The sequence below is a fragment of the Elgaria multicarinata genome, chromosome 6 (genome assembly GCF_023053635.1).
Source record: "Elgaria multicarinata webbii isolate HBS135686 ecotype San Diego chromosome 6, rElgMul1.1.pri, whole genome shotgun sequence".
NCBI classification, from domain to species: Eukaryota; Metazoa; Chordata; class Lepidosauria; order Squamata; family Anguidae; genus Elgaria; species Elgaria multicarinata.
Genome location: NC_086176.1, coordinates 9,336,434 through 9,445,399, shown reverse-complemented (window position 1 = coordinate 9,445,399; position 108,966 = coordinate 9,336,434). Strand labels below are relative to the sequence as shown.

The window sequence follows — 108,966 nt, the reverse complement described above, 5'->3', positions numbered from 1 at the left end:
GGGATTAAGAATGATCCTGAATTGATGTTGGGAGAGGCACCCTTTTGCCCACAGCTTTCACATGATGGCTGCCTTCTAAGTCTCACCATTGTTTGGAGGTTGCTACCAGTTCTGGAATTCTTTAGCACAGTCAACGGAGCAGAGCCTCAATTCCTAGCTTGGATATTGTCTTGTCCCAGCCACTGTTTTGCATCAATAAACTTTGTGAGTTTTTTTCCCTTATTGTAACTTAAGCCTTTCTGTGGTGTGTGTGTTTGTGTGCGTGAATGTGTGTGTGTGTATATATATATATGTGACAGAGAGAGGTGGAGGAAAGGAAGATCATGACTAAGCCGTGCAGTCATGCTTTGCACACTGGAGGGCAGGTTGCTATCTAGAGCTGCGGAAGTTGACCGTGCTCCAAATGTCAACATCCGATACACTTAGAACCGGGAAGGGGGGCGCAGCCCTCCGCCTAATGTCAGATGGGTAAGCAAGGAGGGGGGAAAGGGAAAGAAAAAAAAGGAGGGGCACTCACTTTTGGCTCTGGCCCCACCCATGAGTGACAAGGAAAGGGAAAGGGAAGGAAGGAAAGCCATCATTTTGACGAGAGAAAATAGCTGCCTCTCTCTTGCACCTCTTGGCAATGCTCTCTGTAGTACTTCCTGTCTAAACATTTTTTGCTCTGGTGACCTAGTTGCTCTCTTTTTCCTTTGTAAAGAAGGTGTCATTGTGTGAATCTCAAGTCTACCTCACCCCACCCCTACACTTCTGACAAATGTCAGCAAGGATATGCTGTGTCTCTTTGTTTTTTTAAAAAAAAGTTTCATTGAATGTTTATCATCTAAAATTCAGGACTAGGTTAGATAAAATAATTCATCTGTTTCGACCTACCCTTCCTGTTCTTATTAACTGTGATAGAAAAGGATCTTGGCATTGCTCTGGATTGTGTCTGCACAGTTTGTGGCCTAGTATGCTGAACTCAGACCTCACCCCTGGTAGTGGGTGGCAGCCCTCCGGTGAATCTATTTTTAAAGATGGCTGCCTGCCTAGGATTGTGAAAATGGGACAGGGCTGACTCACACCCAGCAGAGCCCAACCCAGGGCTGGTGGGCTGCTCTTGGCTTGGGCCAGAAGTTCTGCCGCCTTGCCCTGGATCCAGAGTCGGCCCAAAGGCCCTGGTGAACAAGAAATGCTGTTTCTGATGCTTGTTTGTCTGAAAGTGGATATGAGAGTATTAACGGATCACTGTATTTTGCATTTCCTTGCAAAGTGACAGGTAGTATTGTTGCAGTCAGGAAAGTGTGTAATTTTTTTGTAACAAAAGTGCAGGAAATCCCCTGAATGTGGTATTGGGTGCGGAGTTCACCTTCCTGAGAACCCCATTCAATTAAAAAGAAGCAGCAAGTTCCTAACATTCCTGAAACAGAAGATAGGCTAGTGTGTGGGCAGTGCTTGGTGAAATCTCAGCAAACAGATGGGAGCTGAAACCCAGGTTCCGCGACTTGTAAACAAAAGAAAGTCTGCCATTTTGCAGACATATACTGCCTCTTATTTTGTGGCATAGAGCTTGGGCTACATCAGTGCAGAGACTTACACACACATACTCAAGCAGAGAGACTAAAAGTACATCTTGCATTGCCTCTTTCTCTGGTACTCCACCTGGATGCCAGGAGTTGAAAGGGTTAACAGAGGCACCCCTTCCCAAAGCTGCACTTTCCCCTGCCTGCACTTGATCTATTAGAAATCCCCAAGGTCCAAAGTGGAGGAGGCTTGCAAATGTTTGCTTAGTTTTCAACCTGTTTGTTCAAGTGCGGCACCATTTCGTTCAAGGTCTCTCTGTTCTTTTCGTTTCTCTGATGCATGTCTTTTGGAGAAGACATTGTGCTAGCTAGCGAGCTGTGTCGCGCTGGGGCTGTGTCCCCACTTAAGGCTGCTGCGTGAGACAATTCTGCAGGTGCAGAGTCATTCTGCCCACCCAACGCTTTTTCTAAGGCTCCCTGGCTCATGCCATCAGAATCTCCCAACTTTGCTTTGAGGAGCAACTTTCTCCCATGTTCTTGTCATTCTTCTTAGGGCATCCTGTTATCTCTGCTTTATCTGGAGTCCTTCAGTTTGGGTTGAACTCTGAAGAGAGCAAGAAAAACAATCCAGCCATTTCCCAAGAAATGCAGCTGGGAGGAAGGAATGTTCCCTTCGAAGGACAAACTTCACATGTTGGAGGCTGGGGAGGTGGTTAGCTAGGGGAGGCTATCCAGAAAGCAGTATGGCTAATTTTCATGGAATATTTCGCATTTCTTTCTAGTGTGATCCCTTGAGCACACGGTCCTAGAACATTTTCTAGGCCTGATACTTCTTACAGACATCCAGTTGAGGTCCTGCTTGTAGAGTTGACCTTGAAGTTAGGGAAATAGTGAACGTGTATGACACTATTCAAGGAGTTTATACTAAAGAGTTACTTTAAAAAATTGAGTATGTCCCATCCATTCTTTCAGCAGCAGCCAAGGTGTTTCCCCCTTAGAGTTAATGTCCTGGTCCAGCCTTCCTCCAGACGTTGGACTGCAGGGCCCATCACCACTGATCATGATTCATGCTAGCTGGAGCTGATGGGAGTTCAAAACACGTGGAAGGTGCCATGTTGGGGAAAGCTGCCCTAGAGTGTAGGAGGTCAGGATGTACGGATTTTCTTCCTTCTGTGTTTCACGGATTGTCTGTCTTTCGTCCCATCGTCTGCTCATTAATGGAATTGGATTTTTTGTAGAAGAATTTCGTTGGCTTGCAAATGTGTATTGACAAATGATCAAAATTGCACAAATTCTCCTCCTAAAATTAAAAAAACACACACCACTGGCCTGCAAATCTGTGTGACGTGGGGAAAAGCCGGTCCACTGAGGAATCTGCAGGTTGGAATCATAGAAATTTGCACTCATTTGAATTGTTGTGGATTTCTCCCAACAGTCCCTGGTAGGAGCTGGTGGGTTGATACATGTACTCCTACAGAATGAGGATTCTCAGCAAGGCCTTTCTAGTTCAACTGCCCTGGGCATTTACGCTTGGTTGGCCTGGTTTGTCAGAGGTCTTTATTGATGGCAACCTATCGAAGCAAGAATATCTCAAACTTGTCCAGCAAATCGGTGTTCTTAGTGTTTGAAGCTGACAAAGGTCGATACATGGGAGGTTCATTCCCATAGGACTTCATGTTTTTATACAGTGAGAGAGGGATCGACCCTTTGCTATGAGGCGGGCAGTGTACCATTAAGCTGCTATTTAAAAAGTGCTACAAGTAAGTAGAAGCTTACAGCCTGATCTTATGCCACATCTTCATAGCAATAAATGTCAGGGTTCAATGAATGAAAATTGGAGAGCTGTGAGGCGTAGCCATTTGCATATAAGCATGGCTCTTGTATAGTTGTAACACTGCCCTGTTACACAATTTTGAAGTGGGTACATGGTCTTTATATAGCAAAGGACATAAAGTACCAAGACGGTTGAAACCAATTCAGTGCAAGACTCCTGAACTCAGTTCGTCGTCCTGCATCGATGTAGGTTCATATTAGTCCTATACCTGCTCTGTCTATTGGCTCAAGAGTGTTTGCCTGGAAAGGCATGTTAGTGCAATAAGTTGACCTTCAGGCTTGCCGTTCAGGGTTCTTTAGCCTATCTACTGCAACAGATTAATGTTGCTTTGCTGGAACAGGGCAGGGTTGATGGCCACATTTGTACCAGTATGTTTCTGGTGGAGAAAGTGTGTGTGTGTGTGTGTGTGCGCAAGAGAGAGAGAACGAGAGAGAGAGAACACTTTAAGGAGGAATGCAGCCATGTCTTGCCCAATTTCATGAGGAGCCCCTTGTGTGATCAGCAAGGGCTCTTATTGCATCTTACACGTGATAAGCGGAGTGTCCTATAGCTTTTACCACACCGTAGGCAAACGGTGGCTGCATGTTCATTGGAATCAGCTCCCACTTGGTGATAACTTGCTAGTGTAAATCATTCCCCAAACTCTATTACTCCTCCCCAGCTCTATACCAGGACCCTCCGTCTACTAAAAGGCATGAGGTCTGCTTTCTCTTTTTGAAGCATAGAGGGACGATTGTGCCGCTGCAACTTTTGCCTGAATAACGTCCTCTAGAAATATCTTAACACTGTTGACTTGTGTTTAACAAAGGCTCTATGACTCTCCTGAAGAAGCTTCCCATCTTGCCTTGTTCAGCTGGAGCCACCTAACAGGGCTTCTGCCTGAGCTGCGTTTAGATTTCTTCCTCGCCACTGGACCCCCTGGCTACAGGCTTCTGGGCTAGATGAAATACTGGCCTGCTTGATTTAAATTTCCAGTCTTACGAAGATTTAACTGGGAGTAAATGTACCTTCGAGTGCATATGCATACGAGGAGGCTGTAAAGCCCTTTATGTTCTTATTGCGGTGAGTAGAGGCAAGAAATAAAGAGACACCAAGTATTGGATTTAAACTGGGCCACATTTTATTAAGTGATCTGCAAGGGGTGGGAAATTCCTATCCTAAGAGGGCATCGTTAATCAGGCCTCTTGACAGGCCTGTTCGTCATTTGGGCGAGCCATTCGCCCACCTGGGGGTTGGCGCCTGGGACTTTGCCATCCCACGGGCTTCCCCTTATGGGGTAGGGAGACCTTCCGGTGTCGCTCCAGCACAGGCGGCCTAGGCTCTGTGTGAGAGAGGAGGGTCAGCCTCAGAGGTAAGCCTTATCTCTCCTGCCAGGCCGCTAGGCTCAAAACAGGGAGCCTGAGGTGTTACCCCTCACCTCAGCGGTGCCTGCGAATACTCACCGCCCCATAAGCCCTCTCAGGATGCCCTTACCTACCGCCATAGGGTGCGTCAAGCCACTTGCTTAGTCACACCCTCACCCCACCTAACCAGAGTCGCTGTTCTTAGGCCCTTCTGCAGATCACCCAAAACCACATCATTTCCAAGATCGGATAAATGAATGCCATCCTGCCTATATAGCTCCCTCCGGGATAAACTTATTGTCTTATGCTGAATACTAAAATCACCATGCTTAGTTAAATCCCTGAAGATTTCAGTATTAACCTTCTTCTTTGCTTTCTCCAAAGCTTTGTGATCTCTGCCCTCCTGCCAGTTGACTCTTGGGAGAAAACAAGACCAAACTATTCTGGGCTAGATGAAATACTGGCCTGCTTGATTTAAATATCCAGTCTTATGGAGATTTAACTGGGAGTAAATGTACCTTTGAGTGCATATGCATACGAGGAGGCTGTAAACTCCTCACACAGAGGAGGGCCAGGATCTCTTCTCGATCCTCTGAGTGCAGGACACGGAATAACGGGCTCAAGTTACAGGAAGCCAGATTCCGGCTGGACATCAGGAAAAACTTCCTGACTGTTAGAGCAGTACGACAATGGAATCAGTTACTTAGGGAGGTTGTGGGCTCTCCCACACTAGAGGCCTTCAAGAGGTAGCTGGACAACCATCTGTCAGGGATGCTTTAGGGTTAATGGCCTTATAGGCCCCTTCCAACTCTGCTGTTCTATGATTCTATGTTCTTAATCTCACCATCCCACCACCCTGGATTTACGCTTTGCATATAAATGATTTCTGTGCCCTTATTTGAGTTCTTCTTTTTACCAGTTCGTTCTTTCCTGGGGCTATTTTGTCATGTCCTTGGAGTTGCTCATCGTCTGTCACTCCTGCATAACCTTGCCTAGAGCAGTTAATATCCAGGCGTCACTCCTGGGCTTTGTATGTGTGCACCTTGGCAAACTTTAGAGTCTGTTGGAATGCTCTCCCCACCCCCAGCTTCCTGGAATTGATGGGGGAAAGGGAGCGAAAGCCTCTTCAGCTGAGCCAGCGGTCAAACAGGACATGATGTGGAAGATCCATCGTTCGGACTCTTCTGTGTTTTTCTTTTTTGGTTATTTTTAAAAACCAATTAGCAGTTGCTTTGATGGCTGTGGAAGTCAGGTGGCTAGCAGCGGCATGACGGACTGGGACACAAACAACTGTCTCCCAGCACTCCGCTTCCCTAATCTTCAAAGCAGTTCTGTGAGGCTGCTACTTCAGTGTAAAAGTAGCATAGCTCTTCCATGCTGGATCCTCGCTGACCCTTAACTCCTGGCAAAAAGTATCTACCCATATTCAGATTTTTCTCTTATAGCTGGACTATTTTTCAGATTGAGGGTGGAAGCAAAATTGAGGGTCCCTGCCTTGAATTTATGATCTCAAGTGGTTCCTTACTAGGGCTGTGCACAGACCCCCCCGATCCGCTCCGGATCTGCAAATTGCAAATTGCGCCAGGTAAGGCCCTCCTCCCCCTTACCTGCGTCCGTCCTGGCCCGTCGCTGGCTTCACTAGAGCCCGTGGCTCAACCAGGAACTGTAGGCCCCGCTTGCGGCCTACACTTCCGGGTTGAGTTGCGGGCTCTAGTGAAGCCAGCGACGGGCTGTGACAGACCACCTGCCCCCATACCTGGCTCTGCTGCCGTCACTGCATGGGCGGCGGCAGCAGCAGGGCCAAGTAACCCCCCCTTACCTTTTTTGCGGAGCTCCGGATCGAGGCGAAGGATCTGCCTTCACCTCGATCCGCTCCGCAATGCTCCGCTGCTCCCTCGATCCTCTTTGCCTCCGCCTTAAGGGGGAGGCAAAGCCCCCCGATCCGCTTCTGCTTCTCCGGTCCAAGGAGAAGCGGAGCACAGCCCTATTCCTTACTACCCTTCCATTTATAACTAATATTCAGTAGGTATTCCTGTTCTTCCAGATTTGCCTGTAATTGTTCAAGAGTCACTTGGAATAAAGACTGATTCTTTACATTTCAAATTTATCCCCTACACACATTTAAAAGAGTAATACAGGAGCAACACTTACCCCTCACCCATATTAGAGAAAATTAGCCCTGCTTAGTTTCCATGGAAATCAATAGAGAGCCAAGGTCTATAGGATCCTGATAAATCTGACGGAATATTCAAAATCCGCTCTAAACAGGAAGGAGTATTCAAAATCTGCTCTATCTGTGCCATGAGTTTATTTACAAAATCATACATATAACACATTTATGATTCCAGGCCTGGGATCCCCCACACACACCCGTTCCTGATAGTTTAAATATATAGGCAGAGTCCTCAACTTGAGGAAGCAAAGCTCTCAGGAGCAAGTGAAGATGCCCTGCTGTAAACAAGCCGTTTCCGTTCTTGGCACCAGACTCCAGGAGAGAAAATGTACAGACGAAAGAATTGGGGCCGTGAGCATTATTGATGTGTTCTAACCTGCTGCATGATAAAAGGCAGGTATGGGCTACTGAGCCAGAAGGGAAAGTCAAAGTTCTTGGCCCCTATGAACTGCACCACCAACGGTGGGAGGCCTCCTCATACGTTTCCAGGCCCAGGACTTTGCATTAGAAGAGGGACCCTTATGGCTAGATACCGCTTTAGACGAATAGCTTCAATCTCTGCTGAAAGTCATAAGCAAGGTTGCTTCCTTGGTAGCTATGAAATGAGACAGGCAGAGAACGGCAGCTGCTGCTAGAGTGAAAACGCGGGAATGGAACGGGAGCGGAGGGAAGGCAGAGAGCCTTGGAGAGGCAGAAAATGGAAGCGCCAGGAGCCGGCTTTCCGAATCGTTTGCCACGAATCTGGCTTCATGTGTGCAGGGAGCCTCTTGGAGTGTTGCTTCCTGCTCTGGGTAGTTCAAATCATTGTTGCCCAGGCTGGCTGTAGCCTTCGGCACTAGATTTGGGAGGCCCAGACTGTCGCTTGCAGCCAGGTGGACAACCACAGGGTCAGTTCAGTCAGTCCCCTTTTCCCTCTCCTCTCGTGCCTCGGGGCACAGGGCCATGTCTTCTCAGCAGGGTTGAGCCCGGTAGACCGCTTGGTGGTGTGAGACCATCACTCCTTGAATCCCAGGATGCTGCACAGAATCCGCTTCTGGTGGCCAGCAAGAGTTACACCCATTTGCTTCAAGTCCCTTGACAGAAAGGAGGAGAAAGATTAGCTGCCTTATTTGCTAGAGGAGGGGAGAAGACGTTACACAGGCAGGATTTCCAAAAGCTGTGGCATCCCAAGAAATTCTTTCCCAGATCTAGAATTCCCTGCAGGCAGATAACTAGAAGTTGCTCTGCAAAGTCCATTCCTAGAAACGTAACTGAGGGCAAGGAATGGCACTGGCTTAGAAATAATAGCTTCCAGTTGCTGTCTCACAAGCAGGAGCTGGCAAACTCTGTGCAGGTGGAGACCACAGTCTTTCAGAGTTGAAGGTGTTCTGACAGATCCAAAAACAGTGTGTTAATTCACTGGGGAAGATTTAGGGAGCGGAATTTTCTAAAATTAAAAATTATAGCACCAGTAAAAGTGTCACTCTATTAAGAATAGTTATAGTATACAATCTAGAAAGCATACCAAATATGCTAAACACATATGAAAATAATATTAAGTAATAGGTGCTTTGGAGAGAGATGTCTGCCATCAATTGTAGTTTTGAACATATGAACACTTGCATACTGAGGATGTTAATTACTTTTATACCATGTAATTATTTTCATGTGTGTGGAGCATATTTGTGAAACACTGAAAAGGCGCACTATGTCCTAACGAGGATGTGTTTACTGCTTCCATAAATTGCTTCTTACAGATTCAGCTCTGCAATGTTTTATTCTTTTTCTTTCCCATGAATTAGGTTGCAATCCAATGCACGTTTCCTAGGGAGTATGTCCCACTGAAATCGGTGGAACTTACTTCTGATTGAACATGCATAGGATTGTTCTGTAAGTAAACAAACATTTTGGATCTGTGATTTATTTTTTACATTCACACTATCCTCCTCTTTGGCTTTTAGCTCACTATTACAGAAGCTGTCATTCTACAGTGTCCACCCTCACATAAGCTTAAAATAGATCATGGCTGTTTAACCCTTGCACAACCCATGCTAACTGGGTTCGCATGACATAACAACCTCCGAGTGGGAGTTGCATATCCAAAATGGTGTTTGCGTGCACCCTACACATGCCACCACTTCACTGTGGCTTAAATAATCCACAGTGGGATGCTGTGTTATGTTAGCAGCTTCCTTGTGTAAGCCAGCTGTGGACCATGTTCCTAGACATTAATGTGTTATGTGCTGGTTTCATCCAAGGCTTGTTCCCACCCTGTATTTTGAAGCAGCAGGAGTTGCTGCTGTTATGATTCATAGGTCGGGGTGGGGAGCCAGTATCTATTCTCTATAGCCTTCATCACCTGTCCTTTCTCTGGCTCTTCTTTTCTGCTTGATTTGTAGCTTGGCACCCAGAATATTAAGAGGGGGAACTTTCCCCATCACTTCTCTCTATGCCAGGAAAAGCTTTCTGCTTGTTGAAGATCTGGATCCCATCCTGCTGTTCCAGGTACAAGAACAGAGCCAGTTCGAAAGTGGCAATTCTATGAACAGCTGTGACTGCACTTTGTGGGAGCTATAGCCCCAACAGGGATTAAATAGTTCAGGAGCGGAGTGTGAGCTAGTATTATAATAATAATAATAATAATAATAATAATAATAATAATAATAATAATAATTTATTTCTCACCCGCCTCTCTGATTGGATTGAGGCGGGGAACAACGACAAGCAGAAAATACATAAAATACAGTATACACTGTTAAAAACATCCTAAAAGCATACTAAAAGTATCCTAAAATTCTACTGGATAGGCCTGCCGGAAGAGATCAGTCTTGAGAGCTTTCTTGAATGCTAATGTATCACTTGCAGTGAGAAGTTCCAGCTTTGCAGCTAAGACAGATGGAGTTTGAGGGACAGAAGGACGGACAGGAAGTTGCTAAAGTCCCTTTGCTGATCCTGTCAGTATAAGGTTCCCGCTTCCCCTGCTCTTGCTTACCCTGGCAGAACCCACTATCTAGGCTGCCCCAAACTTACTCAGCAGTCAGCTCCAGGACAGACTCCATTGTGTTCAGGCCAGCAGTGCGGAAGTTGATGATGTAGCGTTTCATGCGGATGGATTCCAGCCACTCCGGGATAGACCGATAAGGAATCCCATCAGACCCACTGCAGCTCGGGAGGCGGAGTGTCACCCTACAAATGGGACAGGTGTTTTTGGACCACATGTGGCATTTAAAAATCACAATATATGAGAAGACCAGGAGCCTCTTTCATTAGACTGCAGAGAAATATCTGTCCTTTTTGTGGGGAGCTTAGGGTACCCTATGTCCACTGACAAACTCCTGGGCTGGGATAGAGAAGTTGCTGTTTCATTCTTTGCCCTTGCCGGAACCCAGCCTGGCTTAGACAATGATCTTCTCCATTACATGGTCAGGGAAGGTCTTCTTTCACACATGGGCACCAAAAGCAGGGTTGTGGGGGACATGGTACAATGTCACAAGGGTGCAGGAAAAGCACAGAATGGGGCACTGTGTCCAGAATTCGTCTTGCAGAGAATGAATTTGGCATAATTTTTACGGGCTGTAGAATTCAGCTTTTCCTGCCAGAGAATTTTCTTTGTTTTAGCACAGAATTTCTACAGCTCTGATCATCCTACCTATCACTTACCTGGGGTCAAAGTCGGCCACAGTTCGGAGCAGATGTGGGCTGGAGATAAAGTGTTCTAGCTGAGCACAGATTTCCCGGAAACGGGGCCTCCGTGTCCGATCATAGGACCAACACACTTTCATAAGCTCGTAAAGGATGGATGGGCAGTCCACAGGTGGGGGGAGCCGGTACCCATCCTCTATGCTCTTCATCACCTGTCCAAACGAGAGGAGAGAGATCACTGAACAGACTGCTCAGGCCAATGTCCTTTAGAACAATTTAACAGAGAGGTTGGAGTTCCAGACAAGGCCCAGTTTCTCAGGTGTGTTAAGTCCAAATGTTGAAAACGCTTTAGAATTAGGACTGCAACATTCAGCCACCTAATCAATTAAAACCATTTCATCAGCTAATAGGGTACCTTTGATTCACCAGATAGTTTAAAAAAATTGATACAAGTACTTCGAAAAACTGCAGCTGACAAGTGTTCGTATAAAGAGACATCTCCTGTATTTGAGAAGGTGGAAGGCCTCTATTACGATGCTCCAACGTATTCGTGAGACATTTAAAAACAAAGAAAGTGTGCTTTTTTTCTTTAACACCATTGTGTTGGATCCAGCCAACGGTTCCAAAAGAGGCCTCCTTATGCCCAGAGGCGGCTTCTTTTACTATTGACTGAACAGAGGTGGAGGCAATCTTCGCTTATCCTCTCTTCGTCCTGCAGCCTCCCAAGTCCTAAAAATATGCTCTGGAAAATTGTGAGATTATCCTAAAACAACAGGGGGGGGGGGAACTGCTGGGGCCTGCAGAAGAAAGGGAGATGGGCAAAAATCTCCGTCCCACCAACGTCCTGAACAGCACTCTATTTGGGGATGCTGCTGCCAGCGGAATAAAAACCTGGGATCCAACAGATTGTTTTTTATCCTATGCTAATACTGTCAAATAGTTGACTGAGCTCATGGTTAACGAGGGCTGCCCATCTATGATTGCCCTTTATTTATTTATTATTGCATTTATATCCCACCTTTTTTCCTCACAAGGAACGGCATACATAATCCTCCTCCTCTCCATTTTATCCTCACAACAACACAGTGAGGTAGGTTGAGCTAAGAGTCTGTGACTGGCCCAAAGTCACCTAGTGGGTTTCCATGGCTGAATGGGGACTAGAATCTGGATCTCCTGATGCCCAGTCCAACACTTTAGCCACCATGCCACGCTCAGGGCCGGTGCCAGACTATTTTGCACCCTAGGCAAGGCGAGCTACTTGCACACACACACCGAATTGTGCAGAAGTCCGAACGTGTGCCCCGAGTGGAGAGCTGGGACTGGCTCACTTCGATTTGGGACCGAGCTGTCTGGAATTCACCGGGACTTACTTCCGGGCGAACGCAACCCACTATACAGCCTGGCATCCCGATCCCCTCTGCACGTTTACTCGGGGGAATAAGGCTTCCGAGTAAGGAGGCATAGGCGGATTGGGCCGCACTGGTGCCTCCTGGTACAACACTTTCTCAGATGCAATTCCCGTTGATCGGGAAGCAGGAGAGTTTGCCTTGCGAGGAGTCCACAAGTCCCTAGCTTTCCTGGGGGAAGGGAGAGGGAGTCCCGCTTGCCCACCTGCCTGGACATCGCGGCCTGATTGAGGAGAGAGGCGAGGCAACCCGATGCCCTTTCCTCGGGAGTAAGGCAGAGGCTGGCTTGAGCCAGGGTTGAGCTCGCCACATGCTTTTTCTTCTTCCTCTGGTGGCAGCCTCCCGGCTCTGGGAGGGCGGCTTCCGGGCAGAAGTCTGAACGTGGAGCCGCCCCACCTCCACCCCAGCATCCCTGGCTTCGCTTTGGCTGGGCGCCATCTCGCCCGCCCAGGCCCAGCTGAATCCTCAGGCTGGCCTGGCCCGGCTCACAGCCAACAACGTGTGAGTGCTTTGCTTCGCGGCGCCCCTCTTAGCTTGGCACTCTAGGCGGCCGCCTGAGTGGTCTCTATGGTAGCACTGGCCCTGGCCACGCTGGCTCTTTGAGGAAACCAGAGTCTAGAAACGGTGGTGCCACTCACCTCCTGATTGGTCATATCCCCATACGGCTTGTCACCATATGACAACACTTCCCACGTGACAATGCCAAAACTCCAGACATCACTGGCGGAGGTAAAGATTCGGTGGGCAATGGCTTCAGGAGCGGTCCATCGGATGGGGATCTTGCCACCCTGTTGGAAGAGTGCTTGCAAATCAAACAGAAATGGCTGCTTGGCCTTTACAGACTGAAAGGTCCTCCACCCTCTACTGAAGGGGTGGTCAGAAAGTGACCAGATATTTGTGACTTCATCTCCCCGAAGTCCTTGCCAGCATGGCCAATGGTCAGGAATGCTGGGAGTTGAGGTCCAAAGCAACTGGAGATCTATCCCCCCCTTCCCTGCAGAAATACTGCCATTTATTTATTTATTTATTACATTTTTATTCCGCCCAATAGCCGAAGCTCTCTGGGCGGTTCATTTGGTTATTTTATTATTACTAGAAAAACACCAAAGGAGTTTTGCTGCTTTGTAAAACAGATGTGCTTCTCTTCTGAGGTGAGCAAGATGGTTTCACTGGTTTTCAATGTGGTAGCGCTTGAATGGGGATGATCCATTTGTGGGCAGCACTTCTTGGCTGGCCCCTATGTCACAAACCCATTCCCTGCCTCTTTCCTGGACTAGATTTCCAACTCCTGAAGGATGAACATCTGTATGAATCAGGAAACATGTGCTTTTGAAATTGAAGAAAGCCCACCTGAGACGGGGTTAAACCAGATTGATGGTTGCGCTAGAGTTCAGTTTGCTGGCCTGCACATCTGTTACTTGAATGGCAGAAATGGGAGGAACCCAGGCTCTCAGAGCCCACTGGGATGTCTCTCTGTATAGCTACTTATTTGATGAATTTATACCCCAGCTTTCTATGTATAATGGCTAATCACAGAATGCAGTATAAAAGCAGTAAGCTATCAAACAAAATGCACAGTAAGCAAGAAAACAGTAGAAACAATCATAATCAAATAAGAGTGGGTTTTTTTTAAAAAAACACCACCACCACCAGTCAACAGCAGCTACTTTAAAAATTTAAGAGTAAAAATACAGAACAGCAGAAATGAAGCAGATCAACATAATAGGTCCAGAGCCCATTTTACTATTACTATACAATGCATGTGTTCACCCTCAGGCTGCTTGTGTGGGATTGAGGTCCAGACAAGTGAAGTAGTGCTAACACATCCACACGCAAAAACAGATGAATGTGAGCTGCCTATCGCAGTGGTCTTGAGCCAAACAGGACAGCCTCCTATCACTTGAGGAACCCTCCACCTCTCTGGAAGTTTTCCTCAAAGCCTTGTGCAAACCCTTAATCACGAGACTGTGCTTTTTATATTTGTGGTAGCAATATCCACTCCGCCGGCAGTGCCTTCCTCCTGTTCGCAAGGGAGACCAAAACAGATCCCCGGTCCAATTTTGTGAGCGTTACAATGCTGTTGATCCTCCTAGACCAACAAAGAAAATAATGTGGTGGCAGCAGTGAAGTGAACCACAGAACTACCATCCATACAGAGGCAAGGGTGCACCATAAAATAACAGAGATGTTTAATGTATCACTACAGAAAATGTGAAGGGGTCAGAGTTCAGTGGTAGAGCATATTCCGAGTTCAATCTCATTCAACAGATCTCCCTTAGCAGGGCTAAGAGACCTCTCTGGGCAGAGACTAAGAAAGCCACAGCTAGTCTTGAGTCCTGGCACAGGTGGACAGCCATCTTCCTATTGTCTAGCATGACATCAAAGCCATTTCCCCAGACTTATGAAAAGGGTTATCGCATGGTATGCCTCTCCCTGTATTTGCAGTAGAATTTCCACGAGGAAGACCCTAGTTTGAAATGGGCCAATAGACCAGCCTCCCACTAGGGTCTTCCTACATGCTAAAAGATCACACAACTGTTTCCTTGCTACATGATTTACATTTTGGAAAGTTAACATTGAGTTGAAAGTTACTAGAATGTTTTGCTTAGATTGCTTCTGTGATCTAAAGCTTTGCATCTCTCGGTTCATGTCACCATTTCCCCTTTAGTGTGTTTCCACATTACCTTTGTTTCATAAGTTCCTTCCACATCGTTTTCCAAAATCCGAGAAAGACCAAAATCGGACACTTTGCACTGAAGGTTATGAGATACTAGAATGTTGCGGGCGGCCAAATCTCGGTGTACGTAGTTGCGGTCTGACAGGTAGGTCATCCCCGAGGCAATGCCCTGCAGCATGGTCACCAATTGCACTGAACTGAACTTGTCCATGTTCTCCTGAAATACACAGACCATGAAAATATGAGCCTTCTCATTGGGCTCAGCTGTTTGCACCATAGCTTAGAAAAGAGCATGGAATTACTGTGGCATGAAATGTCAGAGGCAAGGAGAGAGAAGCCCCCATTGATAAGTATGAACCATCAGGCCTCAGCTACTACATCTAAGGCAGGCCTGCAGGCCTTGTCATCCACTGAAACAAATCCAGTGGATCACCAGCCATGGACTGTGATTTGCCAGGTACTTGACAGCCTTGTATTTTTACTGTCTCAGACAGACCCATAAACCAGGAGATTTATGGAGCCTCTGATGGGCCAGTGTACATGGCTGATGAGCTACATTGAACCTTGGTTGTCACAACTTGTGCAAGCATCATAGAATCATAGAATAGCAGCGTTGGAAGGGGCCTACAAGGCCATCGAGTCCAACCCCCTGCTCAATGCAGGAATCCACCCTAAAGCATCCCCGACAGATGGTTGTCCAGCTGCCTCTTGAAGGCCTCTAGTGTGGGAGAGCCCACAACCTCCCTAGGCAACTGATTCCATTGTCATACTGCTCTAACAGTTAGGAAGTTTTTCCTGATGTCCAGCCGGAATCTGGCTTCCTTTAACTTGAGCCCGTTATTCCGTGTCCTGCCCTCTGGGAGGATCGAGAAGAGATCCTGACCCTCCTCTGTGTGACAACCTTTTAAGTATTTGAAGAGTGCTCTCATGTCTCTCCTCAATCTTCTCTTCTCCAGGCTAAACATGCCCAGTTCTTTCAGTCTCTCTTCATAGGGCTTTGTCTCCAGACCCCTGATCATCCTGGTTGCCCTCCTCTGAACACGCTCCAGCTTGTCTGCGTCCTTCTTGAATTGTGGAGCCCAGAACTGGACTCAGTTCTGGAGCTTCTTTTTTTTCTTTAAAATGTCCAGTCTTACAACAACAACCTCAAGGCAGATAGCAACATAAACTGAAACTATCAAATTAATAATAATTTAAAAAGCCAAACAAAGCAACAGAACAAATTAGCATGAAAAAAAGAAAATAAAGCAAAATATCAACACCCCTGCCTGCAAAGTAGAAAATTTACCATCTAATTAAAAACTTGGGAGGATAGAATTATTTTTACCTCTATCTAAATCTATACAACATTATTTCTAGGCCACCTTTAGAGGTGGAATCCTTTCATGGCAACTGTTAACTTTTAAGCAATGTCGGCACTGGCTGAATGTCCACAACTAGAGTGCCACCACAAAAAAGGCCCTACTTCCAGTTATCACCAAAGCAGGGGCAACCAAAGAAGATCTTAATGAATGATCTGATGAAGATCTTAAGAGAGTGGGCGGATTCATTTGGGAGCAGGTGGTCTTTCAGTTGCCCTGGTACCAACCCATAAAGGACTTTATGGGTTAAAACCATCACCTTGGTTGGAGTGAGCAAAAAGAACAGATTCCTTCCCTCATGTAGGCCTAGTTCTTACAGAAGTGGTAAACCCAGGTCTGGCCTGAGCCACCAGAGTGCAACTGGAGTGGACAGGGGTGGAATGCTATGATTAAATGCTTGTCCATACAAAAATAACATTGTGCATTAGATAACTAGTTGGCTGGGAGCCGGGTTCTAGCTCCACCTTCTCCCTGGCATGCTCATTTTCTATGCAGACCAATTTTTGCACATGTGTGACAGAAAAGCATTCCATAACGGGAACCTCCAATGCAGTCTGAAGTGCCCACACACAAGCTTATCACCTCAGCGAAAACTAGGCCTATAAGGCTTGAGAAATTCTTGCCCCAAAGTCTAGCCGCTCACCCGTAAGAAGGTGTCCATGGCTCCATTTTCCATATATTCTGTGATGATCATCATTGGGTTTCCTGAGGGGGTGGGGGGAGGAAGAAAAGGAAAACTATTACAATTCGTGCTACAATTTGGCAGCGGCCATCTGATTTTATCCCAAATGGGATTATCATTTTCACCTTCTGAATATAAAAAGCTGCAATATTCAAGAATCAGACCATTAATCCATCTAGTCCAGTATTGTATACTCTGGCTGGCAGCAGCTCTCGAAGACCACAATGCAGGGATTATTCCTGCAAGCTGAGATCTGGGACCTTCTGCATGCAAAGCCTGTGTTCTACTGAGATATGACAACTTCGCACTCTTTAGCCTCACACAGTCTGTCTCATTCCACCACCACCACCACTCATAAAAGCCCCATCACACCACAAGTGCTGTGCTCTTACGTTTTGTGACGACTCCCTCCAAACGGACAATGTTGTGGTGGTTGAACTGGCCCATGATGGTTGCCTCACGCAGGAAGTTCCACCACGTTGAGTCTGAGTACGTTGACTTCAAGGTTTTGACGGCCACAACAATGCGCTCCTTCCCTGGGAAGCGCAGAGTCCCGCGATAGACCTCCCCAAACTCTCCTGTGCAACATCCAAAGGAAAGATGGTGGGTATAGGGAAGTGGCGAAATGGGATCTCTTGAGCCTGACGTAGCACCACTTCATGACACTCACCTTCACCAATAACAGTCTCAATGGTGACGATAGAGGGGTCCAGCTCCTTTGTGAATTCTAAGACTCCCCTGCTGGGATCCTCGTAGGGTTGGAGATCTACATAAGGTTTCAACCAGATCTCATCTGTAATGAGAGCGCTCAATATAAAGGATTCCTCCACACAAAGAGAGATGGGCTTCCGTGCTGTGACAAACCCCTACTACTAATATAGATCCACAGTGTCCCCTAGAGCAGCTAGTCAGTTGGCATCTTGCTGAACAAGTTGAATAGTTTCATCTAGCCTTGTCTCACTTTGTTGTCTGCCCAAATGCAAACTAATCTCTCTTCTTGAATGGGCGGACTGGTTTCAACCACCTTGGGCTTTTGAGATGTAAGTTACAGTCATTAAGAAGGTGACTCCATCCACAAGGATTTGTTGGCTAGACCATTGACATCAGAAATGGAGGCTGCTGCATTATTGGACAGACTAAACATTCGTCTCTGTAAGAGGCTGGCTTTTACTGAGCTGAGATCCCCATAAAATCAGTCCTGCTAGAGCTCTCCATATACCATGTAACTGGTTGCCATATGATCTCTCTCACTCCATCCCCTCTGCAATTAAACTCAGGATATGCTCTGGGACGCAACACTCTATTCAAGTAGGTAATGTGACTAGATAATTTAGGCTGGCTTTTTATTTTATTTGGAATTCTGTGCATGATTGTTGTCTTCCGTGGATTTTCCCCTTCTCTCCCCCCCCCCCCCCGGTTTTTATATTTGGACAGTTGTCTATGTTGTCTTAAAAGGGATTTCCCACTGAACGCTTCCCCACGCTCAATGTTCCCACCCATCAGTTTCATGGGATGACCCCCAGTGGGTTCTAGTATTTTGAGAGAGGGAGAACAATGTCTCCCTGTGCCTGGCTCCTTGGCACAGAGCTTGTTGCTTGGACCTCCAAAGGCCCGAGCCGCTCATCTGCCTGCTTGCCTTTTCTGACCTTGAGGTCTCACCTGGGTTGTAGCCGGACACTTTGTGGCACGGTTGTGCTCGGCGATGACGAGCTCGGCTGAAAGGGACAAGAGCAAACGTCAAAATGAAGACCACCACCACCACCCCAGCCAGAGATGCGAACAAAGCAAACGTTCGAGTCAAGAGAATCTTTCTACCCAACCATTGCCATCTCTACCTTCGCCAGAAAACGATGAGTCCCGTGACCAGACCAATAAACAGCAGGATTCCGAAGATAATTGAAACAATCTCTCCTCCGGATGGCACTCCAGTGTCTGCAAGGACAAAGGGCAGGTTACAGGCCTCATCCCAGGAGCGGAACAGCCCCATTTGTCTACTTCGGTGAAAGCACAGGTGTTCAACAAACGGTGGGGCCGTGGGTTTGTACCCAGCTGCCACTAGTGGCGATGAGGAAGTGGTCCTTAGGCATAGAACACAAACCCCCAAGAACAATGCACAACCTCCTTGGATTAGTAGGTTCCATGAGTCAAACTCTGTGTATAGAGATTCTGACTACATATGCAATATGTGTTAATGCTACCTTTAGTATTTAAGGTGGGCATTAAACTGTTTTTAAATGGGTGGTTTGGCCAGCACCACGGCTGGCATAAGTGAACCCAACCCAATGAGCAGAATCCCCTGGGGTTGTTCTTTCCCTCTTATTTATCAATTTTATTTATCAAATTCTTGTTTGTTTATCTATTTGTGGGCTTGGATCCAGATTTAAGCTGGACTAACAATGCTGGCGAAAGTGGACTTCCTCGCACTAGACTTCCCACGGCAACCCCTCCAGACCCCTGAAAATGCGACAGAGCCAGAAGACCCTGCTGAATGGGATGAGATGTGATAGGGGAGGGGGGAACCCGAAACCTGGGTGGAGGGCCTTCTGCAAGCAAGGCCCTTCCTATCACGGGAAGACCTTCGCTCTCATAGAGGGCAGATCCTGGATCCTATGCCTGATCGATAAGGTCATTAGAAGGACTGTTATGAAATGTATGTCCAACATATCAATGCTAAATGTCCCCCCGCCCCCCAATGCTATCTTTAGCATTTACGATGGGCCCGGAACTGCTAGTAAGTGGGTGGTTTGGCCAAATCCCAATTGCACTTTCAATACTGAGTGGTGTATTGGTAATTTCTCCAGTACATTTTTCACTCCTGAATTCCATTTTGATCATCTTTTTTCTTTCAGAAACCACAGTCGGCTATTTCCTCTGTTCCGGTTTCCCAAATGTCTTTGCTGATCTTATTTATCTTGATGCACTGAGAACCAGATGGATGTCAGAGAAACTTCCTGCTGCAATTGTGTTTGATACAGCCAGTTACACTGGTGCTGCATCCCACAGGAAATGCATTAAGTGTGAAAAGGAGATGAGCAGCCCTAAACATGCAGCAGGCAGGCACCAGAAAGCCACAGAAATCACTGGGTTGTGTCCCCAAGTGTTTAGGGACCGGTACCTGCCCTTCACACTTCTGTGCATTTATTGGCAGAAACTGGTGTGACAGCAAGGCAGTTGTGGGCAGCCAACCTGACTGTTATGCAAATGATGAAGCCGCTCTCAGACACCAAAGGGAAGGACAGAACTGAAATAATTCATGGTTCCTTTCAGACTACGTATTTATTTAATAGCATTTTTATACCATCCATCAACAAAGTCCCCTGGGACAAAGTCAAATCATATTTTGGTACAATGATATTTTGGTAAAAAACAAAACAAAAACATTGTAAAAGCATTTGTTGTGGCCGCAATTGCATTTTAACTGTTTCAAGTTACTTCTGCTTTGACCTCGCTGCCACCAGAGATCCTGATCAAGATGGCCATTTTATCTGTGGCTTTCAGCTGCAGAGAAACAGCAATCTTGATGGCTAGGGTGGGGCAGTTAAAGCTTCTCACTACCCCCTCAGTGATCGTGATCAGGTTTGCTGTTTCCCTACTGCTAATAAGATGTCACAGCACAGCCAACATTTGAAGTTCAACAAACAAATTCCTTAACTTCTGGTTGGCTTGCCAGTAGAGATGGAAGCAGCCGATTGAGTTCCAGATTCCATTGGAGAACTCTTTGCTTATTCTGATAGGCAAGAGGCCATTTCTATTGTAACAAGCAGCAGCTTTGGGGAAGGGGCAATTTTCATTGGGAAAAGAGCATACTCCTCCCCTGTGACAAAATCCCAACCTGGATTGTCCCTTGGATCTAGTTTGGTCCAAAGTCCATTAGCGAGAATCCCTCTTCTACAAAGAAGTGAGCCATTAAAGGACTACCTTGAGGAAGAGTGCGGAATTCCTGCTCCTGGGAAAATTGTCCTTGTCCCAAGTCGGAGACAGAGCGCACGCGCAACAGGTAGGCTGTGTCAGGCTGCAGGTTTTCCAGGGTCACTCGCGGTTCTTGAAGGTGTTGCACAGTGTAGTGTTTCTCTTCTCCCTGTAGGAAGTGATCAATCAGGTTATTTCCTAGGATTTGAGCAGCTCATGAAATGCAAGAAGAACCGTTCATGGAGGCGAATGGCAGGAAAACATGTCTCTCACCTTCTCAAAGTACATAACCTCGTACTTCACTGAGCTCTGACTGCGATGCCGTGTCGGTAGCCACGTCACAGAGAGGCTGCTTTCATTCCGCCTATCCAGGATAAGATCGGTCACCATGATAGGGTCTGCGCAGAAAGAAATGGAAGATGGTCAAAACATAACCCACCCTTTGAAGCAGGCTGGCAAAGGCATCCAGGCTGCACATTCTTGCAGCCACAGCTGTGGATCTCACCCATGGAGCACCATAGAATCATAGAATAGCAGAGTTGGAAGGGGCCTACAAGGCCATCGAGTCCAACCCCCTGCTCAATGCAGGAATCCACCCTAAAGCATCCCTGACAGATGGCTGTCCAGCTGCCTCTTGAAGGCCTCTAGTGTGGGAGAGCCCACAACCTCCCTAGGGAACGGGTTCCATTGTCGTACTGCTCTAACAGTCAAGAAGTTTTTCCTGCTGTCCAGCCGGAATCTGGCTTCCTTTAACTTGAGCCCGTTATTCCGTGTCCTGCACTCTGGGAGGATCAAGAAGAGATCCTGGCCCTCCTCTGTGGGACAACCTTTTAAGTATTTGAAGAGTGCTATCATGTCTCCCCTCAATCTTCTCTTCTCCAGGCTAAACATGCCCAGTTCTTTCAGTCTCTCTTCATAGGGCCATTTGCCAGCGACGTTCAAAGAAGCAGTTTAGATTCTTATAATTAACTTGTTCATTTATTATTTAACTGATTGAACTGATGTTCAATAGACCTTGATTTGTTTTATTAAAATTAAATCTTTGTGTGTGTTTTTAAAAAACCCGTCCTCTCCACTTACTCTTGAACCTCACTGGTTTCTCAGCTCAGTGACTCTTCCTCTCTCAAAACTACCTAACCTACCACACGGATCTGTTGTAATAACAAAATGGGATAACCTGAAGTCCTGGAGGAAAGGCGGAATACAAGTGTAATAAAAACTGGAAGGTCTTGTTTCGAAGGACTGACTGGCAGGTGAGGCAGCTTGTTGCCAGGATGAGGAAAAAGGTGGGGTTGGTGAAACCCAGGTTGGCTAGACATGGCTGTGCTAGTGAAGAGTAAGTTTTGGACCAAGGAAGCAGAGCAGAAAACAGAGCGATGTAGAATGATTACGTGAATGTCTTCCGTCAGTTATAATTTTTTACTGGGATTTCTACAGGCTTTAAAGAGGAAGTCTTCAGGGGGATTGTGCAAAAAGACATGAGTTCAAGTGGCTTTGTAGCAGCACAGCAAATGACGTGGCACGAAGCCTCATCTAGACCACAACCTGCCTAAGGTTAGATATGCTTTGGACTCCCTTGTAGCCTGCACTCAAAAAGAACAAGCATCTTTATTTACCCCATTTCCGTGGCATAACAACCAGAATCCTCGGAAACAGACAAGGGGCATCTCGCATGGTTATCACGACACCATAGAATTATTTAGGGTGGATTCCTGCACTGAGCAGGGGGTTGGACTCGATGGCCTTGTAGGCCCCTTCCAACTCTGCTGTTCTATGACTCTATGATGCTCAAAGAGGTTTTGCCATCACAGGCAACCCCTAGATCCACGTATCAGAATTTTCCTTTTCCACACCAACTACCAGGGTTTTGCAGTTCAAATATATTTGTAATAGTGGCCTCTGGCGGGACTGGAAGGCATAACAGAGATTTAGGGAATAATTCTGTTGAATGACTGGGTGCTTCCAGACAAGACTTTCATCACACCATCGCCTTGCTTCATTCACAGAATTTTACAGGGGGTCCAGACATCATTGTCTTCCACTTGGGGCCCCTCCTGTATTTTTCACTGCTTCTTCCATCTTCTCTCTTATTATGGAAAATTCATTAAGAAAGAAAAGATGGAATAGCCTTCTAATTAGTAGTGCTAGAATCCTGCTGTCTGTTCATACTGTGTGAACGAATATAAACTTTAGGTCTTATGGGCCCTGACCCCCACTCCTGAAAATTCTATGGCCGACAGAAGATTTGAGATAGGAGCTCACACTCTTAGCCACTACAAGACACCAGCTGTTGACTAATTGACTGATATATATGAATTGCCTACATATTAAAGAAATTTCTAAACGAAGACTTCTAAACAAGTCTTCATATAGAGGACAAGATTGCATCCCTGGGAAGGCCTGTTGGAAAAGATGCATTTACAGGAGGTGCCAAAAACCCAGAAAGGTTGCTGCTTGCTTAATACGTAAGGAGTTCCAGAGGGTGAACGCTGAGGTACTAAAGGTGCTATTCTGAGCTATGATGGATGGAACTTCAGAAATCTTGGGTACCAATGAGGGGGCATTTCCTGATCAGCGCAACAACTGTGCAGGCCAGTAGGGGATCATAGAACCACAGAATAGCAGAGTTGGAAGGGGCCTACAAGGCCATCAAGTCCACCCCCCTGCTCAATGCAGAAATCCACCCTAAAGCATCTCTGACAGATGGTTGTCCAGCTGCCTCTTGAAGGCCTCTAGTGTGGCCTTCCCTAGGTAACTGGTTCCATTGTCGTACTGCTCTAACAAACAGGAAGTTTTTCCTGATGTCCAGCCAGAATCTGGCTTCCTTTAACTTGAGCCCGTTATTCCGTGTCCTGCCCTCTGGGAGGCTCGAGAAGAGATCTTGGCCCTCCTCTGTGTGACAACCTTTTAAGTATTTGAAGAGTGCTCTCGTGTCTCCCCTCAATCTTCTCTTCTCCAGGCTAAACATGCCCAGTTCAGGAGAACTCTATCCTGGTCCTGAGTTGTTTATGGCTTCATTTAGGGATCTTCATCAGGATCCCTGTGTAACAATATTTACTACACACGCACGCACCTCTCACTGAGGGCGGCATAAGAAGAGATATAGTTCAGCTACTACTAGAACTTTTATTGACTTTGGTTGCTCACTTCCTGAGACCGGAAAGATCTCTTCCCCATACTCACCACAGTGACTCACCTGCTTGGCCCACAGACACCCAGACGGGAGAACTGGTGCTACTCTGCAAGGCGGGGCTCAGCTCTGATGACACACCATTATGAGCCCGTACAACGAAGCTGTAATTGGTGAAAGGCTTCAGGCCATCTACAACCACACTTGGCCTGGTGAGGCCTAACGCGCTGGGGGAAAAAGCCACGCTACTCCCGCAGGGTTCGCAGACCAGGAAATGGCAGCGTTGGCAGGAGACATTGTAGGAGAGATCCTTGCGCCCACCCTGCTCAAGGGGGAGCAGCCACGAAAGGGAGACCTGAGTCCCCACCAGGGAGACGCTGACATTGCGAGGAGCCGAAGGAGGGCCTGGAAAGGCAAAGGAGGAAGAGCAGATGCTAAAACGAGAAATCAACTCTGGCGCTTGATAAGCGCATTAAAAACTATTTTATTCTTAAAATCCAAAAATGCTCTGCTCAACGTTTCGGACATATCGTCCTTCGTCAGGAGCTATAATAAAATATACAATTCTTGTAAAAAATAACAAAACAGGAACAACACCCATGCATTAATGAAACATTTCATATAGAAACCTCAGCTACTCCTATCTACAGATTTTGTAGTTGCCACAAGTCATGGAGACTAAAGGTTTTACTAGGGACACTTTTGTCCTTATCCCTCCCCAGGATTACATAATACTATCTGCTGACCCTAGTCCACAAATTTTTCCATTCAAAAATCTAAGCTTTTCTGACTTAACTCATCACCTCCCTGTTAATGAGTTATTTCTAATCATATGCAATCACTATCTTCCCCTATTGATACCTTGCCAAAGATATTTTACTTTCCCCTGGCAATGTTTCACATAGTATAAACTATTACAGTCACTGCATCACTATACACCCCAGTAACAGGTACATAAAAATACAAATAGACAAATACGAAGCCAAAATTTGTTCTCTCTAACCTGGAAACAGTTGCTGTGCTAGCATGAGCTACGGTGTCTCACTGGTTTTCTCACCCGCAGTTACGGCGTTGTAATTTTTGGCGTTCCGTGTCGAAACTAACAGCTATGCAGGCAATCCGGGCCATGTGTCTCTTATCATGCATAGGATCCCCCACAGAGGTTCGAATCCTATCTGCACCTGCCTTAAAGCTTATGGACTCAATGCCCATCACAGGTGATGGGGCCCATTCACCTGAGGGTCAGGATATTTTCTTGTCCTGTCCTTGGCCAGGCTTGTCTACAGGCACTGGCCAGAACATGTCTTATTCATTCCCCCATAGCTACGGATGGTACAATCTTTAGCAAGAAAGACTAGAGACGTGAAGGCCCGGGAAAAACCCAGAAAAATTAAGAAAAAAACGGGTTTTTCCAAAGCCTTTTTTGGGTTTTTTCCTGAAAAATTGGAAAAATTGAAAAAAAAAATGAAGAAAAAACGGATTACGGGATGTTTTATTTTAGCATGATGAATAAAATGTTTAAGGCAAGGTGTTCAGATATTTACTTCTCCACATGATTTCTAAAAACTGTACAATACCAGATTATTACAATGTCTGTGCACCGAGGACAAGCAAGTCCTAGGTTGCAAACTGAGACTACAACTCTCAAATGCAAGAGCAAGATGCACTTCTGCCTCTAGGGGGCAGCACTGCCATGGAAGCAGAGACTGAAACTAATACTGATACCTGCAGGTCAGAAAATGAGTCTGATTAAATTTCATGCATATTTATTGAATCTTGGGTCCTCCCTTTTTTCTCAGTTCTTTTTATGTCTTGACACTGGAGGACTAGCGGAGACATAAATAATTTTCTTTGTTACTAATGTTGGTGGTTTCTTCAGTTGTTTTTTAAAATTGTTCTTTGCCTGCTCCTCATAAACTGGCAGAACCAAAGAGGTTCCTTACAGTTCAGGTGTTCCTAACAGTTCAGGAGCTTGTCGCTCCATTTGTTACCAAAAAAAAGTTAAAAAAGTAAATTAAATTTGTAATAATTGTTTGAATACACTACTTTTAATATACTAAATGTAATAATTTTATGCCAAACCAACTTGGACATAATTACATTTTGTGTTCCTGAAGTAGTGACTTTCAATCTGCAAAAAGTGCTAATATTGCATTATTTCAATTTTTCTGAAAATTTCCGTTTTTTTCTGAAAAAAATTTAAAACCCCCAGTTTTTTCCCATAGCTTCAAAATTTCTGGAAATTTTACATCTCTAAGAAAGACACACGGTGGGGTGGAAAGGTTATCTGACTGATGTGCAGAGGATTCTCTTCATGTCTTTGAAACACTCTCAGAAGGTGGGGAATGGGAGTGGATGGCATAGAGGTATATAGATACGACTCTGTTGCCCCACTCCAGTACATGCATTTTAAGATATGTGTGAACAGGGATTTGTACTCCAAAGGACCAGTTTTCCTTCCCTGGAGGCACTGCTCATTGACTTACGGGTGCAGGCAACGGTTTGGTCCTCAGTGGATGTCCGAAAGAAGTCTTTGAGGCAGGGACAGGCTGTGGCTGCAGGAGAACTGGAGGAGCTGTTTGGGGGGCATTTGAGGCACCGCTCCATCTCCAGCGAGTGACGATAGAACCCCGGCCGGCAGGCTGTGGAAGGGACAAGGAGATCATGAAAGCTCCCAAAGTCAGTAGCTAAGGTGAGCCACATACTCCCTGGCTATACACAAATTAACAACATCTCAAGTTTAGGAGTAAAGTTCATTAGGGATACAATCAGGGCCGGCGCCAGACTATATTGCGCCCTAGGCAGGCGCGTTCTAAAGCCTCTGCCCCGCCCCCACGTGCGCGCCCGCCAGCTCCTGGCTTTGAAGCCAGGATGCTGGGGGGTGGGGCAGAGGCTTCAAAGCAGCGCGCCCAGAAGTGACTTCCTGGCGCGCCATTCTGAAGCCTCCACCTCCAACCCCAGCATCCTTGCTTTGAAGCCAGGAGCGGCTTCCGGCTGGGCGCTGGCTTCGAAGCCAAGACGCTGGGGTTGGGGGGCAGCCGGGGTGGCGGCTTTGGAACAGTGCACCCGGAAGCCGCTCTAGGAGAGCGGCTTCCGAGTGCCCGTTTGGCGCCCTCGTTTGCTTGGCGCTCTAGGCTGCCGCCTGAGTTGCCTCTATGGCAGCGCCGGCCCAGAAGCTGTCCCCAACTTCCAATTTCATAGAGCCTCACTGCTCTATGAAGAGAGCCATGCCTCACTTCATAAGCAAATCTGCCTCAGAAGCAAGTCTCCTTTGAAGAATTCACAGTGCCTGAGTTCACTGCATTGGCTAATTCCTTCTCTCCGTTCCCCCACACGATTCTTCCTCATGTTGACATTCCTACCAATACCACCCCAAAAGGATGGTGACTGTCTCTCCTGCTGCTCCTCTCTCCATCCAGACCAGGCTGGGCACAATGTTGCCTATGACCTTGATCTGTAATTGAGGCAGCAGGACTTCAAAGTGGAATTCTTAGCAGAAAGTGGACTTTGGATGGGTTGGGAATAGTGTGTCATGAGTCATGACCCAGGCATCAGGGTCCATATCGGCATGAGTCAAGCTGGAAGATGTAAGGCTGAAGGGTCTCCCCAGGCCTCAGAGGGCCTGTAGTTGAGGAGGTACAGACTGACCGAGAAACGTGGGAACCAGTTGTGCCGGGGGACTCTACGTGGGGCTGCCCTTGAAGACGACGCGGAAGTTGCAGCTAGTGCAAAATGCAGTAGCTAGACTGCTGGCAGGTACATCTTATAGAGCCCACATAACACCGGTCTTAAAGGAACTGCACTGGCTGCCTATATGCTTCTGGTTGGAATTCAAGGTGCTGGTAATGACGTTTAAAGTCCTAAATGGTGAACCGCCCAGAGAGCTTCAGCTATTGGGCGGTATAGAAATGTAATAATAATAAAAAATGGCTTGGGATCTCGATACTTGAGAGAGTGCCTCTCCTTATATATGCCTGCCCGAGACCTTAGATCTGTTGGAGGAGCCCTTCTCCGCATCCCATCAATGCAACATATACGTTATGATGGGACAAGGGAGAGGGCCTTCTCTGTGGTGGCACCCCGACTGTGGAATGCCCTCCCCTTGGAGGCCCGATTGGCACCAACATTGATTTCATTTCGACGCCAAGTAAAAACATGGCTTTTTAACAAAGCCTTTGATGGTTAAACTCACCGGCACATTGTTTTAACTGTTTTAACTGCATCTATTGCTTTTAAATTATATATTGTTTTAACTTGGATCATGGTTTAATTTGTTTTTAACTGTGTATATTTACTGTTTTATACTGTATGTTTTTATCTGTACGTCGCCCGGAGATCTTAGTGATATAGGGCGGGATATAAATATTTTAAATAAATAATAAATAAACAGGCCTGTTTCTATGACACAATTCTACTGGTGTGCAGAAAATGCACAGAAGATGGTACTCGGTGCAGTTGGGAGCCAAACTATATGAGAAGTTTGCCCACATGGTTAACCCTGGCATGCAAGATTTAAGAAAAACGTATAGCCAGCATGGGAGTGTGTGAGCCAGATCTTGGCAGGATCTACACTACTGCTTTAAAACAGTTTATAACAGTAGGGACAACCTGTTGGGGCCCAGGACACACGCCGTGTACAGTTTTCAAAACGTGTAGATCTGCCCCTGGACTGTGTTGTGGCAGCAGAAGGGTTCCAACCAGAACCAGGCCCCTGCTATTTGCAATGGGGGGGGGGAAGCTTCCTCCCTCCCTCCCTCCCTAAGAGCGAGTTTCTACTCTTTATGGCTATGAAGACATGCTTGAAGCCTCTGAAGCCACAAGACCAGCTGAATAAGATTCCTAGGCCGGATCTACACTACTGCTTTAAAGCGCTTTATAAAAGTTATAAAGTGCTTTAACTGCTTTAAAGCGCTATAAAACTGTTATAAAGCGCTTTAAAGCAATAGTGTAGATCTGGCCCTAGTAATTTTGGGGGATTTCAGTTTTAAAGAAATCAGGAGTGGGACTGACCCCTTTCATAAAGCGATGGACTTAGATGTGATATTAACTTGAATCCCATCCGTAGAATTCCCCCCCCCCGCCCGCTCTTTTAGTGACAACAGCTGTAGGGAAATGGGGTGATTGACATCAGGACTAAGGCATGTGATATCCACCGCGAGAGCTTATTGGACAGATATAGGATAGAAAGATAAATAAATAAATAAATACAACAATAATGAGATGCCAGGAAGTTCCAGAGGGCTTGTAGTTAAGGCAGGTAGTTGTCGAGGGCTTGTATATTGTGAGGATCTCTGCAGGTAATAGAGACACTGTGGGATCAATTAGAACTGGGTCACTCAGTGTCAGTGATGACATGCTTTGACCACACCTTGATGGAAACACCAGTGTCTCCGTTCCCCCAAACAAATGAAAAAAACGGCACTTGGGGACGCCTCTCTTCCTTCCCCTGGTGACTCCAACCACTGAGACTGCGCATGCCTAGTCCTGGCCATCGGTCACGCGAGGCTGGTGTGCCACAGAGCATTCAGAACTGACTTTGATATATTGACGTCCCACCTTATTTCGTGGAATAGCAGCTGCTACTGAGGGTTCCACTGGGGGGAAATCAGGTTCTCCACAGCAATGAAAATCAGCTCAAACCCCCAAAATGTTGCCAGGTCTTCTGTCCCCACCCCAAACTTCTCAACGTTTTCCCCAAACCCATCCATATTTAGAGGGCTCCACGGGTTCTTGTTCTGGGAAATTTGTTTCCCCAGCCACCCATAAATGCCCTGATAAGCTTGCTATCAGTCAAGAGCCGCTGTCATGCTAGACAGAACTGGTTCTTATTTCTGCAGGCGGAAAGGCAGAGTGGGAAATTGTTGCGTGGGTGGCACAAAAGGGAATGCGGGACACCTGGAAAGAGACAAAGGTGAACCAGGAACACGGGCAACAGGCGCCAACTGGATTATGTCACTACAGGGAGGGAATGGAATTGAAACAAGGCAAAATAAAAAGTATCTTACAAACAAAATAAAAGACAGCAGGTGGCAGCACCTACTGTATGAAGGTAGATGATTCCTTCAAACTTGTTCTTATCTCCAGATTGACAGCAATACAACCAAAAATATTTCTCAAGCTAAACTCACAAATTTGCCCCAAAGTTTGGGTAGATTGTATTAAAATTAATTCTCTCTCACTGAGATGGTAAACCTGTGTGCAGACTATAAGACTTCAGAATGTGACTGAGGACCCTCAGAGTTGAAAGATTCCCACACATAAAAGAGTCATTTCAGACAGAGGTTTCTAACCTAGCTTTCACACCCACCCACCCCTACGTGTTAGATTTCTATGCAGAGACTATTTTTTTCTGGACTAACACACATTCGACCATGTCCGCCTTCACCTGCTGCCTGAAGTGAGGTTTATCAGCTCAGTGAGAACTAGGCATGAAGGGTTCAGAGGAGGGCAACCTGGATGATCAGGGGTCTGGAAACAAAGCCCTATGAAGAGAGACTGAAAGAACTGGGCATGTTTAGCCTGGAGAAGAGAAGATTGAGGGGAGAGATGACAGCACTCTTCAAATACTTAAAAGGTTGTCACACAGAGGAGGGCCAGGATCTCTTCTCGGTCCTCCCAGAGTGCAGGACACGGAATAACAGGCTCAAGTTAAAGGAAGCCAGATTCCAGCTGGACATCAGGAAAAACTTCCTGACGGTTAGAGCAGTACGACAATGGAACCAGTTACCTAGGGAGGTTGTGGGCTCTCCCACACTAGAGGCCTTCAAGAGGCAGCTGGACAACCATCTGTCAGAAATGCTTTAGGGTGGATTCCTGCATTGAGCAGGGGGTTGGACTCAATGGCCTTGTAGGCCCCTTCCAACTCTGCTATTCTATGATTCTATGATTTCTAAAACGCAAGGGCTACAGATGACTATACACTGGAGACATGCTGCAAAAGGTGAAATAAGTCAGGTGCAAGAAAGGCTACTTTTAGTCCAGCTCCTCCTTCAATGCCCCCCCCCCCCAGCTTCTGGGATTGGTTTGACTTGGAAAACAGGGGATAATTACTTCTTAATAAACAGGGATGGATTAATTCAAAGCAGCCAGGTTGATTTCCTTGTAGAAGGCATAAATTGCTGGGTGCTACATCTATACTTAGCCAGTTTGCCCCGAGGTGAGCAATGCTTCTTACAAATGAGCTTCTCAGGTCTATTTCACCCAATGCTGTAGTAGCCAACTTGGGTTTCCCACAGAGCGTACGCTTGACAGCGAGACACAGCCAACAGTGCAACCCGGAGGAGTGTCTCTCTGCCTGCTATTTTCCCAATACGCTCATTTTTGCAAATCCTCCTCTGTGGATTGTTGGGCAACTAGGGCCCTATCCTGTGAGCTGCAGACGTTCCTCAGTCCTCAGAGTCAGACAGACAGATGGGAAACTGGATGCAATTTGGGGAGGGAAAATAGCAGGCAGAGAGACACCCCTCCCCTGTGTGGGGGCGGCAGACAGTGGCACCAGCTCAACCAACACCACCCGGCAATTATCTTTAACGAGGCCTGTATGGACTCATTAAATGCAAGGAAGAGAAGGGAGCTTCCAACCTAACTCAAGCAGAGCAGGAGAGAGCTCCCGTTAGGGAAGGCAAACCAGCGGGGTCTTTTCCCCACTCCTGCACAGGCTCTCTCTGAAATATCACAGCAGGCTGTTCCAATCTCCAATCAGCCACGCTTGGGAGGAAGAGGAAACACATGTGGCATAGGGAAGTGTGGTCTCTTCCCTAAGGAGAGTCTGGTGGCTACTAGGAGGAGGGCCTTCTCCGCCGTGGCACCCCAGCTGTGGAACGAGCTCCCCAGAGAGGTCCGCCTGGCGCCTACACTGTACTCTTTTCATTGCCAGTTGAAGACCTTTTTATCAGTATTTTAACACTTAATTTTAACTTAAATTTAAATTTACAGTTCTAACTCTGTATTTTAATCTGATATCAATTTTTGCTGTGTGGTTTTGTCCTGGCTATGCTTTTGATACTGTATTTTGTATTTGTGTTTTTAACCTGTTGGTTATTATGGTTTAAATTTTTGTGAACCGCCCAGAGAGCTTCGGCTGCTGGCGGTATAAAAATGTAATAAATAAATAAATAAATAAAATAGTACCTGGCCCTGGTATTTATTTTTATTTATTCGTTTAAAATATTTCTAGGCCACCTTTCAGGGCAGGGGTCCCATCCCCCCCCCAGGGTAGCTTATAACATTAGAAAATACTACTACTGATATAGTAATAAAACAGCCAACATTCACAAAAACAGCAAACATAAAAACAACAAACAGCATAAAACATCAGGCCTGGGCGGTATTAAATAAGGTGACCATATGAAAAGGAGGACAGGGCTCCTTTATCTTTAACAGTTGTATGGAAAAGGAAATTCCAGCAGGTGTCATTTGTACATATGGGGAACCTGGTGAAATTTCCTCTTCATCACAACAGGTGGGTGCCCTGCCCTCTTTTAAATCTGGTCACTCTAGTATAGCTCCTGCGCTTTTAACTGTGGTGATGAAGAGGGAATTTCACCAGATTCTCCATATATACAAATGACACCTGTTGAAATTCCCTTTTCTAGGCAACTGTTAAAGATATAGGAACCCTGTCCTCCTTTTCATAGGGTCACCCTTTACTAAAAGTCTATGGAACAATAGCATTTACAATGCAGAACAGTCCAGTAAAACATAACAGGGGAAGTTCAGAGTAAACAAGTAGGTCTTCAGGGCCTTCCTAAAAGCCTGCAATGATGGGGCCTGGCAGATCCCTGATGGCATCTTATTCCAGAGGTGAGGGCCCACTGTGGAAAAGGCCTTCTCTCATCTACTTTTCCTGATGTCCAGCCAGATTCCAGCTGGACATCAGGAAAAACTTCCTGACTGTTAGAGCAGTACAACAATGGAATCAGTTCCCTAGGGAGGTTGTGGGCTCTCCCACGCTAGAGGCCTTCAAGAGGCAGCTGGACAGCCATCTGTCAGGGATGCTTTAGGGTGGATTCCTGCATTGAGCAGGGGGTTGGACTTGATGGCCTTGTAGGCCCCTTCCAACTCTACTATTCTAAGATTCTATGATTCTACGTCCCATCTGACTGCCCTCAAAGGTGGGCAAGTGAGAAGGGCCTCTGTTGTTGATCTTAAAGTATGGGCAAGCTGATAAGGGAGAAGCTGGTTATTAAATGTTATGTTATTAAATGAAAGCGGGTCTCAGCCTAGTCTGTGGCATGAATGGGAGACTTCTAACTGCAAGCTCCTCCAAGCTTCCCGACTGAAAGTAGAAATGTAATAAATACATAAATTAACTTCCACAGTCAAAATGTCCAAAATGCTCCTTCAGGGGTCAGCATGCAACCTGCCACCTTTAAAAAACAACAACCAGACACCCCAGAACTCCAGACCCAAAGGCTTCCCATGGTGCCAGGGAAAGAGCAAAGGTGGAGCCAACATGACTTTTTGAACTGCAATACCACAGTGGTAGTGACTCAATCTCTTGCTATTTCCCCCTGTGCTTTTCTGTACCCACAGTAAAGGTCATAGCCAGGTCTATGTGTATTCTGTAACAAGTACAAAAAAAGCCACAGAATGTGGTCGTGGGTAGTGCTGCTTGAGGATTTCATCTGGCACTCATTTTTCAGCAAACCAACTTGATTTGCACTTCCCAGACTAAAATGCAGATCAGAACTCCATTACCCTTCCATTTTTATGCTTGTCTGAATTTTACAACACAGTTCTTGACTGAAATGCAAATAAAAATGTGTATTTCATGAAACAAAGGTTAAAAATGAATGTCATTCCACCACCACCCTGCATTCTTTGTTATTTTTAAAACCATCACATATTGATTTGGAAACCGGAGAAGAGAGACATATGAGTGAACACACAGAAAAGTGACATGGGCTGATCTATCCACCCCTACTAGTAGACTCTTGAATTCAAAACCCTGAGAGTCCCAGCTTTCATTTATATTTACAAGAACAAGTTTCTAGCCCTCATACTTACAAACATAAACTTGAAAGTGCGTGGGGGGAATGTCTGGTGACATGAAGCCTCTCTCTAATGGTGGCAGGGAGATGGTACAAAGCAGCAGGAGGAAGTACATCAACATGGAACAGCAATAAATCCTAAATTTGAGCAGTCTCATATGCTTAAGGTATATATTTTTTTAATTGACAAAAATTTGGCTAAGTGTTTTTCAGTTATCCCTGTGCCAGAAGCCGGGAGCAGATTTACTTTCCGGAAACATTGCTTATGCTTTCCCCCTTATACCTCTGAAGGTATACTCCTAAAGGAGTAGAGAATTTTTTTAAAAAAACACTGAAAATTCAGAGAATTCTAGAGTTAGATGGGACCTTGGAGGTCATCTAATCCAACCCCCCTGCTAAGTGCAGGAATTTTGCAACGACAGTATCCCTGGCAGAGAAGAGGCCCAGAATATCCCTGAGAGGGCCAATGACATTCTTGTAGGTCAAGCCCATGGCTACGGCCAGGGTTAATCAGTTTCCCAGGTGTTAGATAACAAGGGCATCACAGAGCTCAGTGCCTGCCTCTCCCAAGGATGGGCAGAAGTGAAATGAACTATACAAATGAAGGGCATATATTGCATAATACAAATTACAGAAACTTGCCCCCCAAATTTGGGAGCAAGGTTCTAATTTCCATTTCTTCAAACACAGAACACACACAGCTATTTAGCCTTTCTAGCAAACCGTGCCACTTCCTTTCATAGGAAGGAGGTCATGACTAGGTGGGCTTCCTCCCTCCTCCATGGTAGCCTACATTAAAGTCCAAGACAATGACTTTGCTCCACATTTCCATCTTTTCTGCCCATCTCAAGATAGAACAAAGAACAGAGCTGCAGCATGCTTCCCCCTTTTCTGGATCCCGTTTGGAAACAGAGGCCAAAAGGTGTATCTCTGGCACTTCTCCCAACACTGGATGGTTCCAGTAAAAGGTCTGAATCAAGCCCTGATCTTGAAAGCACACTGAGGTCAGATGCCAGCCGAGGACACCTGGGACAGAGGTAGAACAGGAGAGCTGCCAAATTTGCATGGTTTTTTATTGCGAGTCATTGGGAGCTGAGAAGCTTCAAAGTATCCAGAAAGACAAGAATTCTTTCTCACCAAAAGAGAAACGTTCCCGATCATGGTGTGGTGAATAGTTTGAAAAAGGTGAACATGGACAGTGTCATGAGAGCTCAAGCATAAAAACTGTGCACGTGGATGTGAGCGTGCATACACATGCACACAGGTGTGGGGAAATCCTCTTTCAAAGGCTGTAGCAAAACGCCCAGCCATAGGGTGACAAGCAGCGTGTGTGCCTGTACCCTGCACAGATACTACGGTGGAGTGCAGTACACAGAGACAGATCACAGCCCACCACGGGGTCCCTGTGGGTGGAGGCCAAACCAGTGGTAGGCCGGTTTTACACCCACAATGTCCCCACACCCACCTCTTTGTCCCTCAAAGCTCTGCAGCATCTCTGCCGTGTGGTGGAATCGAGAAAGCTAAGTGGCAGGAGGCAGCGTGGGCTATCCGGCCAGGAAAACCTCAGCGCCGGTGGTCATTCGGCTTGCCAAGCCTCTGTTCCCTGCCCTCTATTCCCAGGCTTATCCTACACTGGCATCAGCCCCTAGGAAAGCGCCCACACTGAAGCCACCAGAGACAGGCAAAAGAAACAACGTGGCGGCATTGGAGCAATTGGAAAAATCACGGTAAAGCGACACCGCCAAAACGCGCAGTTCCGGGGGTAAAAGCCCAATTTGGAAGCCCAACTTCCAAATTAGATTACTGCAATGCCCTCTACATGGGGCAGCCTTTGAAGACGGTCCGGAAGCTGCAGCTTGCGCAAAATGCGGCGGCCAGATTGATAGCTGGAACAGGAAAGTTTGAGCATATAACACCGATTCTGGCCCGCTTGCATTGGCTGCCTATACGTTTCCGAGCCCAATTCAAGGTGCTGGTTTTAACCTATAAAGCCCTACATGGCTTGGGACCACAATACCTGATGGAACGCCTCTCCTGACATGAACCTACCCGTACACTGTGCTCAACATCTAAGGTCCTCCTCCAAGTGCCTACTCCGAGGGAAGCTCGGAGGATGGCAACAAGGGAGAGGGCCTTCTCGGTGGTGGCCCCCCGACTGTGGAATGATCTCCCCGATGAGGCTCACCTGGCGCCAACAAGGGAGAGGGCCTCCTCGGTGGTGGCCCAGGTCAAGACTTTTCTCTTCTCCCAGGCATTTTAACAGCATTTAACAACGTTAAGTTTGTTTTTAATGGACCCCAGAATTGTTGTTTTTAAATGGATACTGTTTTTATACTGTTTTTATGTTTTTGATGGTTTTTAAATTTTGTATACTTTTTAATGTTTACCATTTTTAACTGTTGTAAACTGCCCAGAGAGCTTTGCCTGTGGGGGCGGTATGTAAATGTAATAAATAAATAAATAAATGTGGCTGAAAGTTGGCGGCTGCATCATATAAACAACGTAGCACCACTGTAAAACCGCTACAGGGTTAATAGAGCATATAGGACTCCCCACCACCATCCCCTGAGTGCAGCCCTTTATACTTTCCAAGATGACTGAATGGCAACCATTCACCTTTGTGGGGGGAAATTAGAGCGCATTGCAAGGAGGTTAAATCTGTCCCCTGCCACTGTTTACTCCCGTGTCTGGAGCACAGAGTAGGTTTACTCACCGTCAAGCCCATCCCAGGTTGTGGCCCATGGATATTGAAAAACCTGGTAAGTGGCTTTTATGTATGTAGATTTGAAGGAAACTGGCCATTCTCAATAGCATTCCCACTGCTATTGTTGCAGACATGTTGCTTCGCCTGAGGAAGGCCTCCATTTTAATTTTGCCTTCCAACTCCAGTCCTTCCTCCCCACCAATTTGAGAAGCAGATACTTTTCTTTTGAACTCATTGTCTGAAGACGCTTCTGTCTTTGGCTCTGCCTAAACTGGGTAAAGGGAGTAGCTAGCGTGTCAGCGACTACCTGGGCGAGAGCAGCAAGGACCTGTCTGGGCAGGATGTGTTCCTTCTCCCATTCCAGGGGACTGTTCACAACCCAGGAGGGCGGGAAGAAAGCAGTAATAGAAGCAGCTAAGTGGAAAAACTGGCTGAGCTGTGGAAGCAGAGGAGCAGGGAGGGATAGAACCCAGGTAAGAACATTTTCTCAGCTCTTCATCTGATCCCACAGACAGCAAGGTCTCTCAGGCCTGGCGCAATCCTCGGAATTCCCAAGTATCGCAAATGGTTCTCCAGAGAAGGGCAGTGCCATGTTCCCCAGCAACTGGTATTGGGTAGGCTGACCATATGGAAAAGGAGGACAGGGTTCCTGTATCTTTAACAGTTGCATAGAAAAGGGAATTTCAGCAGGTGTCATTTGTATATATGGGGAACCTGGTGAAATTTCCTCTTCAACACAAGTTAAAGCTGCCCTCTTTTGCATCTGGTCACTCTAGTATAGCTCCTGCACCTTTAACTGTTGTGATGAAGAGGGAATTTCACCAGGTTCCCCATATATACAAATGACACCTGCTGAAATTCCCTTTTCTATGCTACTGTTAAAGATACAGGAGCCAGGTCCTCCTTTTCATATGGTCATCCTAGTATTGGGAGACACACTGCTGCTGATACTAGAAGTATCACACAACCATCAGGACTAGTAGCCATGGATAGCCTTCTCCTCCAAGAATTTATCCAACCCCCTTTTAAAGCCATCCAAATTGGTGGCCATCACTACATCTTGTGGTAACAAATTCCATAGTTTAACCAAGGTTCCCAACCATGGGTCTTCAGATGTTGCTGGACTACAACTCCCACTATCTCCAGCTAGCATAGATAATGGTCAGAGATGATGGGATTTGTAGTCCAACAACATCAGGAACACCAAGGCTGCTAATTTATTATTGTATTTTTTTTAAAGAAAAAAACAATGATTTATGGTAGGCTGGGCAATCACATGTTTGATCAGTTGGCTTGAAACGTTTGTAATTGTATTTTCAATTGTGAATGTTTAAAACAAATAAATATATCCTATTAGTGTTAGGGTGTGTATTTGTGAGGTTGTCGTTTGGACTTTCTGCCTCAGTTTTCACAGGGTAGCAGGTGGCCTGCATGGCAGTTCCACCCTGGCCCAACTCCTGCACCCCACAGATGAGTTTAAGAGCTGGGAGACACTTGTTGAGTGAGTCAGTATCAGTCACATACTTCTAAGTCCCAGGAACTGGCTCCAGACCTCGAAGGAACAAAAAGGGAGTGGAAGGACAAGGTATGCTGAACTAGAATACTTCACAGTCAGAAAAAGAGTGAAAGAAAAAGACAATCCGGGAGTCAGGAAGTTGGAGGGACTCTGACGCATACCCAGCCCTGGAAGTCAGAGAAGCTGGTGTGCCACTGCCAGGTGCGTTCTATGAGGCTCTTCCCACACCCATCACCTGTAAACTCTGGTGTTTTCATATCCTGACGTCTCCTCAAAGCCCACCGCTTGGCTCGTCCCTTTGTGTACCTACCTACACATCTTCCTTCGGCTTCTTCAAAGCCAGTGATGCATATGCACCGGCCCACCGGTACCAGCCACTCCCCGTCGGAACTGCAGTGCATCCTGGGTGGAAGGCCCGCTTCCTGAACGGCATCCTTTAGACAGGTGCCAGGCACTTCCGCTAGTCCCTCAGAAGTGGCGAGTGTCTCTGGGAAGTCAGCCAGTCCATGCACAGTGCTGGAGCAGGTCTTGTAGTAAACTCTCACAGAAACCAGTGCCACACAAGCGCCGGAGTTCTGGAAGGCCAGATAGAAGCCACGTTGCCGCAGTTTCCTGATAGGACACACCTCCATGTTCAACTGCAGGGCACCCAACTCAATGTCCCGGCTGGTGAAACTACGGTCACCTGCCACGGTGTTGACCTGGAAGAGAAGAGAATAAGGGTCAGTTTATACGTTCAGCCAAATAAAGTGCCGTCTTTTCTTGGAATGCACCACTTCAGCTGGCAGGTGAAGCTTTGCTCATTCGTAGTCAAAACTTACTGCATGTAGAAAACTAGTGTGTCAAGAAGAAGGGTTTAACCTAGCCTTCTCCCTGATATGCAGGTTTTCTTGGTGCAGGGAGGTTTTTTTTTTCATGTGCTATAATTCAATGCATAATGCATAAAACTGCATAATGCATAAAAGTGATACAAAATATACCGTATTTCTTCAATTCTAAGACACACTTTTTTCACTCATATAAACATCTCTAAAAATGGGGCGCGTCTTAGAATCGCAGGTGTGTCTTAGGGTTTTTTTTCCTGTTGGTGGTACAGAAATTAGTGTGCGTCTTACAATCAATGGCGTCTTACAATCGAAGAAATACAGTAGCCTAAATTTACCAACATGCTGCAGGAATCCAATACAAATGGCCTTCAAACAAGATTTCTGGCAATGAAAGTTGTAATACGCATTCCAAAGACCCCTGTATCAGACTTGCACCTCCCCTCTCATATGCATTGTAGGAATGAGGGAATTGACTTAACCAGCACTTCTACCATTTTACTCTATGTTCAACTTTGCTTCTCATATAGGGTGACCATATGGAAAGGAGGACAGGGCTCCTGTATCTTTAACACTTGTACAGAAAAGGGAATTTCAGCAGGTGCCATTTGTATACATGCAGCATCTGGTGAAATTCCCTTTTCCTCACAACACTTAAAGCTGCAGGAGCCCTGCCCTCTTTTGTATCTGGTCACTCTAGTATAGTTCTTGAGTTGTGATGAGGAGGGAATTTCACCAGGTGCTGCCTGCATACAAATGGCACCTGCTGAAATTCCCTTTTCTAGACAACTGTTAAAGATACAGGAACTCTGTCCTCTTTTTCATATGGTCATCCTATTCTCACACCAAGTGTTTCCCATCGTGTATTGTGGTCCACAGTGAGGCTCAGATTAACAGAAGAATTTTAAATGATTCACATAATGACTAGAGCAGTCCTCCCCAACCTAACACCCTCTAGATATGTAGGGGTTGGCAGACCCACACATCTGGAGGGTGCCAGGTTGGAGATGGCTGGACTAAGCATATTAAAGTGCAATCCTATGTATGCTCAGGCAGAAAAAAGTCCTAAACTCCCAGCATTCTCCAGCCACCTGTGCTGACTAGGACATGCTAGGAATTGTAGGAATTTTTTTTCCTTCATGCACAGGATTGCATGAAAGAGTTACATGACAATATTGAATCAAAACCATATATTCATCACAGAAAGCATGGTGCTCAAAACCACCTCATGCTGCACCTAATTCAAGCAGTCTGATTTAGCTAAAGGATATTTGAGAACAGCCTTAAAATTTCTTAGGAATAAATATTTTCCCCTTCCAAAAAAAGAAAAGAAAAGAAAAGAAACACATGATATAGCAAGTGTTGGGAATAAAGGATAATTAATCCAGCTGTCACCTTTCTCGTTTGGATACATTAAAAAGTTTCATAAGAATCAGAAATGTTACAGAGTATAAGTAAAAGGGGGAAATGATTTGAAAAATACATCAGAGGTTAAGGGGTTTGAAAGAAAATAATTCAGAACTTTTGTAATAAAGAGATAAGCGCATACACGATATCTGGTCCCTGTTATCCTAAGAAATAATAATTTTTAAAAAAAAACACCACCTGAAGTTTAAAGATATTGCTTGTCAGACCTGTGGCCAGCAGGTTCTGACAGGTACCTTTACTGACATAATGGAAAGATTTAGAAGGAAGACACCAGCAGGATCACTCCAGACAAGTGACTTGCCCATACTTGTGTACTCAGAGTTTCATTGGCTAAAACCCAGAGTCCATCTAGTGCTGGGTCCCCTAACCAGTTGCCACCAGGAAACCCACAAGCCGGCCATCCTTCCTGTTTTCCCTCCAGCAAATGGCATTCCATGGGCATTGCCCCTGAACATGAAAGATCCATTTAATTACCACAATGAGTAGCCACGGATCAACCTGCCCTACAAGAACATGTGAAAATAAACACATGATGGCTGTTTTGACAAGTTTTCAGGAGGGCATTGCGTGCACTGACAGTACACCCAACTCCCACAAGCCAGGCAGATCCCACAGCAGCCCCGAGGCTCATGCAGAGGTGTTACAACCCAAATACACGCAAGTGTGGAGCTACTCCAAGACCTCTGCCTTGTTGGCTCTGAAACAGCTCCCTGAAAAGCTAAAACATGAAACAGGAGTTTAGGAAGATTCCCGCACAGAGGAACCTATTTTGGAAATAGCTTGCATTGAGATCAATGGGCGATCCTAAGTGACCATGTTTAGGGTCAACTGGGGCTGATCAAGTGACCAGCCTAATATTGATTAAAAAAAGGGAGAGCTGTATAAGACTCAAATCTTAGGGATGGTACTTGAGAGGGTCGTGGTGGAACTACTGCAGGTACTCTTCGAAGACACTGGGGCCATAGCTAGACCTAAGGTTTATCCCTGGATCGTCCAGGGGTCAAACCTGTTCCTCTAGGTGACACACAGGGGATCCGGTGCTCAGGCAGGGGCGAACCCTGGATGATCCCAGGATAAACCTTAGGTCTAGCTGTGGCCTGATTATCTGAACCCATTTCAATCTGGGTTTCACCCTGGTTACAGCACTAAATCAGCCCTGGTGGATGACCTTTATAGAGAGGGACAGGGGGACTGCAACCCTGAATTCTGCTCAATCTCTCATCGGCTTTTGATGCCATCAACCATGGTACTCTCCTGGTTCGACTCTGTGGGTTGGGCATTGGAGGCAGAGTGTTACAGTGGTTCCAGTGCTACCTGCAGGGCCAATTTCAGAGAGCAACATTGGATGACCATTCGTCAGCTCCCTGGCAATGGAGCTATGGGCTTCTGCAGGATACCACCTTGTCTCCAATGTTGTTTAACATCTATATCAGTGGTTCTCAACCTTCCTAATGCCGCGACCCTTTAATACAGTTCCTCATGTTGTGGTGACCCCCAACCATAAAATTATTTTCGTTCTTCTCTACACGATCCATTGTCATGGGATGGTTTGCTAATGAAAATAATACATAACAATAGCTTTAATAATACAAAAGATGATACATGACATAGTTCAGTCAATACAGTTTCCTAAGACCATCGGAAATATGTGTTTTCCGATGGTCTTAGGCGACCCCTGTGAAAGGGTCATTCGACCCCCAAAGGGGTCCCGACCCACAGGTTGAGAACCGCTGATCTATATGAAGCCACTGGGAGTAGCCATTAGGGGATATGGAGCTAGTAGTCTCAAGACTGCAATGCACTCTACGTGGGTACAAGCTGGAGCTAGTGCAGAACGTAGCAGCTCAGCTGTTATTGGAAGCTGACCCTTTTCAATGTGCAACTCCTTTGCTGAGGGAACTGAACTGGCTGTCAATTGGCTACTGGGCCAGGTTTAAGTTTTTGGTACTAGTGTACAAAGGCCTAAACAACCTGGGACCAGCATACTTGGGACAGTGCCTTCTCCCTTATCAACCTGCCTGGTCATTGAGGTCATCAGAGGACATGCTTTTGGTGATTCCCTATGGACTTATGGCCCTATTGGAGTCCACCAGGAAAAGAGCCTTCATGTGGTGGTGCCCTTTCTTTGAAACTCCCTGTCCCTGGAGGTCAGGCAGAAGCCAACATTGTGTTGCTCCTGAAGACAGCTCTATTCCAGGAAGCATTCCTGGTTTTGGTTTTCATTGGCATTCTGCTTGAAAAAAAATAAAAAGTATAATTTTAATCATGTTTTAATCTTTATATTTTTTTACTGTTTTACTTCTTATGTTCAACCTTGCGGAATCTGTTTCAGATATGGAGTGGTGTACAAATAAATAAATAAATAAATAAATATTTAAAAAGCTAATTTAGAGCTGTAACAAAGAGGGACATGCTGCTAAGTTCTCCTGCACAAGCTTCGTTGACACAAAGAGTTCAAATTAGTTAACTATTTTGAAACTCTAACTCTACATTCTAAACTATGTTAATTAATTAAGGAAGCGTCGGGCCAAACGCATGCATGCATAAGCCTTGTCGATTTCCATGTCAGAATCCAGCAGAGGCATAATCTCTTGCAGTAAAATTACTAGGCCTACAACAGTGTTTAAGAGTTCCACTGGATCATGTCCTTATTATTTACAGCTAGCCATATTAAGGAAATAAAATTGTACATGAATTACATTCAAGAAGTCGAACAATATTCTTGAGGTTTGCCCTGGAACTCTAGGGGTAGACTTACAAGTGCCATTGAAAATAAAATAACACAAATGTATAGAAGACAAAACACCTTTTTAAAAATGTGGCTACGTTTATAGTGCAGCTAGGCCTGAAGGTACTAGCTCCTAAATGGAGTTTGTACATATGGTATGTGGGTGTTTGTTTACACCTAAACTCCTATAAGGCAAAAGGGAGCTAATAAGACCTTTTTATTTTCCCAGTATTTTAACAGTCTATAAATTAATTTTAACCTTGCTGTTTTAAATTTGCATTTTAAATTTGTATTTTTGCATTGCTGCTGTTTTTATCTTGGTTGTGCTTTTATATTGTATTTTATCTTATGGTTTTATACTGTTGTTTTGTTTTGAATTGTCTTAATTTTGTAAACCGCCCAGAGAGCTTAGGCGATTGGGCGGTATAGAAATGCAATCAATCAATCAATCAATCAATTAAAAAAAAGAGACCTCTCGCCTGCCTTTGCTAACAGATGACAGCACAAGTACTTCCAGACAACGATAAAATAAATGCCTTAATGCCTTTCCAGATGTTATTTGAATATGGGTGTTTGTGTGAGTGGAATTGTGCACAACCAACCTCCATATATTCAAGTTCTGAAAGATACATGTGGTGGACTCTCTCAGGAACCTGGAAAAAGCAGTGTCCCAAAAGGCCTTTGCTCATATAGTTGCATGCATAGGGGCTCGCTTGTTCAGACCTTATAGTGAACGCATGGAGGTCCCCCACATCACATATTTAAATGTCAGGCTTTTGTTAGCCTTCTACTTGTGCAAGCATTGCAATGTTGATATTGGAAATCATGCAATATCAAGTTCCCAGACAACGGGGTCACTTCCTGCAGGGAGAATAGCTATGCCGGTGTGTCCTGCCCTGTCGCTCTCCTTGTAATTAGCTCTCCCACTGTCCCTGTGGCTCCTGCAGCTGTTCCGTGGAGGGAGAACCCTAAAGCGGTGGGAAGGACGGAGGGATTGAGACAGCCATGGCTTTGTTTGGGCTTTGTGGTGGCAGGGAGAAATCTGCTGGGATGGGGGAAGCGGGTCTTCATTTTAAAAAGGCAGGTGTGGGCACTCCATAGCTTAAGAGAGGAGCCGTGCTGTACAGCTAAAAAAGAAATGGGGGGGGGGAGAGGAGAAATTAGATGGCATGACCAGGGGACAGAGATGTGTAGCTTGTAATTAGTGAAATGGAAAATGTTGGAAAATCCTAGCCAATTGGTGTCCTTGACAATCACGTAACCGCAAACCACACAGCACAGATTCTGCAACAAAAGGACTAGCTATCCCACGTACCTGCTTCCCTCGGATTATCCCCGTAGAGCTAAGCTTTCACGGTTGTTGTTGGTTTTGCTACCGGGCAACAGCGATCCTTTGCATGCCAGGAAGTGAGTTTAAGGGGGGGGGATGTAAAAAATCATAAAAACAACAACGGATGACCCAATTCAATTCAAATTTGGTATTAAAGCTTTCCCTGATATCTATTACTGTGCCAATTTTGGTGTCTTTATCTTTAAAGCTTAGGCAGATGTAATCATTTCTTTAAAATCCTGCTCCTGCGCCCCAGCGGCGGCTCAGAAGATACGCTCAAAACGTAGGGGCTAAATACAGCAAGTCTTTTTGCTTTGTTGCACAATTAAGGCAGGATGCCTGGGAGTCCTTCACAATCAAAGCAGATTCTAAGGTGGAAAACTTCTGAGTCCTTTGCATGCAATTCACAGTGATTGCATAGTATAACGCTGGTGTGATAAAGCTCTATGTGGAGGATGGGGTGGGAATAGGGAACGGCATTTTCCAATGCAATTCAACATTGGAGGGGCTTGTGGGGGGGAAAGAACAGAAGCGCTGCTTTTTGTCCCTGAATGGGAAATCTGGCATCTCTCTGCCTTCAAACCAAATGACGTGCACGCCACCTGACACACACATTAGCACTGAACACTAATTTCGTTGCCTGCTTCGCCTTGTGTCAAATCACGACGAAGCAGGAAATAATACTATCAAAGCGGTATATGGAAGGCTCCATCACGACTACTTTTTTAATCCGGTTTTCATCCAGGGTTTCCCCCTCCGTTTCTTTAGCGAGTCAAGCACTGGGCACTTTCACCTCTGCGCTCTTTCAGTTCATGTATCTTTTCACCTGGAGCGCTACTATGTCAGTGAAATCTCCCGCCCAGCCCCTTGGGAAAGGTTTACAGGGGAGGAGGAGCGAAGGTTTGTTTTGCTCATTTCAAAGGGTGGGCAGACAAACAATCACTTTAACTAATTTATTTTGTAAAGGTGGTCCAGGGGGATTCCACACGTCGTACTGAGGGTGCTTCCATGCGCCCCCAGTGCGGCCCCAAAGCGATCGTGTAGCTTGCCTGGAGAAGAGACGAGGAAGAGGCGTCCTTGTCGCCGCCACCACCCACCTACTTCCTCGCCAGCCCCCGCCTTCTTCTGCTGAACTCTCCGACCCGGCTGGCGAGGAGGTAGGTGGGTGGCGGCGGCGACAAGGACGCCTCTTCCTCGTCTCTTCTCCAGGCAAGCTACACGATCGCTTTGGGGCCGCACTGGGGGCGCACTGGGCCCACAGTACGATGTGTAGAATCCCCCCAGTCCCCTCTTTTGCTCCAAGGTAACCAAAATGCTTACATCTGCGTAAGTTTTAAAGATAAAGAGATCCAAATTGGAACAATGATAGCTCTTAAGGAGGGCTTTATCCACCCCAAGTTTGAATCAGATGGGTTCAACTCTTGATTTTTTAAGGATTTTTAAAATTCCTTTCCCTCAAATGCTATTCCTGGAAGTCCACAAGTGCGATGGATCACTTTTCCTTTCCTTTGATCATGCGAAGCTGTGCATCTCCAAGTTTATAAAATAGAGATCTGCTGTTCCCTTACTCAAGAGTAAATCCCATTGATTTCAACTGCATTTACATCCAAGTTATACTAAAATTCCATGCATGTTTACCTTTGAGTAAACCTCATTGAACAGAGACAGACTTACTAAAAGTCTCCCCCTTCATGGTTGAGTAGAGAACTGCACTGCCCTCCTCTTTTGTTAGCGAGACCACCCTTAGACATACACACCCCCAACAAAGAACAGGATGGTTGATAGAACACAATCACAGAAATACAGGGGAGGGAGGAGAGCATTTATTTCGCAGGGTGGGTGGGAGAAATAATCCAGAGTTTCCCTGCTCCAAAAAGAAATGAAACATGGAGGGGAAAAGGTGAAATTATTTTATTTTTTATTTTATTTATTACATTTTTATACCGCCCAGTAGCCGAAGCTCTATTGAGTGCAGGATGTGGACAACGTCATGTGAGTACCAGGCTGCAAAACTGCATACCAGGCATGGAGAGTGTGTGATAAATTGCTGGTGTGATGGAGCCCAAGATGTGGATTGGGCCCTAACAGTTATCAGTGGACTTCAATACCACTATAAAGCAGTAGTGCAGTGCCTGTTTCCCCCCTGGTTTTTTTCTTTTTTCTTTCTAAAAAACAACAACCAATCATGTGTTTTTAATTTGAAAAACTACTCCATGAAAAAGGAGAGGCATCATTTATGATGACTCTTACATGATGTCACAGGCAATCAGCACTGGAATAATTTGTTCCCTCTGAACTCAATTCTCAGGAGATGACAATATATGTGTCAACAACACCATGGATGCAATTTCCAGAGCAGAGTTTTATGTGTCTAGACCCCTTAAGTGCAAAGAGAGCTTTGTTTGGAAATACCACATGATGCCATTCTATAAAAGGCATTCTTGGTTTCATGAAATATTTGGCAAATTTTGATGGTGCTAAAATAAGAGTCAATTGGCTAAGTGAATAACATCTCAGCTTCAAAATCAAGGTGATTACCAGCTATTTGATGTTTTGCATATTTTTCTGGGCTGGAAAATTCTCTGCATCCAAGCTTCAATTTTTCTTACTCTGACTGAACAATAAAATGGTGCAAGTAGCTCTCTGTCCATCTGCTTGGAAACAGGCTATTATGAGTTTCTGATCAATTGGCCATTTGTGCTTCTGAATGCTTCTAATTCCAAGGGATTTGGCTCTCCTCCAAGCCATCTTGGAATTCAGAGGTTTCTACAGTGAAAGCAATCTCAAAACTTTGCCTGAAGGCCACTTCACCCGGGACATTTTTTAAGATGTACACCTAAAATATTTTAAACGTACACTTAAAAATGTGAATGTGATAAATAAGAACATGTATAGGAACAGATTGCCGGATTGACTGGCTGAAGCTCCTTGTTGAGTGTATTCGGTGTCAGGCCCAGGTTGACCCTGGTATAATGTGTGAAAAGATGCCCGGCTGTGCTAAGTACACACATGCACATCCTCAGGCTCTTCTGTTTGCATCACAATTGGACACAGACACCTCAGGCCACAGAAGCTCCAGGAGCTTTTGCTAGGCCATTGAGACTCTGCAATAACTTCAAAGGGCGCTCAGCTTGAAGTGAACAGGGCAGGTGAGCACTGCGTTTCCTGGGAGTGAGCACACAGGCTCAAAACAAAAACAAACGAAGAAGTTGGGTGGAGCTGGGGTTGATGGAGTGCAGCTCATGAAGACTGGGAAATAATGTTTTTGACAGGAGCCTTGTAAACCTCCAAGTTAGATTACTGCAATGCGCTCTACGTAGGGCTGCCTTTGAAGACGGTTCGGAAGCTGCAGCTCGTGCAAAATGCAGCGGCCAGAATGATTTTGGGAACCAGAAGGTTCGACCATATAACACCTGCTCTGGTCCGCTTGCACTGGCTGCCTGTATGTTTCTAAGCCCAATTCAAGGTGCTGGTTTTGGCCTATAAAGCCTCACACGGCTTGGGACCACAATACCTGACGGAACGCCTCTCCCGACATGAATATACCCGGTCACTACGTTCAACATCTAAGGTCCTCTTCCGGGTGCCTACTCCGAGAGAGGCTCGGAGTGTGGCAACGAGGGACAGGGCCTTTTCGGTGGTGGCCCCCAGACTATGGAACAATCTCCCTGATGAGGCTCACCTGGCACCAACGCTGCTATCTTTCCGGCGCCAGGTTAAGACTTTCCTCTTTGCCCAGGCATATGGCAGCACATCTAATCACCCACATGTTTAGGTGTTTTTTTTTAACAGTTTTTAATGCTTTATGTTTGTATGTTCTGTGTTTTTGAATTTTAAATTTTGTATACTCGTTTTTATCTTAATTTTAGAATTTCTGTAAACCACCCAGAGAGCCCTGGCTATGGTGGTGGTATATAAGTGTAATAAATAAATAAATAAATAAACAAACAAACAAACAAACCTGATCAAGAGGGCTTTAAACTAACTTTGGGATGTGGAGAAGCAGAAGGCCAAAGTGAACTCCTGAGCCACATCTTAGGGACAAAAACATCAGGGACAAAGGAGGAAGCAAGACAATGGAGGTGGATCCCAGTAGTCTGCAGGTAAATACAACATAGAAACAGGGAAGATGCAACATTCATGGCCTCCAGTGTCTATATACTAATGGACAGAGCATGGGATATGAACAGGATGAACTTGAAATCCTAATAGAGGGTGGTAAGTATGATGTGATTGCTATCACTGAGACTTGTGGGACGAGTCTCATGACTGCAATATAGCAATTGATGGGTATACTGTGGCGTCCTGCCCACCTGCATCATCTCAACTTCACCTGAGACGCCCACAAGCTACCTGACAGGACTCTCCATGCCACTAGCACCCAGGACCCCTTCAATCCCCCCCTGTGTGAATGACGTGTGTGAGGGTTTGGGCCTCCTGATGCTGCTCCTGCCTCGCCTTTATTCTTTAGGCCCCACAGCTCCACAGCCCAGCAACAACTTCGCTCTTAGTTTCTCATTCCTCTGCCACCATTAATTGTTCTCTCTTCAATCACTCCTCCACAGACCACACCAGTTGGTTAAAAGTAATTAGTATTTATTAACATAAGTGCGTGTACATGATCTTATTGGTTTCCTCAGTTGAAATGCGTATGGTTACGAGGTTCGAAGCGTATTGGTTGCTGTCAGTTCTTTCTCACAAATCCTACTATATAAATCTACTCTCTATTCTCAAGCACGATAACCCACACCAAACCTTTCTATTCAGTATCTGCTTCTCACAGAATCATACACTTTAGCTCTCTTATAATCATCCACTTCTACCCTTCACTTCACAGAATCCTGACCCACACGCTCTCTGTCTCATACCCTTCTCCCACAGAACCCCACACTTCTGTCTCCTATCCTACCCCTTACTTAACTGTCTGGCTGTCAGCTCAGACTTTCTTTATAAAGCATTTCATTTCTCTAGCCCCTCCCACTCTCACCATCCAATCAGCACTCAGGCATTCAAACCCCCCTCCCCTTTTACGAACCCAGCCTGTGCATAGAAATTGCAAGTACATTGAGGCCTTGCTTACTTCCTGGAACTTTATGCATAATATCAACCATTAACTTTGTATATATTTATATTTAATACATAATAAGTAGCTGAACATCACATATACCCTGTTAAAAATAAACAAACAGACCTAAGCAGAAAGGGAAATCCATGATGGCATGGGATTTCATGCAAACTTGATGAAGCTAAGCAGGTCTAGGCCTGGTCAGTTTCTGGAAGGGTGACTACCAGGGAACCCCATGTACATTGATTCCTGCATTGAGCAGGGAGCTGGACTTGATGGCCTTGTTAGGCCCCTTCCAACTCTATGATTCACTCATGGTGGAATTTCACTGGATACTCCCATGCAGAAATGTGTGAAAAGGCCTCCAGTGTGCCAGGGTTTGCAATCTCCTTCCACATCCAGATAAACTCCTTATCTTCACCTTCAAAGCTCTGCATGGAATTGCTCACCCTATTTCTTGTGATTATTTCCTGGTATGTCCCTGCCCATGACATCTACTCTTGCAACTCAACTAGATTACTGTCACCCTCAGCCATCTGAAGATGTCCTGTTCTCTTAAGTGATTCTGTTCATTCTCTCTTGCTGCCCTTTAGTCCTGGCCCCAGCTGCCTGGCTCCTGCACTTGCGTTCCTTCCCGCCATCTGCACGGGGAAGGAACGCAAATGCAAACTTTTCTGCTCTGCAAAAGTAAAAATTAAATAAAATGGGGGGGAGGAGAGGAACGGAGCTGTTCCTCCCCTGTGTTTTTTTATTGTCTGTATCTGTGCAGCTGCGCAGAGACAAATAATAACAACAACAACAACAACAACAACAGGGGGGAAGGAAAGAGGCAGCCAAAGGAGGACGCAAGGAGAGGAACTCTGGGTGAACCACCTCTCCTCCCTCTGGCTGCCCGTTCCAACCCCCATTCCTTTTTATTTTTATTATCTGTATCTGCGCGGCTGATTTTACTGTTCTAACTCTGTATTTTAATCTTATATCGATTTTTGCTGCGTGGTTTTATCCTGGTTGGGCTTTTTATACTGTATTTTGTATTTGTGTTTTTAACCTGTTGGTTGTTTTATTATGATTTTAATTTTTGTGAACCGCCCAGAGAGCTTCGGCTATTGGGCAGTATAAAAATGTAATAAATAAATAAATAAATAAATAAAATGGTACCTGGCCCTGGTATTTATTTTTATTTATTCATTTAAAATATTTCTAGGCCACCTTTCAGGGCAGGGGTCCATCCCCCCAAGGTAGCTTATAACATTAGAAACTACTACTACTACTTTGGCTATTGGGTGGTATAAAAATGTAATAAATAAATAAATAAAATAAATAAAACCCATTCCCCACCCCACGGCAACTCTACTACAGTTCATTTAATTTATTCAGGGAGTGTACTATATATGAATTACCCTTACTTTCCTTCCCCTTTAACATCACCATGGCGGCCATTCAGCCTGTCAAGCCCGCCCCCCTGCCCCTTGTTCCTGCTCTTACCCTGCACTGGTATCCACCCCCACTTAATTAATTAATTATTATTATTATTTACATTTATTTACCACCCCATACCCGAAGCGCTCTGGGCGGTTTACAAAAGTTAAAAACAGTGAACATTAAAAACAAATATACAAAATTTAAAACCATTAACACAAACCCAAGCCACCACTAGCAAACAAGGAACAGCAGTTGTGACGTTGGAGCAATAGGAAAAGTCACTGTAAATGGACCCTTAGAAAAAGCGGAATTTCGTGGGGAAAAGCCCGATGTAGCTGCAAGTTGGAGGCTGCATCATATAAACGACAGAGCGCAACTGCACAGCCACGATGGGGTATTTAGAGTGTATAGGCAAGCGCCCTCCCCGTCTCTCTCTTCCCTCCATTGACCTTCCCCATCGTTAACATTTATGCTCCTTGGGGGCATGGACCTTTCTTTTCCTGCTTATGGAATTCTGTAGATGGCGGGAGTTGTATAAATAAATAAGTAACGTTTTGAAAACCCGGCTGACCTTCGTGAAAAGCGGGCGGCGGAATTGGATGCCAACATCCTGTTCTGATTCCATGTAGTAGAGGTTGAATGTCTCCTTGCAGCTCACCACCTCGCCTCTGAAACTCTTGCAGTCCCGAATGGTGAATTTCAGCTCCACAAAGATGTGGGCTGAGGCCTCGCCTCGGAAGATCCAGTTAGTGCGTAGCCAGTGGTCAGTATCTCCCTCCGAGAGGACGCTGCAGTCCTGGTACATGTACACGGGGGTGCCGTTGAGCATCTGCTGCACCTCACCCCACTACACATGGGGATGAAGAGGGAGGGAGAAACAGGCATGTTAACAAAGAGAGTCTTGCCAAATTATCAATTTTTGGTGCTCTGATGGGCTGAATGAAGAATATAAATATGAAGAAAGAATAATAAAAAAGACAAATATGTACACACAACTATTCTCCTCCTATTTACCCTCATCCCCATTTTCCTCCCATCATTCTATTTTCTCCCCATGCCAAATTTTAGATGCTCTCTAGGGCAGAGATAGGTCTTTTTGTTATCCTTCTAAATTGCCATCCATATTTATAGTGCTATATGAATAAATCAGCAGAAGAAGGGCCATGCTGGATCACACGATGGGCCTATCTAGTCTAGCATTCTGTTCACACAATGTCCAACCAGCTGCCCATGGGAAACCCACAAGCAGGAGATGAGTGCAATAGCCCCCTCCCCACCCATGTTCCCCAGCAACTGGTGTACAGAGAGGCCTACTGCCTCTGAAACTGGAGGGAGCATACAGCCTTCAGGAATAGTGGCCTCCCCTTTCTAAAGCCATCCAAATGGCTGGTTTAACTATGCGCTTTGAGCGATGAGCAATGGCAGCGGGGTGTGGGTGTTACCCTTGTGCCAAATTTCTGACCTAAAATATTTGCCCAGTTATCCCTGTAATGCAGATGGGGAGCGGAGGTTCAAAGGCAGAAACTTCCCCAAGGCCAACAAACAAATGCCAAGCAGAGAGGTGTTTACTTACACAAAATTCTCACACAGCCTGAAGTACGGAAACTCTCTTCTGCACTGGGTTCTTTTTATTTTAATGGTGTGTGTGTGCGCGCACGGAGGGGTGTCTCCCATAGTATGTTTTTTCTATGGGTGTGCAGCAATCAGCGATAGAGAAAATTGCCCGATACATTTAGACCCTGCTTTGACGGGTCTAAAATCCAAATCTCAACTGGGAAATCCAAACCAGAAGAGAAGACTGAGAAAGGATATGAGAACGAACTACCTAAAGCTTCGTCACACAGAAGAGGGCCACAACCTTCTCTACTGTCCAAGATTGTAGGACCTGCAATAAAGGCTTTAAGTTACAGGAAGGCAATTTTTGGCTGAACATTTTCTGTGTGCCATAATTGGATGTCCCTCATGAGTCATGAGGGGATTAAGCCTGCCAAATTTCAGACAAATTGGTGCAGAAGGGTTTGTGTTACACACCTTTATTAGGGTGACCATATGACTGGATTTGCCCGGGTTTTTGATGACAAATCCGGGAGGGGGAGGGGAAATCCGGATTTTTCCAAAGAGCAGCTCTAATGGGAATTAACAAAAATGCTTATAACTCCGTCATTTTTTAAGATAAAGACATGAAACTTGGCACGATGGTAGCTCTTAGGAAGGGCTTTAGACATACCAAATTTGAAACAGATCCGTTCATCCATTGATTTTTTTAGGATTTTTTTTAAATTGAGGTTTTAACATTATTATTTTTAAAATCATAATTTTTAAAGATAAAGAGATGAAACTTTGCACCATCATAGGATTTATGTAGAGCTTTAGCCACACCAAATTTGAAACAGATCTGTTCATCCATTGATTTTTTAGGATTTTTTTTTAAAATCGAGGTTTTTAAATTATTTTTTAAACCGTCATTTTTAAAGATAAAGAGCTGAAAGTTGGCACCATGATAGCTTTTAGGTAGAGCTTTAGCCATACCAAATTTGAAACATATCTGTTCATCTATTGATTTTTAGGATTTTTTTAAAATTTGAGGATTTAATTTTTAAATATATATTATTTTTAAAGATAAAGAGATGAAACTTGGCACCATGATTGCTCTTAACAAGGACTTTAGCTATGCCAAGTTTGAAACAGATCTGTCCATCCACTGAGTTTTAGGATTTTTTTTTTAAGTTTGAGGTTTTAAAATTATTATTTTTAAATGACATTTTTAAAAGATAAGGGGCTGAAAGTTGGCACCATGATAGCTCTTAAGGAGAGATTTAGCCATACCAGATTTGAATCAGATCTGTTCATCCATTGTTTTTTTAGGATTTTTTTAAAAAGTTCAAAGTTTTAAAATTATTGTTTTAAAACTGCTGGAGCCATATCCTTCAAACTCAGGTTGTCAAACCTCCTCTTTGGGGTTTTGCATATTGAGCAGTTTCAGCCCTTGGCATTAAGGGGATCTCCAGTCTTTATGTAAACTGCCAGAACACCCAGCCTAATGTTAGAGTAGAGAAACTTGTGACAATTATACACAAGCTTTTTAAAAAAATTGAAATTAAAAAAGCCAGCCATCCGGCCGGCCAGTAGCAAACCCTGTTAACAACCACAGCAGCTTGCAATGAGTGAAGATACAGTCAGAAAAGATATTTGAGGGAAGGGGAGACTGTAACACACAAAGCATAGCAAAAGCTTCAAAGTACAGCAAAACCTACAAAAGTAGGAGTGAGTGAAGTTAATTTCAGATACATTGAATCTCTCACTTGTTCTTTATTTCAGTGATTTTAACATTAAGATGCTATGTAGAACAGATTTGTCTTAAATGTGTGCTGTAAAATCAGACATGTGACCAAGGCTATGTTCGGGTGGGCACGTCCCCTTGGTGCTGGACACGCCCCCTTGGGGGGGCGACCGTGTTGTCCTCCTTTTTGGTTTCCAAAATATGGTCAACCTATTTAACTTGCTTTTGCAACTGAGGGGGGGGGGGGGGCAAAGTCAGTGACCAGTTCTTGGTTTTCCCTCATCAGACCTGATATATATATATAACTTTATTGCATATTAGCCACCTGGGCCATTCGCAAACAGGTAAAACAATAACATACCCACCACGAGCTTGCCACAAGCCAGCGGAAGTGCTACAAATAAGAGTAACTAGGATAACAATTGTCCAGGTTATATTTACAATGTTAACCAACATATAATATTGGATATTAAAATTAATCGTTTGAGACAATCAGTGGTTCCCGGGCCTCCATCGCCCGGTGTACAAATTTCGCAGTCCTAAAAGATATATAATAGTCTGTACCAGCCAAAAGAGTAAGGACTACACCTTTAGAAGTCATGAAATTAAACCTGGGAATTAAAGGCTCAAGGTATTGTTTCCTCAGCTCCGCATACCCTATTTAACTTGCTTTTGCAATTGGGGGGGGGGGCAAAGTCAGTGACCAGTCCTTGGTTTTCCCTAATCAGACCTGGTATTTGAGGATAAAGCCAATAGCAGGTTCACTTTCTGGACACTACCACACACCCAAACAATGGATATATAAGGACCACCTTATTTTGGAAATCTACTGACAACAGCACATAGCTACATACTTTTAGCTCCTACCCAGAACACACCAGAAGATCCACTGTCTTCAGCCAGGCCCAAGTACCCAACGAGCACGAGGCCCATTGAGTCCGCTGTTCAAATGGCACTGCTTCTCCTGCACACAGCAGGAGAGAGCAGCGATTCCAAGTTTAAAAAAACATCGGACTTAAAGAGGGGTTTTTTTGTCACGCGAGGAAGTCCAGAAGGGGTGGGAGGTGGACAACGTCATGTGAGGGTCTTGAGCAAACTCCGTGAGTGCCCAGGAACGAGCATGCAATCAAACGCTCGTCGGATGGAGCTTATACTTCCCCAACTGGGGGTTGGACTCGATGGCCTTGTAGGTCCCTTCCAACTCTGCTATTCTATGATTCTATGAACTGCTTTAGGCTCCTGAACAGGGCACTGAAACATACTGTTTGGCTATTAAAGCTTGAGCTTTGAACTTTTTCGAACTTTCAAAATTTTCTGCACGTCTACACTCCTCAAGCTCCCCCAAAATGAGCAAAATCGATCTGGTAGATCTCAAATAATACGCTTTACACTACCATATTCCTATATAAGAAGATATAGAAGTCACAGTGGCCCTGACAGAAGAGGGAGGAGTGTAGTAAACAATAGAGCACTGCTCCCCAGTGAAACACCAATGTATCTCTCTAATGTTTGAGATCAACTTTTTACATATCTCCACTTGTGTTTAATAATAGCATTGTGGAAAATCCCTTGCACTCCATGCAGACTCAAGTGTAACACTGACATTCAGAAGCAACAGTTGTAAACATCTCAGTTTTCAGCACACACACACACGCACATACTCAACGCACATTTCTCATTAAGGTAGTAACTTTGGGTTGTACCACTTCAGACTATAGGTTGGGGCATACGCTGCATGCTTCTCTATTAAAAAATAAAATGCCCTTGTGCATAGAAAGCTGACATGAACCTTTCTTCCTGACATAGTAGGGTGTTGTTGTTTTTTGGTAGGGAGCGGTTTTTGTTTTTATTTGAAGAAATAATTATTTGAGCCCCACTTGCGGCCTGGAGAAGCCCAGACACAGGCTTACCACTTCAGTACAAACGAGGCCTTAGTGGATCCTAATGAGCAGTCAGACGTTGTAATAAGAGAAAAGTCTTCTGGGTCAGGGTGGCCATCAGTCAGCGCACAAGCGATGTGGAAGTCCTGCTTTAATCATTCTAAAGAAGATGGCCTAAAACTCAACGCTTCAGTCATAAGTGTCTGTGCCCATCCTGAAGATGTGGACCTGGAAGTCACCCTGTACAACTCACCTGCAGGAGCAGATGCGCTTTGCCTGCAGGAGCTACAGCTGGGCTGCTCTCGCCAGGTAAAACGGTGGGCGTCCAATGCACCTCTCTGAGCTCCACAAACACACCCTCCAGTTCTGAGGCTCAGGATTGTTAGTCACCCAGCTTGTCCTACAGGAATCAAGGTAGCTGCTGTTCCCTTGCCTACGCAATCTCAAGTTCCTTCCTGAATTAAGAAGTTCAAGAAAGGGAAGTTCAGTGCAGGGTGTGGGAAAGATTATGTGTTTCTTAATCCATATTAGTGTAATACTTTTATTGGGATAACCAAAAGATCACAACAATGTACAAGCTTTCAAGATCTCCAGATTGCTTCATCAAGAAAGACGTTACAAAAAGCAGATTGGGGGCAGAGGGAAAGGGAGAGACAGGAAGTGAGCTGTCTGTGAATGAGCTGTCTTGATATTGACATCCTGAGCCTTCTTCAGGCATTCTACTCAAGGCGGTGAAAGAACACATGAGAAGAGGACTGCTTCTACCCTGCCCCCCTCCATTGTCGTATCTGTCACCCTGTGCACATGTAGGGTGATGGTCTGAAGAGCAGCGCCTCCTATATCTATAGGGGCACTCCAGGTGACTAAGAACCCTGTAATCTGGAGAGCCTCCACAGATGGAGGAGGCTCTTTGCTTCAGACAATTGCCTTCAGAGAGGGTGATGGATACAACGAAGGAGACGGGCAGAGGTGGAGCCCTCCTCTCCTCATGCGTTCTTTCACCATCGTAAGTAGAATGGCTGAATAGGGTTAGGGTTTCTGTATGATGGCTATCTTGGAACGGAATAGAAGAGGAAGGGTATGCAGACATTCAAACAAGGCTCTAGCACAGGGCTGGGCAACTTGTAGCCCTCCAAATATTTTGGCCTACATGTCCAATTAGCCCTAGCCAGCATAGCCAAATATGGCCCTCCAGATGTTTTGGCCTACAAGTTCCATAGCCAATAGAAATTATGGGAGTTGTAAGCCAAAACATCTGGAGGGCCACAGGTGCCTAGTCCTGTTCTAGCAGGTGATGTGATGGTTTCAGCTTTCACCTGCAATGGCTGGAGATGTCCCCAGGGCTGCTGGGAGGAAGGAAGGCAAATATTTGGCCCTCCATTTTTGAAAACATACAATCTAGCTGTTTACTCAGTAATGTCTCCATCTTGAGCGAAATACCTGAGCCACTTGGACAATGGAAACAGTCTTTTTATGAACAAAGCTGGAGGTGATTTTAGATGCTGTTATATGTTAGATAAAATGTCAATAGAAGCCAAATAGTGTAGCTTTACCAATAGAGTGACCATATGGAAAGGAGGACAGGGCTCCTGTATCTTTAACAGTTGCACAGAAAAGGGAATTTCAGCAGGTGTCATTTGTATATATGGGAATCTGGTGAAATTCCCTCTCCATCAGGCGCCCTGCAGGCGCCCTGCCCTCTTTTAAATCTGGTCACTCTAGTATAGCTCCTGCAGCTTGATGAAGAGGGAATTTCACCAGGTTCTCCATATATACAAATGACATCTGCTGAAATTCCCTTTTCTATGTAACTGTTAGCTTCAGATGGTAGTATCCCACTGCTGTATGGCTAAATTCAGTATTCTCCGAGTCACACCAAAAGCAAAGGTAACTGTGTCGGCCATGAGCAAAATTCAGAACTCCATATTAGTGTGATCTTTTGGTTGACCTAAGGTATTACACTAGTACAGATTATGGAGTTTTGCTTATGACCAACATGGCTACTTTTGCTTATTATGTTTCATGTGGGGGTGTCTTACATATTCTGCGTGTTACTGGCTTCCTGAAAATTCTTGATGAATGGCTGTTAAACTAAGTACACAAAGCAAATTTCATTAGAGCTTTTGCATTAGCAAAAGGATGATAGGAAGCCCAGCTGAGAAGTAGAACAAACTTAAAAGAAAGAAAAATGGATGTAGATGTGGATGAAGAGAAAGTGCGTGCGTCTGTGTGTACATGTGCCTATTGATGAAGGTGGTGGAGTTTAAATACATCGATCAAATTGTCTGGGTACTACAGGAACATATTTTGTAGGTTGTTTTTTTTTAAAATTAGACCTATGGATTTATCAGAAATGATAAAAAACAATACACTTCCTCTTTTGCAGGAAAACATAATCTGGCTATAATTTTTAATGCCAGACACCAAGTGGGAGAAAATTTTCCTTTACAGTGTAGCTGTAGGAGGGAAAGACACTATAATAGGAGCTCAACAGATTTATTTCCGTGTGCCTTCTAATTCAAATTGGCTTCCATTGGAGACAAACAAGTTTATTACAAGTATTAGCATTGCCAATGCCAAGGCACAGTTCTTTCTGACAGGAAGAAGAAGTTGGGTTCTTGGGATTATTGACACTACAAGCTTATATTAGTTAATATAAAGCTGTCATGGCAGCCATCAAAGAATCTGGGAATTGAAATTTGGTGGGGTATCATGAGACTTCTCTGCTAGATATCACTAGCCCCTAGTGATATATGACTTGCCAACTATGGTTGAATGGCAATAACTTGCCATTGCAGCATGTGTTAGCATCTCGGCTTGGCCCAGCCACTTCTATAACATCAGGGAAGCACTTATTGAGGCTGGTCAGGCAAAGCAATCCACGATCCATGTTAATCGTTTTTGGTAAGTAAATACAATATACAGGGTTTAAACAGGAATAGAATAGGGGATTGGACTGTCCCATTCTGCCTAACCAGTGGATTGCATCTAGACCTGTTTGGCATCTAGACCTGTGTATATGGATCTTAGGCTGTGACTTATTCAGCAAAACCTTTTGTTTTGTGTCTATTGAACACCACAGCATCTGTTTAATTAAGTGATTGTCTAATTCAGCTAATTGCTGGCGGTGCATTGCTGCTAATGCTTCTTTTAAACATATGTCTTGGCAATGTCAGTATTTACTTCTTTGGGGAGAAGGTTATTATGCTGGTAACTTTTGTACTGGAATTGTCTTTAATATTCACTGAAGTACACACTCTTTAAAATCATTTATCTGCTTCATGGAAATTAATGAATGGTGATGTAAATGGTGAACCACCCAGAGAGCTTCAGCTATTGGGCAGTATAGAAATGAAATAAATAATTCTCCACATCCTCTTGGCGGCTAAAAGGTTAATATTACGACACTGGAAGGATAAATACTCACTTCCTATAATGCAATGGACTGACAACCTTATAACACTTTTAATGTTTGAATGAGTGGCACATAGCCACCTTCAAATGGATACTTCTTTGGATATCTAATCTGCTTTGGTTGAAGCCTATGTCAAATCTAATTGCTAACGATTTTTATTTTCATATACCGTATTTCTTTGATTGTAAGACGCCATCGATTGTAAGACACACACTTTCAGTATCACCAACAGAAAAAAAGCTTTGATTCTAAGATTCTAAGATGCACCCGCGATTCTAAGACGCACCCCCTTTTTAGAAATGTTTACATGGGAAAAAAGTGCATCTTAGAATTAAAGAAATACGGTATATGCATATCATATGTATTCATTGCTATGAATAAATACGAATTCCTGTACGTATATTAATAAAAATGTTTTAACCCCCCCTCCCACTAACCTCTCTCACATAAATAAAGGGAATAATTGTTTAACTAGTTTTTGATTTAGGTTTTCTTCTCTCAAGAACGCGCCCCCCCCCGCCCCCATTTCCTATCAGGAATTTTGTAATTTTGACTTGGCCCCTAAAGGGTTTCCTTTAAAATGAAGCATTTGAAAAATAATCATAGCTCAAGTGATTGATGTATTTTTAAGAACTCACTCTGCATGCAGAGACAGAAGCCATATTGGGTTTTTTGAAGGCATCCTGTAGCATGTTACAGATGGATGGGTCTCAGTGACTGCCTGAAGTCTCTTCCAGAGATTACGCACCGGCTGTCTTTCTTCTTCAATCCCAGTCTAAAGTGATTTCTAGAGAGAGCATGTTGTTCCTCTTAGAGAACACAAAGGGCGGGCAAATGATACCCAACATGGATGAGAAGTTATGGATAGTGTTTGTTAGAATTTGTTGGCAGAATAACAAACAGTTGAAGTGGAAGGTTTGTTACTCCTCTCAAATCACTCATTCTGAGCTCATTTGTTTAGTTGGATCTTCCTGTAAGACTCCTTTGCCTTTCATGGCTAAGGGCAATAATAACATCAGATTGATTAATACCATGATGGCCTACAAGGTAGGGCCTATAATCTGCCAGCAGAGCACATCCTGAACATGCAGATGACGCCAGATTATATCACTGGTATTTCCAGGTAGAACATTTCAGGCGGGAAGATAATCCAGGATGTCCTGCAAAGGTACCAAGCTAATAGCTAATGCTATTTCCAGGGAAAAGATGTACGGTGTTTTTTAAAGGGGGACAGGAGCATCCCTTTAGCTAAGGTGAGTCCCAATTATTTATATATAAATAATTGTACGGTACACATTTTTATTGCATATAAAAATGACAACTGTTGAACTAATAAATTGAAATTTTGCATCCATGATCAATGAGGGCTACAGCTGTGCTTTCAGCTTCCAAACTAATCTGATACAAATTGCCACTGGTACAGCAAGTTACAAATTGTTGAAAATTAACACATTTGCACTTTTTACTCCAAGCTCTGGCTTGGGATATCATATCTTTCTTTTAATTTTTGGCGAAAAACTACTGATATACATTGTCCATCTTTCTCCCTCTGCTGCCACTGATGGAATGGCAACTGAAAGAGGGCAGTTGAGGAAGGGAGGTTCCTGATGGAGTTTGCCTTTCAGTAGAGCCAGTGGGACAGGCCCTTCTTCCATGTCTCCCTTTACTGAAGTCTGGTCTTGCCTCTTTTTCCCAGGGCCAAGAAAAAACACACATGGAAAAGGAAGTGAAGACAAAGGAAGTTGTGAAAAGATAAACCGCTGTGCCCATCTATGGCTAGAAAATGATGGAGCAAGACATAGGGCCCCATCACACCAGAGTTATAGCCCGCTGTCAACGTGGGTTGTGCACAAAGGACTCAGATGATCATCGTCCATGTCCTGCCCTGACCTCGCTTCCCACCCCCTCTTAGCGCTGTTTTTTGGCGCAGGGAAAGTCTGGTTCTTCCAGTAAATCGAAAGGACAACACGCTACCCTCAATGTGTATTTTCATCCATTGTTTTCAATCTGACGTTCTGTGGGTGTGTTTTCAGGGAATAACCATGTAGGGAGGGAGGCTTTCACATGCTATGGAAAGGAGGGAGGATAATTCGAGGGTAAACCAGGGCAAACGTGCAGGTGTGATGGAGCTCATAGGCCCGGTTCACATGCAGCAGCAACAACAACACCCTTTTTTAAAATTAAAATTAAAAAATCCTGGTTTGCCATGACCGAGCCAATGTGCTAGTCACCATGGCTCGCTGACTCCTGCTTGGCTCATCTTGCCAGCGTCTCTGTGTAGATGGAGCCCGAGACTATACAAAACGCTCTTTTGATGGTTGGAACTCCTCTGCTTCTAGTGATGCAGTCAGGTATGCTTAAAGACTTGGTATGGGATAATGGCTAAGAGTGTGAAGTTCCCTAGTACAAATCTCACTTGAGCTCAAATTGGGTGGCTTTAGGCAACCCACTCTCCTATCCCAGCCCTAGCCCCTCATCTGCAGTGAAGGGATAATAAAACTGCCCCCCTTACAGAAACATGGCAAGAATTTCTGAGACATTGCATGTGAAGTGCTTTGAACACTCTATGGGTAAATCCAATGTAAGTCCTACTTAGAAGGAGATCCATTGAAATGTGTGGGACTTAAATCAGCTATGAATCACTTAAGTTTGATTCATTTCAATGGGATTACTCTAAGTTCTAACATTGGATTCAACCCCAAGGGCTGTATAAACATAATTAGACTTTTATGTAATTTTATGTAACTAAAACCATGTTATTTTAGCGCAGTAATAACCAGGGTTGCAAGTTTTAATCTTTTTAATTGGTAGATTAATCAACTAAAGATTGAGTACATTAATCAGTACGAGCCCATTTTAATTTGGTACAAGACAGTTTAATTAGTGGGACAGCAAATTGTATGCACACATTTATTTTCTGAGGTTGTTGATCCTGTTGTGTTACTATAATAGGGAATGAGAATTAAAATATTAAAAATAGCCTTTACTTTTAACAATGAGCTTTCATTCATTAAATTTAATGGTATTTTATATTTCGTTTAATATTTCAAAAGGCAGCTATACTGAGATGTTGGTAATATACATGTCTTAAAAATGTCATCAATGAATAAAATAATACATTAAAATGCAGAAGATTTATCAGATAAGATTTATTTAATTGGTAGGAAACTGCTGATGTACACAAGGGAGCTATTATGTATCTTATGATTTATACACATCAATGGAACATACCACCAGTAGCAAGTGTTCTTACAATCAAAAGCAATTAATTAATATCACTGTGTCTTAATATAAAAACTTCCCATTACTTCACTCTATTTTCTACAACGCCCCAGCATATGTCCCTGGAAAAGCAGAAGAGGAAAGCTATCCCCTTTGACTTATTTCTGTTAATTGGTATTCAGAGGTGCAGTGCTTCTGAACATAGGAGCTGCACTTAGCTGACATGGTTGATACTGATGACTGAGAGATCTATCCCTCATCACCTTTTCTGCCTTTTCTTTTTCAAACAACCTTTAAGTACATGCCATTCTGTCACCAGCAGGCCTGGTTCACACATAACAACAACCCAGAGTATGGATTGAGCATGGATTGACTATGGGCTGTGATTGAATTGTTAATTAATCATGGGTTTGATTTTGTTATTGTGTTTAAATCCCATCTCTTTGCCTCTCGTAAGGAACCCTAGGCAACTTATGTCCTCTTCATTTTAGCCTCATGCCAAGAACCCTGTTATGTAGGTTAGGCTGAATGTCAGTGACTGCCCCCAAATCATCCAGTGAAGCTTCATGGTCAAGTAGGGACTTGAACCTGGGTCTCTTGGGTCCCAGTCCAACCCATAGTTAAACCATAGTGCAAGGTTTGGACGTAATGACAACCGTCAGTTCAACAACAACCCACAATTGAATGACAACCCATACATGCGAACCAGGTCTCTGAGGCCGAGTTTGGATGACACACTAATCAACTGTGTGGGGGTGGGGGTGATAGGAACAGAATGGGAAACAACCTAGGGAGGTCGTGGGCTCTCCCACACTAGAGGCCTTCAAGAGGCAGCTGGACAGCCATTTGTCAGGGATGCTTTAGGGTGGATTCCTGCATTGAGCAGGGGGTTGGACTCGATGGCCTTGTAGGCCCCTTCCAACTCTGCTATTCTATGATTAGCGCGTGGTCCAAACTCAGCCTGAGTCTTAGTTATTTTCACTAATTTTGTGATGCGTATGCTACCTAAAGAAACAAAGCAAATGGTAAAAGATGACTCGTACTGTTCAAACCATTAGGGGTTGATGTGTTGGGGGTGGATGGGTAAAGAGAACCAGGCCTTGCTAGGCAAGATGCAAACAAGATGGTTACATCTACAGCATTTCCTCATGGTTAAGAATACAGGAACTCCGCCCTGATGAATGGCATAATTCCAACCCAAAGTGCTCTGGATAACATAAATTAACGTGAATCTACAATGCATGGCAACTCCTACCTTTGTTGTGGAAGTTGGTGTGAAATGAAACCACACTGAAGGAGGAATGTAGAATAAGACACTTCCCCCCCACCCTCCAATGTTAATTAGGAATCTGGGTTTCTTAAGCAAGTGTGTCATGGCCTCAGAGTAAGAAGCCTTCCACTGCATTACTTGCTGATTTGGTGTACAGATCAAAATACTGCGGGTGAGGTTGGGTTTGTTTATTTTGAATTACTAGCCTTTGCAGCTTCTCAACACTACAAAAAAAAAACACCACAAATCAAAACAACAACAACACAGAAGCCAATCCTGCTGTGTTGTCAAAGTAAAGAGAAGCTAAATGGAATACTTCAAACATGACCCAAAACATATTAGGGTCATTAAACTAGTAAGTTAATGTGATGACAAACTAATAATCCTGGCTAGTCAGTCTCAAACATAACTGCATAGCACTTACCCTGTTCCCTGGAGGCCATCTGGCACCCACAAGAGTGTCTGCAATACTGATATATCGTTACTGCTCACCTAAGCGGAGCCAAGTATTTTGCTTCTGAGGTTGGTGTTTCAACCTCAGAAGGGGAGACATGATAGCACTCTTCAAATACTTAAAAGGTTGTCCCACAGAGGAGGGCCAGGATCTCTTCTCGATCCTCCCAGAGTGCAGGACACGGAATAACGGGCTCAATGAAAGGAAGCCAGATTCTGGCTGGACATCAGGAAAAACTTCCTGACTGTTAGAGCAGTACGACAATGGAACCAGTTACCTAGGGAGGTTGTGGGCTCTCCCACACTAGAGCCATTCAAGAGGCAGCTGGACAACCACCTGTCAGGGATGCTTTAGGGTGGATTCGTGCATTGAGCAGGGGGTTGGACTCGATGGCCTTGTAGGCCCCTTCCAACTCTGCTATTCTATGTCCCTGTTGGGAGCCCTCTACCAAAAGGATCTTGGAATTGTTGTAGATCACAAGTTGAATATGGGCCAACAGTGCGATGTGGCTGCAAAAAAGGCAAATGCTATTTGGGGCTGCATTAATAGAAGCATAGCTTCCAAATCGCATGAGGTACTGGTTCCTCTCTATTCGGCCCTGGTTAGGCCTCATCTTGAGTATTGCATCCAGTTCTGGGCACCACACTTCAAGAAGGACACTGGCACCCAGAAAACTGTGTCACCTCGGAGGGTCCAAATCTCACCTTGGCTTTGGCGCTGAGGCGGATCGGGAACCCCCCGAGGCAGCCCTGAGATCCGGATCGGGGTGTGTGTGTGTGTCCCTGCACAGCCCTAGTATCAGAAAAAGGTAGGGTGGCAATTTGGTAAGTAGCTTGTTCTCAAGCCAAATATGACCTTTTTGCTGCTCCATAGCGATACACAAGTTAGATTATTGCAATGTACTCTACGTAGGGCTGCCTTTGAAGATGGTTCGGAAGCTGCAGCTCGTGCAAAATGCAGCGGCCAGATTGATTTCAGGAACCAGAAGGTTCGACCATATAACACCTGCTCTGGTCCGCTTGCACTGGCTGCCTATATGTTTCCGAGCCCAATTCAAGGGGCTGGTTTTGACCTATAAAGCCTCACACGGCTTGGGACCACAATACCTGATGGAACGCCTCTCCCGACGTGAATATACCCGGTCACTACGTTCAACATCTAAGGTCCTTCTCTGGGTGCCTACTCCGAGAGAGGCTCGGAGTGTGGCAACGAGGGACAGGGCCTTTTCAGTGGTGGCCCCCAGACTATGCAATGATCTCCTTGACGAGGCTCGCCTGGCGCCAACGCTGCTATCTTTCCGGTGCCAGGTTAAGACTTTCCTCTTTGCCCAGGCATATGGTGGCACATCTTAATCACCCAGATGTTTAGTTTTTTTAAACGGTTTTTTAATGCTTTATGTGTGTATGTTCCGTGTTTTAGGTTTTTAAATTTTGTATACTTGTTTTTATCTCAATTTTAGAATTTCTGTAAACCGCCCAGAGAGCCTTGGCTATGGGGGCGGTATATAAGTGCAATAAATAAATAAATGGATTATTTTTTGCAAATTCTGGCAGTTGGGGGTGGGCAGTGGAAGGTAGTTGGGGTACACACTGAGAGGCAGTGGGGCCAGTGGGGCCTACAGGCTGTGTGTTGCTCAAAACCGCTCCACAGCATTATAAAGCAAACACACTCCACCATTTTTAAAAGAAGGGTGAAAAATCAAAAACTCCGTATAGCAGGACTAGGAGAAACTGAAACCTGATCCTGTATATTTTCAAAGGAAAAGTGCCAGTTTAAAAACTAAGTGCAACAATCACTTCAGAGATACATTGCTGTAGGAGAAAAAGCATTTAAGCCAATTGTCAGGTATTAAACATACAAATTTGAGAAGAGGATGATAGTTTTGTTATGTTTGGCAGAAGGTGGGTTGAGAAGATGAATTTCTTCTACTGGAGGTTTGAATGACTGAATCATCTTCGAAGAAGTCTAAATTAAATGTTGACATGTTCCAGCCCGAACTTGTCTAACCATTTTGGCAGCGATGAACTTTCCCTCTGTCAGTCTTGGGCCTGAACATAGACCTATCTCCAACCTCACACGCAGACCCTCTGCCCTGGAGCCAGAGACCCCACAAAACAAAGCACACCTCCACTTGATGAGCGGGGAAGACGTTACTTTTACCCCTCTTTCCCTCAGAGAGAAACGTTTCATAGAAAATCCCCTAGCAGCATCAATGGGTAGAATGACACATTATTAGAGGGGAAAAGGGATTCACCAGTGCTGTACTTCCTTCATAATGTTAACGCAGAGGGGGATTTGAGGTGAGCATCCCTGGACAGGAAGTGTGTGTGTGCTCATCTCTGATCCAGCCCACCAATTCTCTCCTGCACATTTTAGGGCAATTTTTACTCTTCCTCCCACCTCCCTCAGCAAACATATGAAGGTTAAGAACATTTCTCCCTGTGCCCCCCCCCACGCCTTGTATTCCTTTAACCTTGACAAACATGGATTTGGAAGCACACGTTTGCTGAGGTAATAGATAGATCTCAGTGAACTTTGACTAATTGGCAAGGAATTGATTATTTGTGCAGAGAACTTTATTTGTGGCCAGAAAGGGGGAGGAATGCTGTTCTTGTTTTCTCTGAAGATCAACTGAAAAATAGTTGCAGATGGTCGTGGGGTCTACCAATAATCTCTCCACCTCCCCTCTCTTTTATATGAGCAAGGGGAGGTTGCACAGCAGCAAGGAAGGCAAAGGTCCAGGTAAGTGTTTAGGCTGGTTACCAGCAGTTTAGGTTGGTAACAGAGCTATGGCAGCTGCATTGGAATTCTTCCTCCTTAACTCAAAATGGGTGGGCACTTTTTTTCAGTGATAAAGTGAAAGGCACTCTGCACATGCTCAGACACACTTTAATTTGTTCCTTTACATATCTGAAGGCTCAATCCTCCTAATTTTTCTTTCTCCCCCCACCCCCCGTTTGCTTATGAATCTCTATTTATTTATTTATTTATTTATTTCACTTATATACCGCCCCATAGTCGAAGCTCTCTGGGCGGTTTACGAAAGTTTAAAACAGTGAACGTTAAAAACAAATATACAAAAAGTAAGTATAAACTTCCATGTATTTTGGTGATGCTGGCAGAAATAGTTAACAAATTAGGCTGGTTCACACATAATGATAAACCATTGTGTGGTTTGTTGAAAGCTGGCTTGTTCTTGTGTCCGAACCCACTGTGGCCTGTTAACCAGTTACAAACCACAAACAGAAGCAATGGTTTGTTGTTGGCTTATGACGTCTAGCTTGCTTATATCATGGCTTGTTGTGATGTATGAACCCAGAACTATGGCTTAGTCCTGGTTTGTTTGTGCTCCTGTCTGCCCAGAAACAGAGGTGACATAGCAAGAACAGCCTGAAAACAAAACTGCTCTGAAGGGTGATGAAATGGGCAGGAGGGAAACAAATCTGAAATAAGGAAAAGCTGTAATTCATTTGCAAAACAATTCATAACAAAAGCAACAAACCATGGTTAAAATAAACCATGACTTACCATTAAGTGTGAACACAGTCTGGTTCACATGTAGCAAGAACCCAGAGTATAAGTTGTTGTTGAATTATGGGTTGCTGTTGAACCGTGGGTTGTCGTTACGTGGGTGAACCATGCCTCCTGTACTATGAACAACTCAGAGCAAACTATGGGTTCTCTTCCTAGGAAGTTTGTCTTTAACAGCCCATAGTTAAACCATAGTGCAGGATTCGCACATAACCCATGATTCAACAAAAATCTCACGATTCAATGATAACCCATACTCGGCCCATATTCAGTTCGTACTCTCGAATCGTCGATACATGTGAAACAAACTTTCTCAGCGTCTTTAAAGAAGGGGACTAGTCAAAAATGAGAGGGGGCAATGCTAAATAGAAATGGCTAAATGAGAAGGGGTGAGAGTACAAGACCAACATCAGCAGTATTTGGAAGAGATCCTGCCCCGTCCCCACTTGCACCACTAATTCAATCTAAATTTCATGTCAAGGACACATATTGCTATTTATTAATGGCATGTTTGTGATACTTGCCCAAGACAGCTGCCATCTTTACAGATTATAATGCCTAAAATCACAAGGCACTACACAAAAATAAAAAAAATTTAAACAAGCCCAGCCTGTAGGGTCTTGGGAGCTGAACCCAGCGACCTCACTGCTGTTTGCTTGGGTGCTTCCAGACGCATCACCAGAACATCACTCTCCTTCGTTCATGGAAGTGTTTGGGTGTGTGTGTGTGTCCAACAAGATTGTCTTCCCCTTGTAACCCTCCTTCAACAATGCCTCCTGAAGCTCGGCAGACCCACCCCACTGTCCTTTGCAAAAAAATCAATCAATCAAGGGAGCAAGCATCTATACGGGAATACTTTTTCTCTCTCACACACACACACACACACTGATATGACTCTGTAATATCAATCTACATGATAAAGACTTGGTAGGGATGTTCTGTGGCTCCCACACTACAATTGCTCTTAATGTCATTTAATGCAAGTAGGTGACTAAGGTGAATGACAAAAGACAAAGGAAGTAATGACTGGACTTACATGGAAAACAGGCATGGTTAGTTGGCAATGTAATTATATGAGTCACTTAAAACAAGCTAGATCTTCGTGTCTGGTGGTCACGTGTTCTTTTTTGTGCAAAGGTGGGCTGTACTGGATCACTCTAAATAATCCTTTTGGGATTGCCCTCATGATGGTACATGCCCCCAGATGCAGTTGCTGCCATCCACAAATCGCCTTATCGTAGAGCTAAGCCTGACATGACACATCTCTCGCTGTTGTCTTTTATTACTTTAGATTGTAAGTGAGAGACAGAACGCTCCCACGCATTAAAAAAAGAATAATAAAGAAACAGCATGCCACCGAGAACAATCTAGCCTCGCCTCTTGCCTGACATGCTAGTTTTGATGTGGAGCATTCAGGCACCCAATCCCTCATCTGCAATCAGAAATGGGACAGTCTGGAAGCAGATGTGTCGTGTGAGGCTGCTGCCTGCTGCCTTTGGTCTTTAGCGTGGCCCCTTTCTCTGAATGCCTGGGATATTCAGAGGTGTTGCAGATCTCCAACCCCTAATCAGATCACATTTAACATGAAATGAACAATGGTGTGTTCCATTAGGAAATCCTCAGTAAAAGTCGATGCATGTGTGAACACACTTTCCAGTTCTCCCTCAAATCCTTTACACAAACAATGATTAGAAATACAACTCTTGCTAGCGGGGTGGGGTGGGGGGTGGCACAAGCTAATACAACCCAGGAGGCTGAAGTCTCTGAGCTCTGTCACACCAGCAGTTTAACACACTCTCGCCATGTCTGGCGTCTGGATTTGCAGCGCGGGACTCACATGATGTCATCCCTGTCCTGCAACCATCTCGCCTCTTTTCCTCCGTTTTGCATATTATTTTGTTGCGGGGAAAGTCTGGATTATTTTCCCCAAGCAGATTTAATGCGCCCTTAAGCCTCTGTGTATTGCTGTCCTCTCACTTTTTCCTTTGTTGGGGCCGTGTGCTTTGAATGGAGTCTTGCTGACGAAAGGGGGGGGGAGTTCTCCTCCTCCAGCACGCCATGTCAAACCAACGGACTTGTGCTTAGTTGGTTGAATGGACTTTTTACTGCTCCAACCCCACCCTCATTGCCCTTCAGAAATGGAGCCCAGCCGATGAAATGTTAAATCAGTAAATTGCTAGGCAACAAGGCCAGAGCAAGGTGAGGAAGGAGCCCGTGCCCATCAGAGTACCACAACCAATGAACTGGAAGTGGAAGAAGAAGTGGCGAGGTGGAGTGGAAGAGCCAACAAGCGAAAGGGAGGTTCATGGTGTAGCACAATACCACAAACCCATGTGAAAGAGACCATTACCTTGACGCACTTATGAAATGGAGATAAAAAATGTGGAGGCAAACCAGGGGAAAAAATAGGTGTGATGGAGCCCTCTTACAACCTGGGAGGCTGACGTCTCTTCAATCTGAAGCTTTTCAGATACAACAGAGACATGCTTTTTAGTCCCCAGCTGCTTCCAAACTAGGATTTTATCATCCAAGCCACCCTGCCTCCTTTACAGAAATTTACAGGGGATTCAGACATGATCTTCCATTTGTAACTGTCCTATGTCTTCCTACCGCTTTTTCCTTACCACAAAACTGCTGTTATGAAGGGAAAGTTGAAATAGCTACAAAATGCCTTTTGATTGGTGCTGCTAAGAGACAACATTTGGCAGCAAACCTTGGCATAACACTCGACAGAGCTAAATTTAGCTTGCTGTCTAGCTAAATGTGACCCGTTTAGTGCTCCGTGTCAGCTATAGACCACCATTCTGTTTCTAAAAATAATATTCTAGGGGCATGTCAAGGGGCAGTGGAGGGTTACCTGGACCACATGCACCTTCCAGGCTGCACATTGCCCACCCTTGCTTTTAAGCCGTCTGAGCTGGTGGGCATCGGGGCATCTTGCAGTAGTAAAGAGTACTTCCTTTTGTCTGTCTTGAATCTCCCAGTGTCCAGCTTCATTGGGTGACCCCCGGTTCTGCACACCATGCATGATTTTATCAGCCCCAGCCCTGACTGTTAGAGCATCTTCCCTAAGAGGAAAGACTACATTTCCCTGTTCATTTTGGCCGCCCCTTCATGCATCTTTTCCAGCTCTACAGTATTTGTCTTGAGATGAGGTGTCGAGAACTCTACACAACATTCCAAGTGTAGCTACTTCATAGATTTGTACCAGAGCATTATGATACTGGCAGTTTTCTTTTTTTATCTCTTTCCTAATAATCCATTGCATGGGGTTTTGCCTTTTTTACAGCTGCCACACTAGGTCAGCGTTTTCATTGAGTTAGCACGTGACCTCAAGATCTTTTTCCTGGTCATTCACTGCCAGCTCAGTGTATGCATAAAGTTGGGATTTCTTGCCCCAGTGTGCATCGCCTTACACCAAACCACATTTGTCATTTCATTGCCCGTTCACCCACTTTGGAGAGATCCTTCTGGGCCCTTTTGCAATCCCTTTTTGTTTTTACCACTATGAATAATTTGGTGTCATCTTTAATTTTAAACACCTTACTGCTCAATTCTAACTAAAGATCATTGTGAACAAGTTTAAAAGCACCAGTTCCAATATAGATCCTAGGGGAAACACACTTTTACAACCCTCCTTTGTGAGAAATGTCCATTTATTCCTACCCTCTACTTCATATTCTTTAACCAGTTACTGATCCGTAAAAGGACCTGTCCTCTTATCCCATAATTACTGTGTTAACAAAAGGGACTGTCAAACTCTTGTTGAAAATCCAAGTAAACAATGTCTACTAGGTCATAAGCTTGTTGATATTCCCAAAGTACCCTAAAAGGATAGGGAGACAGAATTTTCCTTTGCAAAAGCCTTGTTGATTCTTCTTCAATCAGACTTATTCTTCTATATGCTTGATGGTTTTATTTTATTTTATCACACTTTCCACCAGTTTACCTGGAACAGGCGTTAAACTAACCAGCTTGTAAAGCAAATATTATAAAGAAGCAATATTAAGGATAACTGTTTTACAAGACTGTAGAACTACTGTTGGAGGGAGAGAAACTGCTGATTGCGAAGTTCAGGGTAAATAGTTGATACATTAAAGAATAACCCTGTTCAAGTACCAGGTGTTGTCAAAGTGGGTGACATTGACATAGGCCACACCCTAGTTATAGTTCTGTCTGTCTGTGGTCCTGATTCAATCTATGGCAACTCTAGTTAAAGCAGTATAAGACTAGGAAGGACCAGTCTGCCTGAACCTCAGAAATGTCTAAAGTGGTGGAAGAGGATGCAATCTGTCTTTCAAGGACTGATCAGAGGTTCCAGAGTTTTAAAAGTTTTAATAAAACAAAGAAACAAACAAAACATCCAGGGGAAGGATTGAAAATCTTAGTTAGGGAGCCAGGAGCAAGGGGGCAGGCTATTTTTTCCTTGGCTTGAGAGTCACTCCAACTGTGACCATGAGGCCTACCCCCGAGGCAGCAAGCCTAGACAGGCCTGGTTTCAGATTTCTGGGGTTCCTGCCCTCAGTGACTCCTTGCTGGCACTTTGGGCTGCTCTTACTGCTCAGTTTACAAGTTAGCAGGTAGGCTTGCCTGCTTCATAGCAATGCTCAGTGGAGTTCTGAGTCTACACAGCGCACCTATGCTCACTCGCATCTCAATGGCGTTTTCCTCTAGCCACAAATACCATGAGTAATGGTTACTGTAACTAAAGTTGCAAGGCATCCTGGGTCTCACACCCCGAGACTCTGGGAGTGGACCAGAGGACCTAAGGAGCAGTACCTGTTGGGTGACGCCTAGAAGCATTTGGTGGTTTTTATAAAAGAGATTTCAAGCTTATCTTATCTCCAGTGCAGATTAATAATCACTCTATTTCCCATGTGTTCTCAAAGAGATTTATTACACCTGTCTCAGTATCTACCTCTTAAGCTGTTCTCCTCCACAGAAAAAGAATGATACACCGGAAGAACCTCTGGCAAGGAGGGGACGGGGTAAACTTTAGCAGAGGTGAGGAAAGAAGGCTGGGAATAGGCCCTATAGAAAATGGTTTGTCCCCTTGTTTCTCACCCTGAGATTTAGGGTGCTTCCAGATGAGACTTTTATAGCACCATTGCCTTGCTTCATTTACAAAATCTGACGAGAGGTCAAGATGACAATGGCTTCCTCTCATAAGCCCACCCCTATGTTTACCCACCACATTTTCTCTCTTTTTCTTACCACAGAAAGTCCATTAAAGGAAAAAGAAGGAATTGCTGCACAATGGTAGCACTGTCTGGATGCACCCATAACCCTTACACTGGAGAACCTGAGTGTTGTGTTTCTCAAAACTTCCTGCCTTCTTGGGAGACAATAACGAGGCCTGCTAAGTAATCCACAAGGCTTTATTCAAGCAATAAACATCTCTTCCCACCAGAAGAGAGCCTAATCTCTAGGAACTTTCCCCTAGGCAAAACTATGCAAACTAAGCAAGACAATTGTCCTTTCATGAAGAATGGAAAGCCTTTTCCCAAGACACATTCACCTCAGAGAGACTAGTTCTGAGGCAGCTTCTGCCGGGATGCCAGCCGGGCTGACTTTCTCTCGCCTTCCTTTAGCTCCTCCCATTTTAGTCTGCGGCGTACTCTAGGATCGGCTAACCTCTCTGCGCTCTTCCCCTCGGAAGAATGTTGGCTTTCTACTGACTGTGTATTGTTTCCCCTTTTGGAGATAAGCTCTGGAGAGGGTTCACTCCCAGCTGGTGAAAGAGCCCGTGAGAGCTTTCTCCTCTACTGTACAGGCTGGCCTGTTTCTGACGCCGACTCCTCTACTTCAGAGTCTGATTCTCATTGATCACCTGAAACACCTTCTTCCAACCCAGGGGGAGCAGGGCTAGACATGACACTGAGGAATCTAAAAAACTAAAATTTGGGGCCAAACCTGGAAGCCTGGCAACAAGCCCAAGTATGAAGCAAAAATCTACCCATGTCTCACTCGGATGAAACTTTATTGGGCCCCACCCCACCCAATATCCATTCCCGTTTCTGGAAATGACAAATAACTACATAAATGGGAGTCACTTCCCTTCCCTCTTCTCTAGTCTGTTTCTCCCCCACCCACTCTTAGTGATTGCTAAATTAAATTATGAAAGAGACGGCAAGGGAAATGCCTCAAAGAAAGCCACACCACCTGTGAAGAACACATTTTTACCTGAGGGAAAAGTTAAACGTGTTGATGTATTTTGGTTTGACACAACTACTGAGAGCTGAAGGGTTAATTGTAAGGGGACCCCACCCCCAAAAAAGATGTTTTGGCTTATAGAAGGTTACAGTATTTCCATGTCGGGCTGGCACACTGCCAAACAATATCTGGCTGAGGACAGATTTCTATCTTATATATACTGATGGATGAAATCAGAAGGCAGTAAATTTCAATTGGTAGAACTGGGGACATTCCAAAGTTTGTTTGGTCCTTTGTTTGAAAGGTGTGTATGGGGACGTGGGGAGGGGAGTAGATTCTGGTCACTAAAGAACCGATTGGCTGGAATGCATATAAAGAGAGGTCCAGCACTTGGAGGATCACTATGGGAAGTAATCGGGCCTCTTTACTAGCTTTATCACACCAGCGTCATACTGTGCAATCACTGTGAATTGCGTGCAAAGGACTCCGAAGTTTTCCAGCTTATAATCTGCTTTTATTGTGAAATACTCTGAAGTTTTCCAGTTTATTATCTGCTTCAACTGTGAAGTACTCCCGTGCATCCTGCTTTAATTGTGCTATAAAGGGAAAAGAATTGAGGTATCTTGCTAGGTGTTTTCCGAGCGGCCACTGGGGGCGCAGGAGCAGGATTTGATATGTTTAAAGAAAAATTAAACAAATGCTTACATCTGCGTAAGCTTTAAAGATAAAGACATCAAAATTGGCACAGTAATAGATATTAAGGAGAGCTTTAAGCATACCAAATTTGAATCGGATTGGGTCATCCGTTGATTTTTTAATGATTTTTTTTTACATTTCCCCCCCTTAAACCCTTTGCAAAGGATCTTAGAATGCTGCCGCCTAGGGTGTGATTTAGCAACAATTTATTTATTTATTTATTTATTACATTTTTATACCACCAAATAGCCGAAGCTCTCTGGGCGGTTCACAAAAATTAAAACCGTAATAAGACAACCTACAGATTAAAAGCACAAATACAAAATATAGTATAAAAAGCACAACCAGGATAAAACCGCGCAGCAAAAATTGATATAAGATTAAATGAATTAATCTTATATCAACAACAACAACGATGCCAGCTTAGCGCTGTAGGGGATAATTCAAGGGAAACAGGTACGTGGGATGAAGCTATATATATTTATTTACACTACTGATCATGCTTTGCCTAACCATCAACAGTAGCCAATGGTCGGAACTAAATCACACCCACACTGATTGTATCTTGTATCCATTTGATTCAATTACGCATTCATTTGCGTTCTGCATAATATTGTCAAATTGCTATCTCTTGAATTACTTGACCTTTTAGCCTCCCTTCATAAGAATCGTTTCCTTTTTATTCTCATTGCGCTTGAAGAAGTGGCCGGACACATGAAATGGTCACTCTCGTTCACACTAATAACATTTTAAAATGTCACCCTTCCACATAGGTGACCACTTCGTGCCACAATCAATTTTTTTTAAGGTGCAACACAACTTCCAGTTGTTTGTGCTTACCAGGGAATGCACATGCAATTTGGTTCTCTCCAATGAGACACACATATCCCGCACCTACGGTAGATGTGCGTGTGCGCGTCCGTGGCTATCTAGATTGCATGCCAGTATAACAGATGTTATGATCGAAAAGCTACTTGGCTGATCTCCAAGAAGAACATGTAGGGCTGTACAGGACAATTTCTCACTCTCCTATAGAAGACCCCCTTATAGGTAGAAGTCCAACTCCTGATTTTCACCTTGAGTGAAAGAGATGTCAAAAGCACTGTTCTTGGTTTCGGTCTTGTTGCATCCAGGTGCTTTGCAGGACAAACAACGCACTTTCACCTCAATGTAGGTGTTCACCAGGAAGCTTCATTACAAAGCAAGCTTTATGAATCAAAGCATATTCTAGGGCGGAAATGGGTTGAATGGAATGCCCATAAAGAGGCAACTAATCACGAACCATCAAAAACTTGGAAGTGCAGGATTAGCAAAGGTCAATTGCCTTATGACATATTACCCGGTATACTAAGAAACGCTACAAAGGCTCCTCATGAGGCCTTGTTTACTTAGATGGTGAGCAAAGTATGTATCATGATGACAGGTGGAGGCTTTTTATATTGCAAGGATCCCTTTAGGATGCAGTACACACACACACACACACACACACACACCTGGAATCCCCAATCAGCATGAAGGTCCAAGCGGAAGCAAACAGTGCGTCCATCGTTCACTGAAAACCAGGGTTCCTACCTAATTTTTCCCTGTAAATGCAGCCAATAAGTTCTAGATAGCCACCCTGTAACACACTATCTGATATGTATACGACATAAAGGCAAGCCACATGGTTCTTTTAAAAGCTCCTGTTTTATCAAGAAGGGCTCAGCATAAGGAAGGAGAAATGGGCTTTAAATTGAAAGCTCCTAACTTCACTTCTGATCTTCCATATAATTATGAGCAAGAGGTCAAACTGAAGAGACTGCAACACCCTGCTCTCGTCCATCCGTCCGTCCCCTCCACATTGCCTGCGTCCTGAAAGGGCAGTTCCAAGTTACCCGCAGCCTTTACCCTTTACTCTGGCCAAGGCCAGCAGACATGTAAACAAGCTCTCGGGTGCGCAAATATCATAGGCTGATGTTAGGCCATGGACACGTTGTCTTTGCCTGCAAGGAAATCATTGACAAAATTCGCGATTGAGGCATGCCTGAGGCTTGAAAGCCCAGCTAGAGTAAGAATATTGCACAATATTTGTTGAGATGGTTGCCTGGCTACAATATCGAGCAATTACAAGAATCTCTAGATAGTGGACCCTAGTCTGCAAGAATCACACAGGCTGTCAGACACACCCCGTTGCAAAAGAATGTTTAATGTTGATTAACCACAGTATTATGAGACATTTATTCACATGAGATGGTCTTGCTACTGCCATAGATGACCTGACAACTTCCACAAACCACCATAATGTGCTCTACATATGGCTGTCCTTGAAACTTCAGTTGATCCAGATGCTGCATAATTACTAGCTAGTGCTAGATGCATGGACGGCATTGCACCCGTGCTAAGACAGCTAAATTCGGATGCTGGTGTTGAGTTTTACAACCTTACATGGCTTGGGATTAGCCTTAGACAATACCTCCTCCCATATGAACCTCATGGGTAATCCAAACTATTCCTGATAGGGCTCTACTGCAGGTGCCTGAAGCAAGACTGGCATCTACAAGGTCTTTTCTGTGGTGGCACTCCAAGAAGAAAACTCTCTGCCTTGAAACATGCTTTCTAGCTTTCAGACACCAGGTGAATGTTTTGTTTCACCAGGCCTTGGGGGCTTGTTTTTTTACTTTCACATTTTGTGCCATTTTGTGCTCAGTGTTGGAACTGGTCTTAAATGGTAGCTATAATTTTAATGCAGGATGTTATGGTTGTCAGACTCATGGTATATCCAAAATTGGACAGAAAGGTGGGAGCTCAATGCATTAAATAATAAACACACCTTCCAAGGGTGATCAACGAAGGGAGGAGGTCTATGCCGACTGCCTTCTCTCCCTCCCTCTCAAGTGCTACAATGCTGCCTGCTGCCCGACTCAATAAACAAAACTAACACAAGTTGGACCCTCCACACTAACGCACTGTTGCAGCACAATCTCATACTTGTGGCGCACTTGATAACAAGGCGGGTTACCATTGTATCATTCTGCTGTACCAAGAAAAGAAAGGATCACCTGCCTAAGCTTTTGTATAGCTAAAGTTGCTTACTTGATGGACACTGATGGTCAGATGAAGTTGCTAAAGCCTGAAATAAAACCACATCCAACCTACTAGGCTGCAGGCAGAGGGCCAAAATGGATGTGATGTTAATTATGTCATTGGCCTTTATGGGGCTGGGTTTGGAGGTGAACTGAATTGGGACTGTGGTGTGAGGGGAGGGGGGCTTTTTTGAATCCATTGCCCCTGCTACAGTTCTGATTCAAAACAGGAGGGCTCTGCCTGCAATTTGCTCTGGGACAAAGGTTTTTTTTGGCACCAATGGAAGCTTTTCTCCAATGGCAAAAAGCTAGTGCCTGGGAGTATTCAGCGAGGGACAAAGGATTAAAACCCTTTGTGGCGTTACCCACATTTCTATTCCTTTAGGTATGTCTGCGTGAGTAGGTCTAGAGAGTGCGGAATGTTGGAATGAGTGGGTGTGGCTGGTGATGCTCTGGAAAAGGGGGGAGGAGTCTATATATGGGGGAGCTGAGTGGTCTGAGGTGTTCAATTGGTGGTTGGGTTTTGGAGGGTAGATGTGTTTAGCTGAGTGATTTCTTGTCAGGAGTTGTGTGAGGAGTGAGTGAAAATAAGATCATAGGGACTAAGGATTGTTATTATTAAATTTATTACTACCATTATTCTTAAGAACAGGCAGGATTGGAATATAATTTAAAGGAACTAAGAACTGTAAACAACAATAAACATTTTCTTTATTTTGCTACCATAAAATCACGTGTCAGTTTGGTTGTGTCTCCTGCTCTATTGGTTCATAAACAAACACATTACATTAAACCTTCAGCCTGCTATATACACAGAAAAGCCTTTTCCAAATCTCCTTACCTTTTCCCTCTGCTGTAAGGGAAAGGTTATACTTTTCTTTTTACCCCTTCCTCAGTTATTTAAGTGGTGGTGCTTAGCCTGAGGGAGGTGTGTGAGGTGGCGGCGTCACACCCTTCTTCCAACACACCATGGTCCTGATCTGATTTGCTGCCTACCCCCCACCCACCCCCACACACCATGGAAGACACCCCAACCGAGGTGCTGGGTGAAGAGCACTCCTCCACCTGTCTGGGATAGCCCAAGAACAGTGAAGCCTCCCTGGCCAAGGTGCCAGGTGGAGTCCTTTCATCTTGCACCGCTTTGGTGCACTTGGGCTTTCCTGAGCAGGTCTAGCAGTTCCAAAATGGAAGGTCTTTCCATGTTCACCCGAGCTCCAAAATACTGGGAAACGACAGCTATTAAGGGCTATGTTCATAACAGACATGTTATTTAGGCAATATAGATATTGTATGGTGTCCTACGCTTGTGGGTAGTTCCAACTTCATCACCACCTTGGAGCTGGATGGTTTAAGTGGCAGAGTGGTGGACCTATGTCCTGGAGTCTCTTGAACTAAAACTACCATGCAACTGAAGCTACCATTCCATGTTACAAGTACCCAACTGGCAATTGAAAGTCCTTAGGGGTGCAACCCTATGCTTCCTGAAGGAACGCTCCAATGTCAGAGTGCTCCAAACATCCAAGTCTCTGCTGACAGATGCTAGCAGACAGAAGGAGCGATGGAAGTGATCTTCACTTCTTCATCCTCCTTTCTGTTTCTTTTTTCACTAGAACTGCTTTCTGACTGTGTTTAGTGGAGTTGCAGGGAAGGGTTGGGCATCTATCTTCAGCAACCCCTCCCCCTCAATTGGATCCTCACCCAAGGAAGCTGTCATGGTTCTTTCTGCGATGCTGCAAGGGAGGGGGGATATTCCCATTTGGATTTCCCCTTTGGAGGTCATAGCTGTGTCTACGGCTTTGGAAGGGGAACTCTGAAAAATCCTATGGTCCTGGAGACACTCTCCCAGGACCACAGGATTGCACCCTAACACAACATGTTAAACCGAGAGGTTTGTTAATTGAATTTGTATATTTATTTATTGCATTTCTATACCGCCCAATAGCCAAAGTATGTCAAAATCACCATATATCTCTAGGACTTTCTTGAATCTCACCACGTAAAAGGAGCATCTATAAAAGGAAGGCCTTGGAATTATTGCTTGAGGAAATAGCATGCATGGACTCTCCTTCATCCCTTTTCATGGGGGGGGGGATCTCTTTGTATGGGGTGGAAAACATCTCCGCACCAAATTGGAGGCAAATGGCAGCAATTCACAATCATCCAGGTTAGCCTGCTGCTTTGCAAGAACATCAAAAAGGAAGCTGAAAAGTATGTGACAATCCCCAGAGGCAATGGAGATTTACAGTGCATTCCAAAGAATGTTCAAAGTATAACCAGGTAGTCTTACACAAAGCCATTAAAAGAAAAAGGAGCTTTCCTTTGGATAAATCTCTTAACAGAAGCAGTGAGGAGCCATGTCAGAGAGAGACATGAGCAATTAACATGTAGCTCATAGAAGCACTTGTGCCTTTGTTCCCCCCTCTTATTGAAAGAGGATAAAAAATAAAAATAAAAACACAAGAAAGGTAGACATTCAGGGGCAAGACCAGAAAATGCAAAACAAAGAAAAGTATTAATAGACATAAGCAAATTTACTTGCACAAAATCCTGCCTACCTTGCCCTTAAGATCAGAGCAACTCAGCCAATGGCAGCAAGAGACCTATCTGTGACATAAAGACAACTCAGCCAACCACTGTTAGAGACGTTGCCATGAAACCTCTCAGTGTCTTTCATAGAATCGTAGAATCATAGAATTGCAGAGTTGGAAGGGCCCTACAAGGCCAACAAGGCCAACCCCCTGCTCAGTGCAGGAATCCACCCATCAATACAGAGGGCTACAAAGGTTCTATTATGGAGCATGTACTATCTGTCTACTCACCCCAGTATCTGGAGGATCTGGCAACCAGCCTAGCTCACTCTGAGCAGTGCTTGTGTCGAGAAGATTCACTGAAAATCAAAAACAAACAGATATTAAGACATGCATCAAAGTCTTGAGTTTCAAGTCAACGTAAGAAAAATTGTGCTGGATCAGATGAAAAGCCTATCTGGTCCGAAATTCTGTTCACAGAGTGGCTAACCAGATGCCCCAGTGGGAATCCCACAACCAGGACATGAGGGCCGTATAGCAGCCTCCTGCTCATGTCCTCAAGAAACTGGTATTCAGAGTCATACTGGCTCTGATACTCAAGGTAATATATAGCTGTTACGAGTTGTAGCAACCAAATAATGGGACATTAGCATTCCCTCCTTTCCCAGTGTCACAGAATAAAAACTAAGCATACAGGCTTTTTCTAGAGGAAGGCTGTTGCACTGGAAATCACGGATAGAATCGTACAATATGAAAAGGCCTCCTGGTCCTGAGAATCATGGGATGCCTGAGAGACACTCCTATGCCATTGCTTGCTATATAGCTTCAAGATCATCCTCAGTTTTTGTGCACCTTGTTGCTTAGGGAAGCCTGTCACCACCTCTGCTCCAGGTAGTTGAACTTAAGTAGAGCCATGCTGGACCAGACAAAGGGTCCATCTAGCCCAGCATTCTGTTTACACCGTGGCCAACCAGTGGTTGACGTGAGACCCACAGGTAGGACATGTGTGCAACAGCACCCTCTTGCCCATGTTCCCCAGCAACTGGTGTGCATAGGCTTTCTGCCTACTGGAGATAGAATATAGCCATAGCCATTGATAGCCTTTTCCACCAGGTAACACCACTTTTAAAGCCATCCAAATTGGTGGCCATCACTACGTCTTGTGAAAAAGTACTTCCCGTTATCTTTCACCAATCAGCTTCATGGGATGACCCCATTGGGTTCTAGTATTTTGAGAGTGGGATAAAAATGTCTCCCTCTCCACATTCTCCACACCATGCATAATTTTGTACACCTCTATCATGTCTCCCCTCAGCCTCCTTTTTTCCACGCTAAACAATCCCAGCTATGGTAACCTTCCCTCATAGGAAAGATGCTCCAGTCCCTGGATCGTAATAATTGTTTTTCAAAAAAGGTTGTTCAGCCCCCGGCCCCCAATGCGTGAGCACCTCCCAAAAATTTTCTGAGAAAGAGAAACAGGAAGAAAAGAAAGGAAGGGTAGGAAAATAAGAGAAGGGAAAACGAAGGTGCCTTGCAAAGAATAGGTGAGTCTTCCTTCCCTAAACTATAGCTGAGAACTAAAATTTCCTCCTCACAAAAAGTATAACTGAGCAGCTGAAAAGTCCTTCCTCTGATTGTAATTGTGGTGAGTAGAATTTATCCTTTCACAAGACAGCTGTTGTCCTGAAAAACATGTTAGAGGTTCTGTATGGTATACTAGGGGTGATAAGTCATAAAGCTGTCACAGACAGGAAGCTCCTCACAAAATGGCAGCTCAAAAACTGCATAGCTACTCTTAACCTGCAAATCTCTTGTAAGGGGGCTTGGGAGCAATTGGTGCAACGGGAAGATCAGGTCTGACTTTTAACGCAAAGAGATTTAATTTTCATGTTATACAGTAAAAAAAAAAAAGGGAATAAATCCACCAGGAATTGGTGGAGAACCGTTTAGAAGTGTGTGTATTCTGAGTTAGGAGAAAGGGGGGTTCCCTCAGTTAAAGGAATATAAGAAGAGCCCTGCTGGATCAGACCAAGGGTCCATCTAATCCAGCACTCTGTTCACACAGTGGCCAACCAGCTGTTGATCAGGAACCCACAAGCAGGTCACTGGGGCAACAGCACCCTCCCACCCATGTTCCCCAGCAACTGGTGAACACAGGCTTATTGCCTCGAATACTGGAGGTAGCACACAACCATCAGGGCTAGTAGCCATTGATAGACTTTGCCTCCAGGCTACTGCAGTGTAACAAGAATCCTGTGTCTTATTAAAAAGTTCTCTGGAAATGTACAAATATGCTCACCAAGACAAACTGGCCTTAATTGTGTCTGGATGTCTCTCGTGCTCTTTGGTCAAGCTCAGTCTGGAAGCCTGGGTGTTTCCTGGCATGAACTGAAGTCTTATCTCAGTTGGGGAATCTCTCTGAGATATTTTATAGCCTCCTGAATAGCCTGTGCTAGAATGAACCTTCTGGAAGTCCAGTCATGTGATATGAGTGTCCTTCAAGGATTCTACAGTTCTTTGGAAGGGTGACAAACAGGAACAAGACCCCAAAGGACCCTGGGAACTGGAGCATCTGGAACAACGTTATCACAGTGAAAGCGTTAAAGCGCTCCAACTGTCAGCCTTGACATCTACGGAAACCACACCGGTTTCTTCTATGGGGAAAGCAATATCCAAGGCCGAAGGAAATCTAGCAGACAAAGTGGGTGTCCAACTCCTGCACACTTATGAAGATGCAAAGAAAATGATTCTGAGTGTGTACTCATTTCCTGCAAGAATAGTTGTGAGTAAGTTAGCACCTGTGTTTTCCTATAACAGTGCAGAATTAGTACATGGGACTGAGATGGAGTTTTAGTAATTAATGTCCATATTCCTAACCACACAAAAACTTAAGTTTTCACTGCACATTTTTTTTTCAAACTGCATAAAATGTGTCCAGCTGCATATTAGAATAAACCCAGGAACCTGGGTTCCAGTATTATGAAAGAGGGAGAAAAATGTCTCACTGTTCACATCCTCCTATATTGACTTGCTATGTGGACTGGAACTGGGCACTGGTTTTCCAGAGTAAAAGCTCCATCCAACGAGCGGTTTATTGCACGCTCATTACTGGGCACTCATGGATTCCTCGGAGGTAGCTCACATGACGTCGTCTGCCTCTCCCACACGCCTTCCGCCCCTTCTGGTCTTCCTTGCACCGCAAGAAAAACCGGAAAAACACCGAAATATTTTTAAAACCGAAGTCGCCGCTCTCTCCTGCTGTGTGTGGGAGAAGCAGCGTGTTCACAACGAGGGACTAAATGGCCCTCATGCACTTTGTTTACTTCCTGTTTGAAAACAGGAAGAAGTTTTCAAACAGGAGAAGTGACGGTAGCCAGCGTTTCTTCCAAGGTGTGATGGAGCTTTAAGTCATACCCATTATGAGGAAGGCTTAAAAGGAACTCCATGTTCTTAGCCTAGAATAAAGACCATTAATATGGTGTTGGGATAATTGTAGGGAGATGACATCCAATATTGCATGAGTGTATTTCTGCTTGCACAACAGGACTTTCCCTTCCTCTCATCTCTCCTTTCTTTTTTCAGTTTCCTTTTTGCACAATGTCATTTTAGTTCTGTTACACACCCAGTTAGGGGGGGGGGGGGAAAGGCTCCTTAGCGAGCATGGCAGAGGGCTGCAGTTCCAGAGGAGAGGTTGTCCTTCTTTTTGTATTCTATCCCTTTTGTACGCAATGTAAGGCCTGAGCCAGCAGCGCAAGGACCTTAACAGCCTCGACGTGATTTCTCAAACGTACATTGTAAATCACTGAAATTGCACCCAGTTGAGCTTAGGAAGTTACTGACTCACGCTTTATGTTGCTCACATGAATGGATAACTCCCACAAAAAGCCACCATGAGTTGCCCACTATTGCAGCATGTAAACCTAAAATTATCTGGGATTTATGAGGATAGAAAAGTGATGCCTGGACGACACCACCGGAGGTCGTTTCTCCAGCATGAGAAGTCAGACCTCGCAAAAGGATAAGAAGTGACAGGGACAAATCGCCAGGACAACAGATCAATTAGTGTTGCCTCGGGGCACTAACCAGAAGCAAGCGGGAATAAGAGGCCAGGGGACCAGGGGAAATACCTCCCAAAGATGAAGGAATGTACAAGCATACACACCATTTAGTATTGAGCAGATATGAATCCACTATTTGTTCTACTGTATGATTCTATATAGACACGACACAGAAGAAAGATTGAGTGTCGGTTAAGCTTAAATCCCAATAAACCTGCAGCTAGCAATCTTATTTGGGCCCTGTGCAAATGTAAGACTGGTCAGGGGAGATTAGAAGTGCCTTGTGGACTTACCCTCTCCTGTCCTTCCCCTCCCTTGTTGTCTTTTGTATGGGCATACCTTTCTCACTTTCAGTTTCGGGGCTATGAATAACTGCACGGCTACACCTGCATTTTCACTAATCGGAGCCAGCATCAAAACAACGTTCAGAACCAGGGTTAGAAGCGAGTTTGTCAAACTGTGGTTTGGGCTGACTGTAGTAGACTTTAAGTATGAGAGTGGAAGCAGTTTCCCCATAAGTTCATCCCACGCTATAGCTGTAATATTTCATAGAATCATAGAATAGCAGAGTTGGAAGGGGCCTACAAGACCATCGAGTCCAACCCCCTGCTCAATGCAGGAATCCACCCTAAAGCATCCCTGACAGATGGTTGTCCAGCTGCCTCTTGAAGGCTTCTAGTGGGGGAGAGCCCACCACCTCCTTTGTTAACTGATTCCATTGTCGTACTGCTCTAACAGGAAGTTTTTCCTGCAACTTTCCATTCTTCTGTCTTCTCTTCTTTGGATTACTTTATCTGGGATGCATTGCACTCTGATTGATTATCCAATTTCCTCGAAAAACATGGTTAGCCTCATCTGTTATTTATGATATTTATTCTTTTCAGAGACTTTGGTGCAAAACTAATTATCTTCCTAACTTTACTATTAATTCATTTTCTCCTTTTTTTATCTCACTCTTACATATGCTAAATAAATAGTCATATGTGTTTCCTTCATATATAAATCATATAAAAACTAATGTATTAGAATAATTTCTAGAAGGGTAGCCATGCCAGACTGTTGCAGTAAAAAAAGAGAGCCCCAAAGGGTATTGGGACACCTTAAAAACTAATGACTGTATTATAGCATAAACATTTGTATATTAGGGTCCACTTTATCAGATGTGTGAAGTTTTATCTTGAGAAGTTTTATTCTACTCACTTGGGCTTGAAGAGTGACAATAATTTCCCTTCCTACTACTGGTGTTAATTTATTTAACATAGAATCATAGAATCAAAGAATAGCAGAGTTGGAAGGGGCCTACAAGGCCATCGAGTCCAACCCCCTGCTCAATGCAAGAATCCTCTCTAAAGCATCCCTGACAGATGGTTGTCCAGCTGCCTCTTGAATGCCTCTAGTGTGGGAGAGCCCACAACCTCCCTAGGTAACTGGTTCCATTGTCTTACTGCTCTAACAGTCAGGAAGTTTTTCCTGATGTCCAGCCAGAATCTGTCTTCCTTTAACTTGAGCCCGTTATTCCGTGTCCTGCACTCTGGGAGGATCGAGAAGAGATCCTGGCCCTCCTCAGTGTGGCAACCTTTTAAGTATTTGAAGAGTGCTATCATGTCTCCCCTCAATCTTCTCTTCTCCAGGCTAAACATGCCCAGTTCTTTCAGTCTTTCTTCATAGGGCTTTGTTTCCAGACCCCTGATCGTCCTGGTTGCCCTCCTCTGAACCCGCTCCAGCTTGTCTGTGTCCTTTTTGAATTGTGGAGCCCAGAACTGGACGCAATACTCTAGATGAGGCCTAACCAGGGCTGAATAGAGAGGAACCAGTACCTCACGTGATTTGGAAGCTATACTTCTATTAACGCAGCCCAAAATAGCATTTGCTTATCATTGTGTTTATCGCCAATTACTGCAGTTGTGAATGGTCACTATACTTCTTTTGCATACATTTAAGCTTTAATTTATTTATCACAGACTATTCATTGTGCATTTTATTATTACTTAACTTCTGTTTATTCTTACTTTTCCTCTGCACCCACAGAGGATGATAAAACTTCATGCTTCTAATGAAATGAAGTGGAATCCAGTCTACAAACGTTTATACCATAATAAATGTGTTAGTCTTTAAAGTGCTACAAGACTTTTTTAATAGTAGAATTATTTTATATATTTATAATTGTATTTATTTATTTACTGCATATCTATACAACCCAATAGCCAAAGCTCTCTGGGCAGTTCACAAAAATTATAAACCACCCTTCAGCCAAATGATTCCCAGAAACTTTACGGGGAATTTTTTTTTAAAAAAGGCAATAAAATATCAAGTGCAACAAATACAAAGATGATCAGCAAATAAAAGCAGCCGATTAAAATAATTAAAATATATATTACCAAAAAGAGAGCCATAATTTTTAAAAAGCAACGTAATATGCACATATCTGGTATTATTGTAAACTAAGTACTCCAAACAATAGAGATGATTATAGGACATTGTTTTCCCTAAGACTCTTTGGCTTGAGTTTTTGAACATTTTCAAGAAAACAGTCAAAGAGATGACAATGTTTTTAGTGAGCAATCTTTTGGCAGGCACATGAATGCTTCCTGCCAAATACTGGAGAAATTTAAACTTACAAATGCTAGATAAATGGAATAGAAAGCAAGTCATGATGAAAGTCTCTGTAATGGTAACGATGTGCACAGCAGAATAGGTCAATGGAGCTAATTTAAGCCACAATATGGGGAGATGTGGCTGAACTGGAACAAAAATATCCATGTGCAGGACACGGAATAACGGGCTCAAGTTAAAGGAAGCCAGATTCCAGCTGGACATCAGGAAAAACTTCCTGACTGTTAGAGCAGTACGACAATGGAACCCGTTCCCTAGGGAGGTTGTGGGCTCTCCCACACTAGAGGCCTTCAAGAGGCAGCTGGACAACCATCTGTCAGGGATGCTTTAGGGTGGATTCCTGCATTGAGCAGGGGGTTGGACTCGATGGCCTTGTAGGCTCCTTCCAACTCTGCTATTCTATGATTCTATGATTCTATGTAAACATAAGCACAGAAATGTAATAAATATATACATATATAATGTAATATACTACACACTTGATCTTAGCCAAAAGGCGAGAAGCGATTAATGTAATTAATGGTGTGATCAACTATATTTCTTTTTTCCTCAGGATTTTGCTACATTTCTCAAGTGCCAGCAGACTTTTTATCCTGGCATGGGAAGCGGATGTCCTGCTTTGACTGCAGCAAACTGTAAATGCAGTGCAGTCAGGAAACATGCAAGCCTACAAGTGGTTATCCAGCAGGGCCCATGCTACATGAGAGGTGGTCTAAAGCCAGGCAAAAGTCAGTCAGGCAAAGAACTTTATCACACCAGTGTTATACTGTGCAATCACTGCGAATTGCATGCAAAGGACTCCGAAGTTTTCCAGCTTATAATCTGCTTTTATTGTGAAGTACTCCCATGCATCCTGCCTTAATTGTGCTATAAAAGCAAAAGCCTCGCTGTATTTTGATACTAGTTTTTGAGCATATTATTTGTTGTTTTCTGAGCGGCCACTGGGGCGCAGGAGCAGAATTTGAAGAAAAATTAAACAAATGCTTACATCTGCGTAAGCTTTAAAGACAAAGACATCAAAATTGGCACAGTAATAGATATTAAGGAGAGCTTTAAGCATAACAAATTTGAATCGGATTGGGTCATCCGTTGATTTTTTAATTATTTTTTTACATTTCCCCCCCTTAAACCCACTTCCTGGTACGCAAAGGGTCTAGCCGCCCAGTAGCAGCAGCAACAACAACGCCGGCAGCTTAGCACTGTAGGGATAATTCGAGGGAAACAGGTACGTGGGATGAAGCTAAAAGAGGATCAGGCGGCAGCAGGAGTAGTCCAGATAACAAGCAAGAGGAGGTCAAACTTAGTAAATCAGTCGGGTACATTACACAGTCCAGAAGCAGGGCCATTAAGCACGCGAAAAGGTCAGAAGACAGAGCATCAATCACAGGGCACAGCTCAGGAGGTAAGATACACAGTACAGACACTAGATGGACAGTGTTGCTCCAATGCTGACTGGTTTTCCAGTGAAGGCGCCCCACCCAGAGCTCAGCGGCAGCAATCAAAGCTCCCTTTCCAGAGCCCTACTCCTGAGGAGTCACTTTCTCCTGCAGAGGCCTTTTCTGAAGGCCAGCAGTCTTTTGCATAGGAGCCCTACTAGCCTGTCGCTTGGGATGACAACACTCCCGAGGGCCAGGGGATCGATTGCTCAGCCTCTGATCCATTGCTGCTTCTGCCCCAGCTGGTAATGGGGTTAAAGGGAAATGAGAGGGGGTTAGAAGGACCAGGAGCTGGGGAGGAGGGTTTTTAAAGCTTAATGGCAGAGAATTTGAAACAAGCTGAGCTACTTCTTTGGTTTATTTCCATGGAGGCTTGTCCACCCTTAATATACTCAGTAGTTCTTACAATAACCCTATACAATAGGCCAGAAGTATTATCCCTAAATTACAGGCGAGAAGCTGAGAAAAGAGTGGCTTGCCTAAGGCCACCCATGGAATTCATGGCTGACCCAAGGACTGAACCAAAAACTTCCTGGCTGGGCAGAAAAAAAAAACCCTCACTCCCAGCATTCCCCAGCCACCCATGCTGGGAGTTGTAGAACTATTTTTCCTGTCCAAATATGCATAGGATTGTGCCCTTAGCCACTGTACAACACAACACCCATTCGCCATTTACGAACATTTAAATCGGTGGTGTTGATTTGGCACTAGTGCCAAATCCACAGTAAATAATCCATGGGGAAGGGGGAATAACCACTAAATGGTTATTCTCACCCACCACCCTGATTTCATCATTTGTACTGCTGTGGCTTGCCTACTGTACACCTGAGGGCTGCTGCAGGACCTCCTTTTCTTAACTTTGCACCAGACTCTACAAATAAGTGAAGGCTTTAACCCAGAGCGTGCTGTGAAAGCATGACAGAAAATCCCAGAAGAACTGATCGCCTACAGGCTCCCAGCTGCTGTCAAGGCTCTGAAGAGAATCTTATCTTACTCCTGTTGGGAAGCTCTATGGTAAACATAAAATGCTCTTTTAAGGTCGGAGCATCACTGCCTCATACACTCTAATGTGACACAGGTAAAAGAGGAGAGGAGAGGTTATTATACGCCAGTGTCATCACACCAAGGATCCCTGATGGAGACCTCCCCCAGAGTTGCACATTGCCAGAGGCTCTTCTCAGGTACTTTGCAACAGCCTGTCCCAACTCTGGTTAAAGACCTGCTAAAGAAACATAATTGTCCTGCAATATGTTACTAAACAGTTCAAATGGACCATCCAGCTGAAATGTGTGAAAAGGCAACCTTTGCACTACATAGAGCTTTGGTGTTAATTATGTGTGCATTTACATGCATGTATGTTATACGCAAGGTGCATCCGCTATGCACTTGCACAGAGATTTAACTTCGCGCAAGCCGTCTGTGCCACCTGTGACATGAAGGACAGGGCCTGTAACAACTCACAATAACACTGTGTCCAGATTTGGATGATCATGGGGGAGAAAGAAGCCAACATGCAGGGCCGGTGCCAGACTATTTTGCACCCTAGGCAGGTGAGCTGCTTTCACCCCCTCACCCCTACCCCCACCCCAGCATACCTGGGCGCGGGGTGCCATCTCGCCCACCCAGCTGAAGTGAAGCCAGGACGCTGGGGTGGGGGGCGGCTTCGAAACGGTGCGCCCGGAAGCCGCCCTCTAAGAGCTGCTGTGGGAGAGCGGCTTCCGGGTGTGGCATTCGGTGTTCCCTCCTTACCTTGGTGCTCTAGGCGGCCGCCAGAGTGGCCTCTATGGTAGCACCGGCCCTGCCAACATGCCTTCTCCCCCTGCCCTTGTGCGTGCGGCGTACGTGCTGGTTGTGTACATAAATACCCATGCTGCGGAATAAATGGGTGTGTCGCGTGAACCCGGCATGCGGCGTGGTGGTGGTGGCCTTGTACCCACCCCCACCACAACCCATGATGTGCATTAGGGGTTATAGGGTGGGTACGAACCCACCCCTGCCGCATGTAGGGTTCACATGACGTGCCAACCTGTGCTGCAGCGTGGGTAATTATGTCAACAACCAGCGTACCTGAGCAAGGGAGGGAAGCCACAATAGCTCGTTTTCCTCCTGCAATCATCTGAACAAGCCCTCTGAGATGGTTGGGACATATATTTTAATTTAAAATACTTACACCCACCACTTAATTGCAGGAATTCACATGAACACGTGACTCTCCCTATCTATTATTGCCTGTTCTTTTGAGGGTGGCTCTCCAAAGTAACAAGTTTGGAAATTTCTGTAAATTTCTGTAAACCGCCCAGAGAGCCCTGGCTATGGGAGCGGTATATAAGTGCAATAAATAAATAAAATAAATAAGTTGCAATATTCCTAACCCAGCCCTGCTACCGGAGGAGATCCTTTTAACTGGATGCCATTGACTGAACCTGGAGCTTTCAACTCGCAAAGCAAGCGCTGTGCCAACGGAGTGACGGGCTCATGTCAAACTGAGTCCTGTCACTTGCTGAGGCTCATGGAATGAAAGAAACCAACTATAGGCCTCCAGAAGAACAACACCCCAGAACCGTTATCTTCCTAATACCCACACAACCATTTCCAAAACATTGCTTTGGATGGCATTGGTCCTCGGCTCTGAATATCAGAATACTTAGAATCATAGAATCATAGAATAGCAGAGTTGGAAGGGGCCTACAAGGCCATCGAGTCCAACCCCCTGCTCAATGCAGGAATCCACCCTAAAGCATCCCTGACAGGTGGTTGTCCAGCTGCCTCTTGAAGGCCTCTAGTGTGGGAGAGCCCACAACCTCTCTAAGTAACTGATTCCATTGACGTACTGCTCTAACAGTCAGGAAGTTTTTCTTGATGTCCAGCTGGAATCTGGCTTCCTTTAACTTGAGGCCATTATTTCATGTCCTGCACTCTGGGAGGATCGAGCAGAGATCCTGGCCCTCCTCTGTGTGACAGCCTTTTAAGTATTTGAAGAGTGCTCTCATGTCTCCCCTCAATCTTCTCTTCTCCAGGCTAAACATGCCCAGTTCTTTCAGTCTCTCTTCATAGGGCTTTGTTTCCAGACCTCTGATTATCCTGGTTGCCCTCCTCTGAACACGCTCCAGCTTGTCTGTGTCCTTCTTGAATTGTGGAGCCCAGAACTGGACGCAATACTCTAGATGAGGCCTAACCAGGGCCGAATAGAGATGAACCAGTACCTCATGTGATTTGGAAGCTATACTTCTATTAATGCAGCCCAAAATAGCATTTGCCTTTCTTGCAGCCATATCCCACTGTTGGCTCATATTCAGCTTGTGATCTACAACAATTCCAAGATCTTTCTCGTTTGTAGTATTGCTGAGCCAAGTATCCCCCATCTTGTAACTGTGCATTTGGTTTCTATTTCCTAAATGCAGAACTTGGCATTTATCCCTATTAAATTTCATTCTGTTGTTTTCAGCCCAGCACTCCAGCCTATCAAGATCACTTTGAAGTTTGTTTCTGTCTTCCAGGGTATTAGCTATCCCACCCAATTTTGTGTCATCTGCAAATTTAATCAGTGTTCCCTGCACCTCCTTGTCCAAATCATTAATAAAAATGTTGAAGAGCACTGGGCCCAGGACTGAGCCCTGCGGTACCCCACTCGTTACCTCTCCCCAGTTTGAGAAGGTTCCATTAAAACAGAGAGATGGGTGAAATCAAGCACTAGCATTTGATTGATACATCTGCAGCCTTAGATTGTTGGGTAGGTAGGAAATATTTCAGTGGGATTTCTGGCTGCTTGGATGTGACCCACTCCGTTGCTCCAGGCTTGGCTGCTAGGCCTGTCCATCAGCTAACAGGCAGTATTGAAAAACACTATCAACTATGATTAGCAGGGCCTAGAGGCCTCCCAGAGTGCAGGACAAGGAATAACGGGCTCAAGTTAAAGGAAGCCAGATTCCAGCTGGACGTCAGGAAAAACTTCCTAACTGTTAGAGCAGTACGACAATGGAACCAGTTACCTAGGGAGGTTGTGGGCTCTCCCACACTAGAGGCCTTCAAGAGGCAGCTGGACAACCATGTCAGGGATGCTTTAGGGTGGATTCCTGCATTAAGCAGGGGGTTGGACTCGTTGGCCTTGTAGGCCCCTTCCAACTCTGCTATTCTATGATTCTATGGGTGGGCAGTAACCAGGCTGGATGAATCTCACAGGGGCCCTCCTGCCACTCTGCCGCTGGATGACTATCTCTGCGTGTGTGTGTGTGTGTGTGTGTGTGTGTGTGTGTGTGTGTGTATTTTGCCACCCGTTAGTAATTTTATATTATGGTAGCGCTGGCCATAATAAATATGTTTGTTAATATTTTTGTGGCAGGGCAGAGCTGTGCCTGTCTGAAGAATCCTCAGCCAGCCTTGCCTTCCATTTCAAACATTTGTCTCTGAAGAAGAAAAAAAAGGTTTTGTAGGCAATAATGAGGAACACAGCAAGGTTGCTTTGACATTATAAATAAGGCCAGTTCTACTTTTTGTCATACTTCCTCTGAGAACAAAATGTGCGGACGCAGAGAGCCATACAGCCTCATCTTTGTGAACCCCCCAGAGAGCTTCGGCTATTGGGCAGTATAAAAATGTAATAAATAAAATAATAAAATAAATATAGTGTATGAAAGCGGGTCAAGAAAGGAAGATTAAAGTAACAAGGTTTTGAACAGCTACCAACCTTGCCAGCCTGATATGATGAAAGCCAATACACAGGTGCAAAAGCAGAACAGAAGCTCAAAAGACATCTCACTATTAATTATGAAGAGGGTAAGAGATTCAGGCTTAAAGGTGCCCATATAAAATAAAAACAAGTATTATGAACAATGAAACTTCATATTGCAAACCCCTTATCTGCAAACTTCAGCAGCATCTCTATATTAGACAAAAGAAATGTTGTCTTAAAATAATCAGAGACCACAGGGACAAGCATAAAGGCAGTAAGAGCTTTCCTGCACTGTGAAAAATTGCTGCAATACCGCAAATATTTTAAGTGTATTTGAAATAAAAATACAGCTTTGAAATTCTCTTCAAATTCGTGAGCAATTGTACTTGCAGTAGGAGTGTATTAATCACTTCATGCATTTGCAAGTTGTTATTCATTATTGGTAAATTTCTACCTAATCCAGTATTTGATCTTGGGTTATGTCAATATTTCAGTAATTTGGGTTTAAAGGTCATTTTGGGATATAATGCCAGTTACTGAAACAACAATGTAAACTTGCTCAGTCTGCCCCACAAACTGGTTCAGCTAAAGTATCCAGAACTGAAGTGATTTTAATCACAGCCATTGTAACTAATGGTATCAGTGATGACCAAGACTGTGCAATTTCTTCAGGATCATCAAGTGTGACATCTTAATTGTCATTAGTTCTCCCTGGGAACTGTGCTTGTGAGAGGGAGGCAGTGGTGGACAAAAGAGGAATGAGAATTCCCAGTATCCTTATCAAGCCTGCCAGGATCTCAGTCTCAATAGGAGTGCAAAAAAACAAACACACACAAAAACACCAAAGACCATCTAATTAATATGCTAGCTGTTATTAAATTATTATGCAATTCTTCCCCCTTTTCAGTTTCAGCTTTCTTCCCCCTTTTCAGGTATGTTTTCAAGGTAGAAGATGAAAAAACAGATGCCAGCTTGTGGGGAGACTTTGGCCCTTTCTACACCTAAGGATTATCCCAGGAAAATGGGATTGTCCCTGTCTGCTCCCGGGATCCCCTGTGTGTCATTTTCATGCACAGGGATGATCCCGGGACGATCCCAGGAAAAAAGGCAGGTGTAGAAACAGCCTTAGGCTGTAGACCTATATCCATTTACCTGGGAGTAATCTTAATTGAACCCAATGAGACTTACTTCTGAGTAGACATGAACAGGATTGCATAGTCAGTAGGTCAAAAAACGAGCATCCTTAGAACTTCTCTGTGACTCTGTCTTGGCTACCAAGAATCACATTAGGCCATCCCAACCTGACACCGTACAGATGTTTTGGACTGTAATTGCCAGCATTCTGGATTATTGGCCATTCTGGCCACGGCTGATGGAAGTTGACATTGAAAACATCTGGAGGGCACCAGGTTGGGGAAGGCGGCATTAAATATTGCTGACTGAGGGTCGGGGGGTTGGGAATCAGAGAGACATGACACTTACACCATGGTAGGAAGCAGAATTGTTGTTTTCGGGGCAGGGGAGTTGTACATCAGTTTCTAAGCAGGAGCAAAGCAGTCTATCTTACATAATGAGAACTTTTCGAATTTTAGCAAAGGCACCCTTAAAGATACAAAAGCATTCTCGACTCTCCCCGGATTTTATAACTCACCCCCTACTGGGGAACCGACCACTCTGTACTTTTAACTTTTTACCTGTTACATAAGCTGATTATTAAAAAGAACAACACTTTTTGGATGGTAGTGTGTCAATGAGATGGGGGCATATAACTGGGAACATAGAAATTACTAGCACTAACCCATCCCTGCCTGTCTGCTATGTGCTTGTGGAAGATACACGATTCTGGTTGCACTCAGATTCTAATGTTATGCTTGCCATAAGTTTCCTTTGGGTCATGTCACCCTTCCATAATTCACTTGCCAAGAAGTATCACTATTACCAATTAATTTCTGGTGTTTTTTGTTTTTAAAGGTTCTTGAAAATATCTGGAGTCAGAAAACCAATGAAGACCCTACTTTTCAAATAAAACTTCAGAGCTTAAGGCCAAGCTTACATCATTTGCAGGCTTTTTTGTTTATTGGGGGGTGCCAACGTTTACTTTTCACTACATTCCAGCTAAGTGGTCAACATAACAGATGGGCAGAGATGGAGAATGAGTGAGCCCTCCAGCGGAGTCCTTCACCACCTCCTATGACTCCCTTCCTTCAAGGCCGTTTCACACATTACCCAGCAGCAAATGCAGGTTTGTCACGGTATGCTGCAGCCCATCTCAGCTGGCTGACAACTTTGCCACATTGTGCCACACAGGGGTTTGCCATACTGAGGCTTTGCTCGGCCGTTTCCAAATTTCCCTGCCAGCCAGCCCCAAATGCACACACCTGACAATTTTCTTGACGTTCTTCAGAGCCCCAGTCTCTTTAAGAAGTGGCTCAGCCTTTTGTCTTTCTTTTACTTTCCGAGCAAAACCTCCCTCTCTGCTACCTTCCAAGGAGTTGGTCCAACTTGTTCAAGAAACCCCAAACCTGGGAACCTTCCCCCACTACTGCAAGGTGCCCTTACCTTCTTTACCAGGTACCTCCTGAGGAAGGGAAGCCCAGAGCAGGAGAAGGAGCCCATAGGAAAGCCCTGCCTTCCTGCCAGGGAATCTCAGCTCCATATTCCCTGTGGAGGCAGTCCTGCTCCCAGACCCTCGCACTGCTCCTCAGCTCTGTCACTCTACGGCTCTCTCAGTTCCTTGGCCACAGGCCCAGGTCATCTGGGCACTGGTGTGGTGCCCTCTGCGTGGGGCTTTCTCTAGCGCCTATTGACTGGCGAGGGCTCCTGCATTGCAAAATCTGCCTGCCTGCCTGGCCCTGAGTTATGATGAAAGACTAAGGCAGAGGAGTGGTGAAACCAGTTCTCTCCCAATCAACTCCCTTGCTTTACTAGCTTTAAAGGGGCTGGCCCAGGACTTCCCATCTGGCAGACAAATAAACTCACCTTAAAGGTAGCCACCTTTTCCTGGAATTGTCCCTCTCTGCCTTTCGCTCATACCCGGTTTATGGCTCAAGGGTGACATCTTGTGGGCTCCTGCTGACATCTGGATTCTGTTCTCAATAGACTTCCACAGAAGTTAGGCTGTGTATGCATAGACTACAGGGCGTCCTGTTATTATTATTATTATTATTTATTTATATAGCACCATCAATGTACATGGTCCTGGACTTCGTGCATGAAAAGAAGTTTCTTGCATAGGTGCTTATGTAGGGGTATTCAAAAGGTGCGCCTTCTGTCTGCACTGGTTACATATATTTGAAAGACGGAACCACTTCGCGCCTTTTTCCTGCCCAATAATCAATGAAATCATGTGGCGGTATCCCCAAAGTCTCCATGGCTCAGATTCTCATTGTACAAGTAGCTCACATTCTCTGGAGCATTCTGGGAAGGAGAAAACTGTGGCCTACTTTTGTAATGTTTGCATACACACAAATGGTTCAAGACTATGATGAGAGACTGAAAGAACTGGGCATGTTTAGCCTGGAGAAGAGAAGATTGAGGGGAGACATGAGAGGACTCTTCAAATACTTAAAAGGTTGTCCCACAGAGGAGGGCCAGGATCTCTTCTCGATCCTCCCAGAGTGCAGGACACGGAATAACGGGCTCAAGTTAAAGGAAGCCAGATTCCAGCTGGACGTCAGGAAAAACTTCCTGACTGTTAGAGCAGTATGACAATGGAATCAGTTACCTAGGGAGGTTGTGCGCTCTCCCACACTAGAGGCCTTCAAGAGGCAGCTGGACAAGCATCTGTCAGGGATGCTTTAGGGTGGATTCCTGCATTGAGCAGGGGGTTGGACTCAATGGCCTTGTAGGCCCCTTCCAACTCTGCTATTCTATGATTCTATGACTAGAGCCACACATTCTGCTTTTAAGAGAAGTCTGTACTAATTTTCCTTCTTAATGTTTAACTCCTAATCTAAGACCCACTTGGCACATTATAGCATATTTTCTACATCACTTAGATCATACGAACACTTCCTACAGCAGTGCTGTGCTGACTGATACTGGTCAGAGAAGTATCCATGTAATCTGGGTGGCTGAAGTCATGTGGAAATTTCACATGTTAGCGAAGTGTTGTGGCGTTAATGTGGGTTTGAATTGGCACCCTAGCGAGTATCCAGTGACAAAGATCACAAACTCAAGCTTGTAATGGAAATGAATTAAATGGTTTATTGATACACAATACAGAAACAGTAGAGAATTAAAAGAAAAACCCAGTACAGCGTAACAAATGAATGTGATGTCAATAAAAGAACAATAGTAATCATGATTGTGCAATCTGAATTCAAAGAAGCAGTAATTTGAGTAAGAATCAACTGGTTAAAAGGAATACTTGATGAAGCAGCCACTAATAAAACAACCCTAGCAAATTTTGGAACCAAATATATATAACTTACGTTTTAGTAACTTCCTTAATCAGCTGCTTTACCCGATATTGAGATTTCACAACTTCATATTAAATTTGTATTAAAACTGCTAGAGAAAGCCTGGTACTGCAAGCGAGAAATTTATTCAGTTTTGACTTGTATAAAAGCAGTACGATACTGGCTGTTTTATTCTCAATTCCTTTTCTTATAATGCCTAACATGGAGTTTGCCTTCTTTACAGCAGCCGCACACTGGGTGGACATTTTCATCGAGCTTTTCCACCACAACCCCAAGATCTCTTTCTTGTTCGGTCACCACCAGCTCAGATCCCATTAGGTTATACCTGAAGTTGGGGTTTTTGCCCCAACGTGCATCACCTTACACTTGCTTACATTGAACCACACCTGCCATTTGGATGCCCACTCTCCCAGCTTGGAGAGATCCCATTGAAGCTCTTCAGAATCACTTTGTGTTTTAACCACCTTAAATAATTTGGTGTCATTGGCAAACTTGGCCACTTCACTGCTTAGTAGTAATTCAAGTACTAAATGACATTCCCCCCCCATTATTTATTTATCTCTGAACATGTTTGCCTTTCTGGATCTTCAATTAGTAAATTATGTGTTTGAGTTGCATCTTTAAAAGTAGCAGATACTACCCATTATATCTTCATAGAATCATAGAATAGTAGAATCGGAAGGGGCCTACAAGGCCATCGAGTCCAACCCCCTGCTCAATGCAGGAATCCACCTTAAAGCATCCCGGACAGATGGTTGTCCAGCTGCCTCTTGAAGGCCTCTAGTGTGGGAGAGCCCATAACCTTCCTAGGTAACTGGTTCCATTGTCGTACTGCTCTAACAGTCAGGAAGTTTTTCCTGATGTCCAGCCAGAATCTGGCTTCCTTTAACTTGAGCCCGTTATTCTGTGTCCTTCATAAGTGGTAGCACCAACCATGTGCAGTAATGGTAGTCTAAGAAAATATCTTTCTGTATCTGAAGGAGATACACCTTCTCCCTAGGCAGGGATAGCTTATTTATTTATTTATTTATTTATTTATTTATTTATTACATTTCTATACCGCCCAATAGCCGGAGCTCTCTGGGCGGTTCACAAAAGCTTAAGGCACTGGGGATGGCATACATCAGGGATGCAGAATCTCAGGCCCAGGGAGGGGGGGCTTCCCCACCCACTTGGGGTCCCAATCTGGCCCTTCAGGGTTCTGCAGATGGGCCACATTCCCTTTTGCTCAACCACCAATTGTTTGGTGGGTCCCTGGCTTCTGTGCAGTTTTGTCCTCATTCTCAAGGGTCAAAATGCTTCTCCTAAGGCTTAGTGACTGGCAGTTAAGAGCTTTAACCTACAATAGACTGGTATTTTGGGGTGTTTGGGCCCTGCCCCCAAAGTTTCTTCAGAATGGAATTGGCCCTCGTGCTGAAAGAGGTTCAACAACCCTGGAATACATACTTAGGGATGCGAAACCTCTGATCCATGGGCCAAATGTGGCTCCCCAGGTCTCCCAATCCATGCTCCCCATAAGGCTCTTCTGAGGCCACACCTCTTCATTGGCCCTTCTAAGGTAGTGATATTATTTACTCCAGCTACAATTATTGATTGTTTCCAACTACGAAGGGGAGCTCACACACATTGCGAAAGGAGAATGCCTGGATGCAAATATATTTTTCACCCTCTTGCATGCCGGACAAAAAGAGTCACTGTGGTAGCTCCACCTATTTTTGCTCTGGCCCCACCCACTTTGGCTCTGGCCCCACCCATTTTTGGCTGCTGGAATGTTGTGGTGGGGATACCCAGGCCTCCATCTGTGAACCCCTGGAGGGTCAGATTGGGACCCCAAGTGGGCTGGGTTTGGCCCCTAGTCTGAGATTCTGCACCCCTGATGTATGCCATCCCCAGAGCCTTGGGCTGCCCCTCAATAGCGAATTTGAAAACCACTCAGCATTCATGTCAGGGATTCATCTGTCAGGGATGCTTTAGGGTGAATTCCTGCATTGAGCAGGGGGTTGGACTCGATGGCCTTGTAGGCCCCTTCCAACTCTGCTATTCTATGATTCTATGATATGTGAGTTTAGATAATCAGTAGCAATGTATAATATAGGGCATTAATTCCAGAAAGAAGAATGTGGCTTTTTTCAGAGCCACAATTAAATACAATAAGGTGGATCATCTCACAAATGAGGAAACAATATAGCAAGAATATAGATATTGTAGCCAATAATTAGGAGTTGAACCATGAAGAGAGAAAAGAAGAACAATGGAGTGGAAAGAAAAGAGGTTGATGGCAAAGAATAAAGAGCTTGTGGATAAAGAATTTTGTACAAGGAGTTGTTGCTGCGTTCATCCTTGAAAATAACAAATATGAAGCAGGTAAGATGGCATTTTTTATAGGGCCAAGTTATGTTGATGATAAATATAGGTATGCTTCCATATTATAGAAAAGAACTCAACCAGTCAAATGGGAGAATAGTGAATTCCCTAGACCAGCCTTCCTCAACCTGGGGCGCTCCAGATGTGTTGGACTACAACTCTCAGAATGCCCCAGCCGGCTGGCTGGGGCATTCTGGGAGATGCAGTCCAACACATCTGGAGCGCCCCAGGTTGAGGAAGGCTGCCCTAGACAGATGAATTAGAAACCTAGAAAGTTGAATTAGAAGGAGGTGGCTTAAATTTGCAGCGGTTTTCAGTGTCATCTTCTTGATATATCCCTCCCTCGTTGATTATCCAAGTACAACACAGTGGAGTTGAACACGTCGCGCTGCATCCATCTGACTTTCTCAGCACATGGATGTTATAAAGCCTCCATTTGTAGCTTCCCAATTTGTAGGTTATAACATTCCAGTCGGTGACTTTACTTACTTGCTTCCTCTCTCCTGGGCAAACATCTGTGGTGAAAATGGATAAAAACCATTTGTACCAGAAGAAAATCATGTTGCCCTCCATCAGCTTGAATAGCGGCCTGGCAGAAATCCTGATGGTAACATCTTCCCAGCCGGTGTTGTAGACCTGGATTGTCAAGTCATTGCTTTCTAAATCCAGTTATGAAGAAGAGGTAAACAAAGAAGATATTAGTCCATATTTCTATTTCCAGGGCACCATCAAACAAGCAAAGGACATTACTAAGCGTGAGATTTAGTAGCCATTAGCCTTTTCCCACCTGTTCCCATTGCTACAATGTAGATTTCCTATTCCCTATCCTTATCATGTCCTGTCTTCTCCTAATGCCTTCATGAGGATGATGGCATAGGAATGCATGGTTTCCCCAAAGGTTAGAGTGCCAACTCTTATTCAGCACATCCCCATAAGTCACCTGATATCATATGCACAGTCCAAACTGATCCTCAGGAGTCCACATTTATGTATGTATGTATGTATGTATGTTATTGCAATCGCAAGATTCTTGTGGGTGGTACTATCCACACGGAAAAATGTGCAGACCCCTGGAAATCACTGTGCTGCTCTCTTCTTCTCTTGAATACTATTTTCTCTGCACTTCCAGTTTTGCATTATACCACCTAGTTGGCACATGCGAAGTTCACATGCTGATGTGACCTAGACCATCCCTGCCCTTGTTCCCTCCCCAACTCCCCGTTTCATCTTCATCATGGCAAAGGCCACATTTATGACTTAATTTTCTTATTTGGTCAAAAGTTTAAATAAATGTTCTTCTTTGTATACTAGAAAGATTCACCATCACATTGTCAAGGATAAAGCCTGCAGTGGAGGTTGAAACAATGACCTATGAGATGTCGAGCAAGGGTTCGTCCTGTGCACCACACCACACTGGCCCGGCTCAGACCACACGCTGAACCATGCTGCTTAACCACAAAATGGTTAATGGAATACATTGGCCCTGTTCAGACAACATGCGAAACCAGGCTGCTTAACCACAAAATGGTTAGCAGAATGCATTAACCTTAATGCATTCCATTTTGTGGTTAAGCAGCATGGTTTAACGTGTTGTCTGAACCAGGCCACTATCCTTATTCTTACACTAATGGACCAGAGAAGTTGGATGATGAGCCTTTAACCTCTGTAAAATATTCCAGGTCAGATGTGTTCACTGAGCCAAGAAATGGGTGTCCTACTCACATAATCAAATGGGATATTGGACACATGAAGGGGAGGGGGGTGGAGGCAGCAGAGTGTTTCTCTGACTTAGAGCTTTATCACACCAGCGTTATACTGTGCAATCACTGCGAATTGCGTGCAAAGACTCCGAAGTTTTCCACCTTATAATCTGCTTTGATTGTGAAGTACTCCCATGCATCCTGCCTTAATTGTGCTATAAAGCCAAAAGATTCGCCCTATTTAGCCCCTACTTTCTGAGCATATCTTCCAAGCCGCCGCTGGGGCGCAGGAGCAGGATTTTAAAGAAATGCTTACATCTGCGTTAGCTTTAAAGATAAAGACACCAAAATTGGCACAGTAATAGATATTAGGGAGAGCTTTAAGCATACCAAATTTGAATTGAATTGGGTCATCCGTTGATTTTTTAATGATTTTTTTACATTTCCCCCCTTAAACTCACTTCCTGGTATGCAAAGGATCGCTGTCGCCTGGTAGCAAAAACAACAATGGCGAAAGCTTAGCGCTACGGGGATAATCTGAGGGAAGCAGGTATGTGGGATGAAGCTCTTATTCTTGTCCACAGGCTCTTCTGCATGGAAACTGCACACATACAACTTGGCTGCTGGCTCAATGCAGAAGAGCTGATGAACAAATGGAGGTCAGGGGAATGACCTGCTGCTATGATCCCCTGACCATGTTCAGTATCTGCTGTTCTAGGGATAGGCATCTTGGTGTCTTCCAGATGGTTTGGACTACTGATCCCATAATCCCTGACAATTGGCCCATGCCATCTGGGGCTGATGAAAGAGTTCTAGTCCAAAACATCTGGAGAGTACCAAATTGAGGAAGGACAGAATACAGTCTTCTGTCTTACAGATATTTATCAGCTAGTCAAGCCGACGCAAAAATGTTCAGAATAGAGAGACTAGTGTTTAAAACATGAGTGGGCAACTTCAGGTGATCCAGGAGCCAGGTTCAAGCCCCTGGATAATAATAATAATAATAATAATAATAATAATAATAATAATAATAATAATAATAATAATTTTATTTGTTAACCGCCTCTCCTTCTGGATCGAGGCGGGGTACAACTCAAATGAAAACACCATAAAATACATATAACTAATTAAAACACTTAAAACTAATACATTATTAAAAGCAGCACATTATTAAAAAAAAAAGGCATCTTAAAATTCAACTGGGTAGACCTGCCAGAAGAGATCAGTCTTTATGGCTTTCTTAAATTCTGGAAGACTGTTAAGTTGACAAATCTCTCCCAGCAGGCCATTCCACAATCTGGGAGCGGCAGAAGAAAAGGTCCTCTGGTTAATAGTTGTCAGCTTTGATTTTGTTGGCTGGAGTAAATTCTGCCCAGAGGACCTGAGTGTGCGGGGTGGATTGTACGGGAGAAGGCGATCCTGCAGGTAGCCTGGACCCAAACCATGTAGGGCTTTAAAGGTGATAACCGGAAACTCATTGGCAGCTAGTGAAGAGATTTTAAAACTGGTGTAATGTGGTCACCCCTAGGTGTACTGGTGACCAGCCTGGCTACCATATTTTGAACTACCATATTTCTTCGATTCTAAGATGCCATCGATTGTAAGACGCACACTAATTTCAGTATCACCAAAAGAAAAAAAGCTTTGATTCTAAGAAATAATAAACGCACCCGCGATTCTAAGACTCACCCCATTTTTAGAGATGTTTATGGGGGGGGGGGGAAATGCGTCTTAGAATCGAAGAAATACGGTCATTGAAATTTCTGGACTAGGCACAAAAGTAGCCCTATGTAGAGCACATTGCAGAAATCGAGCCTCGAAGTTACCAGCCCGTGCACTAACGACTTTAGGTCTTCCGACTCTAGGAAGGGGCGCAGCTGGAGTATCAGCCAAAGCTGATAGTAGGCACTGCTGGCTGTCGCATCTATCTGGGCTGTCCAGAAGCACCCCCAAGCTGCGAACACAGTCTTTCAGGAGGAGTGTAACCCCATCCAGAACTGGTTGACACCTCCAAACCCAGGTTATGGCCTGGGAAACTACCCTCCACCCAAGAGGGAGGCTACCCAGAGGGAGGGTAGCAGCAATAAATAAATAAATAAACAAATGAATGAATGAATGTGGTAGTTTGCCCCTGAAAATCAACCTAAAATTGGCACTTTGGTTTCTCTAAAGTGTTTTGCCATCAAATTTCAGCAGCAAACTGCCAGGTTTTTTGTTTTTTGGGTGGTTTTTTTTTTTTTTTTGCTGCTGCTGCATCTCCACATTTTAGCAATGGGGGGGGGGGCAGCCAGTAGAAGGGGCTGCACTCAAGGCCATGGGGAGTGTGTGTTGTCCATTTCCCTTAAAATGTGATGGGAATCAAACATCCTTTGGGGGAATTAAATACGTTGTTAGTCTGCACATCTGGTACTATTGTTTTGTAGCCTAGAACATACCATGCACAACACAAAGGTTCCTGGAGGTAGTAAGTTTGGAAACCACTCTTTTTAAGGTTTAAGGAAATGTATCTGAGTCCTGTTCATGCAACATCAAAACATACCCATTTTCACAGAGGTGTTTCTTCTTAAGCACTGGCAAGCCCTTAACAGAAATCTGCAAAGGAAAAAAAAAAAAAAACATTACCTTTTTCAGGACATATGAGATTTTCTCACTGCCTTACTGCCTGATATCCAAGAAGTGTCTGTGAGCTTCTCTACATTTTTTTTAAAAAAGAAAACAACCTCTGCCTCACTGGGGCTTTCTGCTTTTGCTTTCTTTCTGGGATTACAATCGGCACCATTACATGGGCGGCCACACGGTTTGAACTGAATACGTCCTCTCTCTCGTGCTCCATTTACTTCAATGAAACAGTGCCATCTAGTGGCAGAATTATATTGCAATGCCAACTTTACATGGGGCTGATTTTGCACTTAAAAAAAAAAGCTGATTATCTCTGTGTGTTTTTTCAAGTGGGATAAGGGGGGAAAGCATAGGAGATGTCCTGGAGGTTGACAGCATCATCTAATGGACTTGCAGACTTCCATGAGTGGCCAACCATGAGTGTGCAATAAATTGCTCATGTAGAAATGTTCAAAGTAATCCCACTCCCAAGTATTTTTACTTTACCGTTAGTCTCTCTGAGTATTCCTTCCTACCCACTTGGTCAGAACAGTCTCACAACAACTTTTGGTTATCAGTTATCAACATGTATTGGTATCACTTCTAGGTGATTGGCCATGCTGGAAAGATGACATAGCTGGGCAAACTCCTGTTGTAGCATGATCAATACTACAGGTTCTTGTGATGATCTGGTCATTTGAGTGACCTGCAATATCAATTCCATTTCTGATGAGTAATGAGATTGGGTTAGTGGCCTTTCAATCTAAGGCCTCCTTTTCTGCCTTTAAAGTGCTTCTCTCTAGTTTTTAAAGCTGGTCTTTGTTAATGATGTGACCGTTATGTAGTTGACTGTATGCTTTCCTTCTAAATTTAACACTTAATTAATGTTCATTTTATTTTATCTGTCTTCATAAGTAATCCCTCCTAAAGCCTCATGCAGAGAAAGGAACCAAGACAAGTACAGCGATAACTGTTGGGGCACGTGACGCTGTCTGTATATCCCTTTCCCAACAGTATTTTCCCTATGTTATTCTGTATTAGCCGAAACCTAATTAGCAACGAATATAGCCTTTTTATTGCTTTAATTGTGTAGTATGTGCAGTTGCGTGTCCTAGCTGCATGCTCTCATTGCCTAACTGGCATGTGTTCTAACATTCAGTGTATTTCCGATAGCCAATTGCTGTGAAGTGCGCGTGTGTTGGAGTTTGGGCAGGTTCACCTTTACGTGTTAGGATGGTCTCTGCATAATAATAATTAATAACAACAACTACTACTACTACTACTACTACTACTTTATTTCTTACCCGCCTCTCCATTTGGATCGAGGCAGGCAACAACAATAAGTAAAAAATTACATAAAACTGAATTAAAAATGTAGTATACATTATTAAAACATCCTAAAAACATCCTAAAATAGGCCATGGTCTCTGCCATTTGATGCAGCATTTGGAAGTGCTTCCTAACCAGTTAATTTAAAAAAAGGCTTTCATGTGCACAGCTTTGCAGATGTGCAGAGGCACACATACCTAAACACAGTATTAATTCATACATGCACAGGTGTGCAGACACCAGGAAATGTAAAAAAAACAAAAATGGTGGCATAACACGGGATTTTGCAAAGAACATGGGATTTAGGGGATGTGGCCATCAGATGACCACCCAATTGTTGCAGTATGTGTACTCATTTAAAGAAAATGTGACTTGTGCCACTGGAATAAAAGATTTAAAATACCACAACATTGACTATGACATAAAACTGCACAGAGGGATCATAGTGATAGGACATTAGGCATAGATCTAGCCCTGGTTAAGTCCTCTAGGAGACATTTCAGGAAGTCCAAGCAGCGGGAGAGGCTGCAAAGGCAGAATGGAATGAAAAAAAGTAAAATAAGGACTGTCAATAAGGATTGCACACATCATTACCCCCAGCCAAATCCTTACAGTAAGGTGAGCCCTGCACATTGGGAAATTTCTCTGAAATTCTCAAATTCCGCACAAAAGAGGCAGAAAAACGACTGCCTCTTTTGCAGGTTGACAAAGAGGTTGTGAAAGGACAGGTTGGGTTTCAGCACAGCACCACAGACCGTCCACTTGCTCTCTTGGCCTGTCTGCGAGCTTTCCAGAAGTGTCTGGTTGATGGGCCTTGGATCTGCTCTAACACGAGCCTTCTTACATTCTTACCTTTGGTCATATTGCTAGTGCATTTACTAAATCTCAATAACAACAAAAACTTTGAATGTTTTTAAGGTTTCTACAGCAGTGAGGGACAGTACAGAACAATAACATTGTATTGTCAAGGAGATTTCACAAGAGGTCGTTGCTATGATATAAGGTGAACATGCTGAAGAACTCTAATACAAGGTCCTAAATTTGCCCAAAACAAGTTATTAATAATCATCACATTCATTCAGCTCCTTTTAAATATCTCATGGCAAGAGTTGTGTGTTAGTTACCAACTATATACAGGATGGGTTAACTCCTTTGTTTGGGCATTGCTATTCTTCATCTTTTATATCATAGAATCAGAATAGCAAAGTTGGAAGGGGCCTACAAGGCCATCGAGTCCAACCCCCTGCTCAATGTAGGAATCCACCCTAAAGCATCCCTGACAGAGGGTTGTCCAGCTGCCTCTTGAAGGCCTCTAGTGTGGGAGAGGCTGCAGCCTCACCAGGCAACTGATTCCATTGTTGTACTGCTCTAACAGTCAGGAAGTTTTTCCTGATGTCCAGCTGGAATCTGGCTTCCTTTAACTTGAGCCCGTTATTCCGTGTCCTGCACTCTGGGAGGATCGAGAAGAGATCCTGGCCCTCCTCTGTGGGACAACCTTTTAAGTATTTGGAGAGTGCTATGGAGTCTACACACCGTTCCGAAGGCGCCCCGAAGCCCCTTGAGGGCGCCCCGAAAACGCTCGTGTAGCATGTACCTTAATCGTCCCCAGAAGAGGAGGAGGAGGCGTGCTTCGGCAGCGCAGACTGCGGGCGGGCTGCTCCTGGCTCCGTTTCCCTTTAGCCAGCAGGCCCTGCGAGAGCTACCAGCAGCGGGGCTGGGTCGTGGGAGGGAAGAGAGCCGACGGGCGAGGAAAGGGGGTGGCGGAGGAAGCAGGCTGGAGACACGCGCGCGTGCACACACACGGACACATGAGGCAAACTGTTGCTGGCAGAGGAGGGCGAAGGGGAGGAAGAGGCGGCGGCGGCGGCGCGCGCTGCGTCCCGGCCTTTCCCGCTGGGAGAGATTTTTCTCTCTCTCTGCACGGTCCCGGGGGGGCGTGGGAGGCGCCCTCCCCTTTCCTCGCCCGTCGGCTCTCTTCCCTCCCACGACCCACGACCCAGCCCCTCAATCTTCTCTTCTCCAGGCTAAACATGCCCAGTTCTTTCAGTCTCTCTTCATAGGGCTTTGTTTCCAGCCCCTGATCATCCTGGTTGCCCTCCTCTGAACACGCTCCAGCTTGTCTGCATCCTTCTTGAATTGTGGAGCCCAGAACTGGACGCAATACTCTAGATGAGGCCTAACCAGGGCCGAATAGAGAGGAACCAGTACCTCACATGATTTGGAAGCTATACTTCTATTAATGCAGCCCCAAATAGTTGAACTGTCTCTGGAGAGGCCACCAGTGAGGGAGGAAGCAGCAGCCAGGCACCTCTCCACCGTGCCTGGGTCCAGCTCCAGCTGAGAGCCCCCTCCCTCCTGCTGTCACCTGTAACTGCTGAACTTTCCAACTAAGATTGTAGTGCCTGAATTTGCTTTCCTTTTCCCCCTCCTCCTCCTCCCTCCCAATCCCCTTTCCTTTTGTGTCATGTCTTTTAGATTGTAAGCCTGTGGGCAGGGACTGTCAAGAAATACTTTTGTAAGCCGCCGTGAGAGCCTTTTTTGGCTGAATGGCGGCATAAAAATCCTTAAATAAAATAAATAAATAAATAAATAGCATTTGCCTTTCTTGCAGCCATATCGCACTGTTGGCTCATATTCAGCTTGTGATCTACAACAATTCCAAGATCCTTCTCGTTTGTAGTGTTGCTGAGCCAAGTATCCCCCATCTTGTAACTGTGCCTTTGGTTTCTATTTCCTAAATACAGAACTTGGCATTTATCCCTATTAAATTTCATTCTGTTGTTTTCAGCCCAGCACTTTATGATAACATAAAGCACAAATTTCACATTTCATTCTGTTTTTTTAGTATAGCTCGAATTATTTTCACAACACTAAACAGCATGATTATAGAAATAGTCATTTCTATTATTTAATTTTTTAAAAACCCACTTCAAATGAAATGATCAAAACATGTTTTAAATGTATATATTTGTCCATTGAGGATCACACAGTCATCTCTTGCTTGCAATTTTCATTTGCTTGTTTTGTATTTTTCATAATTAAAAATAATTTCATTTTTAGACAGATTTTAACGGAACAGTTGATAGTTTAAATTTTCTTTTGACTGTTAATGCATCTGTTAGCATGATAATTGGAGGATTTCACTTACCAATCTGATTAGTTTCTTTTATTCAGCATAAAAATTATATCCGTCTTACTGCAAAAGGAATTGAAAGGAAACTTAAACAAAAAGAGGCAAGGGTGTGGAAAGGAATATAAGAGTAAACAAAAAATGCTGAAGAAACGAAAACGAAACTGTTTCGTTTTCCGTAAAAGAAGTTATCCATAACAGCCTTCATATTGTAGAATGTGTGGCCTAAATCCAAGATTCTTGTGACAAGTTTCTACTTGCAAATCAGGCCAAAAAAGAGGCGCTCCTGGTTAGGCAGATCAGAAAACAGGGATTCAACCTGTACTGGATGGGATTACACTCCACTTGAAGACTCAGGTCCACAGGATCTACCCTTGGATTCAGGCATGAACCTGGAAGTCTGAGTTTCAGCAACGACCAGAAGTGCATTGAAACTGCTGAAACAAGTCTGCCAATTTCACCTTGTGCCCATTCACCTTGCAATAAATAATTTCCCCCATTTTGTCTGGG

At 44.5% G+C, this 108,966-nt stretch overlaps 1 protein-coding gene across 1 annotated transcript; it reads right to left on the bottom strand.

Moving 5' to 3' along the window:
* Positions 1-6,968: 6,968 nt before the first annotated feature.
* On the bottom strand, positions 6,969-95,714 carry EPHA1 (EPH receptor A1). The gene is made up of 18 exons (XM_063128995.1): positions 95,474-95,714; positions 80,430-80,497; positions 51,219-51,494; positions 38,161-38,551; positions 26,125-26,280; positions 23,705-24,043; positions 20,782-20,906; positions 20,518-20,677; positions 18,435-18,531; positions 18,259-18,314; positions 17,270-17,392; positions 16,992-17,177; positions 16,561-16,622; positions 14,564-14,773; positions 12,518-12,667; positions 10,492-10,685; positions 9,862-10,017; positions 6,969-7,925 (listed from the first exon to the last, which is right to left on the bottom strand). The coding sequence occupies exons 1-18, from the start codon at positions 95,568-95,570 to the stop codon at positions 7,847-7,849; spliced, it is 2,925 nt and encodes a 974-aa protein (XP_062985065.1). The 5' UTR covers positions 95,571-95,714; the 3' UTR covers positions 6,969-7,846.
* Between the last annotated feature and the right edge of the window lie 13,252 nt (positions 95,715-108,966).

Bases quoted from the DNA above. Each gene is read 5' to 3' on its own strand.
- EPHA1 (XM_063128995.1), bottom strand. From the start codon at position 95,570: ATGGAGCTGAGATTCCCTGGCAGGAAGGCAGGGCTTTCCTATGGGCTC. The intron at 17,393-18,258 runs GTGAGACCTCAA...CTCTCATTACAG, and splicing joins AGTGTCCGGCTACAACCCAG to ATGAGATCTGGTTGAAACCT. The intron at 12,668-14,563 runs GTAATGTGGAAA...CTCTTCCAACAG, and splicing joins AAGGAACTTATGAAACAAAG to GGTGGCAAGATCCCCATCCG.